Source organism: Oncorhynchus masou, chromosome 26, assembly GCF_036934945.1.
Source record: "Oncorhynchus masou masou isolate Uvic2021 chromosome 26, UVic_Omas_1.1, whole genome shotgun sequence".
Taxonomy (NCBI): Eukaryota; Metazoa; Chordata; class Actinopteri; order Salmoniformes; family Salmonidae; genus Oncorhynchus; species Oncorhynchus masou.
Window position 1 is genome coordinate 8904324 of NC_088237.1, and position 135077 is coordinate 9039400.

The 135077-nt window shown below is 43.9% G+C and overlaps 5 protein-coding genes, 1 long non-coding RNA gene and 1 pseudogene across 15 annotated transcripts in view; 3 read left to right on the top strand and 4 right to left on the bottom strand.

Annotated features, from left to right (window-relative positions):
* LOC135514730 (regulator of nonsense transcripts 2-like) overlaps positions 1-1131 on the bottom strand; it is a 20245-nt gene extending 19114 nt beyond the window's left edge. For all 6 annotated transcript variants that reach the window (XM_064938281.1, XM_064938280.1, XM_064938279.1 and 3 more), the window contains exons 1-2: positions 1053-1131; positions 1-167 (exon numbers count right to left, since the gene is read on the bottom strand). The exon at positions 1-167 is cut by the window's left edge and continues 202 nt beyond it. In XM_064938281.1, coding sequence (XP_064794353.1) covers positions 1-166 — 166 coding nt within the window. In that variant the 5' untranslated portion in view covers position 167; positions 1053-1131. The remainder of the gene's footprint in view (positions 168-1052) is intronic.
* An 8550-nt stretch (positions 1132-9681) lies between these two features.
* Positions 9682-18779, top strand: LOC135514731 (calumenin-A). Of its 4 annotated transcripts, none has more exons than XM_064938284.1 (7): positions 9682-9790; positions 10592-10813; positions 15055-15248; positions 15452-15618; positions 15743-15803; positions 17297-17496; positions 17577-18779. In XM_064938284.1, exons 2-7 carry the CDS (start codon positions 10593-10595, stop codon positions 17679-17681), a joined length of 948 nt encoding a protein of 315 aa, XP_064794356.1. In that variant the 5' UTR covers positions 9682-9790; position 10592; the 3' UTR covers positions 17682-18779. The 4 variants fall into 4 exon arrangements, with proteins under 4 accessions (XP_064794356.1, XP_064794355.1, XP_064794358.1 ...); XM_064938283.1 differs by having other exon boundaries at positions 9686-9794; XM_064938286.1 differs by having other exon boundaries at positions 9686-9794; positions 15055-15236.
* Positions 18780-19560: 781 nt separating this feature from the next.
* LOC135514734 (putative violet-sensitive opsin) lies at positions 19561-21300 on the bottom strand. Its single transcript, XM_064938287.1, has 5 exons — positions 20961-21300; positions 20639-20807; positions 20143-20308; positions 19802-20041; positions 19561-19650 (listed from the first exon to the last, which is right to left on the bottom strand). The coding sequence occupies exons 1-5, from the start codon at positions 21298-21300 to the stop codon at positions 19561-19563; spliced, it is 1005 nt and encodes a 334-aa protein (XP_064794359.1).
* Positions 21301-30754: 9454 nt separating this feature from the next.
* LOC135514735 (transportin-3-like) lies at positions 30755-47628 on the top strand. Of its 2 annotated transcripts, XM_064938288.1 has the most exons (23): positions 30755-31018; positions 33843-34043; positions 34386-34459; positions 34730-34886; positions 35413-35556; positions 35719-35894; positions 36096-36234; positions 36415-36561; positions 36766-36873; positions 37003-37094; positions 37246-37385; positions 37701-37892; positions 40040-40131; positions 40263-40339; positions 40506-40566; positions 40859-40999; positions 42806-42922; positions 43011-43105; positions 43352-43508; positions 43767-43934; positions 44225-44337; positions 46558-46649; positions 46792-47628. In XM_064938288.1, exons 1-22 carry the CDS (start codon positions 30905-30907, stop codon positions 46616-46618), a joined length of 2766 nt encoding a protein of 921 aa, XP_064794360.1. In that variant the 5' UTR covers positions 30755-30904; the 3' UTR covers positions 46619-46649; positions 46792-47628. The 2 variants fall into 2 exon arrangements, with proteins under 2 accessions (XP_064794360.1, XP_064794361.1); XM_064938289.1 differs by lacking the exons at positions 44225-44337; positions 46558-46649; positions 46792-47628 and adding an exon at positions 44050-44213.
* A 580-nt stretch (positions 47629-48208) lies between these two features.
* Positions 48209-56508, bottom strand: LOC135514736 (interferon regulatory factor 6-like; annotated as a pseudogene).
* Positions 56509-73264: 16756 nt separating this feature from the next.
* Positions 73265-108680, bottom strand: LOC135514737 (putative helicase mov-10-B.1). Its single transcript, XM_064938291.1, has 23 exons — positions 108427-108680; positions 100200-100299; positions 99547-99794; positions 99107-99203; positions 98277-98421; positions 95544-95799; positions 94827-94952; positions 94556-94718; positions 94248-94399; positions 93416-93589; positions 93203-93315; positions 88435-88631; positions 88249-88346; positions 86833-86930; positions 86237-86335; positions 85969-86077; positions 84601-84718; positions 84190-84381; positions 82656-82727; positions 77368-77493; positions 76179-76267; positions 74393-74511; positions 73265-74295 (listed from the first exon to the last, which is right to left on the bottom strand). Exons 1-23 carry the CDS (start codon positions 108549-108551, stop codon positions 74234-74236), a joined length of 3078 nt encoding a protein of 1025 aa, XP_064794363.1. The 5' UTR covers positions 108552-108680; the 3' UTR covers positions 73265-74233.
* LOC135514532 (uncharacterized) lies at positions 105539-107022 on the top strand. Its single transcript, XR_010451688.1, has 2 exons — positions 105539-106321; positions 106710-107022. It is a non-coding gene; the product is annotated as an uncharacterized LOC135514532 (long non-coding RNA).
* Positions 108681-135077: the final 26397 nt, after the last annotated feature.

The window sequence follows — 135077 nt, forward strand, 5'->3', positions numbered from 1 at the left end:
CTGCAGCCTTACCAATATCTTTCTTGCCACTCATCTTTGCCTCATCCTTCACTTTATCCCGGGAGGAGGCGGGCCGTCTATCAGCATCCCTGTCTTTCTCCTTGTTACTAAAGGAGCTCACCTCTTTCTCATCCATGTTTAATGATCTCTTGCCCTCAGCAGGCATTCTACAAAAAAACAAATGTAGTCATTCTCATTAGCAGTGTTACACATATCAGAGCTAGGCAAGCCTAGTTAATAACATACACTTTGACTTAACGTTAATATTCGCTGATCATAACATTGGCTAATTCACATTGCTAGCTGCACATGCATCACAAAATGTCGATAAAACAATACTAGCTGTGTCGTGACTGGTCGAGCCGCTAAAAGTTTTAGCCAGCCGTTGGTGAAAGCGTCATAATATTAATTGCCAGTGATTGAACATTCCAATAGCTTAGCTAACTAGTTATTTTTCTAATATCCGCGAACTACCATATCTAACTAACGTTATATAGGTAACCTAACGTTATAAAATGCCCCCCCCCCTCCAACAAGTTGACTACCCTCCAATTAAATGTGTATCAACGTGCGTTATGAGCCTATTTTCTCTATTAAATCGCAGTTGTTTGATAGTGTTGTTAAGGTAACGTTAGCTATGTTGACATTGTCTTACCTACGACGCACGTATAGCTAGCCTAACATAGCATGCCAACTTGCTGAACACACCATGTTTAGGTGAGAACCGTTAGCTGTACAATTGCTAAATTACGACGATTACGTACAATGATTTTAGAACAATGCAATAACGTGTAAAAACATATGTTTTTTTTACCACAAGTGTCGAGAAAACAGCACACACTAAGCCAACGTTACGTTGCTAACGTGTTAGCTAGCTAACTGTTGTTAGGCCGCTTCGGCTTGAGTAGAGGTAAACAAATGGCTTGGTAGCCCGCGAGCACTGAGATCGTCGATGTCAATCGTCTGCATAAACCAAACATAAGCGGCAATATATATATTAGTAATCATTACATGTCGTTCATTATGGAATATAGTCTAAAACATATTATTACCTTCGATTTCTGTCAACATAAACATCAGACTTGTGTTAATAAGTAAAAATGATTTCCTTGTGCGGGAAAGGACCCCTTTGATTAGGCACCAAACATTCTGCCTGAAAGGACGTGTAGGACTAATCTTCTTTGTTTATTGAATCGATATGCAGATCGAATATCTTTAAAGTATTTTATAAGGAATATTTTATCAATAGATAATAGTTTACCTACACAAATTCTATAATTGAGTTATGTATTCATTAATTCAGACAGGCAACGTCGCAGATGACTTTAGGGAGTGTGTCTCTGTTGTGTCTGCTGGAGCAACAGTTGCAGCCGAGAGAGTTCCAGTCAATTATGTATATATACACACACACATACCATTTCAGTCATTTAGCAGACTTACATGAGCAATTATGCTTTTATCCTTAATCAATTATCCCTGCTCAAAGTCACATCTTCAGATTTTTTACCTTGTCAGCTCGGGTATTCAAACCAGCGATGTTTTGGTTATTGACCAAACACTCTTGACCGCTAAACTACCTGCTGTGGGTAGATAATTATTTTGGTTCAGTCTTCGCTGATAAATAGTTGGTTATCATGTTTAATTTTTCACTTTACTGTCAGATGTCTGCATGACTGTCAGATGTCTGCATGCATCATAGGAAACACAACTAATGGTATGGCATATTATAAATATTCATAAATCATCCTATTATCCATTAATTACATTTATATACATGTGTTATGGTTTCAATAGTCTAAAGGTTTCCTCTCTCTTTTGTCAGTTTTCCCTCATCTATTACTGATAAGAGAACACATTCTATGGAGAGAACATTCAGGGGATCTGCTTTACAGGTCCAGTGCTGATTTTAGCATGTAAATCTTTGCGGGGCAAAGCATCATTTACTGCCTTTAACCAAAACATAGCTGATATGGCTGACTTGCTAAAACAAATGTGGATTCTACTGACAATTGAGATGTACAAATGATGGCATTAGGGGACGACGAGCGGATAAGAGGCCATCAGTAATTTCGATTAAGACATTAATGAGCGAGCTAGGACGGACATAGTCAATATAACTATTTGTTCGAATTTTTTAAATGTACAGTGACAGAATTCAGAACATGGGCCGTTCTTACAGTATTCTCCCTGTATACCAAGTCAGAACCGTAAGCTAAATAAAGGGGCATGTAAAGCAGACAATGAAAGCTCTTACAATATTAAGTTATTGCATTTCTCTAAAACAGGCTTTACGCTACATGTCCACCACCAAGTGAAAACAGTAGGCCAAGTTATGAGGAGGAATGGGACCAATTAATGACGGTGAAGCACATGGGCCACCATCAGCTTACTACACAACTTACACTGAGGATTACAGTTCCGGCGCCGACAGAGATGGCCGCCTCGCTTGGCGTTCCTAGGAAACTATGCAGTTTTTTGTTCTTTTACGTGTTATTTCTTACATTAGTACCCCAGGTCATCTTAGGTTTCATTACATACAGTCGAGAAGAACTACTGAATATAAGATCAGCGTCAACTCACCATCAGTACGACCAAGAATATATAAGAATATGACTTTCGCAAAGCGGATCCTGTGTTCTGCCTTTCAACCAGGACAACGGAATGGATCCCAGCCGGCGACCCAAAAAAACGACTTCGTAAAAGAGGGAAACGAGGCGGTCTTCTGGTCAGACTCCGGAGACGGGCACATCGTGCACCACTCCCTAGCATTCTTCTCGCCAATATCCAGTCTCTTGACAACAAGGTTGATGAAATCCGAGCAAGGGTAGCATTCCAGAGGGACATCAGAGACTGTAACGTTCTTTGCTTCACGGAAACATGGCTCACTGGAGAGACGCTATCGGAGGCGGTACAGCCAGCGGGTTTCTCCACGCATCGCGCCGACAGTAACAAACACCTTTCTGGTAAGAAGAGGGGCGGGAGCGTATGCCTTATGGCTAACGAGACGTGGTGTGATCACAGAAACATACATGAACTCAAATCCTTCTGTTCACCTGATTTAGAATTCCTCACAATCAAATGTAGACCGCATTATCTACCAAGAGAATTCTCTTCGATTGATTATAACCACAGCCATATATATATATATTTCCCCCCAAGCAGACACATCGATGGCTCTGAACGAACTTTATTTGACTCTTTGCAAACTGGAATCCATACATCCTGAGGCTGCATTCATTGTAGCTGGGGATTTTAACAAGGCTAATCTGAAAACAAGACTCCCTAAATTGTATCAGCATATCGATTGCGCTACCAGGGATGGCAAAACCTTGGATCATTGTTATTATAACTTCCAAAACGCATATAAGGCCCTGTCCCGCCCTCCTTTCGGAAAAGCTGACCACGACTCCATTTTGCTGATCCCTGCCTACAGACAGAAACTAAAACAAGAAGCTCCCACGCTGAGGTCTGTCCAACGCTGGTCCGACCAAGCTGATTCCACACTCCAAGATTGCTTCCATCACGTGGACTGGGACATGTTTCGTATTGCGTCAGACAACAACATTGACGAATACGCTGATTCGGTGTGCGAGTTCATAAGAACGTGCGTTGAAAATGTCGTTCCCATAGCAACAATTAAAACATTCCCTAACCAGAAACCGTGGATTGATGGCAGCATTCGCGTGAAACTGAAAGCGCGAACCACTGCTTTTAATCAGGGCAAGGTGACTGGTAACATGACCGAATACAAACAGTGCAGCTATTCCCTCCGCAAGGCTATCAAACAAGCTAAGCGTCAGTACAGAGACAAAGTAGAATCTCAATTCAACGGCTCAGACACAAGAGGTATGTGGCAGGGTCTACAGTCAATCACGGACTACAAGAAGAAAACCAGCCCAGTCACGGACCAGGATGTCTTGCTCCCAGGCAGACTAAATACCTTTTTTGCCCGCTTTGAGGACAATACAGTGCCACTGACACGGCCTGCAACGAAAACATGCGGTCTCTCCTTCACTGCAGCCGAGGTGAGTAAAACATTTAAACGTGTTAACCCTCGCAAGGCTGCAGGCCCAGACGGCATCATCAGCCGCGCCCTCAGAGCATGCGCAGACCAGCTGTCTGGTGTGTTTACGGACATATTCAATCAATCCCTATACCAGTCTGCTGTTCCCACATGCTTCAAGAGGGCCACCATTGTTCCTGTTCCCAAGAAAGCTAAGGTAACTGAGCTAAACGACTACCACCCCGTAGCACTCACTTCCGTCATCATGAAGTGCTTTGAGAGACTAGTCAAGGACCATATCACCTCCACCCTACCTGACACCCTAGACTCACTCCAATTTGCTTACCGCCCAAATAGGTCCACAGACGACGCAATCTCAACCACACTGCCCACTGCCCTAACCAATCTGGACAAGAGGAATACCTATGTGAGAATGCTATTCATCGACTACAGCTCGGCATTTAACACCATAGTACCCTCCAAGCTCGTCATCAAGCTCGAGACCCTGGGTCTCGACCCCGCCCTGTGCAACTGGGTACTGGACTTCCTGACGGGCCGCCCCCAGGTGGTGAGGGTAGGCAACAACATCTCCACCCCACTGATCCTCAACACTGGGGCCCCACAAGGGTGCGTTCTGAGCCCTCTCCTGTACTCCCTGTTCACCCATGACTGCGCGGCCACGCACGTCTCCAACTCAATCATCAAGTTTGCGGACGACACAACAGTGGTAGGCTTGATTACCAACAACGACGAGACGGCCTACAGGGAGGAGGTGAGGGCCCTCGGAGTGTGGTGTCAGGACAATAACCTCACACTCAACGTCAACAAAACTAAGGAGATGATTGTGGACTTCAGGAAACAGCAGAGGGAACACCCCCCTATCCACATCGATGGAACAGTAGTGGAGAGGGTAGTAAGTTTTAAGTTCCTCGGCATACACATCACAGACAAACTGAATTGGTCCACCCACACGGACAGCATCGTGAAGAAGGCGCAGCAGCGCCTCTTCAACCTCAGGAGGCTGAAGAAATTTGGCTTGTCACCAAAAGCACTCACAAACTTCTACAGATGCACAATCGAGAGCATCCTGGGGGGCTGTATCACCGCCTGGTATGGCAACTGCTCCGCCCACAACCGTAAGGCTCTCCAGAGGGTAGTGAGGTCTGCACAACGCATCACCGGGGGCAAACTACCTGCCCTCCAGGACACCTACACCACCCGATGTTACAGGAAGGCCATAAAGATCATCAAGGACAACACCCACCCGAGCCACTGCCTGTTCACCCCGCTATCATCCAGAAGGCGAGGTCAGTACAGGTGCATCAAAGCTGGGACCGAGAGACTGAAAAACAGCTTCTATCTCAAGGCAATCAGACTGTTAAACAGCAACCACTAACATTGAGTGGCTGCTGCCAACACACTGACTCAACTCCAGCCACTTTAGTAATGGGAATTGATGGGAAATGATGTAAAATATATCACTAGCCACTTTAAACAATGCTACCTAATATAATGTTTACATACCCTACATTATTCATCTCATATGTATACGTATATGCTGTACTCTATATCATCTACTGCATCCTTATGTAATACATGTATCACTAGCCACTTTAACTATGCCACTTTGTTCACATACTCATCTCATATGAATATACTGTACTCAATACCATCTACTGTATCTTGCCTATGCTGCTCTGCACCATCACTCATTTATATCTTTATGTACATATATGCTTTATCCCCTTACACTGTGTATAAGAAATTAGTTTTGGAATTGTTAGTTAGATTACTTGTTGGTTATTACTGCATTGTCGGAACTAGAAGCACAAGCATTTCGCCACACTCGCATTAACATCTGCTAACCATGTGTATGTGACAAATAAAATTTGATTTGATTTGACTTTCTTAGCTACAGTATACACATCTCCCTGGCATTTTACATAATTTATGCGGCAGCATACAATATATTATTGGACTCACCATGTTGTGCTGTGCTCACTTGAACAGGAAAGTAATTCTCTGGATTTATGGTGCTTTCAAGACAACTGGAAAAAAACAAGGTTAAATCATGGCATCAGTCATCTTCAGGTCGGAGCTCTAGAAATAGGCCTGAGTTCCCGACTTGGAATTCAGAGTTGGATCACCGTTCAAAACATATTTTCCCAGTCTGAACTTGTTTTTTTCTGAGTTTCCAGTTGTCTTGAACTCACTGAAGTCTGAGATTTCCCAGTTCCGAGTTTCCGGTTGTTTTGAACACGGCAGAAGTCATGCTGGATTGACGGCATGGCGAATGTATTCAACCTTTTCTTACCCATGGTGTTGAATGTTTATCCATTTAAACTTGGAATAGAGACCCTTAAACCCAGACTTGGACCACACACCCTCTCCACTGATGAATAGCAGGCTAGTGATTGCTTTGCAACGCTTGCAGTTAGCCACTGATTCCTTCCAAACCACTCATTGTTGAATTTGCGATTTCCAATGTTGGATTGAAAAGGATTTTCCAGTAGATTGTTGACGTGATTCATGACGATGACTGCTTGTCTAGCTTACTTGCTAAGATTTTGAAAGTATGATGTTGACATGATCAGTCCAATCAAAGCTACAGTAGGTATAACGTGATTTTGGGGTGGCAGGTATTCTAGTGGTTAGAGCGTTGGGACAGTAATCAAAAAGTTGCTGGATCGAATCCCCAAGCTGACAAGGTAAAAATCTGTCATTCTGCCCCTGAACAAGGCAGTTCCCTGGTAGGCTGTCATTGTAAATAAGAATTTGTTGTTAACTGACTTGCCTAGTTAAATAAAGGTTCAATTTAAAAACTTCAATATAATTTTATCTGTAGCCAATGACCTTGAGCCTTCTTGGATGGGCTTTTCTGATTTAACTCTATGGCAGCACCCAAGGGGCTTAAATATTTGAGCTCTCCCCGTAGATGTTGCGGTGACGTAGTGTCCCCATGAGTGTCAGAACACTGAGGCAATCATGGTGCGACTAGAGAACATTACCAACCCTTACGCTCTGTATTTTCCGCTGGCTGTCCCACCACCACGGAAAGCACTGAGCTAGGCTGAAACACCTGCATTTTGGAGCTGCCTTATTCAAAAAAGCAAAACAGAGACTATGTTTGTATGTGGCTTTCTTCACTTTTTTTAAATACATTGGTTGCAAACTGGTATGTGACACGTATTAATGCCAAAATACCATCCAAAACAGGCACAAAAAATTATCTATATATATTTTTTACCTAAACAAGTGGGGCTCAAAACAGGTCGGTCTCTGCCCCACCGTCCCTGAATGACGGGTCGCCACTTCCCGATCCAGATGTTTTAGATAGAGATAACTTGGAGATATTGATAACTTAGGGAGCTAAATATAATCACCTGCGGGCCCAATTTGGCCTACGGGACACCTGTTGGGGTACCCTGGCCTACAGGGAGGAGTTGAGAGCCCTGGTGGATTGGTGCCAGGAAAATAACCTCTTTCTCAAAGTCAACAAAATGAAGGAGCTGATCATGGGCTACAGGAAATGGCATAGAGAGCACGCCCCCATCCACACCGAAGCGAGCCACAGTGGAGATGGTCAAAAGCTTTAAGTTCCTCTGCGTGCACATCACTGAGGACCTGAAATAGTCCCTTCCCACTGACAGCTTGGCGAAGAAGGCGCAACAATGCCTCTTCAACTTCAGGAAGCTGAAGAAATTTGGCTTGGCCCCTAAGACCCTCAGGAACTTATACAGATGCACCCTCAAGAGCAGCCTGTTCACCCCACTTTCATCTAGAAGACGGAGACAGTACAGGGGCATCAAAGCTGGAACCGAGAAACTGATTAACAACGTCTATCTTCAGGCCATACCGAACAAAAATATTAACGCAACATGCAACAATTTCAAAGATTTGACTGAGTTACTAGTTAATATAAGGAAATCAGTCATTTGTAATAAATTCATTAGGCCCTTATCTATGGATTTCACATGACTGGGAGTACATGGTCTGCAGTTGTGAATCCGGTTGGACCCACTACCAAACATTTAATTATCTGGCAACAGCTCTGGTGGACATTCTTGTGGTCGGCATACCAATTGCAAGCTCCCTCAAAACTTGAGACATCTGTGGCATTGTGTTGTGTGACAAAACTGCACATTTTACAGTAGCCTTTCTATTGTCCCCAGCACAAGGTGCACATGTGTAATGATCATGCTGTTTAATAATTTTATTGATATGTCATACCTTTCAGGTGGATTGATTATCTTGACAAAGGAGAAATGCTCACTAACAGGGATGTAAACAAATTTGTGCACAACATTTCAGAGAAATAAGCTTTTTTTGTGTGTATGGAATATTTCTGGAATTTTTTATTTCAGCTCATGAAACATTGGACCAACACTTTACATGTTGCGTTTATAATTTTGTTCAGTGTAGTTGGTGCCAGGCGCACCGGTTTGTGTCAAGAACAGTTTACTACATGTATAACTCAATATGAGGAAGGTGGTCCTATACTCAGTGTACACACCATTCACATACATGTATATTTATATTCCGTACTCTGTTTTGTTTTTTGACATGTGGGTTTTGTACCGTGTTTTTAAGCACTGTATTCTCGACATAGCTTATTATTTCTACTACTGGACATAGCATTTTAGTTACACTGTTTATAAAGACTGTATATTTATTAATATGCTGATTCTTGACATAGCTCATTCTAATTTATCTACTGCTGTACATACTGTATCATTATTACTGTATAATGTGTACATTTATTGTGTATATAGTATAGATTGCATTTGGATTACTGTTACAGTGCTATTTGGGTTAATTGGATTTGTTCCGACATTTCAATAGTTTTATTTATTTATTTTTATTATTATTTGTGTACATTTTTGGCATTTTACTGCATTGTTATGAGCTAGTAACAAGCATTTAGCTGCACCTGCTATAACATCTGCAAAACTGTGTACACGACCAATAAACTTTTATTCGATTTTTCAGTGAATGTTGCTCATACATTCATACCAAAGTGAGTTGAGCCTACCTCCATTGACAGTGAAATAGCGGGCAAAGAAATAACAATTCATGTTAGGGCGACATCTAATCCCACAAAAGTTCAAACCCAAATGTTAAACAACATTTATTATACTGTAAATGTATTTATTTATTTACCCTCTACCATATCCATCTCCCCATAAATGTAACGCCTAATCAGCTGCATACATTTAGGTCTTGTTCACGAGATTGAAGCTAGCTAGTTAAAGTTGGTAGGTCCACTCAAGACTGATGACTGATAGATGGACTGAAACCCAGAAGAACATGTTCACTTCACATATATTTATATTTTATCCCATGTTCAACAGCAACTGCAAAACATATCCATGTAAACTTCAGCGGATGATGACAGTTCTCGAAAGATTTACTCAAATTTGGGGACGTGGCAATTAGTAGCCAATCAGGTGCCCAGGATGAGGTTTCGGACAAAGGGTCCACAGCTGAGATTTTACCCAATGTAAAAACATTCTCAAAAACACGATTGGTTCAAACACTACAACGCTTTTCGTGTAAGCCAATCAAACTTGAATACGATGAATAAACGTTTTATTATGGAACGTTAGGTCATCGTCCAAATGTGCCTTTTTGCTGAAGTGGACCAATCAAAGCTCGTAAAGGCTCAAATTTGTAATCTCATTGGATCTCCTTTAAGAAGGAAGGAGGCCGATGCTAGGGTGTGTTTATTAAACGGTTGACTTGTGAAACAGATTTAGTGTAGATATTGTCTCTGGAATCATCAGGCAGGTAGGTAGGTAATACAATGATATTACTTCTCTTACACGCTAATATTGATAGTGTTACTTTGTATGATCAGCTAACCATTAACGGTAGGATATGCAATTCAGGCACATTCCAATAGTCTGACAAGAGAGCTAGCGGCTAGCAGGCGTTCTTATTATGATGAAGTGACTGAATACAAAATATCTTACATTACAGTCAACAACTGATTTCTGTTGTATTGTTCCACATTTGGTAATGTAGCGAAATGTGACATATTACATAAAGTGTATTCCGTGTGTGAATGGTGTATACGTTGATACATTGTATGTTAAAACAAACTGCCTATATTTGTTTTCAGACAGCCAAACGCTACATTCTTTCCACTTTACCGTTATAGTGAGCAATTTTGATATTGTGGTTCCCCTGATCTGCATTCAAATACTGTTAACAACCTAACAAACTCAATGTTACAAATACCACATCATGACATCATGCATGCACTTCAGACATGTATTTTGGCTTTCCTGCCTGACTCATCTGTCCTATCCTGTCTACAGGACTGTCTCTTTTCTTCCATTTTTAAATGTCCTATCACAAGTCTATGCTGACATGCTGCCAGCAGCAACAGTTTAATAAACAACCAACAGTTGAATATGTGAAACAAGTACTGTAACACCATAATGTCAAAGAGATGTTTAAATTCTGAAAGACTTTGAACAGCCTTAATGAGCAGCAGATGTGATGTTAACACTCTGGAGGAGGTGTCTTTAATCTTGCGATCTCTCTCGCGCGTGTGCGCGCGCTCTCTCTCTCTCACTCTCATAGGATGGAGATCAGGCCGTTACTCATGTGCTTTGCACTCTGCGTGGTCTATGCCACCAGTAAACCCACCGAGAAAAAGGAACGCGTTCACCACGATGCACCTCTCAGCAGCCGCGAGCACGACGATGCTCAGGGCTTCGACTACGACCACGATGCCTTCCTGGGACAAAAGGAGGCCAAATCTTTTGACGAGCTCAGCCCAGAGGAGAGCAAGCGCAGGCTAGGGTGAGTAGACTCAAGTCTCTGCCTGGCTGCGCCTCAGTAGTCCAATGTGGCCACCATTCCTCGGGCTGTGACGGTAATTGAATAACCGTGTAACTGACTATTATGGATGAAGAGCGTCATCCATAAGGTCTACATTCATTTTATATATTTTAAAAATGGTATTAATATTATTTTCATGTAGATAAACCTTACCTAATAGCGGGAGTGTTTACTAATGATTGTAAGCAAATGTTTTGTTAACTTAGTTTGTCTATTGAACTTTCTACAGCTCCTCTTTACAGCTTTCATTTGCTTGAGCAGCTAATTGCTTGTAGAGTGGGATGTAGAGTGTTATAGGCTATGACATTTCAGTTAAAACATTGATGTGTGGACTTTCTTTTATACAGTACACATTTTCATTGCTTGCTAGTAAATAAATCTGTCTTCCTTAAAAAAAAAGTTGAGATGTTTCTGACTATTCATTAATTATTCAACAGCAGTTGGCAAGGTTGTTCTGGCTCTGAGGCATATAATGCGCTAATGTTGTGTCAAATGGGCAATTCATCAAGCCTCTAACCTGGCATGGTATAATTTGATACATTTATATATATTTTTAAATTCTAAACAAATCAATGCTGATATGCTGCCTGAAGCTAGACTCAAAAAATTGCTGTCCTCCTATCCCCGCAAAGTAGAATAGTAGTCTAGGCCCGCAATGCACTTTTAGGAATGCCTATGATGTAGGATACCATTTGTAAAATAGGCAATTTTCCATTAATTCCTGTCATCTGGTTACATTCATTTCTGTTAATGCATGTATTAATTACAGGAATTTACCGTTTTCATTCTTGTTTGCACAGTTCAAAACCCGCTACACTTGTGATAAACAAGTTTTGGTTTATTTCATATCATCATTTACTTGCTCCATGTGAGATGTGAGCATGTGTCTGGTTTCTCTGACCTGTTAATGTTGACGGAGCGCGTGCCTGAACACGCACAGAAGTACCTGGCCTGCTTTTCGCAAATGTAAAAAGTAGGAAAGTGCCCAGCTGGGCTTCTAAGTTATATTTTCTTCACCTCACATAGTAAGTCAACGAAGTCAATTATAATAGTTACTCACAGTATTTGAAAAATCTTTCCAACACTCTCCCCCTCCATAATCAAAGTCGCTGATAAATAGGCTATAGACATGTTTCGTGTATTTGTTTCTATTTTAATGATGGTCAATTTGATCTTCATTCTATAGCATAGTATTCTATCTTTCATTGTCAATGTCTTCCAACCTACTCTCAGGAAAGCCTAAGGTAGGCCTAGGTTTTTTATTATGTTTTAGTGAAAGGATAAATATTTGCTCTTGTGTCTGAAGTACAGTGGTGGTTTTGATTGTTGAATGCTTTTATGGGCGTGTGCGTGTGTGAGTTCGCTGATTCTCTCTACAGGCCAAAATGTCCATTCAGAAAGTTTCCTAAAGTAGCCTATCTGGACTAGGGCTACAAATAACTGTTGGTCTCACGGTAATTGACCGTTAATTAACATAAACACATTTAGCATCTTCTGGCTTCCACTCATAGCCTACAAGCCACTGATGCAGACCTTTGGAACATCTACATTTGAAAAAGTCTAATAAATCCATGATTTATTTTAGACAGGTCTAAAGAAGCTTGATATGAAGAAAATGTAGTCTATTTCAGAAGAACAGAATAGCATACTCTACTAGTTGCCCTTATGTTAGGCCCTGATCTGGCTGAAATGACTGAGGGCTGCACTAGTTATTATGCAGAAAAGATTTTCTTAGAATTCCGTGGCGTTATTTTATAGTATGAAGAATACATTTTGAAGAAAGCTGAATAAAATAGAAATTATATTTTCTCCAAACGATTTGAGGGAGTGTGCGGTTATTCTGTGTTGAGTGTTTAACAAAGAAATAGGTATTCCTATATGTTTAATTTTGAGTTATTTATGTATCTTTAGTTGTTCTACAATCGTTGGGCTGTATGTTTTGAGGTATCCAACTTGGTAGTTACAGTCTTGTCTCATAGCTGCAACTCCCGTACGTAGAGTCGGGAGGTCGAGAGCAGTGCGTCCTCCGAAAAACAACCAAACCAAGCCGCACTGCTTCTTGACACAATGCCCACTTAACCCGGAAGCCAGCTGCACTAATGTGTCAGAGGAAACAGTGTACACCTGGCGACAGTGTCAGCGTGCACTGGCCCAGCCCGCCACAGGAGTCATTGGTGCGCAATGGGACAAGAAGATCCCTGCCAGTCAAACCCTCCCCGAACTCTGATGACGCTGAGCCAATTGTGCTTAGCCCCATGGGTCTCCCAGTCGCGTCCGGCTGCGACAGAGCCTGGACTCGCACCCAGAATATCTAGTGGCACAGCTAGCACTGCAGTGCCTTAACCACTGTGCCACTCAGGAAGCCCCGACATGAGGCTACAAGTGAAGACAGAACAGCAAAAGCACGAACAGCAAAAGCACTAGCCAATGTCAATCTACTATCCCCAAAGTTCGACCTATTCTGTGCTAGAAATAAATATTACAAACATAGTCAGGGACAGTTGTGGGATGCAATATATCCCAAATTAATACAAAAACTAGCATGAAAAAAACTTGTTTACGCAGTGTTGCCGACGCAACACATCTGAATGTTTAGCTTAAAATGTTGATGAATTATTAGGCTATTTCTTCACATTATAAGCGCAGCAATGCGCACATGGTAGTAGGCTAAATGCGCACATTTTCCATTAGTGGAAAACATTATCAAAAGTGACCGCAAATGCAATTATGCATGTAATGCTTTTATTATAAAGATGCATTTTTATGGTGAAAATTATCTCCCCCAAACTTGAAACTCACGCGCTGCCTATGTATGCCAGTTAGGCTCTACACCACTTGTAATGTGCCTGATTTTAGAAGTTATTTGGCCACTTTAGTTGTGATACAAACCGTATTAAAACATACAGACCTCTGGGCTAGGCTAGATGAGGTGTGTGACTATGACTCAAAAAAGTCGCCAAAAAAAACATTGTTTCTTATGCTGGGCATTATTCACAAGTGATAGGCTAATATTGTCACCCATCAGACTATTCTTGATTTAATCTTGTCTTTACATATAATAAATAGCCTACCAAACTTGCCAGCTGCCTGGTACTCAACACTTGATTGTCCCTCTAATCACTCTGATATCAATGCAAATTAATTTGAAAATCTAATCAAACACTTCATGAGAGCCCATGAGCTCATGTTGCGCAATATTTCAATAGGCTATGCAATTTGGCGAGAAAACAGAGTGAGGCCCTCTACTAAAAATAGGAGGATCAGCTTTCTTTAGGCCTACTATATTTATTTCTCAACTTTCCTAATATTAAGCACATTGCTTATATTTACAACAAGAGTATAGCCTACCTGGCTGGCATGAAAATAAACCACGGGGAAAAGCGTCCTCTATTCGCTATTTAAGTGCATAGATGACATTTAAGTGCATAGATGACTGTTTTGATACAGGTGCATGACAATGGTCCATTCTAAATCAAAACAAAAATAAATTTCACATTTATTATATGCAATACCAGAATAAATGATCTAATGATTCTACCTCTTCGTGGCAGAAGAGACAGAATCATTTGTTTCTTAATTTGTTGATTAATATTTAAGTAATAACCTTAATAATAATAATAAAGAAATGCCATGATGATAACAATGTGTAATGGCATTTTTCAATAAGGCTTTTATTAAGAAGCATATCCATGTAAACAAATGTACAAATAGAGTTGTGATCTCTCCTTTTTTGACCCCTTATCCCTTGAATGGTTCTGTCGGTGACCGTGTACATTGGCCTTGCCAATTACCGTTACCTCAAATTCCAAGACTGTCATAGCCCTAGTTGAGGAGCCAATCAGAGACTGTTCATGTAGTTTGCTACCTACACGTTACCTGTATGTTAACGTGGCAGAGTAATATAAATGTAAAAGTACTTATTGCAATGTAAAACTAATGCGGTCACTCATACAAGGAAGAATGTTCTCTTTTCAGTAAAAGTTAATCAACGTATAGACTTGTTTGCCAGTAAATGTAGAGGAGGTAGAATTACCCTTTCCCATCAGATTCAAAGAACAGGCTGTCACTTTCACCTAGACTGTTCTAGATCTTGGTGTTGACTGTTATTACATTTGTATTATAGTAAATGTAGTTTGTCCTCTTTTGAACTACATTTTTCATTTTTTTAAGTCTCTCTCTTGCTCTTCCCCTTTCTGTTACAGTGTAATTGTAGAGAAGATTGATGGGGACAGTGATGGTTTTGTCACTGAGGTGGAGCTGAAAGCTTGGATTAAGAAGGCTCAGAAGAAGTACATCTATGAGAACGTGGACCGCCAATGGAAGGACTTTGATGTCAACAATGACGGCATGATCTCCTGGGAGGAATACAGGAACGTAACTTATGGTACCTATCTGGGTAAGAAGGGCATGACGTGAGCATGCATGAGCATGAGCCCGGGAAATGCAATTGGTCCAAAACATAAATGTGTTGGTTATGATTGGTTGGATAATTGCAGGGCCTTTATTAGTTTCACTGGTTGATTTACTGTGTCAATTCAGGTCAGGGTGTATCACGTGTGATTAACTAGAGATCATAGCCGCTTCCCTTTGAACACACAGATGACTCAGAACCAGATGATGGCTACAACTACCAGCACATGATGGCGAGGGACGAGAGGCGTTTCAAAATGGCCGACCAGAACGGAGACCAGATCGCCAACAAAGAGGAGTTCACCGCCTTCCTACACCCAGAGGAGTACGACCACATGAAGGACATAGTGGTGCTGGTATGTGTGTTTCAGTCTCTGTGTTCGTTAGGTTAAAAGGTATTTGTAGAAAATGAAACACGGGACCAGTGTTCACCGGTCGGCTCCCTGACCATCCTCCTCTTCTTCCTTGTTTACCCTACAGGAAACCATGGAGGACATTGATAAGAATGGTGATGGTTTCATTGACCTGAATGAATACATAGGTAAGGACTGAAGTGGACATACTGTGAGTGTACAAAACATTAGGAACACCTGCTCTTACCATGACATGGACTGACCAGGCGAATCCAGGTGGAAGCTATGATCCCTTAAATCAAATGTTACTTATCACATGTGCAGACTACAACTGGTGTAGACTTTACAGTGAAATGCTTGCTTACAAACCTTTCCCAATGATGCAGAATTTAATAAATGATTAGAAGAAATGTAATGGTAACTAACACAATTGAATACTGTCGTGGAAATGTCCTCTATTTACCAAATTATGGGAGCAAACCACACACACAAGTCAGAGTTAGTTATCAAAGTCCATCTTTAATTATATGAGCTCTATAGCATTTTCTGTGACTCTCAACAGTTCAATATCTCTACTGAAAAGTTGAGTCCCCACAATGGCAAATGGGATCCTTTATAGCGAAGATCCCCCCCCACCTAGACGACATGACAATCCACAGGTCCCAGGAACTTACACAAAGAAAGACTTTACTTCAGAGAGGAGTATCCCCTAGCCAGACAGAGTTGGCTATAAATTATCGTTCAGTTTTGTCTCCTTTCTCAAACTCAGAACCATAAACCAATCCTCCATATCAACAGGCATATATCAATATATCAAATTGTCATTTAGATACAACCAATTCTAAATACAACCAATCCTGGACAAGCTCACGGAGAGGAGAGTGAGGCTATAGGTTAAGATAAAGGGAGCATGAGAACGATTCCAGACACTGCCATCCTCCTTTTCCCCAATGGGAAAAGTAGGGTGTGACTGGCACACACAGTGGAGCAAAAGATATGTTAACACATGATGACACTTTGACCTCTCCCCTCTCTGCGGCCCATGCAACTTAGTCTTGACATAGAACAGATAACTGCAACCCCGCCACAGTATTATACAAAAATACCATTCTGATGAGAAGTAACTTAAACATATGATGAATATAAAACATCTTACATATGTTACCAACAAATTCTGATTATTCCCTAACAATACACAAGAATGGAGCTATATACAGGGAGTACTAGTACCTGATCAATGTGCAGCGATACAAGGTACTTGAAGTAGATATGTACATGAAGGCAGGGTAAAGTGACTAGGCCTTATTGATGGCACTTGTTAAATCCACTTAACGCAGTGTAGATGAAGGGGAGGAGACAGGTTAAAGAAGGATTTATAAGCCTTGAGACAGTTGAGACATGGATTGTGTATGTGTGCCATTCAGAGGGTGAATGGGCAAGACAAAAGATGTATGTGCCTTTGAACAGGGCATGGTAGTAGGTGCCAGGCGCACCGGTTTGTTTTAAGAACTGAAACGCTGTTGGGTTTTTCACGCTTAAAAGTTTCCTGTGTGTATCATTAATGGTCCACCATCCAAAGGACATACAGCCAACTTAATACAACTATAGGAAGCATTGAAGAAGTCGTTCCTAATGTTTGGTGTACTATATTGATGTTTCTACCTCCTCCTTCGTTTCCTAGGTGACATGTACAACCATGAAGATGAGATGGAGGAGCCAGACTGGGTTGCGACAGAGCGCGAGCAATTCTCAGAGTTCCGGGATAAGAACAAAGACGGGAAGATGGATCGGGAGGAGACTATGGACTGGATCCTTCCTTCAGACTACGACCATGCAGAGGCCGAGGCCAAACACCTCGTCTACGAGTCTGACTCAAACAAAGTGAGACTCTCTCACGCTCTCTCTTTCTCTCGTTGACTAAATATCCTGTTGCCTAAATATCCTTTTCGTTTTGATTTCAGGATGGAAAGCTCAGCAAGGAAGAGATCCTGAACAAGTACGACTTGTTTGTAGGAAGTCAAGCAACTGACTTTGGCGAGGCGCTGGTACGGCACGATGAGTTTTAGATGATTTAGTCCTAGCTAGATAAGTTTTATACTTGGTTTGATTTTTATTTTGTACGAAACCTATTCATGCAGTACATTGTCTCCAATTCGTTTGTGGTTGATAGCACCTAATAGTTACGTGTGTTTATATATACTGACTTCCCATCCCAACACTTCATTTTATTGTTCTGTTACGTACATAGGTAGTTTAGATTGGTCATTATTTTACCTTGGTTTGAAACACAATGGTATACTCACAAGCACTGAATACCTCTTTTGGAGTTGTAATCATTTATAATTCTTCCACCAAACCCTTCATAAGTGGGAATGATTTGGTGTTTTTTACAGTCATGTTTTGAATGACACTGATTGTAGTGATAGCCTATCATTTCTTAGTATAGTTAGCAAATGAGAGATGCTACCCAACATTAGCCTCCTACATTTCCTTTTACCCAGTGTGTGCCTTCTGAGTAGTCTTTTGGGAGCTCAACCAATGAAACTGACACTAAATATCAGTGAATCAGAGGGTCATGGGAACGTGAGTCCACTACAGTGAAATCATCCCTCACCCTGCTCTGTTTCTCCATAAACACTTTCTTTGACCCCCTTTTCTTCACATGTACTGTATTTGTCTATCGTGACTAGGGCCATTATTATTAGCAGTTCATCACTGCATCTGTAGCCTTCTCCCCTGTCAACCACTGCCTCTCAGCAGTCTACAGTGGCTTCCTCTCCTTGCCTCCATCTGCATTGGTCTAGAAACAAATGATAGGTGACCAATGTGAAACAAGAAAAGGAAACCGTTGGACTATTGAGTAGCAGCACAAGTGTGAGAACGCGTCTGTTGTTCTATTGGTTAGAAATACGAGCGGTTGTTCTTCCTTCCTGTGGGGCGTGCTGAACTGAAAGGTTGGTGCATTGCAGCGTCGTTGCTGAATTGCGCTTGCTTAAAATTAAATTAAGATTATGTTGAAGTATTTACATAGTCAGCAAGTGTTTCTTTTCTGAATTTATGCACAGAATGTATGGACATTCATATTTTGGATTGAATGCTGTACTTTTGATTCCACAGCCCATTTCTCAATAAAAAAAACTCATTGAGTAAACTTATTTGTTCAAGTTTGAGCCTCAAGGCACATCTTTTAAGAGTTTGTTTGTGTTTTGTTAATGATTTTTGTCAAGACATCCAATAAATGGTGATCGTGGTTGAAATAAAACACTGTCCACCACTGTTATAAAAGTGCATCGTAATACAATATAAATCTTTATTTACCTTTAGATATGTTACAATAAATCAACATGTTGAGTATTTCATCAAGGAGTAGATTCAATAGACCCTATTTGCCCTGAACTCACATTTTCAATCAAGTGTTGGGGAACCTTAGATGGTTTATTGAATCCACCCCAAGACCCCCCCATTCCGGAGATACAAAAATAAAAGTGCTAAACTCATATTTTTCTTCATTTTTTTTCATGCATTGCTATTTTTAGACTGCAGCTTTGGTAAGCTAATATATGCCATCATCAGACAGGTTCGGTCAATATTCAGAAAGAAATATACATGATTCATTACTGTCTTAAACAGGGTGCGATTTGTGGGGGAGAGGAGAGGCGAGAGAGGTGGATAGGAGGAAGAGAGAAAGAGCAGGAGAAAATAAACCCCTTTTTGGCTCTCATGGTGTGCTAAGGGGTGTTCCCATATGAATAAGAAATAAAATGGCCAACAGTACCACCATAAACCCTATACAAATCACACACTGATTATGATAAGAATAATACTATGAAGTTTGGAAAAGTTCTAACAGTAGGACCTTCCTGGTATGAAGCAGTGGAGGTAAGGGGTGGTCAGGTGTTGGCTGTTGGGGATGGGCTCCTGATGGACTGAGACTAGCGTCACAGTTTATGCTGTGGAGACCTCAGTCTTGGAGGCTGAAACTGAAGTCTCTTCAATCTGCTTTCCGAACACAGTCTCCATGATGCAGGCGTTAAACTGAGGGAGAAGTAGATTTATATGACAGACAATGAACATGATAAGGTTGTGTGTCCTGTTCCGACTCACCTCTGATGTGCCTCATTTCTGAGTGTGTGTGTGTGCCACTATGTTGGTGTTTATCTATGCATTTCGGGGGTTATAGACTCACCTGTTTGTTCATGAAGGCGTAAATAAGAGGATTGTATACACAGGAGCTTTTAGAGAAGAAAGCAGGGATGGTCACCAGGCGGTAGTCTTTGTTCTCGCTTGTTGTGTAGGCAAAGTACAAGCCTGCCAGGGCGTAGGGGCCGTAACACAGAATGAAGGAGCACACCATCACAATCACCATCCTGGATACTTCCTTCTCTGCCTTCTGGGTGGAAGCTGACTCAGCCTGCGCAGCTGCCACCTACACACACACGCGCACACTGGTCACATGTGGGTTCCAAATCAAATCATTTACTCTACTTTGTTTTGTTTTGTTTTTTACCCAGAAAGCATTGTACTCACAGCCCGTAGTGCTCCCAGCAGCTGGGAGTAGGAGAAGAAGATGATGGACATGGGCATGAGGAAACAGGTAACAATAAGGAATTTGGTGTAGCTGGCACAGTGGTACTCCTCGTTGTTTGTGTACCAGTCAGGTCCACAGGAGCAGCCCAGACCCTCAGGGATATACCTGTAAAACCAAGTTTCTTCTACTAAGCCCCACACATTGTCTCTCTGCAGGGTTTCCTCCTTGCCTATATCAATCAGTGACTTATCTAACTTGAAAAGCAGCGAGCGATGCAAACGTTGAAGCCAATTAGTGACATTAATTGCTGCTCAGGACCTTACACGTACAGCAAAACATATACATGTACTTTTAACAAATTTGAGGATAATTACCATTTTCCCCATTCCCTGTGTGCAATGTGAACCAAATAGCCTAATAGTAGCCAAATACAAAGAGTATTTATTAATCCAGACTATAACACAGTACAAGATCAAAGTGTTTGTGGATCAGTACCTGCTCCAGCCGAAGAACGGTGGTGTGGCACATCCGATCCCCATGACCCAGGTGAAGCCAACAGCCGCCAGAGCCTGGTTGTTGTCAAATTTGAAGGTGCCGAAGGGTTTGCAGATGACCACATATCTCTCAAAGGCAAGGACAGCCAGGGACCAAGCTGACACCAACCCTGAGGAAGAGAGAAGAAGCCATCAACATTTTAGGAGATCAAAGGCATCGAACACAAGAACGAGTTTGCATGCAAATAAATCAGAAGAGTAAAAATGAATCGTTAAAGTACATTTTTGCTGTTGTTGTTCTTATGATGACGTTTTGAATTTACCTGCTATTGAACCCATGCAAGCTTCCATTGCACACAAGGTGTAGCCCAGGAAGTAGTATCCTCTCGCGCTAGAAACAAACACTTGACTCACAGAAAATGTCACAAAGATGAAGCCTGCTAACGAGACGTTGACCAGGATGTAGTTCAGGGGTTGTCTCAGCTTCTTGTACTTCACTGTCACCACGAGAATGATAAAGTTTAGTGGTGTTCCAGCAAAGAACACAAAGCCCATGAAAGCAGTCTGTAGGTAGAAAGCCCATATTGGGGCCAGGTGATACTGTGGCCCCTCAAATGGGCTGACCTTAGAGATGTTCTCGTACAGATGGAAGTCCTTTCCCATCTTGGCTCCTCTCTGACTCAGACCACTACTTGTCCGTCCCTTAGATGTGAACTATGATGCTGAACGGCTCCCTTTTATATGACCATAAACCACTTCTAAACCTCTTATAAATGATGTCAGGAACAAGCTTCTCCTGCGGATCTTCCTGATCTTGTCGGTGGATGAATAAACTTTCGGATTAAGCTGCCCCCGTGACCATGACCTGCCAGAAGAGACCTTACTTTGTTGGGCGCAGTAATCCATCTTAAAGAGCCAGTGAGAAAGAATACAATTTAGAAGAAGAAGAATTGAACTTATAGCAAATCTGTTGGTGGGAACAGTGCTTGGATAGAAAGCATTGCCGTACTTCTGGAATTTGTAATGTATATCAATGATTTAAGCGAGGCTGTATTGGCTGCTCTTATGAGGTGGTAACTGCCTTATCCAGTTCCTATTTTAATCTCTGATGGACATTAACCTTCAAACATAACCTAAGGGGGGAAGGGGATGTGGTGAACAGTGGTAGAAAGAAGAAGCTGACCGGGCAGTGGCACTCACCTCCACAATGTTTGGAAACTCCACTTTAACAATAAATTATTGTTAAGTGCTAATCCATCAACCAATGAATGAATTCATTATAGGGTCTAAGCAAACATCGAGAGCCGACATAGAGAGCCTTGCTCTTGTTGTGTACCTGTCTACAGTACAGGGAAGCTCTAGCACACTGAGCACTGGGAAAGACTGTTTACATTTCAATGCATTTTTCAATCGTACACGTACAAGTCACACTGTGAAATTAGAACGTCTCAGAACACCATGATTGTGTGATGAAACCCTGAAAAGTAGTGCACCTAAGCTGAGGTCTGGTGTTTGAATGTAAACCCGATGTAAAGTGTTATAGTACACCGCATGTGTTTTAAACCCAAAATGAAGTACTCTGAAACGCCTAAAGTGGTTGTTCAACCTTAATATTGGTGTTTTAAGAGAGTGCTGCGCAACAACAAAAAAGCTGGACTTTCAGTGCATTTAAAAGGCAGCACCAATAAACAAAAATGGTGTTTCTCATACAATCAATGATTTGAAAATGGACATGGGTTATAGCTTATATATTGATTGATGATAAGGGACTAGAAATCATATTTTTGTGTGGAATTCCATCTTTATTTTTTCAATGCTTTATTTAGGCATGTTTTTGAAACAGGAGGGTCAGTAAGATTGTACATGTTGTTGGCATTTTATCCACTCAAGAACACAGCCACACTGTAAGAAATGATTCTGGGGTGAATTGAAATTGACTCCCCCCCAAAAAATGTATGCAAGTCATGCAGAGTCCATGGTCTAGCAGAAACACACTAAGACAACCCTCTCCCAGATATCATGATTGTTAATGGAAGAGGCAAGTGCAGAATTCTCAATTCTCGCTGTTCAATCTCCAGTTACTAATGGTGATGTGAACACTGTGCTTGACAATGCCTGCCAAAATGGCAAATGATTAAATACATAAAACAATGTTAACTGTTCAAATTCTCCAGATGAAGTGGTCCAATTTTGCGCTGGGCAGGAACTCAAAACACCAAAATGATGTTTACAACCTTATTCGGTAGGACTGTCAGTTTCTAGCAAGGTGTTGCTCTACTCTTAATTAAGTGGTGTTACAATACACCATGTCATGTTTCAAAACATTTCAATATGATGCGTTTCAATAAAGTTGTCTCCTTCAAGTTGGTGGCAGCTCAGTTGCCACTATTTTGGGTATTGCAAAGCACTTCATTTGAACAGTGCACATTCAGATCTAAATTAACCTACTGGTATCAAGATGTAGCTAGCATGGAACAAAATAAAGAGTGCCATATAACGAACAGCAGGTAGGTTAGAGGGGTGGGACAGCAACCTGAGGGTTGCCAGTTTGAATCCCCAATTTGTACCAAAAAAATATGGCCTTTGAGCAAGGCATTTGACCCTTAAACTGCTCCTTGGTTTTGACATGGGACAGAGATTACGGTTTATAATTCTAGACCTTGAACGGGTGAAAACAGAAAGCTTACGACTAGCCAGCAGCAAGCCAATTAGAGCACCATCAGTCCCCAATACACCCCACCCCCTCGTCCATTCCTCCCTCCCTCCCTTGAAAGGGTGTCTAGAACGTTTCTGAGAGTTGATCAGGTGAATTCTGATCAACATACCTCACTAACAAATAATATGTTTTCACTACTATGATTCTTCTCTGTGCACGGACATGGATATTCAGAACGTTTTGTCTATTTTTCCTCTTCACAATATTGCTGCATATATTGTCAGGGATGGAAGCCGTAGACATTTGATCTGCAAAGTGTCTCAGGCTACTTATTTTCAGTTACTGTTTGTTTTTTTACCGATAAATCATGAGAGTGTGTTGCATATTGGTGTGTCTGCATTTATTTTGTCTTTTTTTTATTTAACCAGGTAAGCTAGTTGAGAACAAGTTCTCATTTACAACTACGACCTGGCCAAGATAAAGCAAAGCAGTGCGACAGAAACAACCACACAGTTAGTGTTGAGTTACACATGGAATAAACAAGCATACAGTCAATAACACAACAGAAAAAAAGAAAGTCTATATACAGTGTTTGCAAATGGCGTGAGGAAGTAAGGCAATAAATAGGCCATTGTAGCGACACCACCCCACTATGTAATGATAGAAAAGTTTCCCCCATCTTATTGATTTACTTGATTAACTGTATGCTATAGTAGTTTAAGTTATTACAGCTAGTGTTAGCTACATAAGATGCTTAGTTTTGTTGTCAGTGGCCCTTCCCCTGAGCTTCATCACATGTGAAACCTTTCAGCCATCCGCCTACTGCCTTTGCCTGCCATGCATATTAGATTACATGACATTGGGGTCTTAAAATGCCACAATACAGGGATGAGCCTTAATCTGGAAACAAGATTTACCTGAGATGTACCTGGCCAATCCTTCAAATCTCTGCAAACTGCAGGGATGTATGTAACATGGGATTAGGATCAAACTACAAGATCATCCCTTTAGCCCCAGATTGTTGGGTCAAATAACTAATTTGAGGAAGGATCAAGGGTGGGTTTACTGGTAAATCTCCCTACTCCTCCTCACCGTGCCCCTTGTTCTCCTTTTTATACACTTGCACACAGTCAGCCTCTGTCTGTCTCTCGTGTCTTTTCAGATCAGTGCTACTCTAGTTAAGTTTGAGGCAGTAGGGACCAGCTAGTTTGATCTAGTTTTGAGCTAGTTTTTTTCTTGAAAACCAGAGCTTCTCCCAATTTACCAGCAGAAATAAAGGTATGCTTTTTTCATTTCCAGTATTTTTCTATGGGTGAGTAGGCTTGTTTAACAGGCTGTATTTCAGTTTAGCATTTGGGTAGGTTGTTTAATTTGAGGTATATGGATCAGTTTAAGATTTTAACTTGATGGAGAAATCGCAGTCGACAATACTTATTTGACCGAGATTAGATCTTTGGAAAAATGTATATAACTTTTAGCATTAAAAAGTATTTTATATAGTTTGACACTATTGACAAGCAAAGCTGTGTTTGTACTGTACAGCAAACTGAAGCCCATGCGTTGCTATGACCCTTACCTTTGAAGATTTTGTTCCTCAAACTAGGGGAAGATGAAGGACCACTACAGTCCTTCAAGATACATGGCGAAGAAATGATGGAGAGTGAGTGAGAGAACGGGTGCAAGATAAATATCATCCCCAGACTCAGGGTTGTATCATAACCAACCTGTATGGTTTAGAAGTATGGGTATGATACGACCTGGGTTTGGCGGTGGTCTGCTGCTGCCTTCAAACAGAGGATGCTAACACCGATGGCTCTCTATAACTGATTATTTGGGGTGTGTTTTCTTCCCTTTTATTTTTCCTTTCCGTTTTGCCAAGAGAAGAATATAATAAAAGCCAAAAAAGCTGTAAAATTACTTAAAATGACACTCTTGACTTTTGTATTTTGCGAAGTGATCCACAAAATAAACTGAATGGAACGACCCTTGTACTTCTGTCCACTCTGCCCTTGTGAGACCATGGCCAATAGAAATGCATCCATTTGAAAACCCTTAGATTAGCAGCTGTGGGGGTTGGTGACACCAGTGGGATCTACCCGGTACAACCAGAAGAGGACTGGCCGCCCCTTGGAGTCTGGTTCCTCTCTAGGTGTCTTTATAGGTTCCTGCCTTCTAGGGAGTTTTTCCAAGCCACTGTGCTTCTGCCTCTGCTTTACTTGCTGTTTAGGGTTTTAGCCTGGATATCTGTAAAGCACTTTTTGACAACTGCTGATTTAAAAAGGGATTCATGAAATAAATGTAATCTTGTGAGGGTGGAGTAACAGCATAATGATCTCTAAGGGGATTATTAACCACACCCTCTTGGTGTGCAAGGCAAGCTAAATCAAGTTCACCTAAGAGTTGCTCTTTTAAAATATAGTGATGCTTTATTCAAAGCTTTCACACAGGCTTCTAAACACCCATAGTAAATGTGAAACACTCCTTATAGAGCAAGTAACAATGAACAAACATGAGATACACTGTATATACAAATGTATGTGGACAGCCCTTCAAATGAGTGAATTCAGCTATTTCAGCCACACCCGTTGCTGACAGGTGTATAAAATCGAGTACACAACTATGCAATCTCCATAGACAAACATTGTCAGTAGAATGGCCTCACTGAAGAGCTTAGTGACTTTCAATGTGGCATCATCATAGGATGTCACCTTTCCAACAAGTCAGTTCGTAAAATTTTTGCCCTGCTGGAGCTGCTGTCAACTATAGTGGTGTAAAGCTCGCCGCCATTGGACTCTGGAGCAGTAGGTGGGATGTATCCTTCCCCATAGTTCTCACCACTCGTTTATCACTACAAAGCTGGCAGTTCCATCCCCCCGAGATTAGAGGGACCTTGACGGGACTCCCTTTCATGGAATAATCAGACCTCTTTTGTGCCCCTCCGGTCGATCTCGACTATCCCCATCAGAACTCTTACGTTCGCAGCCTAATATATATTTTGACCAGGTTTCCTCTTAGGTCTCAATATTAGCTAGTTTAAATCGGCAGTGGCCACAGATGCCTAGGGTCATTATGGACCCCACTCCCAGAACTCTTATGTTCGATTTGGATCTATATCCAATTCCTGCCTTCCATTTGCACAGAATACTTGGTTCCCTTTAAAACATTTTTCTCCACACAAAATTCTAAAGACAGGTCACCAGACATAAACCCCTTTGGATATTTCAGCGTCTAACACCCAGAGTACATTGAAATCCTTTAATGCAATCATACAGATATTATCCCCTGTATCCGTTAATAAAGAGGACTGATCTTATTATTGCAGCTGAGGTTTCAATGTTGGTTGGATCTCGTCACCATTTCTGTCGCATACCAGTTCACCACCGGCCTGTAAAGAACCCTCAGAAAGGGGCCAGGTGTCATGCATAGGTGTAATAGGTGGCAGGGAAGTCAGGCACAGTAGAGTCAAACTGAGTGTAAAATGGAGTCTTTTAATAAAGTTCCACGATTATGCTCCATAACAATAAATGAACAAACAAACATGGGTACGCGGCCCCAACGCGCACCTATGTAACAATCACACTATACTGACAATAAAACAATCTCTGACGAAGACATGAGGGGAAACAGAGGGTTAAATACACAACAGGTAATGAATGGGATTGAAAACAGGTGTGTGGGAAGACAAGACAAAACCAATGGAAAATGAAAAAAGGATCAATGATGGCTAGAAGACCGGTAACGTCGAAACGCCGAGCACCGCCCGAACAAGGAGAGGCAACGACTTCGGCAGAAGTCGTGACACCAGGTCTTTAATCTACGGATATTTCATCCGCCCATGCACAGTTTCGGTGTCTCCCTGGACCGACAGAAGCAGGTATTGAGATCCGGCTCGAAAGGACCAAGCTGTCACGAGAATTTTCAATCCCAATGATAATAACTAACAATCAATTAAGCTTTGACCAATTCCCGAGGTTTGTAAGACCCTGGGTTTAATAATTATTATGCAAAGACTCAGTTTATGCAAAAGGTATGGTCCTTTATTCACGAGAACATTCTAAAGTTTAAAAAAATGCAAAGACATGTAATTTTAGAACTCTCCTTCCCCCTATCTACTACTACGCACATACCGACACACAAACAGTAGGGAGATTACACACACACAGATACACAAACAGTAGGTGGGATGTATCCTTCTAGAAGAAAAAGAAACACACACCTATTAAGACGAGGTGCCTGCTAGCGGAGTAGAAACTTGAAAATAAAAATAAAAGAGAGCCGCACACTCTTGGAGCTCAGATGCAAAAATTTAATAGCAACGTTTCGACAGCCAAGCTGTCTTCATCAGGGTGTAAAGCTCGCCGCCATTGGACTCTGGAGCAGTAGGTGGGATGTATCCTTCCCATAGTTCTCACCACTCGTTTATCACTACAAAGTTAGCAGTTCCATCCCCCCGAGATTAGAGGGACCTTGACGGGACTCCCTTTCCTGCCGTAAATTTCTCAGAGTTCAAACCAGGTCAGGTTATGAATAGTTTAATTGTTTTCTGTGTTTTCTTAGTCACACACACACACACACACACGTTTCTACTTGTCTGACCAAACCTTATTGGACTTAAGTTTATCATTCGAATTCATTATATCTGTTACATAATCTTAGAATTACGTTTCAGGGTGGAATAGTTTAGTCATTATCTTAAACATCTAAATTCCACCATCAGGAAGGCCCTTTCCTGTTTCAGCATGACAATTCACCCCGTGTATAAAGCCAGGTCCATACATAAATGGATTGTCGAGAACTTGACTGGCCTTCACCTCAACCCTATCGAACACATCTGGGATGAATTGGGACACTAAGTGCGAGCCAAGCCTAGTCACCCAACAGCCGTGCTCAACCTCACTAATGCTCTTGTGGCTGAATGGAAGCAAGTCCCCACATGTTCCAACATCAAGTAGAATGACTTACCAGAAGAGTTAAGGCTGTTAAAGGAGCAAAGGGAAGACCATGTCCATATTAATGGCCTTGATTTTGGAGTGAAATGTTCGATGAGCAGGTGTCAACATACTGTTGGTCATGTAGTGTACTTACACCCATGAAGCATGCCTATAGTGCCAGGTGTTTCTCTAACCATGTGACCTGACCAAGAAAAACTTGGGGTCCAATGTTTCCTTTGCATCAGGTTACTCTCCTGCAGTGCAACTATTGACATCTGCTTGGAGGAGGCAAATCTGTAATGAGCCACATTTAAACTTGTTAACCCTCATAAGGCTACTGGCCCAGACGGTATCCCTAGCCACGGCCTCAGAGCATGCGCAGACCAGCTGGCTGGTGTGTTTATGGACATATTTAATCACTCCCTATCCCAGTCTGTTGTCCCCATATGCTTCAAGATGGCTAGCATTGGTCCTGTACCCAAGAAGGCAAAGATAACTTAACTAAATTACTACAGCCCCGTAGCACTCACTTCTGTCATCATGAAGTGCTTTGAGAGGCTAGACAAGGATCATATCACCACCACCTTACCGGCCACCCTAGACCCACTTCAGTTTGCAGACTGCCCCAACAGGTCCACAGATGACGGAATTGCCATCGCACTGCACACTGCCCTATCCCATCTGGACAAAAAATAATACCCATGTAAGAATGCTGTTCATTGACTACAGCTCAGCATTCAACACCATAGTACCCTCCAAGCTCATCATCAAGCTGGAGGGCCTGGGTCTCAACCCCTCTCTGTGCAACTGGGTCCTGGACTTCCTGACAGAACGCCCCCAGGTGGTGAAGGTAGGAAACAACATTTCCACTTTGCTGACCCTCAACACTGGGGCCCCACAGGGGTGTGTGCTCAGCCCTCTCCTGTACTCCCTGTTCACCCACGACTGCGTGGCAATGCACGCCTCCAACTCAATCATCAAGTTTGCAGACGCCACAACAGTAGTGGGCTTGATCACCAACAACAACGAGACAGCCTACAGGGAGGAGTTGAGGGCACTCGGAGTGTGGTGTCAGGAAAACAACCTCTCACTCAACGTCAGCAAAACAAAGGAGATGATGGTGGACTTCGGGAAACAGAAGAGGGAGCACCCCCCTATCCACATCTAAGGGACAGAAGTGGAGAAGATGAAAAGTTTTAAGTTCCTGGGTGTACACATCACAGACAAACTGAAATGGTCCACCAACACAGACAGTGTGGTGAATTAGGCTCAACGGCGCCTCTTCAACCTCAGGAGGCTGAAGAAATTTGGCTTGTCATCCAAAATCCTGACAAACTTTTACAGATGCACAATCTAGAGCATCCTGTCGGGCTGTATCACAGCCTGGTACGGTAACTGCACCGCCCTCAACCGCAAGGCCAACCAGAGGGAGGTGTGGTCTGCACAACGCATCACTGGGGGCAAACTACCAGCCCTCCATGACACCTACAGTACCCGATGTCACAGGAAGGCCAAAAGATCATCAAGGACAACAACCACCCGAGCCACTGCCTGGTCACCCCACTATCATCCAGAAGGCGAGGTCAGAACAGGTGCATCAAAGCTGTGACCGAGAGATTGAGAAACAGCTTCTATCTCAAGGCCACCTGACTGCTAAACAGCAATCACTAACTCAGAGAGGCTACTGCCTACATTGAGACCCAATCACTGAACACTTTAATAAATGGATTACTAGTCACTTTTAACAATGCCATTTTAAATAATGCCACTTTAATAATGTTTACATATCTTACATTACTCATATCACATGTATATACTCTGTTTTATACCATCGACTGCACCTTGCCTATGCCGCTGGGCCGTCGCTCATCCATATACTTATATGTACATATTCTCATTCACCCCTTTAGATTTGTGTGTATTTGGCAGTTGTTGGGGAATTGTTAGATTACTTGTTAGATATTACTGCACTGTTGGAACTAGAAGCACAAGCATTTTTCTACACTCGCATTAATGTCTCCTCACCATGTGTATGTGACCAATAACATTAGATTTGATGTATCTGGTTCATTGCTGTAAGTAGTTTTCAACCTTTTTTTGGTTACTATAACCACATTTCACTCAGTCTGAGCTGAAGTACCCCCTCATGTCCATCTGATAGTTAAGCAAATGTCATTATGCATATTCCCAAACACCTCTTGTGGATAGACCAGGTAGGTACTCCTAGCACAGATGAATAGGTATTTTTACTACATGTATCCCAGTTTGAGAACAACTGTTGTAAATCATGCGCTTTGCTGACATCTAGTGGTCTTTCAGTGTATATTGGGGTTCTCTTACAAAATAAATATACATACCGCTTAGCCACAAAGTTATACATTGTAACTATGAATTCAATTACATTGATATGGTGTTTCTCGTTTTTACTACTTGTTTTACAATAACAGTAAAAGAGACCCATTGTGTCCCCCGAATATGTGAAGTATAGCTTTTAGTTCCTGTAACTGTATTTCTAGACGGGGGCGTTTGTCGGTGACACACACGGGGAACCTGTGTGCGATTGAGATGGCGGTCGGAACAGCGAGCAAAACTAACGAATAAATATTACCCCGTCTTAACATAAACTGTGGAACTTGTAGTACCTTCGCATTTACCCTAAACTGTAACGTAGCATAGCGCTATGGAGAAACCGACAGTCGCACTTGTGTATCAAGCTGTTCAGGCTCTTTACCATGATCCGGACCCCGCCGGCAAAGAGCGAGCCTCTGTGTGGCTGGGGGAGCTACAGAGATCGGTAAGTAAACTTGAGAGATGGGGAGGAGGAGGAGGGAGGGGGGGACTTGGAATGGGCCTAGAACAAGACATTGCTAGGCAGGTCGTGTGAGGCCGAAAACAACACATTGCATCAGAATGCGTAATACCGTGGTGATATAAAACCATTTGATTTGTGTATGCTAACCCAACAGCGAATGAATGAGCATAGATTCACACGCTAGCTAGCAACACATTGCATAGCATTAGCTAGTTAGCTTAGTCAAGCTAGTTTGTTAGATAACTAACTAGTTAGCATTAGCCACACAGTTCCCCTTTCTACTGCTAACCTGCTAGTAACTGTCAAATGGAAACGGGGATAAATCTATGGGGGATTTCTCGGTGCAACGAAGATAATGAAGGCAAACAGTAGCCAGCTTTTTCTCGCGTGTAGTCAAACGATCCATAGTGTTTGAAAATGCTAGCTAGTTAGCCACACACAGCATATAACTAGTTAACATCCAGTTTATGCTAGCTAGTTGTTTAGTTAAACCTTGCCAACTACAGGAGCTGTCTTTTACAGAATATATAGCTCGCGCTAATGACAGCGCCGTTATCCGGTCAGAGCACAGGAAGAGCGCGAGGCGAGGGTGGCTACCATGATAGCGTCCAATACTTGCTAGCAAACTTGCAGTTCTAGCCACATATGGCTAAGTGGAGGGGCGTGTTGTCTCGCTAATTTAGCGGGTTAACGATATTGCCATGGAGGCTTTGAGTCAGTCAGCGAACGTTAACTTGGCTAGTTACACTAACAACTTCCATTTGTGTTGATACTGTTGGGTAAATGATAGCCGTCTTTATTATTTCCGCATCTGTTTGTTTTTTTTCTTCCTCCCATGGTGCTGCATCGGTCTGGTTTCCGCATATTCATTGGTTACTGCCTCGACTCCTGCAGGAAATGCAATCATTGTCTGTCATCGGACAATCGGTGATTGAAATACGGCCCACCTACATGTTGCTGCTACGTATTCCGACCAACTTTAATTTATTACGGTGATAAATTATATAACAATGACCTGCCCGCAGGTTGCATTGAGAGTAACTGGATTCAAACACGCAATTACCCCCCACTATCATGCAGTTCCCACAGAAAGGCCTCACAAAGTCAAATATTGATTCTCTAAGAAAAAAATGCAATGTTGCTGAACACGTTTTAAAACACGTTAGACTGTGACACCAGCAGCTTCCTGAGTTTGCTGGCACTTGGGGATATGAACGGTCTAATTTGGGAGAGCAGGAGCCATCTGAGTGATGAGCACTGTATGTGGTCTGTGCTGTCAGCAGCTTTTTTACCCTGGCTGCCAGGTCATACTGGACGCTGGGGACAAATGGGGAAGGGGCTTGGCTGTTAAACTTTGCAATATAAATTCTCATACACATTTACCAGGTTATACTTTACAGTCCTTATACCATACTCCAGAATATCTAACAGCTGACCAACTGTTGGTTAAGGCAACAAGAGCTCTATGAAGGCAGCTAGCTAAAGACACCTGATGGTGAACTCATAGGAAGAATATCCGATTTGGCCTACTGTATTTGTAAATAGGCCTACTCCCTTTGGGTCTTTGCATGATTAGGGTTTAGAAATATTTTTGTGTCGGTAGGGACGCAGAATTGAGAATGTAAGCATAGTGATCCATTTACTAGGATGGGCATTTAAAAACATTTTGACTGTTCGAGTACTCACGTTTATTGTTTTCTGAGTTCTTGAATGGGGGAAAAAAAATATTCCTTTTTTAAAAATGCAATAAATACAATGTTCACATTTTTCCTGTGGGCCTATGCCGACATTGAGCAACGATGCCTAATTTATCATAACATTACAGATCACAAATCCTAATTGCTAAATTCCCCGGTATATATTGTCAATTTATAGCAAGTTAACGAAACCTTAATATCAACTGATTTATATTATATTGTGGAACAGTCTTCAAAAAGGCAGTAACCCTCTGTCATTTCGATATACGGATGTTCGATTTAGTTTATTCTGCCTGTTCTTTGTAATTTTCTAAACGTATGAACAATTCCACATTGAACACTGCATGGTGTTGAATTAAAGCCATTACATATGTTTTGTGAGTAGGCCTATGCTTAATTATTCTGATGAAAATATGCTCTTTGTCAAACTGTTTTGTCTATTTTTCAGTGTGGATCGTGTCTGTTTAGGGGGTCATAGCCTAGGTTAATGGAGTGGATGAACAGGGACTTTTTGATGTGACACTTTTTTGACAATGTGTCTTGCTGACAAAAGGACCTATTTTGTAGAAAGAAATGTTGGGACACTTGAAATGGGCCTGAAATACGGGACTGTCCTGGGATGACAAGTGTGTGTGTGTGTGTGGGGGTGGGGGAACAAACAATGAGGTGGGGGTTTGTTTTATTTTGGAATAAGATTTGATTTTCATATTTGCCACTGTAGCAGTTATTAGAGAAAGGAATGTTATAACTATTTTATTACAAGTCCTACAAGCAGCAATGTGTGTCCTTTTCTACCCTGTTTAGTCAGTTGATTGTTCCTGGGTATCCTTTACAGACCATTTAGCTGTGTAGGCCGGTGTGTGTGAAACTGGCGGGTATACCAGTATCCCGTTTTTTTAAAACTTGTTTCGGTAACCTTCAAATCATATTTATTTGTCACATACACATGGTTAGCAGATGTTAATGTGAGTGTGGTCGAAATGCTTGTGCTTCTCGTTCCGACCATGCAGTAATATCTAACAGGTAATATAACCTATCAATTTCACAACTACCTGATACACACAAGTACTGTCTGAATCAAGTTTTCTCCCCGTCTCCCCTCCCCGCAGATGTACGCGTGGGAGTTGGCAGACCAGCTCCTCCAGCTGAAACAGGATGTGGAATCTTGTTACTTTGCCGCCCAGACCATGAAGATGAAGATCCAGATGTCGTTCTTTGAGCTTCCCCCAGAGACCCATATCGCCCTCCGAGACTCCCTGCTCTCACACATACAAAGCCTCAAAGACCTCTCCCCCATCATCGTCACCCAGGTAATGGCCGCCTCGCCCATTGATGTAACTTGGGGTAACGCCCTTCCCATCCAATTATTGTCCACCCTGTCACAGTGACCACTGAAATTCCAGGATGACTTGGATTTCTGTCTGCAGACTTTATGCTCCTAGAATGCTCTCAAGGAATGTCCCACGGCCCATCTAAATGTCCCAAAAGGCTTAGCAATGCACAATAGAAATCTAGCATTTACCCCAATGTACCACTACAGAGGAGTAGCTGTGGTACAATTTAACAAGTACAATATTACGTGGCATTAAGATACTCTAATCCTTACAAGTTCTTCCTGGTTGCTTGTCTCATTTCTCTTGTCCCATTCTCAGCTCGCTCTGGCCATTGCAGACCTCGCCCTACAGATGGCCTCCTGGAAGGGCTGTGTCCACACCCTCATTGAAAAGTAAGACCCCTCCCATTAGCGGTCAACCACCCATCTCGGATCACAGCTGTGGATAACAGAATGCAAGATTTACAGGATATTAGACCGCTGTAGGGAGTTGTATAAAGTTGAATTCTATTGAAAACAGTTGATGAGATGGTATGTTTGAGGTGACATTAAGCTTAAAATACATCTCCCTCATGCTAATTTTCGCATAACCCCGACTGCTGCCGTCTCTCCTCCCACTCTCCTTGCCCCTCTTTCTCTCTTTGTCTCTCTCTTTTTCCTCAGGTATAGCAATGACGTCAGCTCCATGACGTTTCTGATAGAGATCCTTACAGTGCTCCCCGAGGAGGTCCACAGCCGCTCCCTACGCATCGGAGCCAATCGCAGGACAGAGATCATCGAGGACTTGGCCTATTACTCCAGTACTGTGGTCACCCTACTGGTGAGAGTTCTATCCATTCCTCTCTCCCAACACTCACATACTAGCCTATTTTACCCACCTGATTAAGCTGGTCTAAACTAGAGCACCCGCCACCACTCCCCCTTTACTGGATAAGCAGACCTCCCATGGGTTCATTATCTCAATTTAAAACCCTGGGGTGTTACAGCCTCATTATCACAAAGCTATTCAACTACTACCTTTTTAAGAGGGACAAACTGAACCGCTCACTTTGTAGTATATCTTTCTCTGCAGAATGTCCAAGGTTGACTCTAGATGTTTGTGAGGATTAAGTGTAAGAATGTAGGAGTTGTCCTCCTAAAACGAACAGAAAATAAACAGAACTACACTGTTTCTGTTGAGGGTTACGTCAACCTACAATCAACAATTTGCCTGGAGTCAATATTGATTACACCTGTCGTGACTGTTTTGTTGGGTGAACTTCCTTGTGCATTTGGCTTTGGACACAGCGTTGTGGTTTTGTTAAGGGTCTGTGTTGTTAGCGCCTGTGTTGCCACTCTGTCCACAGATGACGTGTGTGGAGAAGTCTGGCAGCAATGAGAAAATGCTGATCAAGGTGTTCCGCTGTCTGGGCAGCTGGTTCAACCTGGGAGTCCTGGACAGCAACTTTATGGCCAACAACCAGCTCCTCATGGTCCTTTTCCAAGTGCTGGTATGTCTGTCTCGGTCTCTTTCTTTCTCTCCCTGTTTGTCTGGCTTTCTCTCGCTCTCTCTCATCTCATCTCTCATCGGGGGGGTGGTTTATGTTTTTCAGCCAGAACATCTATTTGATGGACTGTTCTCTCTCTTATTTTTTTGTCTGTTTGTTTGGCAGCAGAGAGACGAGACGTCCACCAACCTGCACGAGGCCGCGTCCGACTGCGTGTGTTCAGCGCTGTACGCCATCGAGAACGTGGACACGCACATGCCCCTGGCCCAGCAGCTCTTCCAGGGCGTCCTCACGCTGGAGACGGCCTACCACATGGCCGTGGCACGGGAGGACCTCGACAAGTACGAACGCGCTACTCCCCTTTTCATACGTACACCAAGATCACCTGTCCAATCACCACACCCCTTCCTGCCCCAAATCTATCCCTCCTCTCCATTGCTCTTGATGTTGAGCTCTTCTGTCTCTTCTCTGCTGTCCTCTGTGTGGAAGAAAAGAGTGATCACTTTTATCCGCAAGTCTCTTCTTCTCCTTTTTGTTCTCAGAGTGTTGAATTACTGTAGGATCTTCACTGAGTTGTGTGAGACGTTTCTGGAGACGACAGTCAGGAGTCCAGGCCAGGGCATGGGAGACCTGCGGACGCTTGAGCTACTGCTCATCTGTGCAGGACACCCTCAGTATGAGGTACACACACACACACGAGCGCTCATCTGTGCAGGACACCCTCAATATGAGGTACACACACACACACACACACACGCGCTCATCTGTGCAGGACACCCTCAATGAGGTACACACACACACGAGCGCGCACACACTCTGTTGCTTTGGGTGGAGTTCAAGTTCTCTTCTGGTTCATCTCAGGTCGTGGAGATCTCCTTTAACTTCTGGTATCGTCTGGGAGAGAACCTGTATAAGACCAACGACCCTGCCCTCCACGGCATCTTCAGACCCTATATCCAGAGACTGCTGCACGGCCTGGCCCGCCACTGCCAACTCGACCCCGACCACGTAAGGACCACCCACCACATGACAAGGAGTCCTTAACCAACTCCAGTGATGCCGACCGTACTCCCCAATACTCCTCTGGTGTCATATCTGATTTGTAGAAAATCCATAACCATGTGCATCTCATTAAGTAGTTCAGTACATTATTTAACTTTGGCGGCACTATATCGTTCATTCCTTTATCTCTACTTTTGTGTTGATCCACAGGAGGGCATCCCAGAAGATACTGATGACTTTGGGGAGTTCAGGATGAGGGTGTCTGATCTTGTGAAGGATGTCATTTTCCTTGTGGGCTCCATGGAATGTTTCTCCCAGGTAGCTACCTTTTTTTTGAAAATGACAAGTTCAAATGACGTTATTAAGACAAATGACAAACTATACCGACTTCCTTTTCTTCTTCCCCCCCCCCCCCTCTCTCTCCTTTCCTCCCTCTTGCTCTATCAGTTGTACTCCACTCTAAAAGAAGGGAACCCTCCCTGGGAGGTGACTGAGGCTGTTCTCTTCATCATGGCCGCCATCGCCAAGAGTGTAGACCCGTGAGTGTCCTCTTCGTTCTGTTAATGAGTAATGATGTGCTATGACTAAATCGCTTCCCCACCGTGTAGAATGTGTACAGCTACTTGTTGATTTGTATATCCTTCCCCCAAGGTGTTTGTGTGTAATGTGTTAATGCTTCCCCCCTGTCAGTGAGAACAACCCCACCCTGACAGAGGTGTTGGAGCAGGTGGTGCTGCTGCCAGAGACTGTCCATATCGCCGTGCGCTACACCAGCATTGAGCTGGTGGGGGAGATGAGCGAGGTCGTTGACCGCAACCCGCGGTTCCTAGGTAGGTTCAGTCGTCACGCTAAGGTCAATATCTTAGCTCGGGTCCTGAGTGATTGAGTTCATCAATTTAGAGGTTCATCTTCATCTGTGTGTGTGTGTGCCCCTCGTTTTGAGCTCGTCTCTATTTCCTTGTCATTTTTCTTTGTTGTTTTTCCATTCCTTGTTACTTCCTGTGTCAAATGCCTGTCACTCTGTTTTGTTATGTCCCTGCTGTGTTACGAATGTGCGCCTCTGTCTGTGCGCCTCTTGTCTGTGCGCCTCTGTTGGCTGCGTACTCTGGATGTGTGCATGACCTTAGCCCCGCTCTATGTCACAGACCCCGTGCTGAACTACCTGATGAAGGGCCTGAGGGAGAAGACCCTGGCTTCCGTGGCGGCCAAGGCCATCCATAACATCTGCTCTGTGTGTCGGGACCACATGGCCCAGCACTTCCAGGGCCTGCTGGACATCGCCCGTGCCCTCGACTCCTTCGCCCTGACGACCGAAGCCGCCGTAGGCCTCCTCAAAGGTAACCTTATGCCACCCTTATTTTCTTTTGTGCATAAAAATGAAGGTGTAGATAAGATCTAATATTGCAGATAGAAGCCACAATCTATCTCTGTAATTGTCTGTATTTTCAATCCCCCACTTTATTTTGTATGTATGTTTTCCCCTAACCCTACCACCCCTCCCCTAATTGTAGTAAACTAATGGACAACGATACTTGGGCTTCTTCTTCCAGCTTATACATACTATAAACCTTTTACGGACACTATATTTTACATGAACTTTCTTTTTTTTTTTTTTTTTTTTTTTGTCCCATCCTTCAGCTACCCTCAACCCCTCCCATCTATCTCTGAAGATCATCCCGTTTTGACTTCTAGTTGCCATATATACGCTTACATACCAGTCAAAAGTTTGGACACCAACTCGTTCAAGGGTTTTTCTTTATTTAGACTATTTTCTACATTGTAGAATAATAGTGAAGACATCAAAACTATTACATTTTTGTTCTGTCTTTTCTGGTGGATTAAACCGAAATTGAAACCAGCTTTCTATGTCTTGTTTTAAAAATATCCGAAAGTGTGAAGTTGTATTCTGAATGAAGATAAAAAGGTCATTCTTGAACACTGGGTGAGCCATTCTTACTAATCTGCTCGAGAACCAGTTCGGGTATAAGTATAGATTTTGTAAGTATAGATTTTGTATGCCTTAAGTGAGAGGTCCAATGCTTTAATATTTAGTAATTTCTGCCTTCCTAATTCGTATTTATTTATACAAATAGGCCCGTTCCAAATGAAGTGGAATAATAATCAAAATAAAAAGTAATTGAGTGTAGGTAGGGCCATGAGTAAAAAGGTCAACTGGGATATGACTAAATAATTAATTGGGTGTTTTTATACATTTTTCTCCTCAAATAGACAGGTGTTGGTTGTCCTTTCCATGGTAGCAAGATCTTCTCTAATTTGGGTAACTTTCTATTGTAGTGAGAATTTATTTATTTTGGGATATGAATACAGAGTATTTCCACTTCACCGTCAGACCATTTTATTGGTAAAATACCCAGTAATGTTAAAGATGTATTTCATTTTTTAATATGGTGCATTTATCATAATTCAAACATTTTCGAAAAAGGATCTATATCCTGAGGCTGTGCAGGGATCAAAAATCGAATCAAATTTTATTTGTTAAATTTGCCGAAATCAACGGGTGTGAAATGCTTACTTACAAGCCCTTATCAAACAATGTATTTTCAGAAAAAAATAGCAATATAACAAATTTAAGGAGCAACAATAATAAAATAACAGTAATGAGACTATATACAGTGGGTTGTGGTACAGAGTCAATGGGCAGGGGCACCGGTTAGTCAAGGTAATATGTAGGTAGGGGTAAAGTGACACTGCAGGGACAGAGTAGCAGCCGTGTAAAGAAGGGTGGGGAAAATTCAAATAGTATGGGTAGCCATTTGATTAGATGTTAAGGTGTCTAATGGCTTGGGGGGGGTAGAAGCTGTTTAGAAGCCTTTTTGACCTAGACTTGGAGCTCCGGTACTGCCTGCCGTGCGGTAGCAGAGCGAACAGTCTGACTAGGGTGGCTGGAGCCCTTTGCAAAATAATTTATGGCCTTCCTCTGACACCGCCTGGTATAGAGATCCTGGATGGCAGGAAGCTTGGCCCCAGTGATGTAGTGCCTTGTGGTTGGAGATTGTGCAGGTGATACAACCAGTCAGGGTGCTCTCTGGTGCAGCTGTAGAACCTTTTTGCCAAATCTTCCCAGTCTCCTGAGGGGTAAAATGTGTTTTTGTGCCCTCTTCACAACTGTCTTGGTGTGTTTTGGATAGTTTGTTTGTGATGTGGACGCCAAGAAACCTGAAGCTCTCAACCTGCTCCACTACAGCCTCATCGGCGAGAATTGCAGATTTAAACGAACATGAATCGTCAGCGTACCATGACACCTTTCTGCTCCACTCCTTCTCTATTCTGTCTCTCACTTTCAATCTCTTGTTTTTATGAATGTCTCTCAATTGCTGGTCCATATCTGTCGGCAATTTGTTCTCTCTGGACTGTGGCTCGACGTTCCGTTTGTCTTTTTGTTTGATTGCCTACTGAGGTTGATTTGTATTAAACGGTGGTGTTGCTCTGTCACCGTGGTAACGCTGGTTGTTTTACCTTGCAGGTACAGCCCTGGTCCTGGCTCGCCTGCCCCTGGAGAAGATCGCTGAGTGTTTGAGTGACCTGTGTGCTGTGCAGGTCATGGCCCTCAAAAAGGTGTGTGTTGTTCTGCCCGTTTGGTTGTGTGTATGAGGTACCTTAGTAGAACTGTCTAACACTATTGTAATGTAACAGTTTTGTGGATTGGGTTTTTGTGTGATACCAACAGGTTTGTCTCTTATCCTCAGCTTCTCTCTCAGGACCCCAGGAATGGGAAAGCTGCTGACCCCACTGTCTGGCTGGACAGACTAGCCGTCATCTTCCGGTACGCTCAACCCATTTATAACACATTATACTATATATACATATCCTGGTTGCACAGGTCATGTCTTATGTTGCTATATGGCCGCTATACAGATATGATGATTTGGGTTGGTTGTTTAATATTTTAAGCAGAAATGTTCATCTTAATGTTTCCCCCCCCCCCCCAGACACACAAACCCCATCGTAGAGAATGGACAGACACACCCATGTCAGAAAGTTATCCAGGAGGTAAAGCAACTGTCTGTTATTTCACCCTCTAGATTTTTCTCTTTTTTTTTCTCTCTTTTTTTTTTTTTCTTGTGTTTGGACATAGCTACCATTGCATACAACCTGCTTTGTTCAACCCATTAATTCGACTTTGTTTTAACGGGGCTCAAATGGGGCTATTCTGGCGCTCAACTACCCTGATGCTTCTCTCCCTTGCAGATTTTAACTTCAACTTGAGGCCATGATTGAGTACAGTCATTCCCGCAGCTTCTCATGCTAAATCTGCATTGGGTGTTTCCTTGGTTCTCTGTAGATCTGGCCGGTCCTATCAGAGACTCTGAACACACACCAGGCTGATAACCGCATCGTGGAGCGTTGTTGTCGCTGCCTGCGTTTCGCTGTGCGCTGCGTGGGCAAGGGCTCTGCCTCTCTACTACAGCCACTCGTCACACAGGTGCGTGTCCCTGTGTTTGGTTCACGATACGCCCCATATACAGATGGATAAATCTTGGTTGGCGTCTGTTATTTGTGCATACAAAATCCTTTGCCATCGGGTGCTTGTTGAGCCCAGGGCAGCTGGTGACTGACGGTCAGGCTGAATGTACAGTATAGGGTTGTAACTTTTCCAAACTCCTGGGTTGATGGGATTCCCTGGCTTTCTGATTATTCTCTCTTGAATCTAGATTTCTGGGAATTTACTGGAATTTTTTAACTCTAGTATAGGTCCTTTAATATAATGTGTGCGTTTTCAGATGGTCAGCGGAACTTAACATTAACGCTTGTCTGCTTTGCTCGGGGGGGAAAGTAAAAAAAAAAATAAACATTCGGACGAGCAGATTTAAAGTGGTCTGAATTGACGAGTGAAAACAATCACTATGAAACAATTAGGTTACTTCGATCATATTTTGATTACGGTCATCCGGATACGATGTTTTGCTCACTGTCCTCCCAATCTCTGCAGAGACAGAGTACTCTATAATTATTGCAGGCCTGCACTGACAGGCAAAGTGGTCTTTCAGTCATGCAGTCGCGAGGTGTGTTTTTTTTTTTTTTAGGTCAAAGCGAGCCGCGTTAGAACATTTGTTGATAATAGCTACTGAGCTATTTGCCCAGTTATAGCAAATGTTTGGTCAGTAACAAGAATCCTGGTAAAGTAATGGTGTCTGTCAGCTGTGTGCCAGTTTCCGGATGAGGGAGGGAGAGCGAGACGGAGAGTGACATTTTGCGCCGCAGGTAAATAATGATATGCAAAAGACAGTCGAGATAACCAGCCAAACTACACAATGCTAGTTAACTATATTAACTATTAGCATGCATGAAATGTCATGTCTGACGTCCTAAAATAACTTTCCACTGGCAATACGGTATAACGGCAAATGGCCAACATGCAGTTGATGAAACCAATACTGCATTCTCCAGTTGTAAAACCATCTCACTCGCTCAATTGTCTAGGATTCTCCCCTGTTCAATACCAACAAATATTCTTAGAATAGCCTAATTGACAAGTAACTCCTGTGCTGTCAAGATCTACCCTGAACACTAAATAATTAAACCTTACAAATAGATTAACTTCTAAATTGGCAACCTCACCCACCATAACCATTTAATCCCTGGTTCATTGAATGAAGAGAATTATTTTATAAAGACAAAGTATTTGGTTGTAATTGTAATGTTGCAGGGTGGCCAACCCTCATCTGGGAGAGCTACTGGGTGTGCAGGATTTAGCTCCTTCCCTGTTTGAACACACCACATTGCTCAACAGGTCCTTGATAAGTTGACTGGTGTGTTTTGAGCAGGGTTGTATCAAAATCCTGCACCCCCAGTAGTTCTCCAGGTGGAGGGTTGACGAACCACTTGTTTGATCCAGTAGCTCATCAGTGCAGTATTTTTACTTTGTGGGGGATGCTCAAGGCCCAACGGTAGGACATATAATACAAGGGATCAGAGACCAGTAGCCTTCCATTGTCAACACCAGTGATTTACAATGAGTGTTATTTTGTGAAGTGGTTCCTTGCACGATACAACACAATTTTCAGGAAACCTTTTGGCCTTGGTGTTATATTCTTTTTGTGTGGAAGGGAGGGGGGGGGGCACACACACACACACAGACTGAGCTTTTGGACAGGTACAAATTCAGTCACAAAGGTTCATGTCAAGCCCTGGTCAGTGTGTACCAGGTGTAAAGATGTGTGTATCAGGTGTGAAGATGTTGTGTTTCAGATGGTCAGTGTGTATCAGGTGTGAAGATGTTGTGTTTCAGATGGTCAGTGTGTATCAGGTGTATCCCCACTCCTGCTTCCTGTATCTGGGCAGCATCCTGGTGGATGAGTACGGCATGGAAGAGGGCTGCAGACAAGGTCTACTGGACATGCTGCAGGTAGGGGAGGCATAGTTCACTAGAGTGGCGGTGGAACTCTGGTTGTTATTGGTTTTGAACTGACTTTGTCCCTTCTCTCTACCCGTAGGCTCTTTGTATGCCCACCTTCCAGCTATTGGAGCAGACCAACGGCCTCCGTAACCACCCAGACACAGTAGATGACCTCTTCAGACTCGCTACCAGGTATGATCAACTGGAACACAGTTCAAACTGTTGCTCCTCTCCCTCCAAAATAATTAGTTCCCTTACTTTCAATGGGTCTCGTCTGAGTGGCAGGAATGAAACCTAACCATTGCTGGGGACCTGACATTGGCATTCTTGTTTTACGGCATTCCGGTTATAAAGAAGATTCTCTCTCTCTCTCTCTCTGACATGTCTGTCTTCCCGTCTCTCTCCCCTCTCTCTCTCTCTCGCTTCTTCTCTCTGCAGGTTTGTCCAGCGTAGTCCCATCACCCTGCTCAGCAGTGGCATCATCGTCCACATCATCCAGTGTGCCATCGCGGCCACGACACTGGACCACCGGGATGCCAACTGCAGCGTCATGAAGTTTGTCAGAGACCTCATCCACACGGGTGTCAGCAACGACGTGAGTCAGTCCCAACAGTCAATCTATTTCAAGTCCGTTTGTTTGACGTCTCTGTTGCAGAATGCACAGAATCCCTGATCTACAAATATATTTGTATCCCAAATTATTCCTTATGTCACCAAGATGAGCAAATCTGTGCCTCGCCTTGCTCAAACATGCCCCATCAAACACGGGGATTCACTGTTTGACGATCAATCAAGTCTCCTTTGAATAACAACAGTCAGTCAGATTGTCATGTTCCCCCCCCCCCCGTTTCAGCACGAGGATGACTTTGAGCTGCGGAAGCAGCTAATAGGCCAGGCCATGGGGCAGCACGGGCAGCAGTTGGTCACCCAGCTCATGCACACATGCTGCTTCTGCCTGCCACCTTACACACTCCCCGATGTGGCTGAGGTGCTCTGGGAGATCATGGTGTTCGACAGGCCGGTGAGTCTCTCACACGTACATTGACACACACACACACACACTTAGCTCTTTCGGTTCTGACAGTACTTGTACAATACATATGCAGTTGAATGTACACATACACTGGTGTCTTCAGCAGGTGCTCGCTGTCATACCACAAGATGGCGATAAGAGAACATCTTTCAACAGGGACCACAATTCATATTCACACACACTTCCAATGACATTGGCATGACAGCACTTTCACTCATGAGATAAATGTTGTAGTGCTTCAATTGCATTGCTTTTAACCTTGAGGACATGTTCTCTAGACGTTCTGCCGCTGGCTGGAGAATGCGCTGAAGGGGCTTCCTAAAGAGACGTCAGGCGGGGCAGTGACCGTCACACACAAACAGCTCACAGACTTCCACAAGCAGGTCACCAGGTGAGCATATCACAGCCACACCTCTTCCATGCTTCTCAAGTGTAATCTGGTGCAGTTGTACCCATCAGGTGCATTCCTTCAAGAAATGATCTAACTAGCCACATGCTGTCCTCATAGGTTCAGGAGTTATGTCAGGTGAAACTCTGCGTAGTAGTTGACTCCCTGTCAGCTGTTGATGTTCTGACTCTGGGAAGAGCTCGTGTCACTGGGCGTGCTCCAACAAGCTGCTCCAGTGGAACGCTGGGAAACCGGAGTAGGGAAACCTCATGGATTCCCTGCCACAAGTTCAAGCTCGCCTAGAAGCGTCCCTTCCCTGCCCCAGTTTTCCAGCGCTCCACCCTCCCGCCCACGCAGTGTCTGAGGGAATGGGCGCTTCAGATAGATGACAGCTAAAATCCAATCTGATTTGTCACATGCGCCGTATACAACGGGTGTAGACCTTACACTGAAATGCTTACTTACGACCCCTAACCGAAAGTGCAGTTTTAAAAAATATGGATAAGAATAAGAGATAAAAGTAACACGTAATTAAAGAGGAGCAGTAAAAACAAAATAACAATATATACAGGAGGGTGCCGGTACAGAGTCAATGTGGGGGGCACCGGTTAGTTTAGGTAGTATGTAAATGTAGGTAGAGTTCGTGACTATGCATAGATAATAACAGAGAGTGGCAGTGGAGAGAGGAGGGCAATGTGAATAGTCTGGGTAGCCATTTGACTAGATGTTCAGGAGGCTTGTGGGTAGAAGCTGTTCAGAAGCATCTTGGACCTAGACTTGGCGCTCCGGTACCGCTTGCCGTGTGGTAGCAGAGGGAACAGTCTATGACAAGGGTGGCTGGAGTCTTTGACAATTTTCAGGGCCTTCCTCTGACACCGCCTGGTATAGAGGTCCTGGATGGCAGGAAGCTTGGCCCCAGTGATGTACTGCTCTCTGTAGTGCCTTGTGGTCGGAGGCCGAGCAGTTGCCATACCAGGCAGTGATGCAACCAGTAAGGATGCTCTCGATGGTGCAGCTGGAGAACCTTTTGAGGATCTGAAGACCCATGCCAAATCTTTTCAGTCTCCTGAGGGGGAATAGGTTTTGTTGCGCTCGCTTCACGGCTGTCTTGGTGTGCTTGGACCATGTTAGTTTGATGATGTGGACACCAAGGAACTTGTAGCTCTCAACCTGCTCCACTGCAGCCCCGTCGATGAAGAATGGGGGCGTGCTCGGTCCTCATTTTCCTGTAGTCTACAATCATCTCCTTTGTCTTGATCAAGTTGAAGGAGAGGTTGTCCTTGCACCACACGGCCAGGTCACTGACCTCCTCCCTATTGGCTGTCTCGTTGTCAGTGATCAGGCCTACCACTGTTGTCATCGGTAAATTTACTGATGGTGTTGGAGTCTTGCCCGGCCGTGCAGCCATGGTCAGCGCATGCTCGCAGTACACGTCCTGGTAATCCGCCTGCGGCCTAGTGAATCAAGTCTTCCAGAACAGCTGGTGCTCTCATGCATGTTTCAGTGTTATTTGCCTCTAAGCGAGCATAGAAGTAGTTTAGCTCGTCCAGTAGGCTGTGCTTCTGTTTTGTAGTCTAATGGTTTGCAGGCCCTGCCACATCCGACGAGTGTCAGAGACTGTGTAGAACGACCCGATCTTAGTCCTGTATTGATGCTTTGCTTGTTTCATGGTTTGTCTGAGGGCAAAGCGGGATATCCTATAAGCTTCCAGTCCCGCTCCTTGAATGCGGCATCTCTAGCCTTTAGCTCAGTGCGGATGCTGCCTGTAATCCATGGTTTCTGGTTTGGGTATGCATGTAGGGTCACTGTGAGGATGACGTCATTGAAGCCAATGACAGATGTGGTGTACTACTCCATGCCATTAAAGGAATTCTGGAACATATTCCAGTCTGTGCTAGCAAAACAGTCCTGTAGCTGAGCATCTGCTTCATCTGACCTCTCTTTTATTGATATAGTCACTGGTGCTTCCTGCTTTAATTTGGCTTGTAAGCAGGAATCCGATTTCTGAGGGAGCACCTTGTTCACAGTAGGATTCTTGTGAGACAAACTGCAGGCTAGACATGGGTTAATTTCAGTTCAGATTAATATAAAGTGACCTTGACTAAATGGCAAGCCTGAATGTTCAATGACCTTTTCTTTTAAAATTTCATTTGAAATAACCTTTAACATGTAAATGGACCAAATTAATAACGTTGCGCTTTCTCAATCTGTCCATCGATCCAGTGCAGAGGAGTGTAAGCAGGTGTGCTGGGCTATCCGCGAGTTCACCAGATTGTTCCGATAGCCACGCCCAAAGAGCTCTGCCAGAACACCAGGTACAGCATCAACCCAAACAGCCCCCACACTGGGATCGACAGACTCCTCTGGGGCCATGTCTTTAGATGGTTCCAAAAAAACCCATCTGATCGTATTTACGTTGGTAGTGTCAGTAAGATCGCCTTTGTTTTTCTTCCTCAGGTTAAATATTTTGGCGAACATTCAGAGGTGACGGCAAAGAGGCTGAAGACCGCAGCAGACGAGAATCTAAAGGGATCTCCTACTGGACAGATGGGCGGGACTTGGCACTGTGGAAAGCCAATCAAGACGCATCGCAAGGATTGGAGTGACAGGGTGAACCCGTAAACGAAACGTGCCTTCGACTTTGGCCGTGTGAGAAGAGACGCCCCCCTTCCGCTCCCCTGCCTCACTGTCGCCACAGTTACAGGTGGCATGAGGGTTGAAAGGGGGCAGGGCAGGAGGGCATGTCCAAGGAGGAACGAGAATTCACCGACTCAAAGAAATGGAATGGGATTAGTTCTGGATCCATCTTCAAAAAGAGCAAGAGAAGGCAAGGGAAAAAACAAAGAAAAAACAAAAACAAAGGATGTGCCTGGTTGCAAATCATAATGCATCAAAAAAAGACTTGTACGTTTTTAAATTGAGAAATGATTTATTTTCATGGATGTGTCTTTAGAACTTTAACATGGTCTTGCTGTCGGTGCCATATAGAAAAATAAATAGCAAACCCACGATGCCCTTCACAAATTGGCCACCACTGCCTTGTGGAGGAATTTAGGAAATGGTTGAAGGGAATGCTGGGAGATTTGGCGTCACCTTTGACCTTTTTAAACGTGTTGGCTGGAGTTTTACTGTTCTCTATTGCCAGGGAGAGTTGTGACCGGTCGAGTGGGACTCTGGCAAATAGTAGACTTTTTTTTTTTTTTTTCCCCACCTCTGGCATCGTCCATTCTTGGATAGGCAGACACCATGTTGTGAACAACAATAAAAACGACAGTGAGGAACAAACGTGCCCTTGTCTGTGTATCATGTTTTAGAGTTTAGACATTTGTTTATCCCAGACCCACAACCCCACTCATCCTCTGGCAGAAACCAGTTAGCCAAGGTTTAATTTGTTGCAGAGCCACTGCTGTCCGTCAGACACGCGTACACACACTGTTTTAGGTGTTCTACTTAAATGTCCAGACAGAAGCCGACATGCATGTTGCTGTAACATATCCAGAGACATTTCCACACATGCAACCATACCGTACACATGTTAACAAGCCCCTACTTTTCAATCCCATTCAATCAATTTCCAGTGACTGCATGTAGAAGTCCATGTCACTCAACACCCTTCCAAGGGTAATTTGCTGACTGGTTCACCCTCATTGCCAAGTCCATGTTTTGGATCATGTCCACGACAAACAGGTTCCCTTCCAGCTGTAAAGTGAACATGGAGGTAGTTGTTTCACTGTTCTGGAATTCCCCCCCTAGAATCTGAGGGTGAAGTGACAATACCAGTAGATGCTTTCACCCATTCACAACCTTGACGTAAACCCCATTCACAGCAAAAAAGTACAAAATTGTCAAGTCATGGAATAAATTACCACTTTGCTGATTTAATGTAGTTGTTTATTAGTTTAAAAAAAACATTCCAATACTTTTTACATTGCATGTATGGCTTGAGTCCCATTTTTGGCACAATAGCACCAGTGTCCATTCTCAAGAAAGCCAGTTACGTTCTAGTAAAGTAGATTAAGGTGGCTGTGAAAGAAAATGGATAGAAATTAAAGTGACAATTGAGTAATACCTGCCACCATTAAAAAAAAATACTGCAATGGTATTTATTGAAATTCCAAAAAATAATTTAAGGGACCAAAAAAAGAGCATTTTGGGTTTTGACGATGTACAAGTAGTTCTGCCCAAGATCCAGTTAAGATTAGATACAAGGCTCTGGCTGGATGAAGATTCTATAGAATGAGGGAGGCTCAGGGTTGAAAGGTGGCTAATATCCCCACACACAAAACGTTGAATAAGGTTGTTAATCCAAGTGCATTGTGCTATTAATAGTCCATGAGCAGTTGAGGCCTTGATCCAGGACCTGTTGAAGACCCAGCAAGAGGCCCCTGACTCAGGGTCCATTGGTGGCCCAGGGACCCAGGCCGTGCTGACTCTGGAGAAGCCTCTGGAGCTCCTTGAACTGCTCCACCGTCTGGTCCTTCAGGTCTGGGTTGGAGATCTGCAGTCGGATGCTGTCTGTGGACCAGGACAGATCTCCAGAAAACATCTCTGTTAGGATCCGCGCCACCACCGGGACCACCTGGACATAAAATGGATGGACATGGGAGGGTCAATGATCATTTCGTGTGTGTATCTGTGAAGGGTATGTGGTCAATTCGTTCTGCTCACCTGCACAACGATAAGCTTCTTCTCCTTGGGTTTCCGTTGGTCTGGCCAGTCCTCCCCGAAGCAGAAGCAGAGCTCAAACGGGGGTGGGGTGGGAGTTTCACCTTTCTGGAACAAGATGAGCCCTGTTGTTGGTGTGCACGAGAGGGAGAAAGAAAGAATCTCCTGTAATGTGATATCTGTTCTACAGCTAATCCATGTAGATGCTTGGGCTGTGCAACAATAGCAGTACAAGCAATAAGTACTACTCAAGAGCTTACTCACAGAAAGGGCCTGTGACTGAAATATTCAGGGATCAATTGAAACTCAGCCTCAAGTGAACAGAAAAATCATGACAATGGAGTCCAACGTTATTATCTGACACTATCATTTGGTGTTGTGATTAATTGATGTCAGACGGGGATTCAAACATGATGAAACTGCTGCCTTAGATGACTAAAATACCAAGGAGTAAAATGGGTTGACTGACTCACCGTGCAGGAAGTTATTGAGGCTGAACACTTTGTACTTCCTCTCCCTCTCCATAGGGTTGGGAGGCCCCTGCTCGTCAACGCCCGGCCCAGACCAATACACCTTGCACTGACACAACCTGATAGCGTATATATCCTGCTCCCAGATCTCCAGGATCAGGCCTCGGTCCATCACATCCAGCAGGTGCTCTGTGTAGAACCGCTGCTTCTCGTTCTGGATGTCGGCCGAGCCAGGGAAGAGAACTTGGTTGAGGTTGACAGGGCCGAACAGGTCCACCTGCTCCGGGGTGGGCTCCAAGTGGCCGTAGTACAGCCGGCAGCCCTGGGGGTTACTCACTGTCAGGGAGCCCATCTTGCGACCCCGATACTGGAATTTCATGTCTAGGTCAGTCACTGAAACCAGAGTCAAATAATGTAGTGTTGGAAGAATTGCAAGCACTTCAACAATAGTCAACATTTAATATAGCTCTTTCTAATCATGTCTAACAGTATTCTGACACCAAGTTATCATAAGACTGAAAAAGGAGTGTTTATCAATGAATGACTCATTAAGGCTTTAGCTACAAAAGGATAAAACTCGATTTTGCCTATTCCAATGAACTACAGAACCTGTCTTACCGTCCCCCACACTCCCAGACAGCTGCCAGTGTGTTTCATTTGATGGGTGTGACAGACAGACAGCTATTCCAGACAACTACACTAATGCCTGATAGCCTATAATCCATCGAATGAGTCAATCGGAGGCAACAGTTTTGAGTGAATGGATTACAATGTTGGCATTGTAATGCATGCAGCAAAACCAAATAAAGTTGACGCCCTGTTTTCATGGTTAGGGGAATTACATTGAATTACATTTTTTTTGGGATAACATGCAAGGAACTATTGCAGAAGTGCCTGACTGCCAAAGTAAAGCCAAAGTACATAAACAGTATTCTCCTCAAGGCATGGATGCTACTCCACTCACATGGCAGGCTGTTCAGCAGGTCATATTTGTAGGGTGGCACTGCCTGCCCTTCTTCCTGGTTCTGGACTCCGGACATGGCCTCCATTGGGGCGGCACCTGGGTGAGGGGCAACCGGAGCCACAGATACAGCAGAAGGAACCATGGTGGCCATCTCAGTGACCATAGGAGGCTGCATGCTCCCTCCACCCATCCCCAGGCCGTTGGAGGGTTCTGCGGGTCCATGGTGCACAAAGACCCCATGTTCCAACTTCACCACCAATGGAACGTGGGAAGAAAACTCTGGGGGAGCCATGGTTGGCTGAGGGAGATCCGCTGCCATGGTATTGGCCCCGTTGGGATTGGAGTGCATGTTGGGACTGGGGTACATAGGGGTGTGGTGGGAGGTGCCATATCTGTCATTGAGGGGGGAGCTGAAGGAGCTTCTATCCCATGTGAGGTATGGAATGCCTGATAACTGCGTGGGTCACTAATTCTGGGGTCTGGGAGAGACAAGAGGACAAACACAAACACATAAGACCTTGCATAATGTCAATAGTGACACATTTCAAAAAGGTTTTCTGCCTAATTCACAGATGGCTCAGTAGCAAAGGTGTATTGACACTTACCAATGGAGAGGTCAACAATATTCGGCATCTAAAGACAAGATTGAATGTTTATGTAACAAAGCTGATACATGGGTATTGTTCTCAGATTGTTCTGAGATAATGGAAAAAGTAATTGTCTACTTTTCTACACTTACCTCCTCCTCCTCATCTTCATCAACTGTGTCTGAAACCAAATTAAAAAGGAATGTGCCATCAACATGAAAATCTCAATAATTTCACAAAACATGAATATCCGAGGGAATTTGACAAGTTCAACAAAGCTATTCTAAAGAACTCAATTCAATTTGAAGACAGACAATCAGATAAGACTTGCAAAGCTGCCAATGAGCCTGCATGCTTATGCACACACTCTTACCTCCATTGCAGGGCTGGTCACAGACCTCGTAGATCTTGTAGGGCTGGACGGGTGTCTCCTTGGTGCCGTCGTATTTCAGTTTGAACTCCCGGCTCTTGTTGAGGGCACAGCGCAGGTTGGCCTTCCACTTGGCAGGGTCCGGCTCATCCAGACCCTCCTGGTACTTTCCTGTCTCCAGAGCCCAGGCCTGGGGGAAGAGAGGGGGAGGCAAAGAAGAGGTTACATTTTAATGAATCAGAAAAGGAGTCACATCTGGATGGAATCAAATGGGTGAGGGTTAAATTAACTTCAAATCAATTAGTCACAACTGGGGTGCATTCAGAAAGTCCTCAGACCCTTTGAATTTTTCCACATTTTGTTACATTTACAGCCTTAAATTGTTTTCCCCCCCTCATCAATACACACACACCCCATAATGACAAACCAAACAGGTGTTTAGAAACTGAAGCAGAAATATCACATGTACATAAGTATTCAGACCCTACATTCGAATACTTTGTTGAAGCACCTTTGGCAGCGATTACAGCCTAGAGTCTTCTTAGGTATGACACTACAAGCTTGGCACACCTGTACATTTACATTACATTTAAGTCATTTAGCAGACGCTCTTATCCAGAGCGACTTACAAATTGGTATTTGGGGCTTTTCTCTCATTTTTCTCTGCAGATCATCTCAAGCTCCGTCAGGTTGGATGGTGAGTGTCGCTTCACAGCCATTTTCAGATCTCTCCAGAGGTGTTCGATCGGGTTCAAGTCCGGGCTCTGGCTGGGCCACTCAAGGACATACATAGACTTGTCCCGAAGCCACTCCTGCGCTGTCTTAGCTGTGTTCTTAGGTTTATTGTCCTGTTGGAAGGTGAACCTTTGCCTCAGTCTGAGGTGCTGAGTGCTTTGGAGCAGGTTTTCATCAAGGATCTCTATGTACTTTGCTCCGTTCATCTTTCCCTCAAGCCTGACTAGTCTCCCAGTCCCTGCCGCTGAAAAACATCCCCACAGCATGATGCTGCCACCGCCATGCTTCACCATAGGGATAGTGCCAGTTTTCCTCCAGATGTGACACTTGGCATTCAGGTCAAAGAACTCAAACTTGTTTCTCATGGTCTGAGAGTCCTTTAGGTGTCTTTTGGCAAACTCCAAGCGGGCAGTCATGTGCCTTTTACTGAGGAGTGACTTTCGTCTGGCCACTCTACCATAAAGGCTAGATTGGTGGAGTTCTGCAGAGATTGTTGTCGTCCTGGAAGGTTCTCCCATTTCCACAAAGGAACTCTGGAGCTCTGTCAGAGTGATCATTGGGTTCTTGGTCACCGCTCTAACTAAGGCCCTTCTCCCCTGATTGCTCAGTTTGGCCGGGCGGACAGCTCTAGGAAGAGTCTTGGTGACTTCTTCCATTTAAGAATCATGGAGGCCAATGTGTTCTTGGGGACCTTCAATGCTGCAGACATTTTTTGGTACACTTCCCCAGCCAGATCTGTGTCTCAGCACTCTACAGACTATTCCTTCGACCTCATGGCTTGGTTTTTACTCTGGCATGCAGTGTCAACTGTGGGATCTTATATAGACAGGCGTGTGTCTTTCCAAATCATGTCCAATCAATTCGATTTACTCCAACCAAGTTGTAGAAACATCTCAAGGATGATCAATGGAAATATGATGCACCTGAGATCAATTTAAAGTCTCATAACAAAGGGTCTGAATACTTATGTAAATAAGGTACGTTTTTTTATATATTTAATACATTTGCACATAAAAAACGGTTTCGCTTTGTCATTATGGGGTACTGGTGTAGATTGACGAGGCAAAAAAGTAATTTAATACTTTTAGAATAAAGCTGTAATGTAATAAAATGTGCAAAAAGTCAAGGGGTCTGAATACTTTCTGAAAGAAGAACAGGGTAATGGCTAATGAGGAAATGACTAGTCAAAAGAGGCAGGGAGTAGGCTATTGCTGCTGTTAGTACAGTGGATATCATGTGGACATCCTTACACACAAGATCAAAAAACGCAGAGAGGTTTGACACTAGAGATTCAGTGGAAATGAAACTAAGGCTATTTCAGTTCACTAAAACAGCTGATATATTTATCGCTGAATGGGATAAGGAAGTGTGTGGGTGACATAGTAACTGAGTACCTTAGAAATACTCTTGAAATGTGCTACTTCCTAGAAAAAGTTGATCTAAGTAGACAAAGTAAGCAGAACTTTGGTCTAAATACATTGTGATATTAGAATGACGACAGAGTTGAAGTATCCAGATCTGTCATGCCATTCTCAACATGGATCCCCCCTCTCACCTTGAAGATGGTGTTCTCTTCCTCAGAGGTGGGCAAGTGTCTTGTAGCGTGCCTCCAGGGGATCTGGAAAATCCGGTGGTCCGGGCTGAGCCACTGCAAGCCGGGGTACCTCCCGCTGTTCACCTGAGCTAACAGCCAGGGCTTCAGGCGGATCCTCCGAGGCTGCACACTCATCATTGGGCAGAGCACCACGCAGGGAGGAGAAAGGGGCTTCAGAGGGGGTGAGTGAAGGGGCTGGAAAGGTGAAGGGAAAAGTCATGGTTAAGATGGGTGACTGGGCACTGGGGGTAGGGGAGAGAGTGGGCCCTGAGGGATTGTTTTGAAGCGTGATACGATAGTAATGGTTCAGATGGGTGATGAGGCAATGGGGGTAGGGGAATGTGGGGGAGGGTTGAAAGATAAGATACTCCCTACCATCTGCAGGAAGAAGGCTGGGGAAAATGGAGAGAGGATGGGTGGGGAAAAGAGAGGTACGAAGGTGGAGAGAGTAGTCAACAAGTCAGATTTACCGTTTTGATTTATGATGGCAACAGGCCTGTTTAGGAAATGATCTGAGGGGAAACAAAAAGTGTTCTGTGGCTGAAGAATACAGAACAAACACACTTTCAAGGCAATAAAAAAACAAACATCAGAGAGTTAGGTGAATTAACATACACAACATGCAACAGTTGTAGGCTATTCCTTAATCCTTTACTCCATTTCATGACAGTCCCAAATTTGCTTTTGTCATCCTAAAATGATGGATTTGATACTAGGACAACAAGCCTCGGACCTCCGGGCACAGATGCAGAGTCCACTGTCACACAATGAGATCAAAGAGGATCATATGAACACAGAGGTCTACAGGTAACTCATTTACAGCCAAAGACCAACTTCTGTCTCAAGCAGCACATCAGAGTCAAATATAAGGCCAACTTGTATTTGCCGCTGGACACGCTGAGACAAACTAATGCATCTAGATAGAATATGTCCTCTTCCCGAGGCTGCCACAAATGTCCTTCTGAGCCCTGGTACCAACACACACACACACACACACACTGAAAAGGGCAAGGTAACTTTAATGAGTATGCAACACAGAACAACAACTGGGTAAAGAGGCATCATGGCCATAGGGGGCAAGGGGGCATGTGTTTATTTTTGCCATTAACTAGTCCAGATAGGTTTGCCTTTTTTCAACCTCATAACTAGCTACCAAGAAGTTATTTCAGGCTATCAATCAAGTTAGGATAGCTAGCTTGTCTTTCTCTTAGCTGGCATGCCTGCCGGCAAGGTTGTTAAAGTTTCGAAAAGCAAGCAATTACTAAATAAGACTCACATTCCTTTTAATCTTTCATACAGATTGTTGCAGAAATCCAGAGAAGCATATTTCTTAAAATAAATAAAAACAACAGGGGGACACAGGCAGCTCAAAATACTGTACATGCTTTTTAAATTTTTACATAGAATTAAGAATAATGATTATGGCTCTAAATTACAGGTAAAGGCTGAGTCAGGTATTTGAAAAATGCTAAATTGTCCAACTTGCAGACAAGGGGGAGGAGAGAGAGAGAGAGGACTAGCCCCCCTCATTCTTCAAGCTTTGTCAAGTTGGTTGTTGATCATTGCTAGACAATAATTTTGAAGTCTTGACATAGATTTACAAGCCGATTTAAGTCAAAACGGTAACTAGGTCTCTCGGAAAAACATTCAATGTTGCCTTGATAAGCAACTCCAGTGCATATTTGGCCTTGTGTTTTAGGTTATTGTGATGCTGAAAGGTGCAATTGTCTCTCAGTGTTTGATGGAGAGCAGACTGAACCAGGTCTTCTTCTTGGATTTTGCCTGTATTTAGCACTATTCCAGGTCTTTTTATCCTAAAAAACACTCCCCTGTCTTTGCTGATGACAAGCATACCCATACATAATGCAGCCACCACCATGCTTGAAAATATGAAGAGTGGTACTCAGTGATGTGTTGTATTTGCCCCAAACACAACACTTTCAATACATAGCTTTTTAGTGCAGTGTTATTTTAGTTCTTTATTGCAAACAAGATGCATATTTTGGATTACTTTTATTCTGTACAAGCTTCCTTCTTTTCACTGTCATTTAGGTTAGTATTGTGAACTACAATGTTGGTGGGGACATGGTGTGCTTTAAAATGGGGACTTCCCAATCATTTTAAGAACTTAACAATAATTGCTGGATTAAGTCTGGATTACGTTGTCTAAACTCTATAGTTACATTTTTTTTACATATTAAAACAGGAATAGCTTCACTGGGTTTCATTCAGGGTGTGCAGAAGACAGGTTGATTTAAAAAGAAAACATATACCGGCAACAAAAGCTGAAAATAGGCCGCCTGCCCGACACTGACATGATCATGTAAACAATCTTCAAATAACAAAAAAATAGTAATCGGTCTGAGAGAAAAAATCTCAATAGGCTACTATAGTTGTTTTAGGAAACAAGTCCAGCTTTAAGCGGCACCCACCTTTTAACGATATGTCTTCTCCACAAAATTATTTCGTTCCCTTGTATCGAAGAGTTCAAGAACGCTGACTACTGTAGTGATCCCCTCCTTCCACAAACAGAAACAGGCCAGGCAGAGAGTATGCGCGCCGCCACAGGTAAGTTTTTTTTAACTTGGTAGTCGAACTGACACAAACCTTGCCCAACACCGTCACAAGTTCAAAGGAGTGTGTGGGAGAATGACAGTCAGAAAGTCCCAGGCTTATTCAGAAAACTTTCCACAAACAGCGGCCAAACATGATTTGACTTTAAACATGAACAAACGTAGTGCCTGTGTGTTTGCTGAACCTGCCCAGATACCACCCTTCCGGTTGACAGACAGAAGTAATATGCAAACATTGTTTCATTTTCGATAGGCTACTAGTACTACCCTAGTGGTTGAAAATGTATACATTTTCAGTGGTGTAAAAAGTATCCAATTGTCATACTTGAGTAAAAGTAAAAATACCTCTAATAGAAAAGTAAAAGTCAACCAGATAAAATACTATTTAAGTAAAAGTCTAAAAGTATTTGGTTTTAAATATACCTACGTTTCAAAAGTAAATGTAATTGCTAAAATATACTCAAGTATCAAAAGTAAAAATCATTTCAAATTCCTTATTGTAGGCAAACCAGATGGTACATTTTTTATTTTGTATTTACAGATAGCCAAGGGCACACTACACCACTCAGACATCATTTACAAATTAAGCATGTATGTTTTGTGTGTCTGCCAAATCAGAGGTCAGGTGAGAGAAAGTTCCAGACATCATTATGTTTTCCCAGCAGTTAGATTATTGTTTTAGCCAAGGTCAGTCAGTGTTGTTGATATGCAAGTACATATTTAATCTTTCAGATGTTTTTTGTATGAAGACGCACTCTGCGACAATAATGTGATATTTATGGTTAAGCTAATTATAGTTTCTACTGCAAGCTACAAGTAGTTATTGTGAGCTGGCAAGCTCTGTTTTGGTTGTCATATCATTTCTGGACATTTAACCCTGTATTTGTATAGGATGTTGTCCCCCAGTGCCTCGTTATATGCACTGTAATTGTATAGGTGTATGTATGGTACATCATTAGATCAGTATTACATTGTATTTCACTGTTTAGAGGTATTCAAATTCATTGTGCAATGAAGATGGTGGTGCTATCCATACTGCGTACATTGTGCGTTGCTGTTCCATGCCTGTGCATCTTCAGTGTAATTAAACCACCTCAACTGGAATCCTACCTGCCTGTCATCTGTGCCCTTACCAGCACATGGGAGCGAACACGAAAAGTAAAATCTAACCGAAGGAATATACAGTCCACCAAGTCCTCATTTACATGGGGGTCCGTTCGAGCCGGATAAAGGTGTTTACTCCCGATTCTAGGTGCAGCATGTTACCGGTGAAGCCTGGGCTTGGTCTGATCATCAAAGGTACCAAGCCTCACCTTATCCAAGTTATACTAGCACAGCACAGTATGTCCATTGGCAAGAAGATGACCTTCAGCCTCGCATGGAGGAAGCTTCCAAGGTGACACCCCATCACTCCACCCAGTCCCTTCCTCTCCAGCCAGGCCAGATGGGACACAACTCCAGATGAGTGGGAGACATTCAGAGAGTACAGGTCTGTCCTAAACCCTCATCTGACCCACGGGAGCAGAAGGATGAGCCACAGTAAGCAGAGGAAGGAGAAACAGAGGTCTGTCCATGGTCTACAACAGTCACTGGGAACACAGGAAGCCACCGACAGAGCATGAGCTAGTGAGAGAGTACATCGAGCAAGAGAGAGCCCAGCTGCGGCAGTCCCCGCGGGCCATACAAGTCTGGCTCGCTCAGCTACGTGAGCAACACGAAGAGATGGTACAGCTCTGTGATGCCACAGCTCACATCCCCGTCTATAGCTAGTCTCTCTCCCACTAAAGCCAGCCCCTACAGAGCTCTCACCCAGAGGTACCCTTCCAGCAGATAGATGTTTGCTGGCACCACCACGGTCCGTGTCAGAGCTGGTTGAGCATACGAAGCCATCACCCAACAAAGAAGATACGGCTTGCGATGGACAGTAAGACAACAGTGAGTGGCCTAACCCCCCCAATGTGGCCTCCAGCAAGTGATAAGTCACTACTTCTGTGTCATCGGAGTGACACTCCAAGCCTACAGTGCGGCTACCAAGACCCTCCCGCCGGAGCTATGAATCAAAACAAATTAAATGTTTGAGTTCCCTCAGTCACGGCGCTCACTCCACCTGTCAGGAGGCTACTCCTCCACCAGTGTCAGCTCCTAAACACTCCCAGTGTGAAGTACCAGCCCGCTCCTGGTGCCAGGGTGTGTCTACCCGTCCCTGCCATTGGTTCTTAATTTGCCCTCAGCATGGGTTTTCAGCCTGTTCCTGACCAGATGTTTCAGTCTGCCGCTACAAAGGACCCATCAGCCAACAGTAGCCTGCAGCCAGCCGCTGTTCCAGAGTTTACACCCGCTCCTGCTACAGAGCTGAAGTTAATCAACGAGGTGGACTCTTCAGCTGCTCCGGCTACAGAGCATCTGCCAGCAGTAGCCCCCGTGGTGCTCCAGACCAACATGGTGCTACAGCCCTATCCAGCCACAGGGGCTCTGCCTACCTCTGTCTTGAGGCCCAGAACAGCTACCACAGATGGGGTCTGGGGTTACTGCTGATCCCTACAAAGCTAAACTATTCTTCCCTCAGGTTCCTGCATGCAACTGACTATGGGGTCTAGTCTACCCCGTGCTCCAGTCTCCTGTCTGTTCCTGCTATAGGAGCGCAGCCTACTCCTTTCAAGTCAGACTCACTGTCTGGCAAGCATGAGGAGCAGTGTTCTCCACCCACGGGGGCCCAGACTGCTTCAGTCACCCGGGCAGCCCGGCTGGACCTGAAGGTACAACCTGGCCCTATCTTTAGGTCACCAGCTCCTGCAACAGAGAGCCATCGTGTTGCAGCCACAGGCCCACAGACGGCCGTTGATGCAGATCATCAGCCAGCATCTCCCTGGTTGCCATCAGCCGCAGCCTAAGGATCCTCAGCCCCAGTCGCAGTATCTCTGGCACCAGCTGCAGCCCAGGGGCTATCATCTGACTTTACATTGAGTCACCCCTGTTTCAGTGAGGGGGGCTTCAACAGAAGCAAACGACAAGCCCCCACCTGCTCCTGATGAGGAGCCCAGTTCATCTCCAGCCATGGGCCCACCACTTGGCCTTGGCTTCCAGACACCGGCTGCCAATGCAGTGCAGTTCCCACTTACCTCAGCACAAAGATACCACCCCAGCTATGTTGGGGAGCCCCCACCTGGTCTTGAGAGGGAGCCCACCATGGCTTTCTCCACAGGGGCCGCTTCAGCCTCCGCCCCAAGGTCCCATCCAGTCCTTGCCAGCAAGGTCCTCTCCGACCCTGTGGGGGAGCCTCCGTCTGCTCCTTGTCGGAGACCTTCAGCGACACCTCCTGAGAGGCCAGAGCTCGACCCTGACATCTGGTCCCTTATGTCCTCTGCCCTGCAACCTCCAGTAGTCCCTGCCTGTGAGGTCCACCCTGGCACCATTGGGAGCCCGAACCTGCAAGTCTTCGAGAACCCTCTGTAGCTCTAGCCCAGGGTCCACAGTCACACCCTGCCTGGGGAGCTCAGCTGTCTTCTCTGGAGAACATGTCTGTCCCTGCCGTGAGACCTCAGCTCAGCCCAATTATCAGCTCGGATCAGGCTCCTGACCCTAAGATCAGGCAGGGACCTCGTCTGGAGGTCCCTGCCTGATCCGGTTGGGCAGTCTCCGCCCTTTACGCTGTCGGCCATAGAGCTACTACCTGGCCCTGCTCTATGGGACAAGCCAGCTCCTGCCAATGGATCCCAGAGTTCTCTCTCCTTCGAGTCTTAGACTATGTCAGCCCCAGAGACTGTTTCCTCTGACCTGTTGGACCACGTAGTTGGACCACGTAGTTGGACCTGTCTGCCAGCCTTTACTTGCCGCAGTGTCCTGCGCTTAGTTATTAGTCAGGCCATGTTGCCAGGCCTTTAGGTGGCCCTGTCCTTAGCTCCCCAATCACCAGATACTCAGGTGTCCCTGGTGCCCTACTAGCTAAGCAGTCAGGTGTTCCCCCTAGTTTTCTGCCTTAGTAGTTCGGACTGTTTCCTGCTGTTGGAACAATGCAGCATTCCATCAATGGCATTCACCCCTCTCCCAGGAGGACATTCTCACCACAGTGTGCCCCTGATGGACTACGTGTTCCTGCCTGGCTGTTACGGACAGCAGCTCCTCTACTCTACTAGTACAGAGAACCCTTTCCATCGTTTAAGTACTGGACTAGAGTTTATTTGTTATTGGTGGTTATACCTAGCCAGGACATCTGTTGATGGGGTGGCTAGACACCCCTAGACATCTGGTTTCATGCCTGTAAAGTTTGGGTAAGATATGCAAGTAAGTGTTAACTTGACTATCTTGACTTACTTAACTATTGAGCCTTTCTTAGGAGTGAATTAATATAGTGAATTCAGGGGCGGCTGTACAAAAGGCTGTGAAGACTTTGCAGTTAATCATATCAGTAATGTTAGTTCATCATATCAGAGCTGTAGCTCCGCCCAGTGGTGAAGTGGAGCAGAGCATGCTGGGCAATCTCCAGCTCAGAGAAGATCAGCTCATGAGAAGTAAAGTGAGAGAAAGTTCCAGCCACCTTGCAGCCATTCCCACTAGTTAGATTTCATAGTGTTAGCCAAGGCCAGTCTGTGTCCTTGTTGATATGTTAGTAAATATTTCATATCTTTCAGGTATTTATGTCTGAAGATGCACTTTGCAACGATAATGTCAAATGTATGGTTATGCTAATTAGTCGTTTCTACTGCGAGCTAGTATTGTGAGGTGGCTAGCTCTGCTTTGGTTGTCTGCTGTTTGACGAGAGAGCAACTGGGGATGCAGCACGAAGGAATCCCTCAGCAGATGTCATAATGGAGGTCCGATCCTATTTGGAGGAGCCCCTCCTCCAAAGATCTGCAGATCCTCTGAGCTGGTGGAAGAACAAGGCCTCTGTCTACCCATGACTTACTAATGTCATGACAGGGAGACTTTGCATAGTGGCCACATCCATTCCCTCTGAGAGGGTCTTCTCGAAAACGGGACAAATAATTACTGAGAGAAGAAACCGCATCAGCCCCTCGAAAGTGAGGCAGCTTGCATTTCTGGAAGCAAATTTCTCATAAGAGCTATATATGGTCAGCATTGCTGTGTGCTGTTGGTTATAACATAGCAAAGGAGAGAGAAAAGAGGGACCAGTTTAATGTTTTCAGTGGGATGCTGCAGTTCTGCACATTGTTATCTATTGTTCTTTGATATGGTGCAATACTCTTATGTTGTTCAGATTATATGTGTTTTGAATTGTTACATTTATATGCACTTTGTTAATATACATTAAAAAGTTATACTTTAAATGCAAATGTTTAATAGCATTCTTTTTCATAACAAACCAATGCATTTTTTAAATTAAGGTTAAGGTAGAGCATGATATAATTTAATTAGAATTGTTTTAACACCAATCATAGTCAAACTATCTGACTTGACAAAATACAAAATATATTTTTTAAAGAGTCGTTTGGGAGCCAAAAGAGACGGCTTTTTTTGGTGAGCTGAGCCAGCCGAACGAACCGGCTCACTGAAAAGAGCCGGAATGCCAATCACTAGTGCAGCGGCACCACTTTAATCTTAAATTAGTGTCACATTCACGTTTGATTGCGCTGTATGGTCCTGTATATCATTAAGTCATCACAGCCATGTTATAACTATGCATATTGTTTATAGGATATGTGTTTTGTATTCTGTCATTCACTATTGTATCTTTATTTCTCTCTTTATTTGCGGACCACACACACACACACTTTGGCTGAAGCAAGATGCCAGACCACTAAGAGCCTTATAGCCCATCGACTACATACATTGTGCGTTGCTGTTCCATGCCTGTGCATATTCAGCATAATTAAACCACCTCAACTGGAATCCTGTCTGTCTGTCATCTGTGCCCTTACCAGCACACGGGAGCAAACACAAAGTAAAACCTAATCTGAAGAATATACAGTCCACCAACATCTGCAAGATTTGAGTAACACTAATGTAATCTGTTGTTGAATATTGCTGGCAATAATTTTGGGGGAAATTTTCCACAGTCACGATACCCACCTATGGATAGATCGAGTGATGGGATAATTGATACCGGAGTTCCGACGTAGTTTTCAAAGCACTACTGATCCAAAACAATGTACCGAAGCTTGTTTCAAAGTAATATTTTCACGCGATCAATGACATCAGAAGCTTTGTTTGATCACGTGGTTTTTCAAACTATATTTAGCAAAATGCAAGATGCCCCTGAATTCTGCTGGCGTTCCGGGGCTTTCTTTGATTCCAAATTGCTTTCAAACACCTGGGATTTTGTCATATAGTGTCACCTGAACAGTAGCTCAGCAGGTGAACAAGGGAATGGGGTTGAATACCAGTCAAGGCATATTATGTAGAAAATCGTTTTATGTGAAACCACACCAAACATTGTTTAAACAATTCGTTGTATTTAGAAAAGTCTAAGCTTATGTCTTTAGCATCGTCAATAATGCCATAGATTGTTTGACAGAAAAATGATGGCTATTGGTTTGAAATTCGTTTTTTTGTCAAGTAATTAGTTCCACCTAATAATGGCAGAGATGAAAGGAATTAAGATAGATGTTCAATCATTTAGTTACTCTCAATAGTAATTAGTGAGAATAGGTGAGTATATCTGTAGAGAAATATAGTGCATTCAGAAAGTATTCAGACCCCTTGACATGTTCCACAAAATTGATTAAATATTATTTTTTACTCATCAATCTACACATGATACCATAATGACAAAGTGAAAAGTGTATTTTTTTGTGCAAATTTATTAAAAATAAAAAAGATACCTTATTTACATAAGTATTCAGACCCTTTGCTATGAGACTCGAAATTTAGCTCAGGTGCATCCTGTTTCCATTGATCATCGTTGAGATGTTTCTACAACTTGGTTGGAGTCCACCTGTGGTAAATTCAATTGATTGAACATGATTTGGAAAGGCGCACACCTGTCTATATAAGGTCCCACAGTTGACAGTGCATGTCCAAGCAAAAATTAAGGTTGAAGTAATTGGCCGTAGAGCTCAGAGACAGGATTGTGTCGAGGCACAGATCTGGGGAAGGGTACCAAAAAATGTCTGCAGCATTGAAGGTCCCCAAGAACACAGTGGCCTCAATGACTCTTAAGTGGAAAAAGTTTGGAACCACCAAGACTTTTCCTAGAGCTGGCCGCCCGGCCAAAATGAGCAATCGGGGGAGAAGGGCCTTGGTCAGGGAGGTGACTAAGAGCCCAATAATCACTCTGACAGAGCTGCAGAGTTCCTCTGTGGAGATGGGAGAACCTTCCATAAGGACAACCATATTTGCAGAACTCCACCAATCAGGCCTGATTGGTAGAGTGGCCAGACGGAAGCCAAAATGCACCTAAATGACTCTGTCCATGAGAAACAAGATTCTCCGTTCTGATGAAACCAAGACTGAATTCTATGGAGGAAACCTGGCACCATCCCTAAATCAAATGAAATCACATTTTATTGGTCACACATGTTTAGCAGATGTTATTGCGGGTGTAGCGAAATGCTTGTGTTTCTAGCTCCAACAGTGCAGTAATATCTAACAAGTAATATCTAACAATTTCACAACAATACACACAAATCTAAAGTAAAGGAATGGAATGAAGAATATATAAATATTTGGATGAGCAATGTCAGAGCGGCATAGACTAATACAGTAGAATAGAATACAGTATATACATATGAGATGAATAATGCAACATATGTAAACATTATTAAAGTGTCCAGTGATTTCAAGTCTATGTATATAGGGCAGCATCCTTGAAGGTGCTAGTGATGGCTATTTAACAGTCTGATGGCCTTGAGATAGAAGCAGTTTTTCAAAACCAGTTTTGAACCAGTTTTTGCTTTGTCATTATTGGGGTATTGTGTGTTGATTGAGGGGGAAAAAACAATTGAATCAATTTTAGGAAAAGGATGTAACGTAATAAAATGTGGAAAAGGTAAAAGGGTCTTAATACTTTCTGAATGCACTTTATTTAGGTGGGCATACTGCGTCTGGCCACTACTACACCTGCACCACTGGGTGAGATTGAAGCTGGCAGTGTTGACAGTGACACTGCACAAATAGGCAGGCACAACACTTCTCCCACCCCCTGCCTTGCATGATAGGGCTTTTTATATACTAGAGCCCTCAAACTACACTCTGGATCTCAAAGCCAGTTCCACCACATTTTTTCATTGTTCCCCTCTAATCAGGGACTGATTTAGATCAGAGACTGATACCCCTGTATGACATATTTCCCTCAGTTTTTCGAGAGGGACAGACACACTGTAATTTGTGATTCACTAAAAGGACTTTGTATTTGACTCGCGTTGTGTAGAATCTTCATTGTTCCTTACAGCCCCTCATATCCTACGCATGTTCAGTAGAGAAGAACATCCATAGACATGGAGCTGCTGCAGCAGCTAGACCATTTGCTACAGATCACACACACACACACACACACACTGTCATAATTTCCACATAGAAAGGCTTAAAGTCTGCACTGAGAACCTTATGAGATGTATTTTTGTTTATTTGTGCGTGTGTGTGTGTAGGGAGTGAGAAGGCAGACTCTCATACCCTTTTTCCTCTCTGAAGGGGTTAGTGTACGAGAGCTCTTATTTTCCACCATAATTTGCAAATAAATTCATTAAAAAATCCTACAATATGATTTTCTGGATTTTTTTCTCTCATTTTGTCTGTCATAGTTGAAGGGTACCTATGATGAAAATTACAGGCCTCATCTTTTTAAGTGGGAGAACTTGCACAATCGGTGGCTGACTAAATACTTTTTTGCCCCACTGTAATTTCAAATGTTTCTAAGTAGAGAGAAGAGACCAATTAGGCGAACTATTGGAGCTTTGGTCATCCAACAGTATGATGTCTTTAAGCAGGCGATGGGGGGGGGGGTCTTGTCTTTTGTATCTACAACACAAAATCCATGTGTATGTGTGTGTATCATCTGTATGTTATCGTGTGTTTGTATGCATGTGTCTGTGCCTATGTTTGTGTTGCTTCACACTCCCCGCTGTTCCATAAGGTGTATTTTAACAATTTTTTAAAAATCTAATTTTACTGCTGGCATGAGCTACTTGATGTGGAATATAGTTCCATGTAGTCATGGCTCTATGTAGTACTGTGCACCTCCCACAGTCTGTTCTGGACTTGGGGACTGTGAAGAGACTTCTTGTGACATGTCTTGTGGGGTATGCATGGGTGTCTGAGCTGTATGCCAGTGTTTCAAACAGACAGCTTGTTGCATTCAACATGTCAATACTTCTCACAAATACAAGTAGTGATGAAGTCAATCTCTCCTCCACTTTGAGCCAGGAGAGATTGACATGGATATTATTAATGTTATCTCTATGTGTACATCCAAGAGCCAGCCTCGCTGCCCTGCCCTGTTCTGAGCCAATTGCAATTTTTCTAAGTGCCTCTTTGTGGCACATGACCACAAGACTGAACAGTAGTCCAGGTGTGACCTGCCTTGTTGATAGTGCTGTTAATGAAGTTAGAGCAGCACTTTTTTTATGGACAGACTTCTCCCCATCCTAGCTACTGTTGTATCAACATGTTTTGACCCTGACAGTTTACAATCCAGAGTTATTTATTGGAATATTTAGTTTAGGTTTAGGGTTTAGTGAATGATTTGTCCCAAATACAATGCTTTTAGTTTTTGAAATACTTAGGACTAACTTATTTCTTGCCACCCATTCTGCTCTTTGTTAAGTGTTGCAGTCATCTCAGTTGCTGTGGTGGATGACATGTATAGTGTTGAGTCATCCACATACATAGACACACTGGTTTTACTCAAAGCCAGTGGCATGTCATTAGTAAAGATTGAAAAATCTTAGTTACCTGTTAGACAGGTAACTCTTTATCCCCAATATAGTAGGGGGTGTAAAGCCACAAACACATATGCTTTTCCAGCAACAGACTATGGTCGATAAGGTCAAAAGCCGCACTGAAGTCTTAACAACTTGTGTGCTTGTGTGTGTCTGTTGTTTTAGTCTGCCCTACTCATGAAAGTTAGGTTTTTTTTTGCGAGAGATTAACGTGTTCACGGTTCTATGAAGTTGATGCTGCCTCATGCCTGCATTAGTAACGGGTCAGCGGTCAAACGACCTCCACTCATCACTGTCAAACGCTCCCTGAAACACTTCAGCGAGCAGGCTTTTCTAATCGACCTGGCCCGGGTATCCTGGAAGGATATTGACCTCATCCCGTCAGTAGAGGATGCCTGGTTATTTTTTTTAAATGCCTTCCTCACCATCTTAAATAAGCATGCCCCATTCTAGAAATTTAGAACCAGGAACAGATATAGGCCTTGGTTCTCTCCAGACCTGGCTGCCCTGAAACCAACACAAAAACATCCTATGGCGTTCTGCATTAGCATTGAACAGCCCCCGTGATATGCAACGTTTCAGGGAAGTTAGAAACCAATATACACAGGCAGTTAGAAAAGCCAAGGATAGATTTTTCAAGCAGAAATTTGCTTCCTGGAACACAAACTCTAAAAAGTTCTGGGACACTGTAAAGTCCATGGAGAATAAGAACACCTCCTCCCAGCTGCCCACTGCACCGAGGACAGGAAACTCTGTCACCGCCGATAAATCCACTATAATTGAGAATTTCAATAAGCATTTTTCTACAACTGGCCATGCTTTCCACCTGGCTACCCCTACCCCAGTCAACAGCACTGCACCCCCCCACAGCAACTCGCCCAAGCCTTCCCCATTTCTCCTTCTCCCAAACCCAGTCAGCAAAATCTGGACCCCTACAAATCAGCCGGGCTAGACAATCTGGACCCTTTCTTTCTAAAACTATCTGATAAAATTCTTGCAACCCCTATTACTAGCCTATTCAACCTCTCTTTCGTGTCGTCTGAGATTCCCAAAGATTGGAAAGCAGCTGCGGTCATCCCCCTCTTCAAAGGGGGGGACACTCTTGACCCAAACTGCCTCAGACCTATATCTATCCTACCTTTCTTGTCTTCGAAAGCCAAGTCAACAAACAGATTACCGACCATTTCGAATCCCACAGCACCTTCTCCGCTATGCAATCTGGTTTCAGAGCTGGTCATGGGTGCACCTCAGCCACGCTCAAGGTCCTAAACAATATCTTAACCGCCATCGATAAGAAACAATACTGTGCAGCCGTATTCATTGACCTGGCCAAGGCTTTCGACTCTGTCAATCAGCACATCTCATCGGTAGACTCGATAGCCTTGGTTTCTCAAATGATTGCCTCGCCTGGTTCACCAACTACTTCTCTGATAGAGTTCAGTGTGTCAAATCGGAGGGCCTGTTGTCCGGGCCTCTGGCAGTCACTATGGGGGTGCCACAGGGTTCAATTCTTGGGGCGACTCTTCTCTTTATACATCAATGATGTCGCTCTTGCTGCTGGTGAGTCTCTGATCCACCTCTACGCAGACGACATGTATTCATCTGGCCCTTCTTTGGACACTGTGTTAACAACCCTCCAGACGAGCTTCAATGCCATACAACTCACCTTCCGTGGCCTCCAACTGCTCTTAAATACAAGTAAAACTAAATGCATGCTTTTCAACCGATCGCTGCCTGCACCTGCCCGCCCGTCCAGCAATGTCATTTACAAAATAGCCTCCAATACCCTACTCAATAAATTGGATGCAGTCTATCACAGTGCCATCCGTTTTGTCACCAAAGCCCCATATACTACCCACCACTGTGACCTGTACGCTCTCGTTGGCTGGCCCTCGCTTCATACTCGTCGCCAAACCAACTGGCTCCAGGTCATCTACAAAACCCTGCTAGGTAAAGTCCCCCCTTATCTCAGCTCGCTGGTCACCATAGCAGCACCCACCTGTAGCACGCGCTCCAGCAGGTATATCTCTCTGGTCACCCCCAAAACCAATTCCTCCTTTGGCCGCCTCTCCTTCCAGTTCTCTTCTACCAATGACTGGAACGAACTACAAAAATCTCTGAAACTGGAAACACTTATCTCGCTCACTAGCTTTAAGCACCAGCTGTCAGAGCAGTTCACAGATTACTGCACCTGTACATAGCCCATCTATAATTTAGCCCAAACAACTACCTCTTCCCCTACTGTATTTATTTATTTTGCTCCTTTGCACCCCATTATTTTTATTTCTACTTTGCACATTCTTCCACTGCAAATCTACCATTCCAGTGTTTTACTTGCTATATTGTATTTACTTCGCCTCCATGGCCTTTTTTTGCCTTTACCTCCCTTATCTCACCTCATTTGCTCACATCGTATATAGACTTATTTTTCTATTGTATTATTGACTGTATGTTTTGTTTTACTCCATGTGTAACTCTGTGTTGTTGTATGTGTAGTGCTTTGCTTTATCTTGGCCAGGTCGCAATTGTAAATGAGAACTTGTTCTCAACTTGCCTACCTGGTTAAATAAAGGTGAAAAAAATGTGTGTTGTCAGTTGCGTTTGATTTAATCTCGTTCCCAGACACTTTCGCCCAAATGTGCAAACAGTCTGGTGGTTCAATGCGACAAACTGTGGTCAGAGGATTACTGGATTTCGGTTTCGATTGCCGGATTACTTCAAGCAAAAAAAATATTTTCTAAATTCAAACAGACCCTCTGTAACTGAACAAGGACGTTTTATGAGACTCCTGGTTCCACAAATTGAGGATGAAGACTTTATCGCTAAAGTCGGTTGAAAATTACCTGTGCTCCACCAAACAGTACCTTTCCTGAAACTCTCAGTAATGGATACCAAAAATATTTGGTTAAATCACTATCTGGTGTAACAATCTGTAGCTACAGTTCTCTACACTTTACTAGACCTGGGACACACTCAGACACACTTAACTGTACTATACTGTTAATACTGTATTTAAAAATATTTTAAATACATTACCATATAATATTCTTATTGAATACCCAGTTCTCTTTTTGAGTTATCTAAAATACACTATTTAATGCTTTGGAGAAATAAACATAGACATTCAGATATATCCTAACATCTGTTTGATGCTACAGAGCCCTGTACAGCTTATGTAAACATATAATGTGAATCTATAAAGGCAGGCAACTTTCGAAGACTGATTTTTATGGTGATTCTTCGGTCTTATGCACTGGCTGTGTTTACATAGGCAGCCCAATTTGGATCTTTTTCCACTAATTGGTCTTTTGACCAATCACATCAGATATTTTTCGGAACTGATCCGATTGGTCAGTAGACAAATTAGTAAAAATCTTAGCAGTCAGCTTGTAAATAGTTTTGCCAATTTACTTTCACCTTGTGCAGACCTATGGGTTGAAGGCACATGCTGGTGGAATCAGATGATGTACCCCATACATCAAAACAAACAAAAAATGTTGATCTGACTGGCTAGATAAGCACACCTAACATTTCAATATTGTCAGCTAGCGTCACTAAATTGGCAGCTGAGAACCAACTCATCAATCATTGACAATTTATACACAATCATTGCTACCAACACACAGAGTGAGTTAGCTATATCGTCAATGCTATTTTTAGTAACTGAGTGTTTTCCAGACAAGCATGGAATAGATGGCTACCAGTTTGAGCTACTCTTATTTGCTTACGTTAGCTAAAATTAGTCAAAAATAGAACAAATGTTTACTCTGCGAATGTAACAGTCTAGCAGTGACAACTATGGCATCAGTTGAGGATTTAGGTAAAAACCGCCACTGCATGGCATATTCGAAATTGATTGACAGTGTGTATCCAATAGATAGCTAGCTATATGATTTAGCTGATGGCTTTCAGAGTTAAATACATGATTGTAACGTCAGGTAGCTAACTTACCTGGTCCAGCTATGCTCGCATGCTAGCTAACGTTACATTACCTCTAATTGAGAACCTTCCGTTTTGTTGTGAAGGGGGGAAAAATGATTGTATCACATCACATATAAGCTGTCATCGAAATTGATTACAAATCAGTTCAGCCAGAAAATCCCACTGATAAACTTTAGTCACCGTAAGCATGATTACTGATAGCCGCAAGCCACTGGCAGCATCTGGGAAAATGTCAGGAAGGTAGAACGGTGAAAAGTAACTAATTTTTGGGCATTTGTAATTAGCATAGCCAAACACAGAACACCACATGGGGCACGAAGACACATTTTTATAACATATATATTTTAACATTTTGCCTAGAGAAGTTCTGAGATAATTGCATGTTGGTCGTTCAAAGTAAATAATTATCACAAGTTTATGGGCACGCCTCATCTACCGAGCAGGGCGGTATCTGCATTCGCTATGAATGCTGGACTTTGTGGTTGACTGTGAGCAGGAAGGTGGACGGTTATGAGATGGAGGTGTAGGTATACCGAGCCACAAGCAAAGTCGGGAGTAGAGGGATATTGGGACAGGGACACAGAAAGGTGGATTTCTGAGGAGGAATGAAGGGGGAGGGGGGGAAGAGAAATAAGAGGTCAAAGAGAATAAGGAAAGCAGAGGTTGGATTTCAATTTGAGGAAGATGGTGATAAAATGGAGTTGGGGGTGTCAAAGATTGGTGTCAAGTGCAAACAGAGTAAGCTGTGCGCCAGACCGAGTTCTGGAATTGGAATGGAAGTGAATGAGGGTGTGGTGAAAAGCTCGGAGCCCAAGCCTGGCATCAATGATCATGATAAAGAAGAATCTGGTCCAGTAGGAGTGACCTTTTTGGAGAAAGTGGATCCTTGCATTTTGGTGGATCCATATGTCGTTTCAGGGTGGGTGGTAAAAGAGTTGGGTGAAGGTAACCTGGAGTGGACTTGTGATATTTGTTTGTGGTTCTTTGGTCTAGAGGGAGCGGGCGCTCCACGTTACGCAACTTGGGTCAATATCTATTTCTTGCATTGTGCTTAAGTATAAGACATTGAAAGGAGTGATTTCTGGAGTAGCGTGTTGGTAGAGCAAATTATGTTGAAGATTCCTGATGTTTGTGACACCCTCTGTTTTGTGCGACGCATACCCGGTGGTGAAACCGAGGAGTCACTGTCAGTCCTTTTTGTTTTCGAGCATTTTACCTGACAAAGTCATGTTAGAATATCTAAATTATCCTGTTTAGAGCTTTTGTGCTGAATCTACTGCGGTGTTTCAGGTGCAACGTTTATGGTCATGTCGCAACAGTGTGTAGGAGGGAGATTTCAAGATGTAGGAAGTGTGCAGGAGGGCAAAGGGGCAGAGGATTGTGTAGTTTCGGTGGATAAAGTTGTGTTTGTCAACTGTAGGGGTGCCCATGTTGCTGGGGATCGGAAGTGTCCGGTGCGAGAGAGGCAGGTGGAGGTGGGCAGATTCAGAGTAGTGGGTCAAGGATGAGGGATCCTGAGAGGATCCCTGTGAGTAGTGGATTTGGACTGCACAAAACTAGACATTGAAATTAGGTCAAATCCCAGTGGGTTCCTTCCAACATAGAAACTATGGATTTCAGTTTTATTGTAACTACCTGACATCTTTCCACCACAGTATTTCCCCTCAATTATTGAATTAGCAAGTCCTTGATCTCACAAAGTATTTGGAATTATACTTTTGTCAATTATTGATCAAATTCATATTGGTTTTATATGTTAGAATATAACATACGTGTATATGGATATGCAGGAGTAAATTGTATTTGAACATTTTTTGGTTCAACAGATGCAAAACCCAACATACATGACCAAAAGTATGTGGACACCTGCTTATTGAACATCTCATTCCAGAATCATGGGCATTAATATGGAGTTGGTCCCCTTTTGCTGGTATAGCAGCCTTCACTCTTCTGGGAAGGCTTTCCACTACATGTTGGACCATTGCTGCGGGGACTTGCTTCCATTCAGCCACAAGATCACTAGTGAGGTTGGGCAATTACGCCTGGCTCACAGTCGGCGCTCCAATTCATCCCAAAGGTGTTCGATGGAGTGGAGTCGGGGGCTCTGTGCAGGCCAGTCAAGTTCTTCCACACCGATCTCGACAAACCATTTCATTTCGGTATGGACTTCACTTTGTGCACGAGAGCATTGTCACGCTGAAACAGGAAAGGGCCGTACCCAAAATGTTGGAAGCACAGAATCGTCTAGATTGTGTGCTGTAGCGTTAAGATTTCTCTTCACTGGAACTAAGGGGCCTAGCCTGAACCATGAAAAACAGACCCAGACCATTATCACATTACACCATTCCTCTACACTACTCTATAGGCTGGTTCCCTAGCCTCACACTAACCCTAGCAGATACATTTACATTTCCTGCCGTTGTGCCCTTGAGCAAGGCACTTAACCCCCCACAATTGCTTTCCATTCAGGGGTGCTGCACTGCAGATAACCCTTTGCCTCTCAGCATGTGTTCGTGTATCTGGGGGTGTTGGGAAAGGCAGAAAACAAAATGACCATTCTATCCAATGGACAACAAAGTTGGATTGTAATCTATTCTGGTTTCCCAGACTCACATTAACAATACTCCTGGATTATAAACCTAGTCCAGAGGGCCGTATGTCTCAAGCGTCTCAGAATAGAATGGCTGATTTAGGATCAGTTTTGCCTTTTACATCATAATGAGTAAAATTACATGGACCGAGGAAACCTGATCCCATATCAGCACTCCTACCCTGAGATGCTTGAAACATACAGATCCTGGACTCATAAACACACATCAGGCTCTGCTGCTTGACTTCTTTCGAAGATCAACTGGGTCATATTCATTAGGGAACAACATAGCAAAATGTTATGGAAACGAGTGTTTCTTATTAGACAAGTTCAGGTAGCCCCTCCCTGTTTGATTATTAATCTTGACAAATTGAAAATGTTAATAAAGTATTTTTAAATGGTATTGGCTTGCTGATTCCCTTTGATTTAAGAGGTATGGTAATGAATAGCTTCTGGCAGTGGAACCTTGCAGATAAAAATGGCATGAATAGAGCAACATTGCCGTACTGAACGCACCACGGAAGGAGAGAGAAACATTTGAAGTTAAAAGCATAATTACCTATTAGTAATTTAATAGGATCTCTGTGGTTAAAATCTTGACAATAGATCAGACATATGATTTATTCCAGTTTCTTTGATTACATCAACAAGGTCAGACACACCGGCAGAGAAATAGTTTGAATTTATCGGGAACTGAACCTCTAGCAAACAGTAGAGGAGCAGCAGCACAGATTTTAAAGGCAGGACAAACATACAGCCATGATGAACTCTAGGTGTAGTTTGAAGGAAGTTGCTAACTAGCGTCCATTGCATTGACACAAGTTAGCAATCGCTTGTGAAACTACTTTGTACTTCCTTCAAACTTCACACAGACATACAAATGGTATCCATGAGTTCATCGGACTCTGAGTAAGTAGAAAGGATTGCAAAAATCACACTATCCCTTTAAAATGTCAAGCTTAATTGCCAAAATCACTTTAAAAAGGTCATTTCTGATTGAGCCGCGAACGCGGAACATTTCCATTAAAGGCTGCATAGCCGACAAAGGGCGATGGGATTTAATCCTGGTCTCAGTCCGTGTCTGTGAGACCACATACAACACTCATAATAATAAAACTAAACACCAGCATAGACGGAGGGTGCAAAGTCATTTTATAAATTCATTCACTATCCTAGAGGACTGGTCCTGAAGGATCTCATAGGAAGTTCACCTGGTATGGAGTAGGAAACTGTTGGTCCATGTTTTGAAATTATACAATAACATTGGCCTGCTACCAAATGTTACTTAGTGCAGTAGCACTAGGGCAGGCGCTTTCAAAGTCTGAGAGAGTGGGTCTCCATTCAGAGAACATCAAGACAACCGAGCCCCAAAAGCTGGGACACCTCTTTTAAAAACGTATTTATTCATTATTAGAGAACTGAATAGTTTGATTTGGATTTCCTTACATGAAACTCTGGGGGAAAGCGTGCCTAACATTTGAAAACCTCTGTACTAGAGAGGACAGAGGATGTTTGTAGGGAGAATTGATTCCTGATCAGTATGGTCGTTGGGTCTCCTGTACGATGTGCGTGTCTCTCACTGCTCGTTCCTCCACTCTGGTTCGATCTGCTGCTGAACCTCACTCTCCTCCGTCTCCACTGGATGTGTGTGAGAGAAACAGTTAACTTCCAAAATGAAACATTTATTTTATATTTTGAACAGTTTGAAGTGTAGGTGCGTTTGTCTGTGTGTTACCGTGGGGATCAGCCTGTAAGCAGAGGGCAGCTAGGCGTTCCACCACCTCCTCCTCTCCCTCAGCCTGGGAGGAGTCAAACCCTGTCTTCCCCCCTGCCTGGGAACAGAACTGGAGGAACCTGGAGGTGGAGAGAAGGGGGAGTGACAGAGGGGTTAGGGTTCCTTAGGTGATTAATTCGTACAGTTTAAGAATGCGAAATGTCAGAATAATAGTAGAGAATTTCCTGTCTTAGGTTCAACACTTTATTTTAAGAATGTGAAATGTCAAAATAATAGTAGAGAGTGATTTATTTCAGCTTTTATTTCTTTCATCACATTCCCAGTGGGTCAGAAGTTTACATACACTCAATTAGTATTTGGGAGCATTGCCTTTAAATTGTTTAACTTGGGTCAAAACGTTTCAGGTAGCCTTCCACAAGCTTCCCACAATAAGTTGGGTGAATTTTGGCCCATTCCTCCTGACAGAGCTGGTGTAACGGAGTCAGGTTTGTAGGCCTCCTTGCTTGCACACACTTTTTCAGTTCTGCCCACAAATGTTCTATAGGATTGAGGTCAGGGCTTTATGATGGCCACTCCAATACTTTGACTTTGTTGTCCTTAAGCCATTTTGCCACAACTTTGGAAATATGCTTGAAGTCATTGTCCATTTGGAAGACCCATTTGCGACCAAGCTTGAAACTTGATGTCTGACTGATGTCTTGAGATGTTGCTTCAAAATATCCACATAATTTCCCCTCATGATGCCATCTATTTTGTGAAGTGCACCAGTCCCTCCTGCAGCAAAGCATCCCCACAACATGATGCTGCCACCCCTGTGATTCATGGTTGGGATGGTGTTCTTCGGCTTGCAAGCATCCACCTTTTTCCTCCAAACATAACGATGGTCATTATGTCCAAACAATTCTATTTTTGTTTCATCAGACCAGAGGACACTTCTAGAGGACACCGTAGTCTGGCTTTTTTATGGCGGTTTTGGAGCAGTGGCTTCTTCCTTGCTGAGCGACCTTTCAGGTTATGTCGATATAGGACTCGTTTTACTGTGGATATAGATACTATTGTACTGGTTTCCTCCACCATCATCACAAGGTCCTTGCTGTTGTTCTGGGATTTATTTGTATTTTTCGCACCAAAGTACGTTCATCTCTAGGAGACAGAACGTGTCTCCTTCCTGAGCGGTATGACTGCTGCGTGGTCCCATGGTGGTCTGCAATTTTTTTTCTGAGGTCAAGGCTGATTTCTTTTGATTTCCCCTTGATGTCAAGCAAAGAGACACTGAGTTTGAAGGTAGGCCTTGAAATACATCCACAGGTACACCTCCAATTGACTCAAATTATGTCAATTAGCCTATCGGAAGTATCTAAAGACGTGACATAATTTTCTGGAATTTTCCAAGCTGTTTAAAAAGGCATAGTCAACTTAGTGTATGTAAACTTCTGAACCACTGGCATTGTGATACAGTGAATTAAATCGGTCTATAAACAATTGTTGGGAAAATTACTTGTGTCATGCACAAAGTAGATGTCCTAACCGAGGGTTTATTTTATTTAACCTTCATTTAACAAGTCAGTTAAGAACAACATTCTTATTTTACAATGACGGCCTACCCCAGCCAAACCCTCCCCTAACCCGGATGACGCTGGGCCAATTGAGCACCACCCTATGGGACTCCCGATCACGGCCGGTTGTGATACAGTCCGGAATCATGCCAGGGTCTGTAGTGACGCCTCTAGCACTGAGATGCAGTGCCTTAGACCGCTGCTCCACTCAGGTTAGGGTCAGTACGTACCTGCCCCAGGTGGGGTCTCCTCGCAGCACTAAGGGGTTTCCCACCACGATCAGCAGGGCTTTGGCTCTGGTCACCGCCACGTTGAACCTCTGGACACAGAGAGCAGGAGGTCAGCATTGTCACTGTGGTGTTTGTGTAGATTAAACTGTTTATGCACAGAATTAAAATCCTTAGTGAACGCTGTGTGTTCATATTCAGTCAATTTTAGGTCCTGCAGGCTGTCCCCAACACATAATGCCACAAGTACATTCTAATAGTGTAAAAGGCCCTGTCACATATAACAGTGCACAAATCAAGTGATAATGAAAAATCACCATGGAGAAATTATATGAAATAATTGTCTGCCTTATGTTTAAATAATTCAATTTTGTATGAACGATAGATGTGGCCTAAAATGAGCACTACCGCTTTAAGAAGTGCGCCTGAAAATGTATTGTACACACAAAAGTATGTGTGAAAGATATTTGTGGACTCGGCTAGGTCAGCCACACCTGTTGCTGACAGGTGTGTAAAATCGAGGCCACAGCCATGCAATCTCCATAGACGAACATTGGCAGTAGAATGGCCTTACTGAAGAGCTCCGTGACTTTCAATGTGGCACCTTCATAAGATGCCACCTTTCCAACAATTCAGTTCGTCAAACTTCTGCCCTGCTAGAGCTGATTCTTGAAGAATATCCTTTTTAAATGCATCACGAGCTTAGTTCAATTGCGTACCTCATCAGAAACTAAAATATAAGCTTGTTTTACTCCAATGTTTGTAAACAATGCAAATATAAACAAACACTGTATAGCCTCAAAACACGGTTCAAACTATCATTTTGATATAATGGCTGGTCAGTCCTTGCATCCATAGCTTTGTCTCTGAATTTGAGCATGGTTAAATGTATCCAGGCCCATCCTGACTGCTTTTTTATTGATTCAATTGAGGATTCTTTATGGAATATTTGTGTTTGTGAAAACTATGCTTTGAATTGCATTTACTTGTATTTGATTATAGTCATTTTTGCTGAAGCATATTTTTGTCGAGAAAGGTGTTTGTTTGTGTTGGGTTTATTGAAATACATATTACTCAATTTAAAAAAAAAAAAAAAAAAAAAAAAAAAAAATCACCTACTGCGTTCATTGTTTTTTTCTTGCTAGAAGTCCTCTTAAAATTGTATATTAAGTGTGTGTATGTATGCATGTACCTTCTCATTTTTGACGAAACCAAGGCTGAAGTATTGGTCTGTCTGGACGTAATTGGCGCTGCTGCGGACCGTCGAGACCAGGATCACCCTCCTCTCCTGACCCTGGAACTCCTCCACTGACCCCACCTAACAGACAAGCACACATAGTTTAGCTCCGTACACACATGCCTCACAAAACGCATGGAAGGTGCATCACAATAGCTAATCGTAAACAACATGTTATTGACATGGCAGCACTACCGTAGCTAGCAGAAGAGTGTGTTGGGGATATTGTTACCAAACTGTAAACCACTTTAGCTAGCTATTAGCTAAACGTCCTGGCTAACTGTGGGGTGAAACAATTGACTTATTTAGTTTTAATTAGCCACCACAAATATCCGTAGCCCTTTACACTCACAACCCATATATGGGTTGAAAACGTCAGACTTGGTCACTGATAAGTGCCTAACTTGGAACACAGTGGCTGTACAGTAACATGCAACACATTATGTCAGACCTTCTGGTCTCCGCTTTAAAAGCGCTCTATGGGATTCAACTGACAGACGCTCTAAATGTGAGCACCAAGCACATACAAAAAAAAAAAATCAACATGTAGGATCGCTCTGTTATTTGTCCCGTTGTGAAGACAATTGGCAGCGGAACACTCGCCTGAATGCTCTCATGAATCCATTCTAAGCGCAGAAAAAAATGTTATATCCGTTTCTCTGAACTGCCTTGTGAAAGCCTCGCACTGTAAATTGGTATTTTATAAATTAGCAAGTCATGTTGGCAATAGAACAAGCTTTCAAATGATGACCGCCTGACCCAGATTGCAACTTATAAAAACGGATTGCGTAAACAACAGTATTTGTGTGATGAGGATTCAGGGTTGTGTCCCAAACAAACAAATACGTGTGCCGTCTTAAGTACCGCAACGGCACAGCTAGGCGAGCTCCAAAAAAATAAAAACCTAATAGTTGAAGTATCTTTCCTTGAATCATAAGTGTATTGAAATGATTTAGTAACTGTCCACACTTGAGCGGTGTAGCCACTTGAAGACACCAGGTACAGTTACATTTACATTTAAGTCATTTAGCAGACGCTCTTATCCAGAGCGACTTACAAATTGGTGAATTCACCTTCTGACATCAGTGGAACAGCCACTTTACAATAGTGCATCTAAATCATTTAAGGGGGGGGGGGGGTTGAGAAGGATTGCTTTATCCTATCCTAGGTATTCCTTGAAGAGGTGGGGTTTCAGGTGTCTCCGGAAGGTGGTGATTGACTCCACAAGGTGGCTTGTGACTCCTACAGTGCCTTGCAAAAGTATTCGGCCCCCTTGAACTTTGCAACCTTTTGCCACATTTCAGGCTTCAAACAAAGATATAAAACTGTATTTTTTTGTGAAGAATCAACAACAAGAGGGACACAATCATGAAGTGGAACGACATTTATTGGATATTTCAAACTTTTTTAACAAATCAAAAACTGAAAAACTGGGCGTGCAAAATTATTCAGCCCCCTTGAGTTAATACTTTGTAGCGCCACCTTTTGCTGCGATTACAGCTGTAAGTCGCTTGGTATGTCGCTATTAGTTTTGCACATCGAGAGACTGCCATTTTTTCCCATTCCTCCTTGCAAAACAGCTCGAGCTCAGTGAGGTTGGATGGAGAGCATCTGTGAACAGCAGTTTTCAGTTCTTTCCACAGATTCTCGATTGGATTCAGGTCTGGACTTTGACTTGGCCATTCTAACACCTGGATATGTTTATTTTTAAACCATTCCATTGTAGATTTTGCTTTATGTTTTGGATCATTGTCTTGTTGGAAGACAAATCTCCGTCCCAGTCTCAGGTCTTTTGCAGACTCCATCAGGGTTTCTTCCAGAATGGTCCTGTATTTGGCTCCATCCATCTTCCCATCAATTTTAACCATCTTCCCTGTCCCTGCTGAAGAAAAGCAGGCCCAAACCATGATGCTGCCACCACCATGTTTGACAGTGGGGATGATGTGGTCAGGGTGATGAGCTGTGTTGCTTTTACGCCAAACATAACGTTTTGCATTGTTGGCAAAAAGTTCAATTTTGGTTTCATCTGACCAGAGCACCTTCTTACACATGTTTGGTGTGTCTCTCCCAGGTGGCTTGTGGCAAACTTTAAACAACACTTTTTATGGATATCTTTAAGAAATGGCTTTCTTCTTGCCACTCTTCCATAAAGGCCAGATTTGTGCAATATACGACTGATTGTTGTCCTATGGACAGAGTCTCCCACCTCAGCTGTAGATCTCTGCAGTTCATCCAGAGTGATCATGGGCCTCTTGGCTGCATCTCTGATCAGTCTTCTCCTTGTATGAGCTGAACGTTTAGAGGGACAGCCAGGTCTTGGTAGATTTGCTGATACTCCTTCCATTTCAATATTATCGCTTGCACAGTGCTCCTTGGGATGTTTAAAGCTTGGGAAATCTTTTTGTATCCAAATCCGGCTTTAAACTTCTTCACAACAGTATCTCGGACCTGCCTGGTGTGTTCCTTGTTCTTCATGATGCTCTCTGCGCTTGTAACGGACCTCTGAGACTATCACAGTGCAGGTGCATTTATACGGAGACTTGATTACACACAGGTGGATTGTATTTATCATCATTAGTCATTTAGGTCAACATTGGCTCATTCAGAGATCCTCACTGAACCTCTGGAGAGAGTTTGCTGCACTGAAAGTAAAGGGGCTGAATAATTTTGCACGCCCAATTTTTCAGTTTTTGATTTGTTAAAAAATGTTGAAATATCCAATAAATGTCGTTCCACTTCATGATTGTGTCCCACTTGTTGCTGATTCTTCACAAAAAAATACAGTTTTATATCATTATGTTTGAAGCCTGAAATGTGGCAAAAGGTTGCAAAGTTCAAGGGGGCTGAATACTTTCGCAAGGCACTGTACATGTCGAATTCAAACCCTTGTCATTAAAAAAAAAAAAAAGTCATAGCAAGTCAATTTTTCCTAAAAGTAACAGTCGGCAAAGTCAGAGCTTGTAAAGGGGGAAAAAATGTAAAGTGCGAGAGTTAGGGTAGGGGGAGGCGGGAGGAGTACTGTTATTTAAGATACTCTTTGGAGGGGTAGGGTTTCAGATGTTTTCAGAAGATGGGCAGGGACTCTGTCCTAGCTTCAAGGAGAAACTGGTTCCACCATTGGGGTGCCAGAACAGAGAAGAGCTTGACTGGGCTGAGCGGGAGCGGCCCTCCTGTAGGGGTGGGAGGGCAAGAGACCAGAGGTGGCAGAACGGAGTACTCGGGTTGAGGTGTAGGGTTTGAGCATAGCCTGAAGGTAGGGAGGGGCAGTCCTCTTGCTGCTCTGTAGAGCTTTGACTGGAAGCCAGTGGAGTGTGCGGAGGAGCGGGGTAAACTTGGGAAGGTTTGATGGCACAAGCGGGGAGCTCAGCAAAGACTGAGTTGCAGTAGTCCAGACAGGGGATGACTGGATTAGGACCTGCGTCATATCCAGTGTGAGGTGGGGTCGTACTCTATGGATGTTGTGAAGCATGAACCTGGAGGAGCGAGTCACTGTTGTGATGTTTGCAGAGAACGACAGGGAATAGTCCAGGGTCATGCCAAGTTTCTTTGCACTCTAGGAGGGGGACACTGGAGTTGTCAACTGTGATTTAGAGGTCGTAGAGTGGGGAGGCCTTTCCTCGGGAGGAAGAGCAACTCAGTCTTGTCGAGGTGGAGCTTGAGGTGTTGGGCAGACATTCAAGCTGAGATACTGTATCTGCCAGGCATGCAGAGATGCATGTGGCCACCTCGGTGTCAGAAGGGGGGGAATATGAGTGTCATCTGCATAGCAATGATAGGAGAGACCATGTGAGGATATGATGGAGCCAAGTGACTTGGTGTATAGAGAGAAGAGGAGAGGGCCAAGAACTGAGCTCTGGGGGACACCAGTAGTGATAGTACGTGGTACAGACACAGATTCTCTACACATCACCTGGTAGGAGCGGCCTGCCAGGTAGGATGCAATCCAAGGGTGTGCAGAGGGTGGAGAGGAGAATCTGATGGTTCACGGTGTCTAAGGCAGCAGATCTAGAAGGATGAGAACCAAGGAGAGAGAGTCCGCTTTGGCAGTGCGGCGAGCCTCTGTGACAGAGGAGAGCAACCTCGGTTGAGTGACCCGTCTTGAAGCCTGACTTGGGTCGGGTCAAGAACATCGTTCTTATAGAGATAGCGAAAGAGTCAGATGGGACGCAGCCAATTGTTAAGGGATGAGTTGATGAGGGAAGTGAGGTCTCCAGAGATGGGGTCGACTGGAAAGGTTGTACCTCACTAGACTGGGCAGATGTCGTAAAGCTTATTTTCAAAGTGGTTGACAAAGTGGTCCACAGAGAGGGGGTGTAGGATTAAGGGGGGAGGAGAAGGTGGAACCGAGTTTCCTAGGGTTATAGGCAGAAGCTTGAAATTCAGTTTTAGAAAGTGGCTTTAGCCGCTGATACAGAGGAGAGAAGGTATAGAGGGAGTGAAAGGATGATAGGTCCTCTGGAAGTTTAGTTTTCCTCCTGTTCTGTAAGCATGCAATCAGTCACTCAGCCATGGAGCAGGAGGAGAGGGTCGAGCCGGACAGGAGGAAAGGGGACTGTCATAGGGAGTGGAAAGAGGAGAGTAGGGTCGAAGAGGCAGAATCAGGAAACAGGAGGGAGATTTAGCAAAAGGGAGAAGAGGAGAGAGCAGTGTGGGAGAGCGAGAGAGCGACAGTGCATGAGCATCTGGGCAGGGGCTGAGTGGGTAGGGTTGGCGGAGAGGGGGAGAGAAAAGGAAACAAAGTAGTGATCAGAAACCTGGTGGGGGGGTATGCATATTCTTCTCATATTTATTCTGTTTGAACCATTTCAATATAGGCCTATTACCACAAATGTAAAGAGTTAACGATAACAGAGTGACAGATTCAGTAGGGAGGAGAGAGAGACAGAGAGAGAAAGAGATTGGGACAATTCCACAGAGTTTGTGTGTATATCAAAATGTATATTAAACCAAAAAACAATGATTGCAAAAGGGAAACAAACCATACATATTTTTGCACAAGGACCACATTTAACAATTTCCACAGAACATATTACAGATACACATTTACTTGAAAAACAGAATGACGGTTTGGCTGTTGGTGCCGTCATTCTTTTACCAAACTTAGCGTCTGCACTGTTTTTCAAGTCAATGTGGTTTGCTTAACTTTGCAATCATTGGTTTTTGTTTGGCATCACTTACCGTGGAATTGCCCAGAGAGAGAGACAGAGAAAGAAAGAGAGATTGATTTAGTAATGTCTCCATACCTTCAGGTCTTTGATGCCGGTCGATTTGAAGTCTTTCTCCAGCGTCTTCAAGGCTTTACGGATCTTCTCCACCTTCACACAGAAACAAACATTCTATATGAGCTACGGCAGGGCTTTACAACTGCTGCCTCTGTAGCCGTCAAATCCTTTTTACCTCTATCCTTATTTCCTCAATTCCACTCAAAACACATTGGAGGAGAGGATCGGAGGTCCCTTCCTTGCACCGCCTCCTCCAATGCGTTTTGAAAGATGCAGCCCAGTGGGCCTGTATGGTAAAAGGTGCACTATGAAGAAATTACTCCACCATTTCCTGGTTGCTAAAATTCTAATAGTGTGCGTAATTTCAATTTATGTCACAAAACAAGCAGTCATTGAGCAGAGAATCATTGTACCATCTAAACCGCTGTGAAATATATTTTCCATATCCAAAAATAGCTTTTAAAGCTGGTGTACAAAACTGGAAGTACGAGACACAAAAACAAAACGTAAGAACAGGAAGCATAAAATAGCACACAAAGTACTGATCTACCGCTTCTTAGACTGGGTTTCAATGAGAATGACAGATCTACAACTCACATTTCTACAACTCCTATTATAGCTTTATGAGTTATACTCTATATATTTTATCTTAAGTGTGTGCCAGGCCCTCTATAGAGTTAGGGTTGTATATATTATATATGGTATGAGTTATATATACACTGAACAAAAATATAAACACAACAAGTCATGGTCCCATGTTTCATGAGCTGAAATAAAAGATTGTGAAAATCTTCCATACGCACAAAAATAGTATTTCCGCAAATTTTGTGCACAACTTTGAGTCGTGTGGGGGAGCGGTTTGCTGATGTCAACATTGTGAACTGAGTACCCCATTGTAGGATCATGGTACAGGCATTCATAAGCTACGGACAACGAACACAATTGGCAATTTGAATGCACAGAAATACCGTGACGAGATCCTGAGGACCATTGTCGTGCCATTCATCCACCACCATCACCTCGTGTTTCAGCATGATAATGCACGGCCCCATGTTGCAAGGATCTGTACACAATCCCCGGAAGCTGAAAATGTCCCAGTACTTCCATGGCCTTCATACTCACCAGACATGACACCCATTGAGCATGTTTGGGATGCTCTGGATCGACGTATGACCGAGTATTCCAATTCCCACCAATATCCAGCAACTTCGCACAGCCATTGAGGAGTGGGATAACATTCCACAATCAACAGCCTGATCACCTCTATCATCTCTATGCGACAGAGATGTGTCACGCTGCATAAGGCAAATGGTGGTCACACCAGATACGGACTATTTTTCTGAACCACACCCCTAACTTATTTCTAAGACATCTGTGACCAACAGATGCATATATGTATTCAGTCCTGTGAAATCCATAGATTAGGGCCTAAAGAATTGATTTAAATTGACTGATTTCCTTTTATGAACCGTAACTCAGTAAAATCTTTGAAATTGTTGCATGTTGTGTTTATATTTCTGTTCAGTATATTATATTCTATAGGGTGTAGTCCCACCTGTTTTCTATAGGGGGCGATGATACCGATGTCTTTGGGTGCGATTGTGGCGAGGCCCCTCTTGCCCTGCCCCTGCAGCAACTTCTTGAGGTAATCCATCAGCACCTCGATCTCCGCCACGTTAAAGAAAGACGGACTGGTAGCCTCCCGCTCATCACGACCAGCTACACCATGGAACACCACCGGGAAATTCTGGAGGTAAACCAATGCTTAGCAGGCTATTAAGATTAAATTCATTGAATCAAGTCTTTTTTTGGCCCACAAGATGTGCATTTCGTCCCAGAGGATGACACATGTAAGCATGAATTAAAACACAAATTTCCAAGGTGGTCCTCGATGGTGCTCCATGTTGGTTTAAATGGTGTTGGGATTTACGCTGAGACCTCAGAGAACATGTGTTTGCCTGTGTACCTTCTGAGGCAAGTATTCCCAGGTGCAGTAGGAGTTCCGGATCATCTCGTTAGCAAACACCTGTAGCTCCTCCTCATAGAACAACCCGTTAGGCACCTTCAGGATAGAGGGATGAGACCTGGAGAGGGAGGGAGATAATGAAAGGAAACAGTTTCAATTAGGGATGCTAACGGTTAACAAAAAATCTATTTTACTGGTCATGCTTATCGGTCTATAGGTTAATTGGCATACTTTTGTGTTACTAAATTGCAGTGTGTGTATTTTCGTTAAGTCGTCATGTATGTTATTTCTCACGCACACAGCATACAAAACCTAGTTTGAGGAGCGGAATAGATAGCCCATCACCTGTCAGACAGCAGCTCCTCAAACTGCTTGTACTGGAGTGAAACGTTCCATTGCGCAACAAATAACAATTCTCAAAGCGTTCGCGTGATTAAAAACTGTGACGGCCACGATTATTGAGAAAAGAAAGTAAGTTATTTCTCAATCTCAACTCATTATTAAAACTTGCTTCCCATTCGCCATTCGAGTGCATAGGCTATAACATGAGATAGTTAGTCGAGAGAGTCTTACTTTTGCCTCTTGGCATTCTTGTCCAGATCATCATGGCATTGGGAGTTCTTTATGATGGCCACATTAGCAGATAATTACTGTTTAATTTTTTTGGGGGGGGAGGGGTAAAATAAGCGAATATATTGAGAAGTCACCTTGTCCTAGAGAGATTTACATGGTTACCAAAACGTCACGCCAGGGTAAGCCTTCACCAAACGCAGCCCTGATGTTAAGTGTTTCTAAAATCCCCTATGGGGAAAAATGAACGTTGGAAAAACTATTGGAACCATTTCCTTGCTAGGTTTTATGGGTATTATGACTCATACAGTGGTACGCTATTGGTTTTCATATGAACTTTCTTTCATTGTCCAGAAGCCAGAAGCCAAAAGGCACAATCCTACACATATCAGCAACACATCCTATTTGTTGCTATTAGATATGTTTCTAAAGGAGATTGTCATCTCTGTCACATATGGCACCGCTCGCATTAGGTGTGCTGTTTAGAATGGTCTTTTCCCCCCCGAATTCAATTTTGGCAAAATGTTTGAAAATGACGTTTTATTGCTATATTATTGCATGTTTCCATTAAGCTCTTTATGAAAAATGTCAGTTTCTTGTATGCATACATAGCATTTTCGGTTGGTCACGTCATTTTACTGTTAAAAATGTAACAGTTTGTTGACCGGTTAATCAGGGTCGGTTAGTCGGCAGCAAAATGGACCAAAATTTGCATCCCTAGTGTCAACGCTTGTCCTTTTCTCCCAAAGTGCTTGTGCTGGCCTCATTAAACCAGCCTGATCAGGAGAGCTTACATACCTGTAGTTTCTCAGTAGTTTGGTGACGTAGCAGTTGTTGAACACTCCATTCTCCTCCTCCTTCTGATACAGAGACACATCCTTCATCAGCCTCTCCAACAGAGACACACCTAAGAGATAAATAGGGAGAGAGAGTGAGTCCTCAGAATCATAGCGGCTTCTACAATCTCTTCTATGTCAAAGGATTTTCAAGGAGTAGGGAGAGGAATAAGAGGACAAAGAATTTGGAGAAAGTAGAGGAAGAAGGAGTGAAAAGAAGAGGAACTGACCCATGCCGTGTTTCAGAGCCAGAGGAGACCTGAGGATGGGTCCCAGCTGTTTAGGGTCTCCAGCTAGAACCACCTGACCCGTCTTTGGTTGGAGCAGCCCTACACACACACACAAATTATTGGGCTTGTTTAACATTGCAGCCGACAGTGCAGGTGGCTGCCTGATCTTCAAATCACCTTCCTTCGTAAATAGATAAATGATTATTTGTAGATCAGTCAGTCACAATTTACCCATGACGCAATAAGGCAATAGGGGGTGGGGTATTTGGCCAATATGCCATGGCTAAGGGCTTATCTTAAGCACAACACAACGCCAAGTGCCTGGACACAGCCATTAGCCGTGGTATATTGGCCGTGGTATATTGGCTGTGGTATATTGGCCGTGGTATATTGGCCGTGGTATATTGGCCGTGGTATATTGGCCATATATATCACATGACCCTGAGGTGCCTTATCGCTATTTTAAACTGGTTACCAACTTAATTACAGCAGTAAAAATAAATGTGTTGTAATACCTGTGTTATACGGTCTAAAATACCACGGCTTTCAGCCAATCAGCATTAAGCCCCCTCCCCCCTCATCCATCCCTCTCTCACCAGCCAGTGATATGATGGTCTCCGTTTCAACGGCGTGTCCCGCCTCGTCAACAAACACGTGACTGAAATGACCTGGAGGAACACCACCTGTCACCAACCTGGAGAACACATACACGAGACAGAGAGGACAAAAGTTAGCTTAGCATTAGTGTCTCGCTATGGGGATTCCTAGTATTAGCATCTCTCTATGGCAGTGGCCACATACCGGTCGTTGACAATTGACTGGCATCTTCAAGGCACTCCTAGTCGATCAACACACCTTTCTGTAGAAAAGTCAACTATAAAGACTTGCTGTCCTATTTTTCCTTTTTTAATTCATCTTGCGCTTTTGGCAGTAGGTGCACTTGATTCAGGAGCCATGCGTGCCGGGTAGGTAAAGTGTTCTCACGTAAACCATTTAATTTGCCTGAAGGGACAAACTCCGCCTACCGGGTGGACCTGGAGCTATGGCTAAATCAAGTGCGTCTACTGTGCTGGCCAGTCGGATAGCTCAAATCACTGTGCCTAGTACAACTTCCACGACCCCACAGCAAAATCTGGTACGAGCCTACGTGAGATTTGATAATAGAGCACAGAGCTTCAGTGAGATACTGTTTAAGTTTTTAATTCAGCAAATGTTTTTATTCAACAGTTACAAAACAGTAAATGCGCTTGTCCCTACTTCCCCTCATGCTACAGCTGCAATTCATTATTAGCTAAGATGTAGCGATAGGCCTGCATTTGTATAATTAGCAGCTCGTTGTGTCTATTTTAATATCAAGGAATATTCACTTTTTCTGGTCATAGGAACATAAATTTGTACGAGGCAGAAACATTTGCGGTGCCATCAGGTGGAAGACTGTGTCCCCCCCTCTCTCTGGTCAGTCTCACCGGAGGAAAGGACAGGGACAGTGAGAGGTAGACGGTCTGCTGCTCTCTCCTTTCCTCTGCTGAAACTGACCATCAGATGCAGGTACCATCAGTCAAGTAAAATAAAAAAGCAAATTATTTCAATTTATACTCAGCTAGGCCTCGCAACTGATACAACAACTGATCTATTTTGTCATCAAAGCTCGAGTTTTGAAATATAATATGGTCTGAGAAGAACAATATTGGCAGGCCAGGCATATAGCCAATATGCTGTGATAATGTATTAGGCTCATTCCTACAGAACTGTTTTTATTAGGTTAATGTTGAATATTTAAGTCATGTTTAAAAATCAAATCTGAACAGCAGATCTGGGCTTGCTTTCTGACTGCGAAAGTGATCTTGAAAAGGTTGGTTACCACTGGTCTATGGGGAACTCAGGTGTTAACGGCTAGTGAATATCCTTACTGTCCTGCATGGAGCTAGAGTGGTGATTATGATCATGCGTTACCCTAGTGTAGCATTTTCCTATGGGGATCTCCAGTGTTAGCAACTAGCGGCTATCCTTACCGTCCGGCAGTGATTAGGGTGGTGACCACGATGCTGTACTTCATCAGTTCCTCTTTACAGGGAAACACAAAGCAATCCTGACCCAGGTTACAGCAGTCCTGAAGAGAAACACACACACACGAGAGAGGTGTTACACACACACAAAATACAAACCTCACACTGATGTACACACTCACTCACACACACCCGTATATCATTGGGCACATCTTCAGGGTTACGGGATGCGGCGTACATCCGGAACAGCTTCCTGTGTTCCAGGTGTTCTAGAAGCTTCAGAGCCAGCAGGTCTGCCGCGCTATTGGACGGAGCGCACGCCAGGATGTGGGTGTGACTCTGTGTCTTCAGCACCTGTTTGATGGCTTCAACCACTGTCACAGTCTTACCTGGGGGGAACAAACACACACAGCGTTAGTAAGTAAGTCGGAACTGCTCATAAGGCATGAGACCATCTCCTGTTTCTGTAGCGCGAGGCAGCTTGATGTACAATTACACCCCCTGGAAAGGAAGCAAGCCCCTGCAATAGTCTAGCTATCTCCTTATTCTGTCCTTAATGCTGAAGGCCAAGCAGAGACGGATCGGGTCCCATTTTTACAGTCTTTGGTATGACTCGGTCGGGGATCAAACACCCAACCTTTCAATCTTAGGGCAGACACTAACCACAAGGCAAAAATAAAATACACTGAACAAAAATATAAAATGCAACATGAAACCATTTCAAAGATTTTACTGAGTTACAGTTCATTGAAGGAAAATCAGTCAATTGATATAAATTCCTTAGGTCCTAATCTATGGATTTCACATGACTGGGCAGGGGCATGCGTGGGCCTGGGAGCCACGGGTGGGCATAGGCCCACCAACTGGGGAACCAGGCCCAGCCAATCAGAATTAGTTTTTCCCCACAAAAGGGCTTTATTACAGAGAAATGCTCCTCAACACCTCCCTGCAGGTGAAGAAGCTGGATGTGGAGGCCCTGGGTTGGCGTGGTTACACGTGATCTGCGGTTGTGAGGCCAGTTGGACGTAGTGGCAAATTCTCTAAAATGACTTGTGGCTTATGGGAAAGAAATGAACATTCAATTATCTGGCAACAGCTCTGGTGTACATTCCTGCAGTCAGCATGCCAATTGTATACTCCCTCAAAACTTGAGACATCTGTGGCTTTGTACTGTGTGACAAAACTGCATATTTTAAAGTGGCCTTTTATTGTCCTCAGCACAAGGTGCACCTGTATAAGGATCACGTTGTTCAATCAGCTTCTTGATATGCTACACCTGTCAGGTGGACTGATTATCTTGGCAAAGGAGAAATGCTCACTAACAGGGATGTAAACAAATTTATGCACAAAATTTGAGAGAAATACGCTTTTTGTGCATATGGAACATTTTTAGGATCTTTTATTTCAGCTCATGAAACATGGGACAAACTATGTGTTACGTTTAGATTTTTGTTCAGTATAAAAGATGGTGATGCTGAGGAGGGCGCACGTTTTGCCGGTTCCTGCTCGACTTAGCTTTTTTTTTTAATGGCTATTTTTGCATTTACCCCAACCAAAAGGCCTGGATGAATGGATGAATGGCGATATCTGTACAATGCTGAGAGCCTGTACTGCAGCATTGAATGTCAGTAGAATGAACCCTGATGAGATGGCATGCGACGCGCACAAGGCAAGCAGGTACGAGCTCTGAAAATCCATTGATGATGCAAAAAGACAATACAGACTTAAACTTGAATTGATTTCCGACAACGCAGACTCGCGTCTCATGTGGCAAGGACTACAGACTACAAAGAAAAATCCAGCTAGGCATTGAAGCCTCCCTCCCACACGAGCTTAACACATTCTATGCTCGCTTCGAGGCAGACAACACAGAGCCATCCATGAAGACTCTCGTTGCTCTGGACGACCAGGTGCTTTCGGTCTCTGAGGCTGACACGAGGAAAACTATTAGACAGTGAATCCTCACAAAGCAGCCGGCCCAGATGGCGTCTCTGGTAGTATCGCCAGAGTGTGTGCTGACCAGCTGGAGGACCTCCACAGAACGTGCCATTTCCATCGCTATTCACATGGCCGTAACACATCTGGACCAGAGGAACATCATTGTGAGAATGCTGTTCATTGAATACAGTTCAGCATTCAACACTATTGTTCCCCCCCCAAGCTCAGAGCCCTGGGTCTGGACACCAATTTCTGCAACTGGATCCTGGACTTCCTGACGGACAGAACACAGGCTGTGAGGATTGGCAACAACACCTCCTCCACACTGACTCTGAACCCAGGGGCCCTGCCCATGGGTGTGCCCTCAGTCCTCTACTGTACTCCCTGTTCACTCACGACTGAGTGGCTTTGCACGACACCATCTCTATCATCAAGTTTGCTGACGACATCACGGTTGTAGGCCTGATATCCAAAAACAACGACGAGTCAGCCTATAGGAGGTGGTAAGTGAACTGCCATGGTGATGTCATGACAACAACCTCTCCCTCTATGTCAGCAAAACAAAGGAATTGATTGTTGAATTCAGGAAGCATAGGGAACATTCCCCGATCCACATCAATTGGACTGCAGTAGAGAGAGTCACATGTTTTAAGTTCAGAGGTCTTGTCATGGACAACACCACCACTCTTGTCAAGAGGGCGCCAACAGCATCTCTAATTCCTAAGGAGGCAGACTGGTTGCATCATGGCCTGGTACAAGAATTGCTCCATCCACAAGGCCCTCCAGCGGGTGGTGAAGACAGCCCAGTACATCACTGGGACCGTGCTCCCACCCATCCAGGACATCTATGCAAGACTGTGCTTGAGGAAGGCACGCAGCATCAGACCCCACACACACACCCAGCCACGAGCTGCTCTCTTCCTTACCGTCAGCAGCCATCAGACTGCTGAACACTTGAACTGGACTGACCACCTGTTCGGATTCTCCACACCTTAGCACACACACATATACATTCATTCTACACACACACACACACACACACACACACACACACATTATACTGCTCTATTTATATACTTGCCCACCATCCTCCCTTTCCCCAATATACATGTAAATATTGGACAATAAATTGTGCCTTCCTGTGTTAGCCTTATGCTAAAATGTATTATTCTATTCTACAGACTTTATGTTCATATTATTATATTTTATTATTTCTAATTATTTTGCATATTCTAGAAGGAACCTGCAAGTAATCATTTTGTTGTACGATGTATATACAGTACCATGTGTGTCTTGAACATACGACTAATACAACTTCAACGGAGTTGGTTAACACACACACACACACACTGCCTTCGGAAAGTATTCAGACCCCTTGACCTTATTCTAAAATTGATGAAATTGTTTTTTCCTCATCAATCTACACACAGTTTACAATTGGCTCATTCATCCCCCTCCTCTCCCCTGTAACTATTCCCCAGGTCGTTGCTGTAAATGAGAACGTGTTCTCAGTCAACTTACCTGGTAAAATAACGGATAAATAAAATAAATTAAAAAACACAATACCCCATAATGGCAAGGCAAAAACAGGTTTTTCTAAATTGCTCATTTATTAAAAAGAAAAAAACTGAAATATCACATTTACAGAAGTATTCAGAACCTTTAATAAGTACTTTGTTGACTCATCTTTGGTAGTGATTACAGCCTTGAGTCTGCTTGGCTATGACACTACAAGTTTTACACACCTGTATTTGGAGTTTTTCCCCATTCTTCTCTGCAGAGCCTCTCAATCTCAGTCAGGTTGGATGGGGAGCATTGCGGTACAGGTATTGTCAGCTCTCTCCAGAGATGTTCGATCATGCTCAAGTCCGGGCTCTGGTCGAGCCACTCAAGGATATTCAGAGACAAGTCCCGAAGCCACTCATGCATTGTATTGGCTGTGTGCTTAGGGTTGTTGGTCCTTTTTGGAAGGTGAACCTTCACCCCAGTCTAATATCCTGAGCGCTCTGGAGCAGGTTTTCGTCAAGGATCTCTCTGTACTTTGCCTCGATCCTGACTAGTCTCCAAGTCCCTGCCTCTGAAAAAAATCCCCACAGCATGACGCTGCCACCACCATGCTTCACCGTAAGGATGGTGCCAGGTTTCATCCAGATGTGACATTTGGCATTCAGGCCAAAGAGTTAAATCTTGGTTTAATCAGACAAGATAATCTTGTTTCTCATGGTCAGCGTATTTAGGTGCCTTTTGGCAAACTCCAAGTGGGCTGTCATTGTGCCTTTTACTGAGGAGTGGCTTCCGTCTGGTCACTCTACCATAAAGGCCTGAATGGTGGAGTGTCGCAGAGATGGTTGTCTTTCTGTAAGGTTCTCCCGTCTCCACACAGGAACTCTCGAGCTCTGTTAGCATCACCTCCCTGACCAAGGCCCTTCTCCCTTGATTGCTCAGTTTGGCCAGGGGGCCAGGTCTAGGAGACTTGGTGGTTCCAAACTTCTTCCATTTAAGAATGATGGAGGACACTGTGTTCTTGGGGAATTGTTTTGGTACCCTCCCCCAGTTCTGTGCCTCAACATAATCCTGTCTCGGAGTCTACGTACAATTCCTTCGTCCTCATGGCTTTTTTTTTGCTCTGACATGCACTGTCAACTGTGGGACCTTATATAGACAGATGTGTGCCTTTCCAAATCATGTCCAATCAATTCAATTTACCACAGGTGGACTCCAACGAAGTTGTAGAAACATCTCAAGGATGATCAATGGAAACAGGATACACCTGAGCTAAATCATAGCAAAGGGTCTGAATACCCATGTAAATAAGGCATTTTTGTTTTTTATTAAATCTGCAAAAAATTCTAAAAACCTGTTTTCTCTTTGTCATTATGGAGTATTGTGTGTAGATTGCTGAGGACGTATTTAATCCATTTTAGTATAAGGCTGTAACATCAAATGTAGAAAAAGTCAGGGGGCCTGAATACTTTCCGAAGGCACTGTATATTAACTCAGCACACATACACACGTGTTTTACCTGTCCCAGGTGGCCCAAACACCAGGTAAGGAGCTGGTCGGGAGGATCCAGCTACAATGTTCTGGACTGCTGTGTACTGTTCTGGGTTCTGCTCTAGAGCCCTGTCATACAACCTAGGGAGAGGGGGAAGAGGGACATAGAGAGGGGGGGTTATGCATTGGTCAAAGGTCAAAAAGGAAGTGTGGGTCAGGCAGATGGGTGGTGTGAGCTCACAAGAGAGGTTGTTTTTTGGGTGGTTGGATAGTTGGGTCTCCAGAAGGGAACAGTACATTCCCCAGGTTGTGTCTGTCAGCCAGCTCTGTTGCTCTCTGCTGAAGCCTAGTGATGAGACGGTTCACCGTGAACTCCACATCAAACTTCAGACCATCTACGAAGGAGGACAAAAACCTGGAGGGAAGTGGGGGGGATAGAGAGACAGAGGCTACATTACGATTATCGACCCTTCTCCCCCGAAGTGTACTTGCCAGGCTATTCAGACTCCTTAATCCGTTCAAACACAACGCCACACCCACGGATGTTTGTTTTTGACCCCTCCCTGAACATAAACACATTGGGGCTGTCTGATTGGTTCCAGAAACCAATGGGTTGGGCCGGTGCCAGAACATGTGGGTGAAGCTGCGTTTTCCTAGTATGTAATTGGCTTTGATACTGATATTGGTTAGAGACAATCCAATCGCTGATGACTTTGTTTTCACCACAATCAACATCCCAAAACAACTTCCAATGGATGGCAGATTCAGACTCAATTCTGTAACAAACGTTTGAGCAATTCCTTTTAGTGTGAGAGGTCAGAGTAGCAGTGTACACTTGTCCACTCCACCTCATTGGTTTAAAAGAAGTTAACTGGTATATTGAATAAGGTTGAAACTCCCTCCAGCCATGCTTTCACTAATCCAATGCTTGAGGAGGAGTATACGAGTGCACACTTTTGAAGACAGAGTCGAAAATCGGAATGTAACCAGAGAACCATGGTAACCATGAAGAGAGCGAGCTATTGACTTATAAGATCCCTTCAGGAAGCAGCCTCCTCCAATCATGTCCTTACTTGCTGCTAAATCCCAGTTTGACGGAGTCCAGCTCCACGCGGTGGACGTAACCACGGTATTTGACCAAGCCCCCCTTAGAGTCACCTGGCCTCGTCACCAGGATGGCGTCTCCCCGTAGGACAGACGGACGGCTCTCGGACACACCTGGTACCTGCAAGAGCACACAACATACTGGACTGGAGATAAACCCTGCACCATCTAGTAGAGGATGAACTACGTTCCTAGTGTTGTGTGTGTGTGTGTGTCCGGACCTGCAGCACCGTTAGTGTCTTGTTGGTCTCGTCTCTGACCGTGTGTGTGTGTGTACCTCTAGCACCAGTAGTTTCTTGTTGTCCTTGTCTCGGAACATGGGAGTATTGGGCTTGTTGTATCTCTTAATGTCCACCTCCATCTGTAGCTCCTCTAGATACAGCAGCAGCTGGAACCGTTTAGAGTAATTCTCTCTACTCAGACCTGACTCTAGGATAGACCTGGGGGAAGAGGGGAAGGGAGAGAGAAAGAAAGAGACCTTCACAGCACCCATATTGTACACTGGCAGGGTGGTCTAGGATTACAGAGGAGGAAGAGGAGGCACTCACTGGGCATCCAGTGAAAGAGGAGAGGAGGAGGCGTGTCCTTTGAGGAACTTGATCAGATCTCTGACATATCCTGGAACCTTGTAGTCTTGGAGACGCTCCACGGCTGCCAGGTTGTTGGCTGAGAGACTGACGGGGAGAGAGAAGGAGGAGCGAAGAGGAGGAGAGTGGTAGTGGTAGAACAGGGTGAACCATGGAGAGACAGGGTTAGTTATTTGGTAGCAGAGAGAACAGTCAATTAATCATGACTGGTGTTGATCGCTGAGCTGTAGTCAATGAATAGCATTCTCATAGGTGTTCCTTTTGTCCAGGTGTGAAAGGGCAGTGTGGAGTGCAATTGCAACATCTGTGGATTTGTTGGGGTGGTGTGCGAATTTGAGTGGGTCCAGGGTATCTGGGATGATGGTGTTGATGTGAGCCATGACCAGCCTTTCATAGCACTTCATGGCTACCAACTTGAGTGCTATGGGCGGTAGTCATTTAGGCAGGTTACCTTTGCGTTCTTGGGCACAGGGACTATGGTGGCCTGCTTGAACATGTAGGTATTACAGACTCAGTAAGGGAGAGGTTGAAAATGTCAGTGAAGACACTTGCCAGTTGGTCCACTCATGCTCGGAGTACACGTCCTGGTAATCCATCTGGCCCTGTGGCCTCATGAATGTTGACCTGTTTAATGTGTGTGTTACCAGGTGTGTGTGTGTGTGTGTGTGTGAGACCTACCTCTCAGGTGGCTCCCCGTCTTCTACAGTGTAAGGCAGATAATCTGTAGCGCTGATGATAGCTCTAGGTCTGTAGGGCGCAGTTGGGGCCAGCTCCCTGGCCAGCCCTGTCACATACTGGGCCTCGATGAACCGCAGCAGGTGGAAGGCAGGAGAGGAGGAGGATGAGATGGAGGGTTTAAACTCAAAGACCAGAGTGGCTGGATAGAAACCCAGGAGGCTGGACTTGAACTGGAGCTGCACTTCATACCGGTCACCTGGGGAAGAGAGAGAGGGAAGGGGGAGACGAGAGGGAGGGGGTTTAGTAACATATTATAGAAAGAGAGTGTGTGTGTGTGTGTGTGTGCACCAGCATGCGTCAGGTTCCCTAGGCCATTCTTTTGGCCCAGACCTTTTGATGTCTGTAGATCGGTAAGGTGTTAGCAATATGGTGGAAACTCCACCACTTACACCTGTCCAGACCCTACAGAACTGTAAACATTGAAGGGTTGGGGCCAAAATTAAGGCTGAGGGAGTGATTTGGGCTGTGCAACTCTTGCCTGGTTGGAGCTTGTTTGGTGCTAGCTGTAGAGGGTTGTTGCGGGAGACTGCGGGTCTTGTTTGGGGCTAGCTATAGAGGGTTGTTGCGGGAGACTTAGCGTGTGTGCGTGCCTATATACAGTGTATATTATATACTGTAGTTAGTATATATTTAATATATACCACAGGAAGACTTAGGAGCCCACTCTCAATGAGTGTAGATAGCCTGCTGCCACTCTGCTAATCATCAGATGGAGGAAGGATGCCCACATGGGTAGTTGGTTAAGTAACCGATTCATTAACATATTTAAATGATCTGCATAATAAATAAATGTGACTTACCTTTTGTGTGACAAGGGCTGGCCCCAAGCCCGTAAGGGGCCCAAGAGGCAAAACAAATAAAAATGTCACGGGATCCCACTCGCAATGTTCAAAATACACCAGAGAACATAATTTAGCCACAGAGGATCAATAATACAAAAAAAGTCTTGTGGAATAGGTTTTATCACAAGCACATTCAGGTATCTGACAAAATTAAGGAAACAAGGTGTTGTGCCACCACGAGCTACCAGAAGCTATCAGAGCAGGTTCAATGCACCATGGCATAGATTCTACAGGTGGACCTAAACCCTGCCAGGAAAATGCAACCCACACCATGACATACTCTTTATAGTCCTTGTTTACTCAAGTATTTCCTTTACTTGGGCAGTTAACAGCATACCTACAGTCTGGAAGGCAGCATGTGTGCCAAATCAAGTCAAATCAAATCAAATCTTATTAGTCACATGCGCCGAATACAACACCTACAGTGAAATGCTCACTATGCAAATAGTCTGGGTAGCAATTTGACTAGATGTTCAGGAGTCTTATGGCTTGGGGGTAGAAGCTGTTTAGAAGCCTCTTGGACCTAGACTTGGCGTTCTGGTACCGCTTGCCGTGCGGTAGCAGAGAGAGCAGTCTATGACTAGGGTGGCTGGAGTCTGATAATTTTTAGGGCCTTCCTCTGACACCGCCTGGTATAGAAGTCCTGGATGGCAGGAAGCTTGGCCCCAGTGATGTACTAGGCCGTTCTTACTACCCTCTGTAGTGCCTTGCAGTCGGAGGCTGAGCAGTTGCCACACCAGGCAGTGATGCAACCAGTCAGGATGCTCTCGATGGTACAGCTGTAGAACCTTTTGAGGATCTGAGGACCCATGCCAAATCTTTTCAGTCTCCTGAGGGGGGGAATAGGTTTTGTCGTGCTCTCTTCATAACTGTCTTAGTGTGCATGGACCATGTTAGTTTGTTGGTGAAGTGGACGCCAAGGAACTTGAAGAGACCACATCATCTGTGGATCTGATGGGGCGGTATGCAAATCGGAGTAGGTTTAGGGTTTCTGGGATGATGGTGTTGATGTGAGCCATGACCAGCCTTTCAAAGCACTTCATGGCTACAGACTTGAGTACTACATGTCGGTAGTCATTTAGCCAGGTTACCTTAGTGTTCTTGGGCACAGGCACTGTGGTGGTCTGCTTAAAACATGTTGGTACCACAGACTCGGACAGGGAGAGGTTGAAAATGTCAGTCAAGACACTTGCTAGTTAGTCAGAGCATTCTCGCAGTACACGTCCTGGTAATCCGTCTGGCCCTGTGGCCTTGTGAATGCTGACCAGATATAGGGTACAGCTTGTTGCGTTGTGGCCATAGATATATAATCCATAGAAGGCTTTTGTAACCTCTTACCCTGGCCCTTAATTTGACTGTTAAACTCATGGGTGCATTAGCAATGGATGCCAGTCCTGATTTTAATCTGAACTGCCATCTATGGATTATATTTCTATGGTTGGTTGCAGCTGTCGGTTTGCCTTTTGCAGATTTCAAAATACAAATTTGGGGAAAACAGTTTGGAAAGCAAATGGCTACTGCTGAAAAGAGAAGACAAATCTGTCTGTAGGACCAATTAGCATCTAACGGCAGCACTCGTTTCAAAGTAGCTCATCTTGAGCTAGGCAATTGCCAAGAGAAGCACGTCGGCCATGACCAAATGACGAAGGTGAAGCCTTTAGTGAGTAAGTGTGACACTGGAAATTGTATTTGCTAGCCTACTGTAGCTTATGATCTAGACGCTATATATATTGCCTCCTAATATTGTACAATCTGTGTTTCGCTTCATTGGCCTGGGCTATTGTTTGTCTTAATCCCGCCCTGCCTGTGTGTGTGTGTGTACGTGTCTTGCCTGGTCCCAGCTGCAGAGGGTTTTTGCGAGTGACTTTCTGCTTGTCCTGTAGGTTGAAGCAGGTCATCCGGTGCAGAGCAGAGTAGTAGGTGAAGAAGAGAGGACTGGAGGAGGAGTTCTCCAGGAACAGACGAACTACGTACACCTGGGGGGGGAGTTTGTTAGTTTCTCCTGTAAAGTCATTGAAAGAAAACAGCTACTTGTCGCCCGACCTGCTATCACTTTAGATTTGCATGCGCCTCGTCTGACCATTAATCGCACCTGTATAAATTGCACGTGGGCTTTGTGGGGAAAGACTCTGGTGTTGGGTGCTGGGCGTTCCCCTGTGTCCCCAATTTAAATGATGCTAGGAAGATGCTGTTTTCATAACAAGTGGGAAACTCGTAAAATACTACTTGTAAACTGGGAGAAACGAGTTCTGTGCGCTCACGTGCTTTGAACTGTCGAGAGTGGCGATTGGCTGATATGGCAAACAAGCTGCATCAACCATAAACTAAAAGTACAGCTATTATGTTGGCAAACTAATTAGTGTTCTAAAACAATATGAATAAATTATAAATTATGTTTTGTTGTTGCATTTAACTGCCCAAAATACTGTTTATCAAGGTATTTTCCTTAGTATGTGACTTCAGACTTCAGAGTTCAGCATGTGGGAAGAGTCAGAGTTCAGAGATGATAGACGAGTTTCCTATTAGTAATTACCAGTTGGAGGGGTATTTAAGTGGAGTTTTCCTAGTCGTATGCTGGTATTAACGAATGTACAAGATGTTATGAAAGTAGCATTAGGGTCAGAGTTAGAGTCAGGGTTAAAGGTCAAGGTCTGGTCTTACCTCGGTCTCACTCTCCAGACTGAACTTGATCAGACCGTCTACAACAGGGTGGTCAGAAGTGATGCGTACACCGCCACGGTCAGAGATCAACTCCGCTCTGAGGGGATAGGGGTCAGGAGTTAGGTTAGTCACATTACAGAGACCCAATCCCAAATGGACCCCTAGACCCTATGCACATGCCGAGATCGGAGAGGATTTGAAAGGTGTAAGCAATATGATAATAGCTTCACTTGCTTACTGAAAGGCTAGGTGGATGTTTAACCATATTGCATATACTCATCACATCCTGTCAGTCCATAGGGCATTTGGTATTGGGCCACCAAGGATCGATAAGGACCTGATGACTAGATGTTCAGGAGTCTTATGGCTTGGGGGTAGAAGCCATAAGAATAAAGAAGAATAAAGGTAAAGACAAACAGCTCCATGTCTGGACCAATCACCTGTCAGACTTGAACTTCCTGAGGATGTAATTGGCCAGTCTCCAGTCTCTCCTGGGGGTGTGTGATGTCTGGGCTGGGTCAGATGAGGGCGACACACACACCCCGCTCACACATGCCCCATTCTTCTGCCCCACCCCATTCACCTTGCCTCCATTCTGAACAGGAAAAGAGCTAGATGCCCCCTGCTGCTTCCGGCCACGCCCCTTTCCCCGGGTTCCTTGCCACTGGTCCTGAAAGAAATCCCTCACCTGCAGACCAACACACACACACAGGGGTCAAATTCAACCCTCCGTCTCTTTAGTCTAGTGCCATGTCTATATCTGCTGTCAGAGCAGTGTCATTTTGAAAACAAATTTCAGTCTTCCTTTTTGGGGGGGGGGGGGGTTGGCTTTAACAATGTTGACTTTGTAACATACGGAAACACACACGCCAGAATGCGGTTGGTATCGATTGCTAGATTGCAACTGGTTGTAAAAGCTGAGCTGGAGAGGGTGTGGGCCGATCATGAACCAGGACTTTGGACACATGCACGCACAACTGGCGAGCTGTTTTAGGAGCACAACAGTAACCCACTACCTACACCCTACCCAAAGCTACCAGGCTAGGGCCATATGATAATATAAGTCCGTACCAGGCTAGTGTTGTAGGCCTACCTTTGGTTTGAAGTGCACCACTCCCGAGTAGACGTTGGCATTATTGGACAGCTTGAGCGCATACAGGATCGAACTGAAGTTAGGGTCTCTCACTCCATCCCTAAAAGAGAGAGAGGTTCAAATGCAGAAGTCTTCATCAACACCTCCCATCCATTCAGACAAGTCACCAATTCTGTGCCTTTTGAGAAGTGTTGAGTTCAACTCGTTTTAACATTCTTTCGTGAAGAGCACATTTAACTTCATGAAAAAAAAAACGTTTTTTCAAATGTTTTCTCCTAATGTGGGCTTCTGATTCCTCTCCTACGTTTAAAATGTGGATTGACCAGATTGAGCTTTTCAAGAGGAAGAAAGTCAACAATTGTGACCTCCGCAAGAGACAATCCAAGTTAGTTAGACTCGGTCTCGACTACTCAACTATATTTCAAACTGGACAGAGCGCATCTGGTGATAAAGGAAATATGTCTATACACACACACACACACACACACACACACACACGGAAAGTGCTGTAAAACTAATTATGTTCTCGTTACCTCAGCTAAAGCTGGAAATATCTAACATGATCACTGATAGTTGTACTGCAAATTTGTTGTTTGTTACATTTTATTCTATTATTTATGTCTGCCACATCTGTGAATGTAAATTGTGTTTTCTTTGTTGACTGAAAAACAAGAAAACTTTGAATTAAAAAAACATGTTTTCACATCTCAAGAGGTACAAAAATAAAATAATACTATAGTAAGTGCCTATAATTAAGTGATAATGCCCTAGAACCCGGTGTTTGGAGGATATATTGGCATGGGTGTTAGGCCCGAGACGAAGCCTCCCGACACCTTCATTAGGCTACAATGGGACAGCTAGAGGTCAAATCTGAATATTGAAACAAATGTCAGAGAGACAGACAGCAAGGTTTATACAAATCTCCGCTGTTGAAAATGAAATGTTAGGTCTAAAAGAAATACGAGATAATGTCTAGATGCTTTTTATAGTGGAGATCAAGTTTATAAAGTGCCTGGCTGGGCTGATGAGACAGCAGATTGCGCAGTCAGATGGAATAGAGCAAATAGGCATTTTAACATCATAGATTTATCCCGTGGTAACTTATGGAATAGACACCAGCTTGAAGCTATTGGTGTACAACCGGGAGTGGCAATTGAATACAAGCTCCACCCATAGGTAACAGGGTTGACGTGTTATACTCGGCCCGCTCAGTTTTCCACCACAAAACACCAGTATATGGACAAATGATGTAAAAGCAGATGAGCTGGTTCTAGTCTAGGATTTGGTTATTTTGAAAAATATATTTTTAAAGGAATTTTCACCATATTAATACGAGAGTTCAGTTCATGTAACAGGTTTGAACTTAAAATGAGGGACAGATGTAAACTTTGCAAAAATATAAAAACGCAACATGCAACAATTTCAAAGATTTTACTATGTTACAGTTCATAAAGAAATCAGTCAATTTAAATTTATTAATTAGGCCCTAATCTATGGATTTCACATGAATGAGCTTTGGTTCAGAAGAATGGTAGGAATAGTAAGCAGAGTGAGTTGAAGACAGGAGGAGAAATGGAAGTGAATAAGGGAGAAGTATCAGAGGTGGTCGGTGTGGTGAAGTTCTCGGAGCCAGAGGATTGCAACAAGGTCAGGATAAAGATGAGTCTGTGACAGTAGGAGTAAGGTTTTTGGAAAAAGTGGACTCAGGGTGTGTGAAAACAGAGTTGGGTACTGTGGAATCGGTCAGGATAACCAGAAGTGGTCTTGTAATAATTGTTTGTGTTTGTGCTGGTCAGAGGGAGAAGGCGCTTGGCGTTAAACGAATGGGGGCAAGTCATTTGAATTGTTTTGCTCTCAAGAAAATGGGCGCCATTGAAAGGAGTGATTACTGGGGTAGTGGTAAATGTGAAAGCTGACCAACTGAAGGGGAAGATTCCCGGTGTTTGTGATGCTCGTCGCTTGGTGCGACGCAGACTTTGTCTGTTCTTTTGAGTTTTGATGTTGACTATTTGCCCGACAAAGTGACGTTAGGATATATAAATGATCCTGTATGAGCTTTTGTGCCGAATACATTATGTTGTTATAGGTGTCAAGCTTATGGGCATGTGGCAGCAGTGTGTAGGAGAGAGGTTCCTAGGTGTGAGAAGTGTGCAGAAGGGCATGAGATAAAGGAATGTGTTGCATTGGGGAAAGTAGTGATACAGTGGCTTGCAAAAGTATTCACCCCCCTTGGCATTTTTCCTATTTTGTTGCCTTACAACCTGGAATTGAAATAGATTTTCGGGGGGATTTGTATATTTTGATTACATAACATGCCTACAACTTTGAAAATACAAAATATGTTTTATTGTGAAACAAACAAGAAACAAGACAAAAAAGCTGAAAACTTGAGCGTGCATATCTATTCACCCTCCCAAAGTCAATACTTTGTAGAGCCACCTTTTGCAGCAATTACAGCAGCAAGTATCTTGAGGTGTCCTTATCAGCTTGGCACATCCAGCCAATGAGATTTCAAGGCAAAACTGCTCCAGTTCCTTCAAGTTGGATGGGTTACGCTGGTGTACAGCAATCTTTAAGTCATACCACAGATTCTTAATTGGATTGAGGTTTGGGCTTTGACTTGGCCATTCCAAGACATTTAAATGTTTCCCCTTAAACCACAGTGTTGCTTTAGCAGTATGCTTAGGGTCATTGTCCTGCTGGAAGGTGAACCTCCGTCCCAGTCTCAAATCTCTGGAAGACTGAAACAGGTATCCCTCAAGAATTTCCCTGTATTTAGCGCCATCCATCATTCCTTCAAATCTGACCAGTTTCCCAGTCCCTGCCGATGAAAAACATCCCCACAGCATGATGCTGCAACCACCATGCTTCATTGTGGATGGTGTTCTCAGGGTGATGAGAGGTGTTGGGTTTGCGCCAGACAGAGTTTTCCTTGATGACCAAAAAATGTAATTTTAGTCTTATCTGACCAGAGTACCTTCTTCCATATGTTTGGGGAGTCTCCCACATCCCTTTAAGCAAACACCAAATGTGTTAGCTTGTTTTTGTCTTTAAGCAATGGCTTTTTTCTGGCCACTCTTCCGTAAAGCCCAGCTCTGTGGAGTGTACGGCTTATAGAGTTGTTCTATGGACAGATACTCCAATCTCCGCTGTGAAGCTTTGCGGGGTTATCTTCGGTCTCTTTGTTGACTCTCTGATTAATGTCCTCCTTGCCTGGTCTGTGAGTTCTCCCTTGACAGGTTTGTTGTGGTGCCATATTTTTTCCATTTTTTAATAATGGATTTAATGGTGCTCCGTGGGATGTTCAAAGTTTCTGATATTTTTTTTATAACCCAACCTGTACTTCTCCAGAACTTTGTCCCTGGCCTGTTTGGAGAGCTCCTTGGTCTTCATGGTGCCGCTTGCTTAGTGGTGTTGCGGACTCAGGGACCTTTCAGAACAGGTGTATATATATATATACACTAAGATCATGTGGTACTTAAATAAAGTCCACCTGTGTGCAATCTAACTAATTTTGTGACTTCTGAAGGTAATTGTTTGCACCAGATCTTATTTAGGGGCTTCATAGCAAAGGGGATGAATACATATGCATGCATATATATATGCATCCCCCAAACAAGTCATCGTTTTGATTTCACATCACCAATTTGGACTATTTTGTGTATGTCCACTTCATGAAATCCAAATAAATGTATATTACAGGTTGTAATGCAACAAAATAGGAAAAACACCAAGGGGGTGAATACTTTTGCAAGGCACTGTATGTGTTAACTGTATGGGTGCCCATGTGGCTGGGGATCAGAAATGTCCCATGCCAGAGAGGCAGGTTGAGGTTTCCAAGATTAGAGTGGTGCAGAAGTTGTCATATGCTGAGGCAGTGAAGAAAGTAGAGGAAGATGGGTCAAATGGGAGGGATCCTGAGAGGGGTGGTGTGAGTAGTAGATCTGTACCAGTACAGAAGGATAAACCAACAAGTTGTATGTTTCAGTAATAATGGATTTTTTTGGCACATAGCAATGGTTATCAACTCTACTGCAAGGATGGAACAGTAAGTCGCAGAAAATAGAGGTTGTGGTGGCATCTGCAGAGGTATTTGGGTGAGCGTATTTGATGTCAGAAGAGTTAGTGTGTCAAGTGGTGACTAAATATTTAAAATTGTGGAGTATGGTATTTATTTATATTTTTTGTGAGTGTAGTGGTAGATGGTAGATAAACATCAGCTAAATCGAGTGCTGTGTATATTATGGAACGCCGTTTGGGTCTTTGCATGTCAAAAAAGATACAGGTCAAACAACAAGACTATTTGACGTGTAAAATAATCTTGTTGACCAAACTGGACTTAATAATTTAACACCTAAATATATTTTTTACGTAGTTATAAAATATCACTCGTATGTCATATGTCACAACTACTCATCGATACGTATCGACGCTGGTAAAGTTTTGCCCTTCTCCAAGCGCTGCACAGTGATGGTCATAAAAAAAAAGCAAGCAAGCTATTATGGACCCTAGACGGATGCAAACAATGGCCTTCCCCAAAAATATAGTACAACGACAATCTGTTTCAGTAGCTATAATTAACTAACTACCTAGCTAGGTATCATCATCTAAAATATCCCTAATTTATAAGACCGTTCTTATTTGATTAACGATGATTGGACCCATCTATGTGAAGCTAGCGACAATAAGGATTAGCAACAACTGTGGAATTTGCGGTTAGCCGTCAGAATAAAAGTATATTATTGACAGAGATACAAATAGTGGAATTATGCCATAATTGAATAGATCATGCTACAACGAGGTGAGCATGTTATATAAAATCAACAAACGTCTATGTTATTTTGACAAAAATCTGTTGAAATCACACCCAATCGCATAAAATACATAGAATTGCATCGGGGGTCAAACTTATTTCACTGTACAGCCTTACCTATGAATTGTGGATCAATGACATGGGGTATCAGTCTACTCAGTGATACCCAGAGAACCTTAGCATCGTAGCTCTGCGGGATTCTGAAACCACTGTGAATTGAGCCACATGTATTGTACCAGTCAACCAACAATGTGTATTGAACAGTACTCCAGTGGGAAAACAATGCAACATGGATGTTTGGGAGTCTGAGAACTTTGGGAAAAAAGTACTTGGGTACTGAGTAGACTGATACCCCATTTCAGTGATCCCCAATCGAGCCCTATTCAACATTAACTAGTCTAAATATGACATGATTCCACAAATTGTAACCTTCTGCGTCTCTTTCAACAAGGGACGTTTAATTTGAAGGCAAATCGCAAATTCCACTATTGTGGCTAACTTCACAACACATACCGGATCAGGCCCCACTAGCCAGACAAAGCTCGGTGGCTGCTTAATAACGTTAGCTTTGGGAAACAGGGTTAGTAGCAACAAGTAGCTGCATAGCTCGTTTTTTTTCTTCGTGAACTCAAGTTCAATTCCAATAGGCGAACAACAAGTGGCTACCTAGTGAATACTTACTCACAAGGATTCCTAAATCATTGCTAAGAAGAGTGAAAATGACTGCAGTTTCTACTGGTAATTGTTTTCAGGCTGGTTGCAAGTTGGTGTAGCAACCCCAGAAGTTGCTAATAACGTCAAATATATTTGCCCTTAAACATTTTTTTAACATCCGGTTTGTTTGGTGGCTTGCGCGTGCAAATGCAGCACACACAACAATCTATAATATAGTGTGTTATTTGACGTGTCGAATATTGTATATTTTTGACAAGCGAAGACCTAAACGGCGTTCCATAGTATGTTGTTGTTGGGGTTTGTCGAAATATAACGTCGTGCTTGGATCAGCTGCATTTTACTTCAGGTAACATGATTGTGTTATTTGTCTAGCTAATCTGCTAGCTAGCTATATATTTGTTCCACTCAGTGTCTGGAGGCCAAGCAATGGCTGTCTATGCCAAAAAGCTAACTTTGTTTTTCCTGTTGCACAATCTGATTGTGACCCGTTGCATTAACATCTCTTGCTAGCCAGTAATATAAGGTAACTATCTAGCTACCGTTAGGTCGCAACTTTTGACTAGCAAATTATACTAGCTCGCTAACTTGAATAACTATTTCTGAGAGACACAATAACTACAGCCATGCATTGTTGGTAAGTTACCATAGCTGCTTGCCCAGTTAACCCTGTAATGGACCCTCGCTAGCTAGCGAACGGTAGCTAAATAACTAAGGAGAGGGCTAGCTAGCTATATTTTATAAGGCTTAACGTTAGATACTGTAGCTAGCTAGCCAGTCTACCGAAATGCCAACCAATCATAAGCCTAATGTATGAAAGTGGCATGCATCTCTGTCTAGTATTATATTAGTGAGGACGAATAACTTGGACGATTTGGCTTAGATAATTTATTAGGTGCTGCCTAGGCTAGCACTTCATCTCGGGTGTTTGGGGGTTATAAACAAATTAAAATGTCCCATCAACATTGTGCTGATAAACAAATGACTGGACAGGAGTTGAATGTGTTGTCCTTTTTCCCCCCCAGACAATTATGCTTGATGGCAGACATTTTTCCTAGGGTGGACTACAGTCAGCTTGTGTTGTCAGGCCTGTCTATCCCTTTCTAGATGGACAATATGCTGGATAAAGATGTGGATGACTCCATAGAATGTAATAACTTTATAATCCATTGGTGAGAATGGAAAATGTCTTCTCCCTTTCCCTACAAACAAATACACACAAGTTGAGTCAACAGCAGTGCAGAGCCCCAGGATGGAGGGGTGCTGCACTGCAGGGTGTTGGGAAAACCATAAGGCACATTTCTGTTCTAATGTACAATAAAGTATCTGACCCCTCCATGTCATTGTCACAAGGTCTCCTTGCACTTCTCTACACCCACACCACTGCTTCTATTGCACCAATGTACAAGTATTCCTTGTATTGTACTACACTGCCATTACTGAATGTATGGCTACTATTTAATTGTGCTAAAGTATCCTGTATGTTCAGAACAAATGTTAGGTTTTACTATGCCCACTTAAATATGACAAAGACTAATGTAGTTATTACATTGCCTACTTTGAGTATTATGAATTACTTGTTTATTGTGAAAGATGAATAATTCATATGTTTACTTTGCCAACCAACGAGAGAGCGGAAACGAGATTACTAAAAATGATCACTTTGAACTTGAGATGGGTTAAATTAAATACCAACTGGAATCTGGAAACAGACAGGCCTGTAACATCTCACTTGTAGCCTAATATGAAATTAACTCCTGCAGAATTAAGTACTTCTTGCAGTATAATGATGCACCAAATGCTATTTATTTTCTCTGGGGAAAAGGAGTGGAGCAATACAGTAAGTTTATTTATTTCCGTACCTCGAACAAATGCAAATATGGTTGTTATTGTGGTCGAACATTTACATAACAGCTCACTTTTTTAACCACGTAGAATATGCATCAATGACGAAGTTCATTCTTATCAGAAACATATTTTTGTTTTAACTGCTTTTAAATTCAACATGTTTGCAAGGGAAGAATATTTAGGCTACATTGTTAAGCGCTATTGCGTTCTCCCCGGTGCCGTCGAGAGGATCAACTATGAAAGAGAACTACAATGTCAGCTAGCTGGTTGCATTATTTCTGATGTATGCATTGTCATTATTTGTCTTCTAGAGCAAGTTGACAGAAGAGAAGCGTATGCTAGGCCTGCAGCCTATCTGACTAGACAAGTTGATTTAAATAGCCTATTACATTTCGGAAATTAATGTGGTTTAAGTGTCGTCGTCCCCCAACACCCCTGTGAAAAAAAGTTGTCCCACCGGCTCTTCCTGTCATACAATGAGGCTAGTGTCCGATGCACAAGGCCCGTTGCTTCTCGCCACTATCCAGGCTAAGTAGCCACGTCCTCTGAAGTATCTGGTCTGCTAGTTCTGCATCTGACATCGCCATACACTAACTATAGGCTACAAGTAACCCTGTTTTTACGTCTTTATAAGTAGACTTTGTTTACTTTTCTTCCTGTAACATGCACTTGACATGTTGAGTTATAGGGGGCTGCGCGTTCAAAATTCGTTTATGGTTTACGTTCTAAAAAAGGTATTCTAGAAACAATAGCCAAACTAGGGCTTTACAATGATGGTGAACATTTCGAGAAATGTTGGGGGTTAAAATCTTACTATAAGTCATAGAAGGTGCACAAAGGGAGTTGTCAACAAGTCTCCAAGTTTGAACAAATCATCGATGAAGATAAGTTTACCTGTTTCGAAACTCTGAGTTGTAGATGTCTCGGAGGTCACTTTTAAGTTTGGTTGATGCTCGATTTGTTTCATTCAAGAATTCATAAAAATCCAGTCCAATTTGGCAACGCGTTCTTAAATTCATGGTGATATCCGATTGTGAGCAGCTGGTGAAATAGGCTACTTTGAGAAAATATAGCTATTTGAGTTTCATTGTGTAGAAAACATAAGTGATCATGGATCTGCGGAAATCCTGTCAGATTGAAGAAACGAAACCGGACACATCACTACTCGGGGGCGGGGAGTTTCCTATCAAAGATATTTACAACTGTTTAAGGTTACACCTAATAGGGGAACAATAATCTCATACTCTGCAAAAGTTAAAAATGAAGGGAAAATACAAATAAATCACTATTTTAGGAAAAGCCCATAAACATCTTTACAAGTTAAAGAACCAAAAATATCTGAACTTCAGCTGAAATGTGATATTTTACTTTTGAAGAGAGCCAACAACTACAGGTTAAACTCTAATAATGCATATTATTCAATGGAAAATAAACCTGGTAACCTCATTGTTCTAGCTGTGCTTCTGCCTTCTTGAACTCCAACAGCTCACTGCGCAATAGTTTCTCCACGGTCTAGCTAGCTTTCGTTGTGGGCTAGTTTGCGGCCCTGCAGCAGGTGTTATCAAAGAGGATGTTGTTGCTCTTTTGTTAGCTTCTCCCTTTTCTATAATTTATATTTCAAAAATAAGTTAACTTTCAAATGATCATCACCTGGTGAGTGGAAGTTTTTTTTATGGCAGTGTGCTTGCTGTTAGCAATCTCTTTGAAAATAACATATGTGTGAAACATTGTTGCATTTATAGTGGAACTGAATAACATTTTTAGCAACACGAAATCTTTGTAAAATCTGTTCATATAACGTTACACCCCAGGAAGAATTATACGTTTTAGAGATTTTTCTAACAAGCGACCACATAGATACGGTCATTTTCACGTTTTCATAAATTGGAATGTTTGGGAATTACTTAGGTTTATATATTGTGTGAGTTCTAAACTGTTTTTGTTCACAAAATTTGCTAACATAATTAATGGTATACAAGGATGTACCCGTATTCCCTTGGGACGTTCATTGGGACTTCTTCATCTGCCCAAAGAATATTTAACATCATACAACGGAATCTGTATGATTTTAAAGCTGGTTCTAAATTCAGGTAAAACAAAATGCCAGGCGGGTTACTAATCATATCATTGCTACATTGGCTGGACATACTATAGAGCATGTTAAAGTGTACAAATATTTGGGTGTGTGGGTTGATGACAAGCTGAGCTTCACTGTGCATGTAGAGAACTTGATAAGGAAGCTCAAGCTGAGAATAGGTTTTTATTACTGGCATAAGGATTGTTTTTCTTTTGAGGCCAGGAAGGAGCTGGTACGATGTACATTACTGGCGGTTTTAGATTTTAGTGGCAGGCCTCAATCACTACCCTAAGAGCACTTGATTTAGTGTATCATGTAGCCCTTTTTTTTTTTTTTTTACTAGGCAAGTCAGTTCAGAACAAATTCTTATTTTCAATGAAGGCCTAGGAACAGTGGGTTAACTGGGGCAGAACAACAGATTTGTACCTTGTCAGCTCGGGGATTCGAACTTGCAACCTTTCGGTTACTAGTCCAACACTCTAACCACTAGGCTACCCTGCCTCCCTCAGGTTCATTACAAATCAAAAACGTCTAACGAATCATTGTGATCTCTACAGCGCTGTTGGCTGGCCCTCATTGACCTTGCGTAGGCTTAAACACTGGTATACACTGATTTATAAGGCCATATTGGGTAAAATGCTATGTTATCTCTGTTCTTTTTTTAGTCAGGTCAGTAAACAAATATCAATTACGGTCCCATTCTCATTTGCTTCTAACACTCCCCCGGCAGGTCCTGGCAAACCTCTGAAACCTACCCACATCCTGGTTTATGCTCTCCACCTGCCCGTTACTCTCGGGGTAAAACCTGAGGTAAGGCTAACCGAGATCCCCAGACGTTCAATGAACGCCTTCCAGACCCTTGAAGTGAACTGGGGACCTCGATAGACACTATATCCTCAGTCACCCCATAGTGCCGGAAGACTTCTGTAAACAAGGCCTCCGCAGTCTGTAGGGCCGTAGGGAGACCGGGCAGAGGAAGGAGACGGCAGGACTTAGAGAAACGATCCACAACGACCAGGATTGTGCCGTTACCCTGTGAAGGAGGTGGATCAGTCAGGAAATCCACTGACAGATGCGACCATGGCTGTTGTGGAACGGGTAAAGGTTGTAACTTACCTCTGGGCAGGTGTCTAGGAGCCTTGCACTGGTCACACACCGAGCAGGAGGTAACATAAACCCTCACATCCTTAGGTAAAGTGGGCCACCAGTACTTCTCACTAAGACTGCGCACCGTCCGACCGATACCAGGATGATCAGAGGAGGATGACGTATGGGCCAAATAGATTAGCCGGTCGCGGACAGCAGACGGAACGTACAGACGCCCAGCCGGACAATGTAGGGGAGCGGGCCCGATACGCAACGCCTGCTCAATGTCCGCGTCCAGCTCCCACACTACCGGTGCCACCAGGCAAGAGGCCGGGAGGATGGGAGAGGGATCCATGGTCCGCTCCTCTGTATCATATAGCCGGAACAATGCATCTGCCTTAGCGTTCTGAGAGCCTGGTCTGTATGAAAGGGTAAATACAAAATGGGTGAAAAACATGGCCCCCCTTGCTAGGGTTCAGGCTCCTCGCCGCCCTAATGTACTCCAGATTACGGTGGCCAGTCAAGAGAAAAGGGTGTTTAGCCCCCTCAAGCCAATGTCTCCACGCATTCAAGGCCTTGACGACAGCCAACAGCTCCCGGTCCCTTACATCATAGTTTCGCTCCCCCGGGCTGAGTTTCTTCGAGAAGAAGGCATAGAAGCGGGGCGCTTCGGTGGCGTACCCGAGCACTGAGAGAGCACTGCTCCTATCCCAGCCTCGGACGAGTCAAATGAACGTCAAAGAGGGATCTGGATGGACCAGCACGGGAGCCGAGGTAAACAGAGCCCTTAGGTGACTAAAAGCCCTGTCCGCCTCAGCTGACCACTGCAAGCGCACCGGGCCCCCCTTCAGCAGTGAGGTAATGGGAGCTGCCACCTGACCAAAACCCGAATAAAACCCGAATAAACCTCAGGTAGAAATTGGCAAACCCAAAGAACCGCTGCACCTCCTTTACCGTGGTGGGAGTCGGCCAATTACGCACAGCTGCAATGCGGTCACTCTCCATCTCCACCCCTGAAGTGGAAATGCGATAGCCTAGGAAGGAGACGGACTGTTGGAAGAACAGGCATTTCTCAGCCTTGACTTACAGGTCATGCTCCAACAGGCGACCAAGCACTGAGCACCAGGGACACATGCTCAGCACGTGTAGTGGAGTATATCAAAATCTCATCAATATACACCACTACATCTGCCCATGCAGGTACCTGAAAATCTCGTCTACAAAGGCTTGGAAGACTGAGGGCGCATTCATCAACCCGTACGGCATGACAAGGTACTCATAGCGCCCAGAGGTGGTACCGGAAGCCGTCTTCCACTCGTCTCCCTCTCAGATACGCACCAGGTTGTAAGCTCTCCTGAGATCTAGTTTGGTGAAGATGCGTGCCCCGTGCATTGACTCTATCGCTGTAGCTATGAGCGGTAGGGGGTAACTATACCTCACTGTGATCTGATTCAGATGCCGATAGTCAATACACGGGCACAGAACCCCATCCTCCTCCTTCACAAAAAATAAACTTGAGGAGGCGGATGAAGTGGAGGACCGAATGTACCCCTGACGCAGGGATTCGGTGACATATGTTTCCATAGCCTCCATCTCCGCCTGTGAGAGGGGATACACGTGACTTCTGGGAAGTGCAGCATCTACCAGGAGGTCTGTCACACAATCACCCCGTTGATGAGGTGGTAATTGATTCGCCTTCTTTTTAGAGAAGGTGAGAGCCAAATCGGCATATTCAGGGGGAATGCGCACGGTGTAGACCTGGTCTGGACTCTCCACCGTTGTAACACCAACGGAAGCCCCTATACACCTACCTGAGCACACTCGCGACCACCCCGTGAGAGCCCTCTGTGGCCAAGAAACAATGGGGTTATGAAAAGCTAACCAGGGTAGGCCCAGCATCACGGGAAACGCGGGAGAGTCAATGAGGAAGAGACTAATTCTCTCCATATGACCCCCCCCCCCGCGTCACCATACCCAACGGCGCGGTGACCTCCCTAATTTTCCCTGACCCTAATGGTCGACTATCTAAGGCGTGAACGGGGGAGGGCACATCCATGGGAAAAATGGGGGTCCCTAAACTATGAGCTAACGCTCTATCAATGAAATTCACAGCCGCACCTGAATCTACGAGTGCCTTATGCTGGGAATTTGGAGAAAACTCAGGAAAAGTGGCAAACACAAACATATGTGCAACAGAGGGCTCTGGGAGAGAATGGTGCTGGCTCACCTGGGGTGACGCCAGTGCGCCCTGCCTGCTGCCTCGATTCCCAGAGGAACCAACCCGGCACCGACCAGCAGTGTGACCTCTGCGGCCACAGATGGTGCACGAGCGGGAACACCCTCCGGTATCCCTCCGCACCGCCCCTCCCAGCTCCATAGGTTATTGGAGAGGGGTTGCGGGAAGATGAAACCACCAGAAACTGACCTGGACATCCACAAGTAGCCAGCAGGTTGTCCAGCCGGATAGACAGGTCCACCAGCTGGTTGAAAGTGAGGTTGGTGTCTCTGCAGACCAGCTCCCGACGGACGTCCTCACGCAGACTGCAACGATAATGGTCGATCAGGGCCCTGTCGCTCCATCCCGCACCGGCAGCCAGGGTCCTAAACTCCCGGACGAACTCCTGGGCGCTCCTCGTCTCTTGCCTTAAATTTTAGGGGCGCTCACCCGCCATTCTACCATCGGGGGGTGGTCGAAGACTGCCCGGAAATGGCAGGTGAACTCCTCAAACTTGTCCAACGCCGCATCTCCTTCTCTCCATACGGCGTTGGCCCACTCCAGGGCTCTCCCGGTAAGGCACGAGACAAGGGCACACACCCTCTCACGATCCGATGGAGCCGGGTAAAGGTGGCCAGATAAAGGCTTAATGGCAGTAAAAAACCCTGGCAGTTCGAAGCCCTCCCGTCATACTCCTGGGGCATTGACAGAAGGATCCCACTGGGTTCAGACGGGAAAGTGGAGCTCAAGAGAGACCCCGGTTGTGCTGGTGGAGGCGCTGGAAGAACTCCATGTCTCTCCCAGTGGTCCATCGTCTGGACAACGCGACCCATGGCAACGCCAAGATGGTGAAGCATGCCTCCCGGGTGGCGCAGTGGTTAAGGGCACTGTACTGCAGCGCTAGCTGTGCAACCAGAGACTCTGGGTTCGCACCCAGGCTCTGTTGCAACCGGTTGTGGCCGGGAGGTCCGTGGGGTGATGCACAATTGGCCTAGCATCGTCCGGGTTAGGGAGGGTTTGGCCGATAGGGATATCCTTGTCTCATCACGCACCAGCGACCCCTGTAGCGGGCCGGGCGCAGTGCGCCCTAACCAAGGGCGCCAGGTGCACGGAGTTTCCTCCGACACATTGGTGTGGCTGGCTTCCGGGTTGAATGCACGCTGTGTCGCATTTCGGGGGACGCATGACTTTTGACCTTCGTCTCTCCCGAGCCCGTACGGGAGTTGTAGCAAGATAGTAGCTATTAACAATTGGATACCATGAGATTGGGGAGAAAAAAGGGGGTCAAATAAAATAAAAACAACAACAAAAAAAGGTGGTCAAATAAAATAAAAACAACAACAAAAAACAACACAACAAAAAAGATGGTGAAGCATAACTGCATGCTCCTGGACGCGCTCCTCCACCTCAATGGCTGGGGTACCCTCCTCCTGCTGACTCCATAATATGGTCGGAGATTCTGTAATGTGGTGCGTGCTGGTGGCAGGGAAGTCTGGCGCAGGAGAATGAACTTGGTAAAAACGGAGCAGTTTAATAAACATCAAAACCTCTGAAAACTAAAGTATACAAAATAACAAATAGAAGGTGTAAAATCAATCGCACACCAGAATTAACAATAAACACCTACATACAACAAATCATCTCCGACATGGACATGAGGGGAAACAGAGGGTTAAATACACAACATGTAATTGATGGGATTGGAACCAGGTGTGATGGAAGACAAGGCAAAACCAATGGAAAATGAAAAATGGATCAATGATGGCTAGAAGGTCGGTGACGTCGACCGCCGAACAAGGAGAGGGACCGACTTCGGCGGAAGTCATGACATCATCAGTAAGGAAAGTAGCTATTGGCTGTCCTAGAAGTTGCTAAATGGCCATGTGCATGTAATTGTGATGGACGCTGTAGTAGAGAGGAATAACGTCGAGGGAGAGACAAAAAAGTGAGTAAAAAACACCCAAAATTAGTTTAGAACTACAAATGAACTTTCTTCTGTTGATTATTGTTTTTTTTATGTCACAATTCCAACCCTCCTCCTTTATCCGGGCTTGGGACCGGCAAAAGTGACCCAAAAGAGACACCCTGGCAGAGTTACTTAGTTCTTTATTTTATTTTATTTCAGCCTCCAGTATTTATGCTGCATTTGTGTCGGGGGGCTAGGGTCAGTTTGTTATATCTGGAGTACTTCTCCTGTCTTATCCGGTGTCCTGTGTGAATTTAAGTATGCTCTCTCTAATTCTCTCTTTCTCTCTGCCTTTCTCTCTCTCGGAGGACCTGAGCCCTAGGATGATGCCTCAGAACTCCCTGGCATGAGGACTCCTTGCTGTCCCCAGTCCACCTGGCCGTGCTGCTGCTCCAGTATCAAATGTTATGCATGCGGCTATGGAATCCTGACCTGTTCACCGGACGTGCTACCTGTCCCAGACATGCTGTTTTCAACTCTCTAGAGACAGCAGGAGTGGTAGAGATACTCTTAATGATCGGCTATGAAAAGCCAACTGACATTTACTCCTGAGGTGCTGACTTGCTGCACCCTCGACAACTACTGTGATTATTGTCATTTGACCATGCTGGTCGTTTATGAACATTTGAACATATTGGCCATGTTCTGTTATAATCTCCACCCAGCACAGCCAGAAGAGGACTGGCCACCCCTCATAGCCTGGTTTCTTCCTAGGTTTTGGCCTTTCTAGGGAGCCCCCATGCTTCTACACCTGCATTACTTGCTGTTTGGGGTTTTAGGCTGGGTTCGGGTACAGCACTTTGAGATATCAGCTGATATACAAAGGGCTATATAAATAAATTTGATTTGATATATAGTTTTTGTTTTTTTGTTTTCTTAATTTGGTTTGGTTTTTAGGAAGCATGCATGCTGACTGCAGGAATGTCTACCAACGTTGTTAACCAGATCATTTAATGATAATTTCTCTACTATAAGCCTCCTCCAACAGCATTTTAGAGAATTTGGCAGTACGTCCAACCTGCCTCACAACTGCAGACCACATGTATTTCATCATGTGGGCGAGCGGTTTGCTGATGTCAACGTTGTGAACAAAGTGCCCCATAGTCAAATCAAATTTTATTTGTCACATACACATGGTTAGCAGATGTTAATGCGAGTGTAGCGAAATGCTTGTGCTTCCAGTTCCGACAATGCAGTAATAACCAACAAGTAATCTAACTAACAAGTAATTCCAAAACTAATTTCTTATACACAGTGAAAGGGGATAAAGAATATGTACATAAAGATATGAATGAGTGATGGTGCAGAGCAGCATAGGCAAGATACAGTAGATCGAGTACAGTATATACCAATGAGATGAGTATGTAAACAAAGTGGCATAGTTAAAGTGGCTAGTGATACATGTATTACATAAGGATGCAGTAGATGATAGAGTACAGTATATACGTATACATATGAGATGAATAATGTAGGGTATGTAAACATTATATTAGGTAGCATTGTTTAAAGTGGCTAGTGATATATTTTACATCCTTTCCCATCAATTCCCATTATTGAAGTGGCTGGAGTTGAGTCATTGTGTTGGCAGCAGCCACTCAATGTTAGTGGTTGCTGTTTAACAGTCTGATGGCCTTGAGATAGAAGCTGTTTTTCAGTCTCTCGGTCCCAGCTTTGATGCACCTGTACTGACCTCGCCTTCTGGATGATAGCGGGGTGAACAGGCAGTGGCTCGGGTGGGTGTTGTCCTTGATGATCTTTGTGGCATTCCTGTAATATCGGGCGGTGTAGGTGTCCTGGAGGGCAGGTAGTTTGCCCCCGGTGATACGTTGTGCAGACCTCACTACCCTCTGGAGAGCCTTACGGTTGTGGGCGGAGCAGTTGCCGTACCAGGCGGTGATACAGCCCGCCAGGATGCTCTCGATTGTGCATCTGTAGAAGTTTGTGAGTGCTTTTGGTGACAAGCCGAATTTCTTCAGCCTCCTGAGGTTGAAGAGGCGCTGCTGCGCCTTCTTCACGATGCTGTCTGTGTGAGTGGACCAATTCAGTTTGTCTGTGATGTGTATGCCGAGGAACTTAAAACTTACTACCCTCTCCACTACTGTTCCATCGATGTGGATAGGGGGTGTTCCCTCTGCTGTTTCCTGAAGTCCACAATCATCTCCTTAGTTTTGTTGACGTTGAGTGTGAGGTTATTGTCCTGACACCACACTCCGAGGGCCCTCACCTCCTCCCTGTAGGCCGCCTCGTCGTTGTTGGTAATCAAGCCTACCACTGTTGTGTCGTCCGCAAACTTGATGATTGAGTTGGAGGCGTGCATTGCCGCGCAGTCGTGGGTGAACAGGGAGTACAGGAGAGGGCTCAGAACGCACCCTTGTGGGGCCCCAGTGTTGAGGATCAGCGGGGTGGTGATGTTGTTGCCTACCCTCACCACCTGGGGGCGGCCCATCAGGAAGTCCAGTACCCAGTTGCACAGGGCGGGGTCGAGACCCAGGGTCTTGAGCTTGATGACGAGCTTGGAGGGTACTATGGTGTTAAATGCCGAACTGTAGTCAATGAACAGCATTCTCACATAGCTATTCCTCTTGTCCAGATGGGTTAGGGCAGTGTGCAGTGTGGTTGAGATTGCGTCGTCTATGGACCTATTTGGGCGGTAAGCAAATTGGAGTGGGTCTAGGGTGTCAGGTAGGGTGGAGGTGATATGGTCCTTGACTAGTCTCTCAAAGCACTTCATGATGACGGAAGTGAGTGCTACGGGGCGGTAGTCGTTTAGCTCAGTTACCTTAGCTTTCTTGGGAACAGGAACAATGGTGGCCCTCTTGAAGCATGTGGGAACAGCAGACTGGTATAGGGATTGATTGAATATGTCCGTAAACACACCAGCCAGCTGGTCTGCGCATGCTCTGAGGGCACGGCTGGGGATGCCATCTGGGCCTGCAGCCTTGCGAGGGTTAACACGTTTAAATGTTTTACTCACCTCGCTGCAGTGAAGGAGAGACCGCATGTTTCCGTTGCAGGCCGTGTCAGTGGCACTGTATTGTCCTCCAAGCGGGCAAAAAAGTTATTTAGTCTGCCTGGGAGCAAGACATCCTGGTCCGTGACTGAGCTGGATTTATTCTTATAGTCCGTGATTGACTGTAGACCCTGCCACATACCTCTTGTGTCTGAGCCGTTGAATTGAGATTCTACTTTGTCTCTATACTGACGCTTAGCTTGTTTGATAGCCTTACGGAGGGAATAGCTGCACTGTTTGTATTCAGTCATATTACCAGTCACCTTGCCCTGATTAAAAACAGTGGTTCGCGCTTTCAGTTTCACGCGAATGCTGCCATCAATCCACGGTTTCTGGTTAGGGAATGTTTTAATCGTTGCTATGGGAACGACATCTTCAACGCACGTTCTAATGAACTCGCACACCGAATCAGCGTATTCGTCAATGTTGTTGCCTGACGCAATACGAAACATGTCCCAGTCCACGTGATGGAAGCAGTCTTGGAGTGTGGAATCAGCTTGGTCGGACCAGCGTTGGACAGACCTCAGTGTGGGAGCTTGTTTCATTTTCTGTCTGTAGGCAGGGATCAGCAAAATGGAGTCGTGGTCAGCTTTTCCGAAAGGGGGGCGGGGAGGGCCTTATATGCGTCGCGGAAGTTAGAATAACAGTGATCCAAGGTTTTGCCAGCCCTGGTGGCGCAATCGATATGCTGATACATTTTAGGGAGTCTTGTTTTCAGATTAGCCTTGTTAAAATCCCCAGCTACAATGAATGCAGCCTCAGGATGTATGGATTCCAGTTTGCAAAGACTCAAATAAAGTTAGTTCAGAACCATCGATGTGTCTGCTTGGGGGGGAATATATACGGCTGTGATTATGGGGTTATGGTATGGGCAGGCATAAGTTTAGGGACAACGACCACAATTGCATTTTATCGATGGTAATTTGAATCCACAGAGATAGCAGCATGGAATCCTGAGGACCATTGTCGTGCAATTCATTTGCCGCCATTACCTAATGTTTCAGCATAAAAATGCAGGGCTCCATGTCGCAAGGATCTGTACACAATTCCTGGAAACTGAAAATGTCCAAGTTCTTCCGTGGCCTTCATACTCAAACATGTCACCCATTAAGAATGTTTGGAATGCTCTGGATTTACATGTACGACAGCATATTCCAGTTCCCACCAATATCCAGCAACTTCGCACAGCCATTGAGGAGGAGTGGGACAACATTCTACAGGCCACAATCAACAGCCTGATCATCTCTATGTGAAGGAGTCTTTCACACCAGATACTGACTGGTTTTCTGACCCACGCCCCTACCTTATTTTGAAGGTATCTGTGACCAAAATATGCACATATGTATTCCCAGTTATGTGAAACCCTTAGATTTAAAGCCTAATTCATTTACTTCAATTGACTGATTTCCTTATTTGAACTGTAACTCAGTAAAATCTTAAATTGTTGCATGTTGCGTTTATATTTTTGTTCAGTGTATTTCATGTGCTTTGTGATTGTGTAGGCTAATTTGCATGTTTTCTCTATTGTACTACCAGTGAAGGCTCATCAGAGGAAGGGGAGGACCACAGCTAGCTTCCGTCCTCCTCTGGGTATAATGACTTCAATACAAAACCTAGGAGGCTCATGGTTCTCACCCCCTTCCGTAGACTTGCACAGTAATTATGACATCTTCCGGAGGACGTCCTCCAACGTATCAGAGCTCTTGCTGCATGAACTGACATGCTCTCCGTCTAATCAAAGGATAAGAGAATGAGTTTTGTACTGAAAGCATAAGCTACAGCTAGCAAGCACTGCAGAGCATAAAATGTGGTGAGTAGTTGACTCAGAAAGACAATAGTTTTGAACAAATTTAATTTCTTACAAAATGAAGGAGAAGCAAGAGTTTCAGATTCACTTAGCTAGCAAATGCAGCTAGCTAGTTCAAATCAAATTTATTTATATAGCCCTTCGTACATCAGCTGATATCTCAAAGTGCTGTACAGAAACCCAGCCTAAAACCCAAAACTGCAAGCAATGCAGGTGTAGAAGCACGGTGGCTAGGAAAAACTCCCTAGAAAGGCCAAAATCTAGGAAGAAACCTAGAGAGGAACCAGGCTACGTGGGGTGGCCAGTCCTCTTCTGGCTGTGCCGGGTGGAGATTATAACAGAACATGGCCAAGATGTTCAAATGTTCATAGATGACCAGCATGGTCCAATAATAATAAGGCAGAACAGTTCAGTTCAGTCTACTGAAACACCCTGCTCAAACAGAGGGATGCTATGTTAGCTAGCTGGCTATGACTATCGAACACAACACTGGAACTCTTCCAAGTCAAGGTAAGCTTCTGGTTCTACTAATTTATTGCCACCGGGGCCCGCCGGTGTAACTGCTTACAGACTAAAAAACGTGCATAAACATACTTGAATTTGTCCAATAGAAACTCTCGTTTGCAACTGTTGGACTAAAGATTACACCCTGTATCAGGTGCCTGCCACCTCCAAATGAGTATCTCGAGCTGTGTGCACCTACATTGTAAACTTTCATTCATAGGCTAGGTTGTAGCAACCTCATGATGGGTATAGTGAAAATGTTTATCATGTAGTAAGCCTAAACCTATCGATGTTACATTGAACTGTGTGAATGGAATATGAATGAGACTCATCCAATATGCTGTAATAGAAATAAGGCCATGCTCATGAAAACAAAATAGTTTTAAATGGCACTGACCACCACTGTGTACTACATAATGAGTTGCATACCTCCACTACACTACTTTGATATGCATCAGTAGGGATTAAGAAGTGAGTATTTTATTTATTTTATTTCACCTTTATTTAACCAGGTAGGCAAGTTGAGAACAAGTTCTCATTTACAATTGCGACCTGGCCAAGATAAAGCAAAGCAGTTCGACACACAACGACACAGATTTACACATGAAGTAAAACAAACAAACATACAGTCAATAATAGAGTATAAACAAGTCTATATACGATGTGAGCAAATGAGGTGAGATAAGGGAGGTAAAGGCAAAAAAAGGCCATGGTGGCAAAGTAAATACAATATAGCAAGTAAAACACTGGAATGGTAGATTTGCAGTGGAAGAATGTGCAAAGTAGAAATAAAAATAATGGGGTGCAAAGGAGCAAAACAAATTAAATGAAGTAGGGAAAGAGGTAATTGTTTGGGCTAAATTATAGGTGGGCTATGTACAGATGCAGTCATCTGTGAGCTGCTCTGACAGTTGGTGCTTAAAGCTAGTGAGGGAGATAAGTGTTTCCAGTTTCAGAGATTTGTGTAGTTCGTTCCAGTCATTGGCAGCAGAGAACTGGAAGGAGAGGCGGCCAAAGAAAGAATTGGTTTTGGGGGTGACTAGAGAGATATACCTGCTGGAGCGTGTGCTACAGGTGGGAGATGCTATGGTGACCAGCTAGCTGAGATAAGGGGGGACTTTACCTAGCAGGGTCTTGTAGATGACATGGAGCCAGTGGGTTTGGCGACGAGTATACACAATGCCCACTGGGTATAGGGTTTATACCTGCGTATACCCTCCTCTACACCACTGGTGCTTCTGTGTTTTACAGGAAGTGCACTCTCCTAAATGAGTGCGCTGGTATTTCGGTTGCTTTCCTTTCATATTTACAAACCTGTCACACACTGAAGGCCTGCAGGTTCACCACTGCACAAACATGTCTATTATCGACAAGGCTGTTAAGATATTCATGTTTCAAGAAAAAAGTACATAGTGCATTCTGAAAGTATTCAGACCCCTTGACCCTTTCCATATTTTGTTACGGCCTTATTCTAAAATGGATTAAATAGTCCCCCCCCCCCCCTCAATCTACACACTACCGCCATAATGACAATGCAAAAACAGGTTTTTAGAAATTTTAGGACATTTACTAAAAAACAAACAACTGAAATATCACATTTACATAATAATTCAGACCCTTTACTCAGTACTTTGTTGAAGCACCTTTGGCAGCGATTACAGTCTTGAGTTTTCTTGGGTATAATGCTACAAGCTTGGCACACCTGTATTTGGGGAGTTTCTCTCATTCTTCTCTGCAGATCTTCTCAAGCTCTGTCAGGTTGGATGGAGAGCGTCGCAGCACAGTTATTTTCAGGTCTCTCCAGAGATGTTTGATCGGGTTCAGTTCCGGGCTCTGGCTGGGCCACTCGAGGACATTCAAAGACTTGTCCCGAAGGCACTCCTGCGTTGTCTTGGCTGTGTGCTTAGGGTCGTTGTCCTGTTGGAAGGTGGACCTTTGCCTCAGTCTGAGGTCCTCCTCTGGAGGAGGTTTTCGTCAAGGATCTCTCTGTACTCTGCACCGGTCATCTTTGCCTCGATCCTCACTAGTCTCCCAGTCCCTGCCGCTGAATAACATCCCCACAGCATGATGCCTGCCACCACCATGCTTCATTGTAGTGTGGTGACAGGTTTCCTGGCATTCAGGCTAAAGAGTTCAATCTTCTCTCATCCCCAGCCTGTTTGCACTGGGAATTTACCTGCTTGCTGACAAAAAATAATACCGAACCATAACTTCACGGGTATTGGTAAACATGAATACAAATTAAACCTATTTGCCAACAATCTCCTGATATACCTGGCTAATATTGAAAACTCAATGCCCCCGTTGTTAAAAATATTTTCGGAATACTCTAAAACCTCAGAATATAAAATTAACGTGGAAAATACTAATAATGATCATCATGATCTACAGCAATACTTTAAAGACTTAAAATAGTCCAAACACACACACACAGTGAAGGCGCAACAGAGCCTCTTCCTTCTCTTCAGAGCCTCTTCCTTCTCAGGAGGTTGAACAAATTTGACATGGGCCCTCAAATCCTCAAGGTTCTACAGCTTTACCATAGAGAGCATCTTGAGTGGCTGCATCACTGATTGGTATGGCAATAGCACTGCCCTTGATCACATGTCGGGGCGGCAGGGTAGCCCAGTGGTTAGAGCGTTGAACTAGTAACCAGAAGGTTGCAAGTTCAAAACCCCGAGCTGACAAGGTACAAATCTGTCGTTCTGCCCCTGAACAGGCAGTTAACCCACTATTCCTAGGCAGTCATTGAAAATAAGAATTTGTTCTTAACTGACTTGCCTGGTTAAATAAAGGTAAGAAAATTAAAATGTCACTACAGAGGGTTTGCGGACAGCCCAGTACATCATTGGGCCCGAGCTCCCTTCCATCAAGGACCTCTATATCAGGCGGTGTGAAAGGAAGGCCCAGAAACTTGTTAAAGACTCCAACCACCCAAGCCATAGACTATTCTCTCTGCTGCCGCACACCAAGAGGTACTTGTGCATCAAGTCTAACACCAATAGCTTCTATCCTCAAGCAAAACGACAGATAAATAGCTTGTGTTTTTATTGACCTTTTTTTATATATATATTTTTGCACTGTCTATGCTCACTCACAGGGCCATACACACTCACACACACTCACTCCAACACATACACACATACACAAATTCATTCATAGACGATCGAATAAACCCCCACTTCCCTCCATTCTGCTAGCAAACATGCAATCTTTGGAGAATAACATCGACGAGCGACACGGAAGATTAAACTACCAATGGGACATTCAAAACTGACATCTTATGCTTCACGGAGTCGTAGCTAAACGACGACACTATCAACATACAGCTGGCTGGTTACATGCTATACCGGCAAGGATAGAACAGCGGCATCTGGTAAGACAAGGGGCTGCGGACAATGCATTTTTGTAAATAACAGCTGGAGCATGATATTTAAGGAAGTCTCGAGCAATATCTCACCTGAGGTAGAGAATCTCATAATAAGCTGTAGACCACACTATCTACCTAGAGTTTTCATCTGTATTTTTCGAAGCTGTTTACATAGTGCCAGCCTCTGACTGTGTTGGTAAGATAGCATTGAATGAGCCATAAGCAAGCAAGAAAATGCACACCCAGAGGCTGCGCTCCTAGTAGCCAGGGACTTTAATGCAGGGGAACTTAAATCTGTTTTAACATTTCTATCAGCATGTTAAATGTGTAACCAGAGGGGGAAAAAACTCTGGACCACCTATACTCCACACACAGAGACCATAATTATATCCTCCTGATTCCTGCTTACAAGTAAAAATGAAAGGAGGAAGCATCAGTGATAAGCTACAGGACTGTTTTGCTAGCACAGACTGGAATATGTTCCGAGATTCCTCCGATGGCATTGAGGAGTACACCACATCAGTCATTGTCTTCATTGATGATGTCGTCCCCACAGTGACTGTACGTACAGTATATACCCCAACCAGAAGCCATGGAATACAGACAGCATCCGCACTGAGCTAAAGGCTAGAGCTGCCGCTTTCAAGGAGCGGGACTCTAATCCGGAAGCTTATAAGAAATAGCGCTATGCCCTCAGACCAAACATCACACAGGCAAAGCGTCAATACAGAACTAAGATCGAATCGTACTACACCGGCTCTGATGCAAGTCGGCTGTGGCAGGGCTTGCAAACCATTACATTACAGGGAAGCACAGCCGAGAGCTGCCCAGTGACACGAGCCTACCAGACGAGCTGAACTACTTCTATACTCGTTTCGAGGCAAGTAACACTGAAACATGCATGAGAGCACCAGCTGTTCCGGAAGACCGTGTGATCACGCTCTCCGAAGCCGATGTGAGTAAGACCTTTAAACAGGTCAACATTCACAAGGCTGCAGGGCCAAATGGATTACCAGGATGTGTACTGAGAGCATGCGCTGACCAACTGGCAAGTGTTTTCACTGACATTTTCAACCTCTCCCTCTCCGAGTCTATAATACCAACATGTTTTAAGCAGACCACCATTGTGCCTGTGCCCAAGAACACTAAGGTAACCTGCCTAAATGACTACCGACCCGTAGCACTCATGTCTGTAACCCTAGACACTCTCCAATTTGCATACCGCACCAACAGATCCACAGATGATGCCATCTCTAGTGCACACTGCCATTTCCCACCTGGACAAAAGCAACACCTATTTGAGAATGCTATTAATTGACCACAGCTCAGCTTTCAACTCCATAGTGCCCTCAAAGCTCATCACTAAGCTAAGGACCCTGGGACTAAACACCTCCCTCTGCAACTGGATCCTTGACTGGATCCTCGGCAGGGTAGCCTAGTGGTTAGAGCGTTGGACTAGCAACTGGAATGTTGCAAGTTCAAACCCCCGAGCTGACAAGGTACAGATCTGTCGTTCTGCCCCTGAACAGGCAGTTAACCCGTTGTTCCTAGGCCGTCATTGAAAATAAGAATTTGTTCTTAACTGACTTGCCTAGTTAAATAAAGGTAATATATATATATATATATTCTTGATGGCCACCTTTAGGTAGTGAGGGTAGGTAACAACACGGGGGCCCCTCAGAGGTGCGTGCTCAGTCCCCTCCTGTACTCCCTGTTCATTCATTACTGCACGGCCAGACACAACACCATCATTCAATTCGCCAATGACAAAATAGTGGTAGGCCTGATCACCGACAACAATGAGACAGCCTATAGGGAGGAGGTCAGAGACCTGGCCATGTGGTGCCAGGACAACAACCTCTCCCTCAACATGATCAAGATAAAGGATATTTTGGACAACAGGAAAAAGATGACAGAACACGCCCCCATTCTCATCGAATGGGCTACAGTGGAGCAGGTTGAGAGCTTCAAATTCCTTGGTGTCCACATCACCAACAAACTAACATGGTCCAAGCACACCAAGACAGCCGTGAAGAGGGCACAAAAAAAACTATTCCGCCTCAGGAGACTGAAAATATTTGGCATGGGTCCTCAGATCCTCAAAAGGTTCTACAGCTGCACCGTCGAGGGCATCCTGACGGGTTGCATCACTGCCTGGTGTCATGTCTTTGGCATCATTAAAGTTAAGACTGTTATTTTATCCAATTCTCTGTAATTATTATTACGTGATTAAACTAATCATGTAAATGTAATTAACTAGGAAGTCGAGGCACCAAGGAATCTTCAGATGTGGTTGTGTTGTCTCTCATGAGGTCACAAATATTAAACAAAATGGACCGCTCGTAGCTGGATTCTCCACCGACCATTTACACATTCTCCAAAACATGGATATTGTTCAGTTCTCAAGTTCTGTGAGATAGAAGAAGTTCATTTGTTCTGTGGCACAGCCAGAAGAGGACTGGCCACCCCACATAGCCTGGTTCCTCTCTAGGTTTCTTCCTAGGTTTTGGCCTTTCTCTGGAGTTTTTCCTAGCCACTGTGCTTCTACACCTGCATTGCTTGCTGTTTGGGGTTTTAGGCTGGGTTTCTGTACAGCACTTTGAGATATCAGCTGATGTACGAAGGGCTATATAAATAAAATTGATTTGATTTGATTTGTACCCTCTCTCTGTACCGCATGGCCGAGAGAGTCTCCTCCAGGAATTTACGACCTGAGAACAGAACCTGGGTTTAAGAGGGAGAAATAGGGGGAAGGCATTCGCTATACCCAAAGAGGGCCACATCAAGATACTGGTATGGCAACTGCTCGGCCTTCGACTGCAAGGCACTACAGAGGGTAGTGCGAACGGCCCAGTACATCACTGGGGCCAAGCTTCCTGCCACCCAGAACCTCTATACCAGGCGGTGTCAGAGGAAGCCCCTAAAATTGTCAAAGACTCCAGCCACCCTAGTCATAGACTTCTCTCTGCTACCGCACGGCAAGCGGTACCAGAGCGCCATGTCTTCTAGGTCTAAGAGACTTCTAAACAGCTTCTATCCCCAAGCCATACGATCCCTGAACATCTAATCAAAAGACTACCCAGACTATTTGCTTTTCCCCCCTCTTTACACTGCTTCTACTCTCTGTTGTCATCTATGCATAGTCACTTCAATTACTCTACTTACATGTACATACTAATTTACCTTAACTACCCCCGCACATTGACTTTGTACCGATACCCCCCTGTATATAATCTGTCTTTTGTTGTTTTACTGCTGCTTTTTAATTGCATGTTACTTTTATCTCTTATTCATGTCCATATTTTTTAAACTGCATTGTTGGTTGGGGCCTCGTAAGTAAGCATTTCATTGTAAGGTATACACCTGTTGTATTCGGCGCATGAGACGAATAGAATTTGATATGATTTTCTCACTCATACATAATTTTCACAGATGCTTGCTTGCTCTATTGTGTTCATATTTCTTTTTCTTCTTTTTTTTTCTTAATACGTTATCGATTTTTAAATTGTTGGGTTTTGAGTTTGCAAGAAATGCTTTTTGCATGTGACATTAAAACCAAAAATATGTAATACTTAAGTGACAAAAACCATTACTCAACAACCTGAAATCACATCTTATGAAATTGAATCATCTCGCCATAAATCTTCCAGATAGATTAAACCTCTCTTAGAATGACTCCCAAAGCATTTATATTTATTTTCAGTAATTCCAATTACCTCACCGAAGACGTTCTTTAGGAAAGTATACTCTGCCATAAAAAACTTCATATGGGCAAATCAAACTCATAGATTTAGGGACATGTAAAACTTTCCTATTTATTCTAAGGGTGGTTTTAACCTTCCAGATGTAGAAATGTATCAACTCGCCACCCAAGGCTTTTACTTGCAACATATAGTTAAATGCACTAAAGAGGACCAACGGATACATACTGAAGATGCATAGCCCCAGAATCTTCATGTTTTTTTTTTCAAAGGATAGAATTAAAAACGCTAACGACTTCATAGTTAAGAACACTATAACAACATGGAAGAAAATGAAAGAGATTTTTACAAGACTCTTCCTAGAGCTGGCCGCTCGGCCAAACTGAGCAATCGGGGGAGAAGGGCCGTGGTCAGGAAGGTGACCAAGAACCCGATGAGCACTCTGACAGAGCTCCAGAGTTCCTCTGTGGGGATGGGAGAACCTTCCAGCAGGACAACAATCTCTGCAGCACCACCAATCAGGCCTTTATGGTAGTGGTAAGACTGAAGCCACTTCTCAGTTAAAGGTACATATTATATAGTGTTCCACTCCCTAACATAAAAGGCACGCTTGACACTATTTTCAAGTAAATGATTACAAAGGGAGATGCACCACGCACATGCAGTGTATGTGCAGCAGGACTCAGTAGACAAACGATTTGGACCAGCAGTCCAGATATTCCTGTACTTTTGTTTCTTTTGTAAGGTCAAAACTGTAATGCAAAACCCTGTATCCTCATCTCGCTTTATTGATCTTCCAGCTGTTGGCAATGAGAGGTTGACCTACAGATTGAGCTCCGTAATCTGTCATTCAGGGATATATGCCCATAAAACGACACTACTAGTCACAGTTTATATTTGACTCTCTTAAGATCAAGGCTAATGACCTTCAAATCTCTATAGAATCTAAAACGTTGAGGACATAGCAGGAGTTGTATATTTTTATGAATTATTTAATGATGGCCCTCACAAACTCTCATATCAGTGACCAAGTACAGTCTTGTGAGTCAGATTTCAGATATTGATGTTATTACAACATATAACTATTTCCCCAATCGTCTTTAGGGTAAAGCCTTAACTGTTTTGACATTTCTGAGGAAAATGTCTGCTTTCAAAGATTGATTAAAGCAAACCGTATGAGTCCAAATCAGCAATTCAGCAGTCATTTCACAGTTGGATGCAGGGAAAGCAAAATAGACGACACAACCATTGCTTCAACGGAGGATTCAAACAGCGATCTGTGTTACATTTGATAATATAAGGAAATGCTACCTGCAAATTTCTTAGCCAATGATCTCCACATTTACACTTTATGCTCTGAAAATTGCAGTCCGTGCAAGAAAGCCATGTATAGCCGTTGTAAAAAATAAAGTTGAACCAAGTTATATTTCATCAAATAATTCCTTTCACTGCAAGCATCCCAAGAAACCAAGATTTACACTACTGTTCAAAAGTTTGGAGTCACTTAGAAATGTCCTTGAAAGAAAAGCTATAAAAAAAAGTACATTAAAATAACATCAAATTGATCAGAACTACAGTGTAGACATTGTTAATGTTGTAAATTTAATGAGTTCTTATTTTTTATTTCACCTTTTATTTAACCATGTAGGCTAGTTGAGAAAAGGTTCTCATTTACAACTGCGACCTGGCCAAGATAAAGCAAAGCAGTGTGACACAAACAACGACACAGAGTTACACATGGAATAAAAAAACATACAGTCAATAATACAATAGCCTATATACAGTGTGTGCAAATGAGGTAGGATAAGGGAGGTTAGGGCAATAAATAGGCCATAGTGGCAAAATAATTACAATATAGCAATTAAACACTGGAGTGATAGATGTGCAGAAGATGAATGTAAAAGTAGAGATGCTGGAGTTCGAAGGAGCTAAATAAATAACTGTATGGGGATGAAGTAGTTGGATGGGCTATTTACAGATGGGCTATGTACAGGTGCACTGATCTGTGAGCTGCTCTGACAGCTGGTGCTTAACGTTAGTGAAGGAGATATGAGTCTCTAGCTTCAGTGATTTTTTTTGTTGCAGTTTGTTCCAGTCATTCGCCGCAGAGAACTGGAAGGAGAGGCGGCCAAATGAAGAATTGGCTTTGGGGGTGACCAGTGAAATATACCTGCTGGAGTGCGTGCTGCTATGGTAACCAGTAAGCTGAGATAAGGCGGGGCTTTACCTAGCAAAGACTTATAGATGACCTGGAGCCAGGGGGTTTGGCAACGAATATGAAGCGAGGGCCAGCCAACGAGAGCATACAGGTCGCAGTGGTGGGTAGTATATGGGGCTTTGGTGACAACGGATGGTACTGTGATAGACTGCATCCAATTTGCTGAGTAGAGTGTTGGAGGCTATTTTGTAAATGACATTGCCGAAGTCAAGGACCGGTGGGATAGTCAGTTTTACGAGGGTATGTTTGGCAACATGAGTGAAGGATGCTATGTTGCGAAATAGGAAGCCGATTCAATTTTGGATTGGAGATGCTTAATGTGAGTCTGGAAGGAGAGTTAACAGTCTAAGCAGACACCTAGAACATGTGGACAACGACAAACACATAATTCAGAACCGTTCAGAGTAGTGATGCTGGACGGGCGGGCAACTACGGGCAGCAATCGGTTGAAGAGCATGCATTTAGTTTTACTTGCATTTAAGAGCAGTTGAAGGCCACGGAAGGAGAGTTATATGGCATTAAAGCTCTTCTGGAGGTCAGTTAACACCATGTCCAAAGAAGGGCCAGAAGTATACAGAATGGTGACGTCTGCGTAGAGGTGGATCAGAGGATCACCAGCAGCAAGAGCGACATCATTGATGTATACAGAGAAAAGAGTCGGCCCGAGAATTGAACCATGTGGCACCCCCATAGACTGCCAGAGGTACGAACATCAGGCCCTCTGATTTGACACACTGAACTCTGTCTGAGGCAGATGGATGCATAATCCCTGTGGAAAGAGTCCTCAATGTGCACCTCCATTGCTTTGATCTCCGGACCCGACAGGGAATAAAGTCGCCCCCGAGGCAGTGCGGTGCCTGAATGATGGTTGATTGCGCAATCGTAGGGCCGACACGGACGAAGAGCTGTAGCGTGGGCAGAGTTGAAAATATCTTGTAAGTCCTGGTACTCCGCGGGAATTGTGGAGAGATCCGAGGCTTTACCCAAGCCCGCCGGGAAATCTCCCGGGGCAGGCTGCGCCGACTTCAGACAATGTGCATGGCAAAATGGACTCCAACGTATGATGGAACACATAGCCCAGTCAATTAGGGGACTGTGCCTCTGGAGCCATGAAAACCCCAAAACCATGGTTACATTAGACTTTCATAGCCTCGCTGTGGTTGCCTGAGACTCGCAGGTTGGTAGGAACCGTATTGTGGGTGACTCTGTCAATAGAGCGCCCATCCAGCGGTCTGATGTCCATCGGGATGGAAAGGGGTTGTGTGGAGATACCTAGCTCCGACACCAGGGTAGTGTCCATAAAGCTCTCGTCGGCCCCAGAGTTAATGAGCACCTGGATTGATTTGGACTGGTCTCCCCACAACAGGGTAGCATAGAGGAGGTTACAATTAGTGAGAGATTGGAACCTCCCCATACAGCTCACCAGTGTACTCGTACCTACTGATGAGCTTGGTCTCTTAATGGGCAAGTAGATAAGAAATGTCCCATAGCTCCACAATACCGACAGCTCTTGGTGTTCAGTGCTCAGCAGGAGACAATCTAGCCACGCACAGTTGCATGGGCTCCAGAAGAGGCGAGTCAACAGCCCTCTGTAATTTCCGAGGGCACTCAGGTGACACCGGATTCTCTCGGAAATGTAGACTTCGGGGATTTCCGGGATTCCTTGGAGGTGAGGTGGAATTCGAGGGCGACAGGGAAACAGACCCCTTCTCCCTCCTGTGTTTCCGTAGCCATCCGTCGATCCGGATGGTCAAGGCTATGAGGGAGTCGAGGTCCATGGGCAGCTCCCAGGCTGCAAGCTCTTCTTTAATCACCTCCGATAATCCATGAAGGAACGTGTCGGACAGGGCTTCCGGGTTGACATAGTCGGAGCAGCTTACGCACAGCCTGTCTCCCGGACCTTGGAGAATCAAACACTTTTCGTACCACCTCCAGACTGAGGTAAACAGTGGACTCTTGCTCCCACACAACCGTAGCCCAGGCGAGGGCCCTCCCGGACATCAGCGTTATCAACTACGCTATCTTCGAGCAGTCCGAGGGTAACGAATAAATGGTTGCAGCTTGAAGATGAGGGAGCACCGGGAGAGAAACGCCCGGCAGGTTCCAGAATCTCAAGCGTAGTGCTCTGGAGGAGATAAGCAAGGTTCTCGGCACACCGGGGTAGGCTGGGAAGAAGCGCCGCTGGTGGCGGTGTTTCTGAGAGTCTGGAGGATTACTGGTGTGGCTTGCTGCCTAGTTGGGAATATGCTGAATTTCTCCAGCAATGTATTGAACACATGGTCATGGCGTTCTACCAAGGCATATAGTCCCTCCATAAGGCTTTGCAGTACCTCCTCATGTCTTCCAATGGTGGCTCCTTGGGAGGAGACAGCGTTGCGGCGCTGGTCCGAGTCTGCTGGTCTGAGTCAGTACTGGCCAGTTCGTAATATCATGGCTCAGGCTAAGACGCAGATGCAGACACAGGAGGCAGACAGTAGGAGTTTATTACAGTACATGGGGCAAGTCATCCGTAGGTCAAGGCAGGCAAAGAGTCATAATCTGAGTCAGGCAGATACAGTACGGCAGGCAGGGTCAGGACAGGCATAAACTGGGAAGACTAGAAAAGACAAAAACTAGAGCACAGGAACACGCTGGTAGGACTTGACAGGACAAGATGAACTGGCAACAGACGAACAGAAAGCACGGGTATAAATATACATGAGGTAATGGGAGACACCTGGTGGGTGTTGGAGACAATTACATGATGAGTGAAACAGATGTGTGTGACAAGCCTACACAATCGCTTTCAATATACCAGTATTTGTGTAAACTTTCAAAATAATTGCTGGTATAAAAAATATAATACATCAAATTATCCATGTATTTTTTTTCAACTAGTGTGTTATTCCCAAAGTTTAGCATGTCTTTCCATGGCAACTGCCCATTGTGAACTAACAATTGTGCAATGTGCATAGATACAGAAGTCTAATAGAAAATTATTTTCTATGTTGAATGTCTTGTGTTCTTGTTTGTCATGTGGGTTATCTTCATTTATCTCTCACTGATGTCCATATGGCTCATCTCAGCCATGACTTTTGAAAGGGATATGTGGAATAACCTGCACGGGCTCTTTCTGTCCTCTAAACATCAGTAAATGAAGTGAATGCAAGTCTGTGATACTGTAGTGTACTGGAGTTGACCTAAGTTCACAACAGTGAGTAAAATAATGAAAATGTGATCCATTGACTTCACCAGCATGCTGTTTTACGTTTTTCTTCTCTAACACTTTCCCTATATCTAGGCGAATGATGGTGGATCAGCATCATTTCATGGGGACTGGATCAAAATGGGGAGAGGACCTTGTGTCTGCCTCTGAGCAGACCTCTTTGAATTCTTCAAGGTAGTAGACCCCCTGCTGAATGTTTGAAAGAAATTGTAGAGACAGTGTAGAGGCAAAATGAGTGTTCCTTCAGAGGTCATGTATTTGCAGAGTGCACCTGTTACCATGTAACTGCATTGCAGTTACTGGCACAATACACATCCCGGCTATTGTAGAATACTAAATCACTGCCAACTGTTTATGTTTTTGTAGTTTGTAGCCTTCTATGACAGCCAACACCCAACATCACAGCCACGGCTTAACTTGCTTTGTATTTTACCCACCATAAACTGGAGATTGTTATTGGTTGTTTTTCTTTGCCACTAATTGGATAACTGGCTAATGAGCGCAACACTATGGTTTAATGTGTTTTTGCAGATGTTCCACCTGCGAAGGTGATCAGCAGTGTTCGTCAGTACGTGGAGGCAGGGGCTGGTGTGGTGGCATTGCATCCCACTGTCACAGCCTTGCGAGAACACTCTCAACCTTGGTAAAAAGAGAGCACTGAATTTGTATAACACGTGATAGGTACAAAAAATACTGCAGGCGAGTGATGATTGAATGGATGGCATAATGTTAATTTAGGCCTAACAACTGTCAAAAGCAGGTGATTACCTCTGGGTATTGCCCCTGTCTTGGGGCAGGTTTTTACATCTCTCAGGTATAGGTCCAAGCACACCTGTAAATGTCACCTCCACCAATCACAACAAAAGCCACAGGGCAGAGAATTATGAAGTCATCGACGATAACTTCCGGTCCATTGATCATGGTGAGATACTCCTTATATTCCAAACACTAGATTGTATCTCTTGGCTGAGCGTTCTGTTCAATCAGAAACCACTAACGAGGACTTTCCTGGGGCAAAACAAAACATCACTTGAGTAAAAATCGTTGTGTATATTTTCATAGAGGGCTGTAGCACCAAAGGGAATGATAATGATGTAGGACCCTCCAGTTCCAACAATCCCACCAGCAGCCATGAGTATCCAGCTTAAACAGCAGGCCGGTTCACACCTCAGGGCCCCGAAGGAACGCCATGTCAGAGGTCTTTGACAGGGCAAAGGGGAAATACACTGGGTGGATTTGTTGATACTAATGTACCCGAAGCATGTTTTTCACAGCATGTGGTAGTAATCAGAGCATGACCCTAAGAAATAGGATTTTTAACTGTCTAGGATGCAAAATTACTCAGAATCCATCTTCAAAATGTAGGCCTAGTTAATGTTTGGTTTGCATTTAGCTAAATTTAATGTATTTTATTTTTCTCTGATAGATCTCTCTCTGAAAAAGGACAAACTCCAGCATCTTCTCCTGAAACTGGACACCACGAAGGGCCCCCCGGGGCCAAGACCCTCGATGGCAATCCAGCAGCGGGTACTTACAATACTAATGTCTAATGTCTTGCAGTACTAATGTCTGTTCCACCCCTATAACTCTATCAAAGGGACACTGGGGATCAAATGAATGAAGTTGCACAGTATTATCTCCCATTTCATTATATTGCACCAAACACTCCTACTCTACTCCCGATTCACGGTATTTGCAGCACCAGTACAGTTTATTTTGGCATTACATATAGGCAGCTTCCTTCGATAATACATCTCTAAAGGCAACAGTGCTTCCAAAGAGAGAGTTCTACAGTATATACATGTCATACAGACATAATCACTGAAAATGAATCCCAATCAAAAGCAGTCCAGAGTGGTGTGAGAGATGTGTGTTCTCCCTCTCTAAGGAGTCTAGACAGGATGACAGGGCTCATGCAATTAATGGGGACAGACAGAGAGGCAGCAGGTGAGAGGACAGCCAACAACCATATGGAGGACGGGTAAGCAAGCACACAGCAGCTCACTACCCCTTGCAAACCATGTAGACTCAGACATGGTTTGGTTGTGCACATTGAGCATTACATTTATTGACTATTAATAAGGTATTAGAGATTTTTGTTTCACAGACCTGTGCATATGTTACCCCATCACAGAGAGCATGACCCCAGAGGATGGCGACACCTGTGACCATTCCCTGCACAGGTAGTGGCACACCTTTCTCGCCACACTTTGTTCATGATCCATGTTTAAATTGACCTTCTAGTTGAAGTTTATTTTGTCTCTGCATGGGGAATAAGCTGTTGGCGTGGAATCTTCCAGTCCATCAGCTTCCCCTTCAGCCTGGCTACTTCCTTCACCATAGAGCTGCTCAGCTTCATCACACAGTATGTCATCAAGGTAAAGTT

Bases quoted from the DNA above. Each gene is read 5' to 3' on its own strand.
- LOC135514735 (XM_064938288.1), top strand. From the start codon at position 30,905: ATGGAGAAACCGACAGTCGCACTTGTGTATCAAGCTGTTCAGGCTCTT. The intron at 36,874-37,002 runs GTAGCTACCTTT...TTGCTCTATCAG, and splicing joins CCATGGAATGTTTCTCCCAG to TTGTACTCCACTCTAAAAGA. The intron at 42,923-43,010 runs GTAGGGGAGGCA...CTCTACCCGTAG, and splicing joins GTCTACTGGACATGCTGCAG to GCTCTTTGTATGCCCACCTT.
- LOC135514734 (XM_064938287.1), bottom strand. From the start codon at position 21,300: ATGGGAAAGGACTTCCATCTGTACGAGAACATCTCTAAGGTCAGCCCA. The intron at 20,808-20,960 runs GTAAATTCAAAA...TCTCTTCCTCAG, and splicing joins TTGCATGGGTTCAATAGCAG to GGTTGGTGTCAGCTTGGTCC. The intron at 19,651-19,801 runs GTGAGTCTATAA...CTTCTCCCTCAG, and splicing joins ACGCCTTCATGAACAAACAG to TTTAACGCCTGCATCATGGA.
- LOC135514731 (XM_064938284.1), top strand. From the start codon at position 10,593: ATGGAGATCAGGCCGTTACTCATGTGCTTTGCACTCTGCGTGGTCTAT. The intron at 10,814-15,054 runs GTGAGTAGACTC...TTTCTGTTACAG, and splicing joins GAGAGCAAGCGCAGGCTAGG to TGTAATTGTAGAGAAGATTG. The intron at 15,804-17,296 runs GTAAGGACTGAA...TTCGTTTCCTAG, and splicing joins TGACCTGAATGAATACATAG to GTGACATGTACAACCATGAA.
- LOC135514737 (XM_064938291.1), bottom strand. From the start codon at position 108,551: ATGAATTTAAGAACGCGTTGCCAAATTGGACTGGATTTTTATGAATTC. The intron at 94,719-94,826 runs GTGAGTGCCTCC...CTCTTCCCCCAG, and splicing joins CCTCTTTCACTGGATGCCCA to GTCTATCCTAGAGTCAGGTC. The intron at 77,494-82,655 runs GTATGGAGACAT...CTTGTCTGTTAG, and splicing joins CCGGCATCAAAGACCTGAAG to GTGGGGTCAGTGGAGGAGTT.